Raw genomic sequence first — 106,514 nt, 5'->3', positions numbered from 1 at the left:
ATCGAAGAATTATGGGGCGAAATAGTGTGCTGGAGAAGGGGGTTGGGTGGAAATATAATGTTTACTATTTCAATTATGTAATTAATGTAATGGAACTGCAAAACTTAATGCACAGATAAGCAATTATAATAGCAAATTATTCTCTCTCTTCAAACATGGGAAATGAATAGGCCAAATGGGAATTTAAATGCATTCAATCACATTCAATAATAAGAATGCTGAGCCAGTCATATTTAATTGATTGCATTTCTTTGTGCAATAAACACATGTATTTATACGAAAAAGGAAGCCTGCAATTTCGCATTCAAACAAATTAAATAATTATTTTGCCAATGAACAAAAGGCCCAAGCTGATTCATATTTTCTTTTAGCCAATAAATTTACTAAGAGTTCAGTTGTATTAACTCCACTGAAGATAAGTTCGATTAGGCAGAAGGAGAATGAATTAAGCCATTCACGAGTAAGTGATTTTCTATTTAATTTGCTATAGATAAGTTTTAACATGTTTAATGATACATCAATTTTATGAATGATATACCTTCTCACCTAAATTTATAAGAAACCGCTACATTAAAGAGATTTTCGAAGAGTTGTGGCTGCCGCAACCGCACTGAAGTCGGCAAACTTATCCCACTTGATCTGAGATTGTTTTGCAGCCCAATCCGCTGGAAGCCTCATCTAGCAAAGTCGTAAGCTTTCTTGAGCTCTCCGCCAGCACGTTCAATAAAACGGTTAAACAAGAAAAAACAAAACTTTCACACGAGCAAACAATTTTTGAGCGGGGATTCTGGGGGAAAAGAAGACATTTTGCGGAGAAAACTTGACGGCTTTGCAGGCCGTCAAGAGAAGAAGCTGCATTCTGGACAAAGCTGTGTGTCCTCTGTGTATGTGTGTTCTCTGCGTGTGTATATGGTGTGTACTCTTGGCATTAACATAATTCATATTTTGTATGTATTTGCATAATAATAAAGCTGCTGATGTGCCAGAATCAGGAGCAGAATCCGCACAGAAGCGTCTTTTCTCCACTGGCCTTTTGGCTGCCACGTCCAGCGAATTCCCCAGACTCCTGCCCCTACTACATACCACCCAACACCCACTACCCATCTCCAGTCTCACAACCACCCTCCACTGCACCACCCACTCGCCACACTGCTGTTGACAAATGGAACACAATCGGCCACACCCACCTCGCAACGCTCCTTTCTCCTGGAAAATCCAGCCAGTGCTGGCAGTGTTCCAAAAAATTTTAAAACAAATACTAGAAATAAATGTTTTAACTATATACAAATCTAATATTAAACGTTACCAAAAACAAACAAATTTTGTATATGCTTGCTTTTACAACTTTTAATATAGAGTTTTAAGTGAGATTCAAAACGGGGAATCAATAAAAATATTTAAGAAGTAGAAGACTGCAAACTTCGCAGAAGAAGTCAGAAATAATGTTATTACACTTTCTATTCTTTTAAAAGGGCTGGTATTAACTATGCACTATGCTATTGACATAAATGCAGAGATGTTTTTATTATTATTTTAGATCAATTAACAGTTTTATAAAGTCAAAGCTTAATATCAATTGTAACTACAAATATTCCTACTAAATATACCAAAGTAAAAATTCAATGATTTTCTATCATCTAATCTAAAGAAAGATAATTATTTATTAAAAACAAAAACAAAGCATTTAAAAGTCAAATTGAAATAGTAAAAAACACAACATGCCATCCCTAACAGCAGCAGAGATTTATACAAGAAAAGAAACAGACACACATGAGCTTTTCACTAAGAAGTGGAATGTGGGTTGCGGGTGGGGTTTGGTTAGTGGTAGTCTAGGAGGATGGGTTGCAAGAAGGCTGGTGGGAGGGCCACACCGCCCGCATAAATGCATGAATACTTATGGATAGTTCCAAGCGCATCACAAACAACTGTTGTTGGACTTTCTGGTGGGCGGTCGCAGGCGGAATTGTCATGTTTCTCGCTTGTATTGCACTGACATCTGGGGGACATAATTCGTTGACACACACACACACATACACACACATACACACACACTCACTCACACACAATGCCAAGAACAACATTTATTTGTGCTCCATAGTGTCTTTATACATATATAAATTCTGAAATTCTGTGCGGACTTTGCTGGTTGGTTTTCCTTTTTTCGGTCTCGGTTATGTCGAAACTGCACTAAATGCATTTAATACGAAAAGCTCTAAAGAGAAACTGCTAAGAGCTCGAAATGCAAACATAAGTTCTAGCGTATTTATCGTTTTTTATTTGTTTTTAAACCCCAACATGTATGGAAAACAGGGCATGCTATATTGCAGACATCACAAGCAGGCTGAACTATGCAACTTCGACCCCATGAGAAAACATAATCTTAATCACCATCAACAAAGGAGTCAATCTGCCTGCCAAGGCAACGCCTTTGAGGTATGCAACATATTTTGTTACAAGTCGCAGCAGGGCAATAGATATCTTTGAGTCTTTGCACTTGACTATAACTTAATATTCCTTTTTCTCTTGAATGCAGTAAAATGATTTGGACTTGGATTAAGCTTTTTGGTTCGACATTTTGCCAAGTTTTTCAAATTAAATGCAAGCAAATGTCTTTAAAATCTATTCATTGGGGATCCTTTGCTTATCAGCTGTTAAAAGAATTTTATGTTATATAATGTTATTTATTTGTAAATTTTGTTTTGTTTTGCTGTTGCAGTTAAGATTACTTCAAACTGCCAGGCATTCAAGAAACAAATGAAATATTTAAAGATATATACTAAAATACCATATTGTAACCCAATTTACGCATCAATGACGGAACCAAACTAAAGGAACAACAGACAATCACGTGTTCACCTCCAACCCGACCCGATAATTTATTAATTTTCCCACAGGTATCCCCAGCCTCTTTCGCTTTCACTCGATACAGCAGCCTGCACGTATCCCGGGCGACTGGATGACTGGGTGAGCCGAAATCCCCTTGCTCGACGAAGCGTTAAAATGCCACCATTAAAAATCAATGTTTAAAGATTTATGAGCTTGACAAAGTGTTAATTACCAGGTAAGAGCAAGGTTAAGGCGAAGGACGAAGGCGAAGCTAAGCCCCGAAAGTAAAAGTCCCGGGCAACCTTATGTACACAGACATAATAACGAATAATCCTGTAAGCTTCCAACTTGACCTATACTCCCATAGACTTTCACCTCTTGTTTATTCGATTCTTTTTCTATCTGTTTGTCGAAATATGGAAAAGTAAATTGAAACAATTTTAGTAGCTGTAAATATATAGTTTTGTTTTGGTTGAAAAGCCATTAACATTCATCAATTATTCAGTAATTTATAGCTGCCACACCAAGAGAGAAATAAATGGGTCACTTCAAATAAAAACTGTTTGAGTTCAATTTGAACAAATAAAAAGTGGATGCATAATTAAATACTTTGATTGCTCAGAGAGTTGGGCAAAAAAGTGTGACATCATTAAGAAAGTCAATTATTGTTTAAGTTTTAATTTAATGGGTAGAAAACACATAAATCTTGCAATTAAATATGATTAGTGAAAAGATCTTAACATGTTATTGTCTACTATCAATTTAAATATTATATCAATTTAAATACTATTATGAAATTAAAAATAAGAAATATATTAATTTAATCATAATAAAAACTTATTAAAAATCTAGCTTAAATTCTTGGCCTACTTAGATACTAAAAATGTATTCCTTTATCTACTTTAAGCAAGCGCCTTAAGGTCAAAATAAAGCGTCAAATATACAGCCAAAAGTACTGGCTGTTATCCCACTCTCACAATCCAGAATTAAGATGGAATTCGCGGGGCAGTCCGGCGAAAAACCCGCGAAAAACTTTACTTTTAATCAGACCAAAACAAAACGAGCCAAAATAAAGGCAAACAAAATAGCAGGAATCAGGCGTCAGGATGCCATGACACCAAGGAACACCAAGAGAGAAATAACGATACACAACGAGGAGCCGAAAAGTAACGGAAAATAGGGAAGGACGAGTTCTCATAATTCCACGGCCAAAACGAAAATCCAACGGCTGCGACGACGGCGGCGGCGGCAAGGAGTGAAATAGGAAAATCAACAGCCGAAAAACGTAAAAAGATGCCAGCCAGCAGTTTTCCGTTACTTTTACTGTCGGCGTTTTTGTTTGTTTCTATTTTCATACATATATTTTTTTGTTTCTTTACTCTATTTTGTAGTTCACCCACATAAGCTGCGAGGGACACGTGAGGTTTCTCAGCGACGAAAATACGAAATATGTGTGCTGCGACAGTATATATAGTATATCTTTATATATATATAGAATAGTTTGCAGAGTGTGTGCGTGTGAAGGACGCACGAAACGCCTTAAATATGCTTCAACTACTAAAGAAGCCATAAAGCAACAGCCATCAGCCAACAGCCAACATTCAAACAGGCCACCGCAGAAATAAGCCTGCGACGTTCCACCGCCGCACTTCTCGCTTACATTTTTGATGTCCTCCGAATGGGAACACATTCATTGAACCCGGTTCGATATCGACCCGGTTGCAGGACCTTGTTCGAGTTGCAGGGGAAAATACTGGTGGGCTAGCAGGGATGTTAAAAAGTAGGTTGCAATGGATGGTTACTTACAGAGGTTACTTTCTGCTTAAACCATCCTTCCTCCTCGTTATTTTAAATATTTTAAACCCACGTTGGTTTGGATGACCAAATTCGATTTTATTTTTAACCCTATATTATTGAGACATCCCAATAATGAAAAACGACGGATCTAAATATATATCGATGAGAAAATATTGCAAGCTGGTCAGAAAAATAAATTCTACAACTTTAAAAAATAGTCAAGCCTTAATGTGTTCTACCTGACTGAGCCATTTCCACCCTTTAGTTTTCGTTCTATTAAAGTACAGCGATGTTTTTACAGATTTTGTAAAAACCAGTAATAGTTCCTGATACTTAAATGTTAAAGGGATTTAAGATATAGAAGTAAATTTTTTTTTAATTTAGTTTGTAGGCCTCTGTTTTGTGGTAGGTTTACGAATCTTTCAATTAAAAAAACTATGGTAGATATATATTTTCTTCCTTGAGTTAAAACTAATCCCACAGAAGCGTGATAAATAATCAGTTATGAAAGACATTTACAAGTTTAACAGCTATTTTTAAAAAGCAGGGGAATTTTAACAGTTTCTTAAAAACCTTGACATTTACAATACTTACATTTGAATGTCTACAAGAGTCTCTACACATTCTTTAATACATTTAATTGTATTTAAAAGATTGTTGGATTGGCTAAGGACATTGTTGCAGCAAAATATTCCTTGGAAGGAAATGTTTTGAATGTCTCATATCAGTGAGCAATTTGTTTGTGGCTTCCGCAAATTTCCCTTTTCACTTTATGGCAAGAAAGAATACATGGTTGGATTTACGGTCAAAAATGCTTTCGGGTTTTTATGGTATGGCATTAATGTGTGACACAATTTGTGTCCTTTATAAAAAAATCTGCAAACTACTGTATATATCCTTTTAGGGAAATTCGAACAAAAGTACGCGAATTAAGGAAACAAAAAAGGGAATTTAAGAAAATCAAACAAAGCGAATAGATTACTTAAAGAGGGTTTATACCACCAAAAAAGACATTTACAATCAATTTTTTTTATTTTAAAAAATACTTGTAATTTTTTATGTATGTTACAAGCGAATTCTAACGATTTTATGTCATTTAATTGGTGTTCATTTATTATCATCTTTGGTATAAAAATATTCTGCCTTGCCGCACCAGTTTTAAAATTAGCAAATACATTCAAACATTTTAAGCTTCCCAACCCCTTTTTAAGCCATAGCGGCTTATCGTGATTTAAAAACTCCTATTCTCGCAAAACTCTTGTTAATCCTTATAACCCCCATAAAAAGTGGCTTTCCAATTTGCAGGTTTCCCATAGAGAGGGTTAGCCAGGTGGTGATTTTCCTAAAAGCTAATTTACCTGATTGAGTTTGAGGATCTTTTATCAGCAGCTAGTCCAATCCTATACCTGACTTGACCCATTTAGCCAATTTCCATTTGCTACCTAGGCTTATTTAACACCCTAACATCGATATAAAAACCACTCGATCAAAAAACACAACATCAGTAACTATTTAGTCATGGCCCGTCGAACACAATCGCGTTATACTTTCGAAATCGTGGAAAACTGGCGGGTTTTTCGCCATCAGTTTTTCGTGAACGGTACGCGAAGAACTGATTGCAACACCTGTGAGAGTCGTGTGTCTGCCAGCGATCCATACTATCATCACTGGCGAAATGATATCCAAAACGGTAGAGGCTATTATATAAAGTTGGGTTCCGAGGAAGAACAGATCCTTAAAACAATCGAGAAACGGGGTGTCGAAGAGTTTATTCTATGTGACGGAAGCATCACACCCAGGACCAATGATTTCCTTTTGGACGCGGGAATGGATGCTGTTCCGCAACTACTGAGATTTCTAAGTTTCGGCACCGATAAGTTAGAGGCAACTGTCGGATTCTATGTGGATGTGAAAAAGGAGCGAATGTACTACGAAAGCAGCCCTTTAAATATCGAACACCATTTGGATATTGTCGAGGCGGTTGATATGATATTCTCCATGCTCCTGGAGAAAATAAGTAACTATGTCCTGCTGCAACAAAGGGTTCCACTGGAGGCGTGTGTTATCCGTAGGATGAAGGTGACTGTAAAGAGATTTTGCCACTCCCCGAAGGAAAAATCAAAATCCGCCACCATATTGCCTCTACAGTATCGGGTGAAAAAAGCAGCGGAATGCCTCGGCAGTGGAAGTAATAAAACTCCTTCTGATTTGGTCAAAATTGCTGAAACATATCTAAGCCAAGAGAACGAGGGACGACCAATCCCTGCTTCTTTAAAAGTCAACCTCTACACCTTTCGGGTATGCAATACCTCAAAGGAGTTATACGTGGTACCCTACTTACTCCACGGAGATGATGTGGACTCCACACCCACCTTTATCATCCAAACGGACGTGGTTGGTGGGTTTCAAGGTCTGCTAGAAGTCCGAAACATAAGGAAGTTCCTGCGGGCTGATAGCTACGATCGGGTCATCGAATGCCGCCAATGCCAGTCCCACTTTGTGGACCCGGTGCACTTGGCTCTCCATAAACAGATATCTTGTGGACGAAACTTTATGGTGTGGCACATGGACATGGATGCAATCGAGTTGCACGAAAACTGTTTGCCCCTGCCCAAGAAATACTTTAAATACGAATGGATTGGGTTGGCTAGCAAGCGGTTATAATTTAGTAGATAATTTTTTGTACTGCAATAAAAAAAACATTTTAAATGCACAAAAAGTAAAAATATTTCATTCGTATGATTTTTTATTTATTGGACTTCCGTCATAAGGCCAATGACTTACTTCTAAACTAACAAGGCTATATTTAAAAGAAAAAAATGGGGGGGAAATGTTCAATTTACCGTACATTCTCTTACTCATAGCAGATCCAATAAATAACTTTAGCTTTGATTTGTTTTTAACATAAATTGTTGAAATTTTTAATTATCATTCAAAGACAAAGTAATTTAATTTTAAAACCATTTTCAATGATAACCTCAAATATTAGTTTTGGCGGGCAATATTTAAATATTTCAGTATTTTTGGTTTCGATATTCTTTTTGGTATTTTCAAGACCGCCAGATAATGCCCACTAATGCTGAAAATGATTGTTTACCCTAAAACTACGAAACGATGAATCCGCTCGACAAAATTCACGCTCTTGACGAGATCGAAAAGGAAATAATCCTGTGCATGCAGAGTGCAGGTTAGCAAAGACAATATCTAACTAGAATACGTCTGAAATATAACTTATTTTTCAGGACAAGCCTTACAGGAGTTAGGCAAAGAGAAGTCCTCTCAGAAAAATGCCGAAACACAATCCCAGCAATTCCTCAAAAGCTTGTCCAGCGTAGAATCGAAACTATCTGAGCAGATCAACTACTTGACCCAGGTGTCCACTGGTCAGCCACACGAGGGCTCCGGCTATGCGTCCGCCAAAGTGCTTCAAATGGCCTGGCACCGTATCCAGCATGCCAGATCCAGAGTTCGTGAGTTAGAGGAGACCAAGGCCAAGCACTCACATGCCGCCCGTCAGCAGTTAAAGCGCCAGCAAGAACATGCCGCCGCCCAGCAGCAGCAACAACAACAACAACAGCAGATGCAACAGGCAGCACAGCAGCAACAACAGGCGGTCGGAGGAAACGCCGGTGGAGGCGATCATCCCATGGGCAGCGACTCTTCCATGTCGACAAACTAATCACGGGTATATGTTTAAGGGTGGGGATTTAATTTTTTTAAAAGTGAATCAATTACAGCATTTGTTCATTTTTTAAATAAAAAATATACAAATATAAATGAAATCTTTCTAAAGTATATTAGAAAAATAGGAGCATGTTTTCATGTTTAATTTGTACTTTATTTTTTAACTTAATAGCTAAACAAAATCACGTATTCGGTGTTACATCTGAGGGCTTATCACAAGTAAGATTCATCTCAGCTCTATCACTAGTTGAAACTAGCTTTGGTTCCCCTTTAGTTTGTCCTATGCCAAAGAAATTCCTCTCGCAAACATGACGTACGCATTGCAGCAGAACATTCCTCTCATGGCGAATGTCCGATTCCAAAAGCTTGGATAACATGGTGTTTGGCTGCGTTTGCTTACGAGCTTTCTTGAAATTCAAACCGTAAACACGCTTTGGAGCAGCTCGCTTGGGGGCAGTTTGTAGCTTAGATACCTTTGGTTGAGTTAAAGGGGAAGTTGTTTCTTTAATAGTTTCAGTTACTCTCTGGAAGGGCTCCTCGTCTGGTGCTTCGTCGGAAGAACCACTTTGTGCCTCACCAGAAGGAAGAGTTTGTAGGTTAGATGGATTTACTCGATTGATATGCTCCTCTTGGGGTGTTTCATCTGAAGAGGTATTTTCCAAAGCAGATGTGCGAACTTCATTGCCTTGCGCATCCTCAATAGGTTTCGCTTTACAAAGATTTCCTTGAGAAGATTTATAATCGCTACACTCCATGGCAGCATTGGATTTAAATTTCGAATCTAGATCAACGGGGCTGAGATCTTTTTCTGTACTCTGTACATTGTCTTTTGTTTCATCCTGATCCTCACTCTCAGTTTCAGTTTCTTCTTCGCTATCTGAACCATACATCCCGATCAAGCCAAACAAAGCATTATCCTTCGTTTGAACTTTTGGCTTAAAATGCTGATAATCCGTCATATTTCCAGTTCCACCAAATTTCGCGCACAGATTAGTTTCCTCGTCTTTTAAATTGGATTTGATTTTTTCAGTCTCTTTCTGGTTTATGGTTTCTTTGCCTTCATTCGTTTTATCATTATTTTCGCGTTTAATTCTTTCATTGTTTTTCCTTTCTGCGGGTTTGCCTTTGGCTCTTTTCTTTCTGTTTTTTGGCTCTAAACGCTCCTTAAAATTTTTATGATCACCTTGTGGTCGCGTTCTTTGGCGATCTTCGCGATTTCCGAAGCGAGATTTGGAAGCCTCCAGACGCTCTCCTCGCTTGATTCTCTGTTCCTTTGCTAATCTGGCCATCTCAACGTTGGCTGCAGTGGGAAACCTGAAAGATGTATGTTTAATTACGGGGTACTTAAGTGCTAAGGTAATAAATCCACTGACCTTTTCCGCCTTTCAGCTCTCCAAGCAGCCAATTCTTGATCAGTCCACACTTTCTTCACCTTTTTATAAGTCCCTGTGATGTGATAAGCTTCAATGTGGCGTTCCAAGATATTGTGGAGCGCGGAGAAGTCACAGTTATCAGCGGGACAGGATTCATGTTGCTCCATATGGCGTTTCATGTCCTGAGCATTGGCCAACTGCATGCCACACGTGTGACAGAATTCCGGTCGTGGAGGAGAGTGGTAAATAGGCGACACTTCTGGCACGCTGACTGGGCTGCTTTGCGGTGTTATCTATGGATTAGTTAAGGTAAGCAAACAATATTTGGGTAGTAAGTAGCCTCACCTGCTCCTTGGCAAGATATTTAGCTGGCACTGTTGATCCTCGTGCTCCATACATAGGCGGAGGCTGTTTAGCCCTAGGCAGCAGGGTCATTCCACTGGGGGTCAGATAGAGGTGATTGGCTTTGTTGGCTCCATTCGGCTTGTCGAATTTTGGAGACGGAAGTACGAATTTCGGCTGTACCTTTTCTTCCATCTCGTCGCGTTAAAAACTTTAAAAACGTTGTTTTCTTGGGGATAATCGTTCATCGATATCAATTCCCTATCGGGCTCTAAAGCACTTCGATATCACACTGCCCCGCAATATAGTCAGCTGTGAGAGTATGACCAGAGCTACTGCAAAAAAAAAATCTAATCCAATTTTATTTAAAATTAAATTTGGTGTTTCTTTTAACTTTTAAAATATAAAAACGAATTGAAAATATTCGTACATATATAAGTATACCGCGAGATTTAATAAGACCGTTGCTTTTCTGTAAATCATCGATAATCCCACCTATATCGATTGACTTAGTGTGACCACATCGCTCTGTTGTTGTCGCGACTAGCGAAACAAAAACAATTAGCTGAGAAGTGCAAGTCAATTGAGAGAGCCATCGTAATTGTATTTATTAAATTTAAGCGTTTAGATTAGTGTGAATACTCAGCGGGGCGACAGAATGCAAAGTGTTCTCAACACTGTCAAAGGCACGGCGCTCAATGTGGCCGAATATCTAACGCCCGTTTTAAAGGTAAGAAGTGCCAAATAGACGAAAAACTGACTATCAAAACGATCAAATATGTATAGAAATACGTTTAAAATAGGGGTGTATATATGCAGGCCAGCTTCATGAAAAAGACAGCCTCAAAAGATAAGAGTTTTCTAAGCCCAACTATTGATTCCCTCATTTCCCGTGCCCTCTTTCCACTCCCCCTAGAAGCTATTAAACTGGATTCACCGCCAGACTGTCTCCAAATCAATTACAGAGGGGTGTCTCAGAAATAACTGCCGACTTTAGTTTCAGTCGTAAAAACCGTCATCAAGTGAGCCTTTCTGTTAAAAAGAAAATTTTTGGCAAAGGTACGGACAGAAGAGTCCCTAAAACCGTAATATTAAATTTTATTAAGTTTTAAATTTGTTAATATTTTACCAATTCGTTGGTATATATCCCTTACTTGCAGGAATCAAAATTCCGTGAAACTGGTGTTCTTACTCCCGAGGAATTTGTGGCCGCCGGAGATCATCTGGTTCACCATTGTCCAACCTGGCAGTGGGCCGCCGGTGACGAAACCAAGACAAAACCCTATCTACCAAAGGGTAAGTGCTGCGATTTGCCATTAATCATTGGCCAATTTACTTATTAAAATCATTTTGCCCACCATTTAGATAAGCAATTCCTGATAACGCGCAATGTTCCGTGTTATCGTCGCTGCAAGCAAATGGAGTATGTCGGCGAGGAGACCCTGGTGGAGGAGGAGTCCGGCGACGGCGGATGGGTGGAGACCCATCAACTCAATGATGACGGTACCACCCAGCTGGAGGACAAGATCTGTGAACTAACAATGGAGGAAACAAAGGTTAATACTGGTTCCACTGCAGGGTCAAGCTTAGTAGTTTAGTTATTAGGGTGACAAACGTAGGGGAGGTAAAAGCAGATATATTATACAACATTTTAATTCAATACATTTAAAATTTAATATTAAGCAATGAATTATTAATTGGACGCTTTTGAAAACAGACAACTAACGCGCTAATCCCTAATACAAAGCCTTTCAACTCGAACTTACCAAAACAAAGTCGGAACCAAAAATTGCATCATTAATTTAATAATTTAATACTTTGTACGTGCCTCAACTAGGTGAGAAATGCATTAGTCAGGCAGCTTATAAGAATACTTTTTACGTTTTCCATATTGTTTTTTTATATCAGAAGCCTTTTGAGTGCTGTCGCCTCATATCAATACGATTTCATTTTCTCAATGTATCCGATTTCTAGGAAATGAAATGCGAATGAACTTGCTAACATGATTAACATGATCTAAGTTTATCTATAATTCATTACATAGATATAAAACGTAGAACTTTAATCAAGTTGTAATTATATGCGTGAATACCAACCTTTTTTTAAGATAGTTGAAATATGTAGTCCATAAGGGAATTGTGTATTAAACATCAAATACTATTTTACTGTTTTCCCGAAATCATAATCTAATCACAAAACTGCATCTTACAGGATGAAATGCACACTCCAGATAGTGACAAATCAGCCCCCGGAGTTGGAGCCGAGGCCGAAGACGAGGACGATGACGAGGCCATTGACATGGATGATTTCGAGGAGAGCGGCATGCTGGAGCTGGTCGATCCGGCGGTTGCGACTACAACGCGCAAGCCGGAGACGGAAACAAAGGCCAGCGGCCCAGTGGCTACAACTTCGGGTGAGGCGGAGGCCAGTGGGGACTCAGTACTCCACACACGCACCTACGACCTGCACATCAGCTATGACAAGTACTATCAGACGCCCCGCCTCTGGGTGGTGGGATATGATGAGCAACGAAAGCCACTGACGGTGGAACAGATGTACGAAGATGTCTCGCAAGATCATGCAAAGAAAACGGTCACCATGGAATCACATCCTCATCTTCCTGGTCCTAATATGGCCTCTGTGCACCCCTGCCGGCATGCGGATATTATGAAGAAGATTATCCAGACAGTGGAGGAAGGAGGCGGTCAGCTGGGAGTGCATTTATACTTGATCATTTTCCTTAAGTTTGTTCAAACCGTCATACCAACCATCGAGTATGATTTTACGCAAAACTTCAACATGTCTTAAGAGCCGCCATGCTTTTCGATATTGACGCAATAAAAAATATAACTCATAAAATAAGAGTTTGTGAACAAATAATCGAATAAATATTTGGGCAAACATTAGCAAAAACATAGACTCTGATTCGTTTTTATAATTACTTTTTATTTCACTTTGCTTTTGTTGTTGTTGGTTGTTGGTTGCATGTTTGAAACATCTCTGAGATGAAATTGTATGTTAACATAATCATAAAGCATATTAAATCAATTGATCGAATATGCATTGTAGTTTTAGGTAGTTTTGTTTCTAGTTAAATGATTTTTTTTTTGCATTTTTAACAGTTTTTCAAACTTAAAATGTGTGTGTGTTGCTTGCATTTATATTAATCATTAAATGTATAACTGTTAGATCCATTTTTTTTTGTTTTTCATGGGTTTATAGTATATATATAGATTTTCTTAATAGTTAAAATCACTTTTCATTTGCAATAACAGGTTCACATCGTAATCAATTTTACAATAAACATACCTAACGCCATTCATACCTGAATAAACATTTATATATTTGTATGTGTATATCGATCCCTCCATCTCTTTTCTTCTATTAACGTGTTTTCAACAACATGCCGCCAGCGTTACGTTAGACGTCAACAATTTTTGCCCTTTACTTAACATCTTTAAATATAACTGATCCACTATCTTGCCAACTCTCATTGCCAACTTTTACATTATTTACCCATATTTTTGTTTACGTTTTTTGTTTACATTTTATAATACATACAGAAGTTATACATACCAACTAAAGACCTAAATATATATATAATGTATACCTAGGCAAACCTATATATGTAGATGTCGTCGTGCTTTCGTTTTTGTATTTTTTGCCCCCTAATAATCTTGCATCTGCCAGAATTTTTTTTAATTTTCGTGAATTCTTCTGCTACCTCCGGTTTTTATACATCTTTTAACGACTTTTTTTTATTTATACACGCTGCCTTTAAATTTGAAATGTGTGTCTGTGTGGTAATTAGTTTCTGGTTTTTCTGAATCTGGAGTTCATATTTATTTAATTTTATAAGGTACTTTTTGTTTAAGCGCAATGCCAAGGCAAGAATTAGGGCAATGATCAGATCCAAACGAAATGAAGAAGAAATTTGGAAATTCTAAAAATATTTTACTTATTTAATAAGAATATTTATTAAAATTATTACAGCAAATTCCAGGTAACTTAATATTCGAATTGAAAGTGGTTCCATTAATTTTCATTAAATAAAGTTTATTTGGTTTGTTTATTTCGATTTTTGATCTTACAATATTCTTGATTTTCTTGAATGCGATTTCGGTTCCGCCTCATTGCCCAAATTCATGACTAAGCATCTTTTACTTTTAGATTTAAAGTTTTATATAGCTTGATTTATTTTTATAATTGGTTTTTATCCATTAACTGATTTATCATTTTCCTTGCACAAAATATATTTTATACTTTAAATATAAGCTTTACAGAATCTGGTTTGCTGACATTGAAACAATTACATCTCGGTTGAAATTTACAAATAGTTGAAACTTGCTGCTAAATTTAAATATATATGTAAGTATATATTTACTATATAGTTTTTAACACGATCTTTTTTATTAATTTATATAATTTCTTGCTCTTCATTATCTTGTTTGTAGGTAGTTGTTTGCATTGTTTTCTTACACTAAGATGAAATTACAATTATAATATACACATACATTCATACCATGAACACCTAAATTTGCTTTGTTTTCATTTTCTTTGTATGGATTTTCCGCTTTTGTTTTTGTTGCCGTTAGATTAGACGCAAATACTATGCAAGACACTTGGCGCGAAAAAATACAAGAATCGATCTACAAGTGGAAACGAATATAATTTGAAAACTATAGTAAAACCAATCGCTAATTAAAAAGTTGTAGGACGCTTAAAAAGTACGCCAATTTACATAAAAATATATATAGATTTTATCCATAAGTATCGTATCAATATAGGTATATAAAAATAAAATTTCTCATGCTTATTTTGTTTTCCGTTTTTTCTTTTCGTTTGCTTGTTGTAATGCCTAAAGAAAGTGGGGATTCTCCTTGCCGTATTAAAAGTTATATCCATACATCTATATATTCTCATTTAGGTTGAAGTGTTTTAAAAATTGCTTTATCAGGGACTACAAATAAAACACGAATTAATTTAAGACAAATTAATTAATTAGTTAAACATAAGCTAGACCTAACCGTAAACGTAATAATAATTAACATTGAATCAACAAATGTGTGCATGTGTGTGTGTATAGGTGTGATAGTTGTTGGTGGTGGTGGTGTTGGTGGTTGTAGTAGTGATGATGGATTCCCATATTCATAATACGGAATTCTGTATCCTCCGTTCGCCTTCCATATCCTCCTGGTTGGTTGCCATCCGACGGGGGACAGAAACCCCGCCTTGTTATTTACATTTCATAAATGATTAAGTAATCCGTGTCACGTTTTCCCGGCCTCTACACCTTGCGCTTGGCGTGCAGCATCTCCATGAGCAGCGTTTGGGTCGGCGCACTGCCGGCACAGTGCTTGGTGTACAGGTGCTCCTCACCGCGAGCGGCCATGGCATGGATATCCGGTAAGATGTTCACTAGCCTACTGAATTTATCCTGTAAAGAGGAGAAAGAAATACATTTTAGTTTTCGAATTTTAAAAGTTTAAGATCAAATAACACTCAATCCTTTACTCACATTAACTGACGGATAGCAGGTGAGGGTGTAGTCCAGCAAAGCGGCTTGCACATTATCATGTCCCTCGGAGACGGTCTTCCGGTTGACAATACCCCGTACACCTATATGAACGAAATTGCATGGTTTAAGAAGGTTTTAAATCTGCACTAAGCAACCTATACGGCCTTACTTGGATTCAACAGGATTAGGAATTTCATGCAGACATAGTCGCCCATATCGAATTTCAGATCTTGCAGCTTATTCTGCAGCTCGTTGAAGTAATCGCCCAGCTGTGGCACGCCCAACAGTCCCAGACTCATCAGATTGAAGACCTGGCCATTGTTCAGTTGCGTTTCGTCGGGCAGACCGTTGTGGATGCGATGATGCAGGTGATCCAGAACCAGCATGTCTGACCAGGAATGCTGCAGCAGCTTCATTTGGTCGTCGACCTAAATATCAGAAATCATAAAAAATAAATGATTCATAAATAAAGTAAACAATGTAAAAGTGAGTAAGTATCAGCACGGCTGCCACTTGTGAGTGTTCAAAATCAAAGAGGATTCTGCTATATAATCGGTGATATTGCAGATCCTTACTTTTATAGTTATTTTATTATCTAATGCCAACTTAGATTTTATTTTTAAGCAAAACAGAAAACAAAACTTGTAGAGGTTCAGTATAGGAGTTTTAAAGAATTATAATAAGGCTGGCTAATTAATTCCAAATCTTAAACGCATTTCGTTGTGAGTTACCATCAAAAATGGACTACGTATTAATATTTTAGATAGTTTCGTATTATTATATATAACTGGGATAATAAATCTGTACAAAAGTTGACTAATTCATCTCAGTTTTTACTCTTTTCAAGTGGCAACCGCAGGCGAAAAGTTCAATAGATACATTTTGTATGATGATATGGTATGGAGATATGCTAAGGCCTAGTTTTGGATGGTTTGGTATTACAACACGCTCTCTCTTTCGCTCGGGGATTCTCTTAGTCTTAGTCTCTAGGTTTCTCCGATTCTCCCTGCCTCACAGCTCAGTCTCTGAGTCTCCGTTTCGGTTTCTCCGCTCTGCGGTGGGCTGGTATGGGTGAGCACATCAGTTGCGTCATTGAGCGAGAGACGCTGCTGCTTGGCTGACTGACTGGTTCAGCTTTGCTGGCTAAGTAGGTCAGACGCCAAATGAAATCGAAATTCAATGCAGATTCTGCCGGCGTCGCTGTCGACGTCGGCGTAGCAGTCGCTGTTGCTTTTGCTATCGCTGTCAGTTGTGTCGGTGGTTTACATAACATGCCGCAGACTTGGCCCCTAGCTTGAAAACTGGTTTCTGGCTTTGAACCATGTTGCTGCTGTGCTGTCTGTGTTTTTTGATTTCTGTTTTCTGATTTCTGATTTACTCGATGTTGGAGGGCAAGGGGATGTCGGGGAATTTGGGGCAACCCCAATGCCTTCAAAATGGCCCATACCTTCAGATCCTTGAAGAAGACGGTGTTGCGTGCCCAGTCCACTTGCGAGAACAAATTCTGGTCGAGCACTTTGCACATCAGCTCGAAGAGATCCACTTCCACCTGGTTGTAGGTTTGCTTCTGCAGCAGGGCAAACAGTTGCGTCTGCCATTCCCGATCGTCGATCGATTGCACAAATTCACGAATCATGGGTGAGACTCTGCAAGCATAATTAATATGATTTATAGAGTTTAAGACATTAATCAGTGTCTCTGAAGAACCTACCTTAATGGCTCTATTAGCGCGTCGGCTGTGCTCGATGGATGTGTGCCAGAATCAAAGCTTTTTGTGGATAAAAGATACAAAGAATGTAAAAATTAGTTAAAGTTCAGGTGACTATTACTTGGAGAGCTCATCAAGTGACAACTAAGCAAAACATGGAAGAGCAGCATGAGCATAAATTGTCTCTCTTTTAATCAGTTTTTATACCCTATTCCGAAATATCACTAAGATCTTTCTAAAAAGATTAAAAAGACCTTAGCTTAATAATCAGTTTGACTTGAGGTTTTTTTTCGTAAATATGTTAAATGCGTAACAAAAATTATAAAATCAAATAGAAATCATAAGACTGCTCTCTTCCACATTTGCCACATGATCAGGTTGAATCCTTTTCCACAAATGGGGTAAAATATCGAAAGTTTTCTTTGAATTTGTTTTGATGTTCGTTTGTCATTTTGATTGTTATGAGTTTGGATATTCTTTGGGTTCTGTTCTGGCTTTTTGGCTAAATACCACAATTTCGAGTCGGCCGTATTCTGCAGAGATCCTATTCCAGCATCGTGGCAACTGCTGTTGCCATTGCCGCCGTTGCGATGCAGGCCGTCGCCGGAATTATTGCCACCGCCGCCTCCTCCTCCACCGCCCGCATTGTTGCCACCTCCTCTTTCGGACGCTCCGTTGCCCGTGCTGCTGTTGTTGTTGCCGCTGCTGCTGCCGTTGCTGCTATTGCCGTTGCCCACGGAACTGGGCCCGTTAAGACCTCCGCCAACGCTACCGCCGTTGCCGGCGTTCATGGGCGTGGCTATCACACCGCCCGTGCTTGCGTTCACCTGTCCCAACGCAATAGCTATGGGGCTGGGCGACGAGTCCGGAGATTGGGTGAGTGAGGATACCTGATGACGTTCAACAAGAAGTGGCTTATTAATATAAAGTTCTTATTATTCCACATTTTGGTCATATATCTCACCTGAGGTATTTGGATTTCCTGCTTAATGTTCATATTTGGATATGCTTGCTGGTATCCCGGCGAGATCGGCGTTGGCTTGATGTCCGGACCCATCGAGTTGCGCAGCGCTTGTAGCGCCAACTGCCGCTGCCGCATCACCTGCAGCTTCCGCGCCCGATCCCGTTTGTACATGGGTCCAAACTTGTTGCGTCCACCTCGCATCCGATCCGCTCGGACAGCTGTAAAAGAATATATTTTCAAATTAATTAAAACCTTTGGATAATGAAGGAAATATTTCTTAAAAAAACCTCCTAGTAAATAAACATTTAATTTCTTTTTTTTCTCATTTCTTATCTTTCAGAAACATTTCTTAACTCAACTTTAGACCGTAAAATGTACAAGTAATCCGATAATTCTAATTCTCTAATAAAATTTTAAATGCGTTACATAATATAAAGCAATTAATGGAGGATATGAGAAAATTACGCCTAGAAATTATCAGCTTCATACAAAAAAGCACGACATAATTTCTAGAAAACCAAATCACTCTTTCATATTACTTGGTATTTTCTGAATTTGTATTTTATGTTGTTTCCACAAACTTAAGTTTAAAAAGCTCCAAAGCACTCGTTTCTTATCTCTTAAAAATGTAAAAACAAAACTTGTGTAATAATAAGTCAGTTTAGAACCCGAAATTTAACAGAGGAACGATAAGACTATGAATTAAATCATATTTTACATTCAAATTCTTCAATAGAAAAGTAAAGGAATGTTTTTATTAAAGAAATATTTTAAAAAAAGTTTTAGTTTTTAAATTTGTTAATTCTAGTAGATATTTTACATATTATGATCAATTTTATCCACATATATTTTTCCTGGATTTAAGATTATTTATTTCAGGGACTAAAAAGAATGGTCTTATAAATTGACGATCTCTTTACTTGTAAATCTCTTTACTTAGAATTTGAAAGTGCTCAAAGCATTATTTATATATTTCAAAATTAATGACTAAATAATTATCTCGCCTTTGCCAACTTTTATCATCTCAGTTTCAATAGATCCATTGATGGCCCAAAAGAATTTAATTGTACTTAACATTTTCCATTTAACTGACCCACAATTCGTAGCTTGCAGAATGCAACGTGGGGAAAACATCCTATTCGTTTCGTTCATATTTCTCTTCTCATTAAAAGCCAACTCATAACGGCGCTTGACAAAAACAACGAGCAGGCAAACGCACACCCACAACTACAGATTGCACATGCATACGCACATACTTAAACAAGCACGCACATGGAAAATGTAGTTACATACACATATTGCGCATACGACGCATTGTACAGCGGCATCAAAACAAAAACTGTACAACGCGCATATGTGTACTTATGTGCGTTTGTGTGTGAGAACACGCTAAATGAAACGCAATAAAAATGCGCTTCTTATGGCGCAGCACGAAAAAAAGACCGTAAAGGGTACAGAGAAAAATTATCAAGGAAATATTTATAAAGTTAAGAACTATGCTTTTACTAACAGTTTAAAGATTTAAAACAAGGAATTCAAAATTATTATAAATGTAGTTATTAATAAGTAAACTTATTGAGTATTTGTTTATTATTTTTTCTTTCATTTCTTGAAAAACAATATCTTAAGCTCAAAACAACACCCAAAAATAATCAAGTTATACCTTAACAAGGACTGTAAACAAAAGTGTTTACAATTATAATGAAATTTGCGTACTAAATGCTTGAAATGTAAATGGATAAATACTATTTAATACGCAATTTATAGCATTATTTATGATATCTTCTATTTAAAATAGGACGCTCCTTTTCTCTCCGTGTAAGTGAGAATTGCGAGGGTGGCGGCTTAAGCCAAAAACAGATTGCGATTGCAGCTAGCGCCATGTTGATTACAAGATGCAATTGTCGGGGGTTGTTTTCGCACAACCCGTATCACAACAAAAAAAATCGCGAGTGGGTGGCAATGGGCGGCAGGTGGCCACCATGAAATATGCATTTCAAATCCAAAGGCAAGGGGAAAAAAAGTAAAACACACACTCATACACTGAAAGCATTTTGATATATGCAGTTTCAGTGCGGCGAACACAAGTAACTGTAATTTAGGTCAAGCGTATTGTTTACAAATAATCAACATACATATGCATTTGAATATGTTTGTGTGCGTGTTTGAGAGAGGCCATTTGCCGCTCTCTCTCTCTCTCTCTCCCTGCCTATCTCTTTTGATTATGTTTTTGGCTTGGCAACGCGAAAGAGCTTTCTATTACGACATTTCTCTCACCGCACTCACACAGTAACACACACGTTAGCTAGAAAGAGAGCGAGAAAGAGTCAAAGACTGAGAGGCTTTCCGCATTAGACAACTTTGTTGTTGCTGTCGAGTGGAGTAGGTCAAGGACAGTGTGTGTGAAAACTGGGACAACACGGCCATTGTTGTTGCCTGCCAACTCTCCCAAAAAGAAAAACTCACTCTCTCGCACACTCACACTGCCACATTCACTCGGGGGACTCTCTTGTGTGTTGTTGGGAAAGTTGTTTGTATTTGTGGGCGACTTACAGCCGCTTTTTTATGGCCTTTTCCTTTTTCCGGCTTTGTATCAAGTCTATTTATGTTGGGCAAGGTAAAATAAATACAAGAAATATCGTCAATCGATGGGCAATTTATGGAGTTCATAAAACCGTTCCCTTCGCATTTTTTCCCTGCTAATTTGTTGATCCATTTACTATCTTTTCTTTTTTAGCTGGCTCTTACATAATTTCCTAGCGACATTTTTTCACTTTCAATTTCGGCTTGTATTTAGATTTTCACCTTTTTGTTGGCTGTCTTTTCGTTTGGGTTAAGTGGTTCAATTTGTATACGACAAAAATGTTTGTTGAAAGTTCCCTATCTTTGAATTTTTTTTGGAAATTTTCTCACACAAACAGCTGGGAAATCAATATGTGGCCAGTAAATTCAGCTCGTTGGTAGGCGTTTCGGTTTAAAGCATTTTAAAACCAATCGTAGCATTTGTAAGAAACTAATTTGGGTCACTGGTGCGTATGAGTAACTTTTTGGTTTAGTTTTAAGCTGTTTGCTTAGCGGATGTTGTCATGGAGTATAATAACATTTTTAGGGTCTAAATATCATATACATATTCACAATATATTGTGATTTTAAAAATAGTTTATTGATTTTCAAGTCAAGTGGTACCAATATTAAGCAGTCGCAGTGTGGAATTACAAGAAAAATCCAACTAAATACAGTTCGACCTAACGATTTCCATTAATTAACTCTAGATGGAAAACATTGTTTATTCAAAAGAGAAAATATAAAGAAGGAATCGCACATAAAAGTGGTAAAGATTTCATTATTTCATCTAATTTCCGATAAATTTTAGGCAATGGAAGCTCCAAAATATAAAAATGAATCAAATTCAGAATAAGACTGACTTTTATTCAAACTATTAAAATATGTTATAAGTGATTTTAAAAAACAAAGACACGCTTACAACCTTTAAAATGAATGACTAAAAAGTTTTCAGAAAGGCAGGGACTAGGCGTATACGTAATATTGCGAATACGCCTAGATTTTCTTATAAAGTTATGATAATAAATGTTTAATATAAAAAATAACAAACAAGGTGATAGTCATAATTCTACCTAACTAATCTATATCCTTAATAGCTGATTAGTTTATCAAAATATTATTTTGTCTCTTAATGTTAATTGAGATTAATGACAAGACATATTTTTTGGCCCAAAGTGTTTCCAATTGGCAACCTAATGAAGCAAAACTCTCACTTAAACTCAACAAAGCTATTTAATCGAAATCCCTATTGTCCCTACCTCCGTAACAAAAACATATGGCATTCGAGCCATGTGAGTCATAACATCCAGCTAAGCCCAAAGACTCGCCGCCTTTTTATAGCCCCCTGAAATAATAAAAAACAAAAAAAAACTCAAGTCACAAAATCCAATAGCGGCTAAAAATTGCCGCAATTATAAAGACCATAGCCAAAGCCTGACTGGGAGATATAGTCGTTGGTATCTGGGGAATCGGTGGAGGAGGAGGAGGAAGGGGAATCGCCGCTGACGAAAGAGATTTCAACAGAGGCGAACGGAAGGACGGAACGAGACGAAACGGAACGAAAAAGAGGCAAACGAGAAACGACGACAACGAAGCGAAAATGTTCGTAATAATTCAGTGAGTATTAAAAATAAAATATACTCACACACACTAACACATGCTGGCGCACTACATGTTGCATTGATTACACACTCGCACACAGGCAGAGAAAAAAAACACCGAGAGAGACAAACATTTTGCCATATCACGTGCACGCACACTACCGCACAATGGAATCTAGGTCATGAGCGCAAGAGATGGCACTATGGGCCAAGTACACGAAGGCGGAACTGAGATGGCGATACGTTGATATACGTACGGGTGAGTATATTGCACACACGTTGTTTTTGCGGCCTCTGTCGCTGTCGACGTCACTGCCGACAGCGCTGTCCCCGCTGACTCAAGTGTCTGCCTGTGTGGGTGAACAGAGAGCACCTTCAGAGAACGCGACTGTGTATGTGTGAGAGCCCCACAAGACAACAAATGAAACTCAAATGAAAAACGAATTTTATTCGAGCACTCGTAAATTTGATGGACAATATTTGCTGGTCATGTGTTTCCACCAAAAACAAAAAAGGGAAGAAGCAAATAAGCGGAAGTAAGGCAATCCCATAGTAAATAATCGGATGCAATATGCAAAATTTGATTGGAATTTGTCGTCAGGGTGAGTTAAAAAATTCAAATTTAGAAAGTAAATCAACCTTTGGAAAAAGGATTGATTTAAGGAAAGCTAATTGTGATTAATTTCTGGTCTTAAAATAACCTATTTTTTTTAGATTAATAACCAGTTGATAAATAAAAATATTCAATAATATACAAATATTTCAGAGGCCAAATTAAGTAATATTAAATATCAAACTGTTATAAAATTCCAACCAAATGAAATTCAATTAAGTATTCCGACGTTTATAAAGAAATAACAATCTATCTTAGGCCCAAAAAACTCCACCCAAAAGCAATTTCAGCGTCCGGCAATCACAATTTTCACACTTTTCACACTTTGCATAATAATTTTCAGAGTTTGTTTGACGCTGCCCCACAAACAACACAACATGTGGCAAGTCAAGTGAGCGTTTCGAATGATAAGTAACAAACAAAAACGAAAATAGAGACGCAAAACAAAAATTGCTCGCGCTAGTTTGAATCCAGTCCACAAAAGCAGTCAGTCTGGAAAAGCGGTAAAAAAAAAACTATTACAAAATTCAAACAATTTTTGAAAAAGAGAGCAACGCAATCAAGTACAAGTGAAGAAGGGACTTGATAAAGAAGATCTATAAATTATTCATTATTTTTTATTTTATCTATAATTATATCCATTCTCGATTAATACACTTTTTTGTGATATTGATTAGAAAATAATCTAAAGTAAGGCATTTCCAAAGGAATTTTAACTTTTATTTTCCGTCTTAAATGGGCTTATAATATAAGAATATAAAAAAATTGATTTGTTTTTATGTATATGAATCAATTTTATGATAATTATTAAAGGATTTGTTTTTATTTATTTTTTTTTTTTATAAAAATGGTAGCCATCCCTTTTAGTACCCACTGTACTGATGTGAGAGACTTACTTCCCTCTCTTTTTCAGTTTGCCGCTTTTTGTGTTTTGGTTTTGAGCTTTGTTTTTGCTCTGGGCTCTGCCCGTCCCCCCTTTCCTCTCTCCTCCTCTCGCATCTCTCTCGCAGCAGCGGCGGCAGCAGAGCCTTGTTTTGTGGGTGAGGGCGTGGAATTCTTTTGGGACCGGTGCATGCTGCACCGACTCTGAATATATATCGACTTAGTTTCATATATACTCGTACGATGATATATATCCCAGTACATATGGCAGTACATGTCTGTGTACTATATTCACTCTGTACATGCTTTTTGTTTGTAGGGCGCCCTCTCAACTTGTGTGGCTGAAGTTGTTTTTCCTTTTTTTTTCTTATTTTTGCTTAAATCCCACTTTGACTTACGCAAAAAAGAAAATATAAAAAAGTATTTGGAAAGGGGTAGGGAAATGAGGAAAATATTTCAGCCAGCTGAAAAGTAATTATGCAAGTAACAAGGGGAAACCGAATATAAGGGAGAGAGCGCGATTAAATTTCAATGAAATAAGTATGAAAGGCCTTGCCGTGGGTGAGTTTTTTACAAAGTTGAAATTAATAAAGCCAGTGCCTGGACTTAAATCCAAAGGTCAGGCTAAAAATATAGATGTCCTGGATTAACAAAAACCTGTTTTGTAAGGGAAATATAATTAAAGAACTCTTGTTTGGTCTTCAAAATCAAATAGTTTAGTGTTTATCTTTAAAAAAAGTCTAAAGAGAGATTGGAAACTAAAGGCTTAAACGATAAATGTGACTCAGGTATCTTTAATCCCATGACAATCAAACTAATAAATATGCTAATGAGAGAAACTAAACAGATATTATGTGGTCTTTTATTGGTATAATATCTTTAAAATAGAAATAATATAAAAATAATCTGTAGATATTACAAATTTGTATCCATAATCGCAACTAATAGGTGGAAAAAATAAATTTAAACTAAAATATATATCGTAAGGAACGCCGATACCACATACATTACACATCATCCCACGTTCTCCGAGCCAAAGGTAAATGAGAACGAGGTAAAGGAGAGACAGTACTTTGTGTAATAAAAAATAAAAAATGAAAAAGGCAAAATGTTGACGCAGTGACAACAATGACAAAAGCTGGCGTCATTAAGACGTGACAGAGCCAAGAACAACAACGAAAAAACCGAGCGGCAGACTGACCGACCTACTCAACAATAATAACAAAATAACAATAATAACGAGACCGGCGGCGATATTAATAATTGGGATAGGTCTGGGATATGGCCGCCGAAATGTATTTATTAATACATTTTTAACACCGTGGCTTGGGAGTATATGTGTCGAAATGAGAGCACGGCCCCGGTTGAGGCTATCAATAATGCACTTTTGCATAATCTGAGAAGAATTACTCATTACTCTGCGGAATTCTGGTAGAATTTCCCTCGGGCTGAAAGATTTTAACTTCCAGAAAAAATTCCCCAAACTATCTCAACGTTAGTTGGCTCATTTGTAGGTTTTGTAGTTTTGTTTCTGCGCATTTATAAATAATAAGAAATATCGATTTAATTCCATTTCGACTGTAGGAACGGCACACAGCCGAAAGCCAAAAACTGCAAACAAGAGACGAACCCTGCTATGATATACATGCATTTCCACACAAGCGGACGAGTTGGTTATATGAAAAAGGGGTCATGGTTGAGGCTGCCAATAGTGGCAATTTCGCTTCTCCTCGTTGCAAATGTCGTTTTCTACCGGAAAAGGGAGTGGGGCACAATATGAGAACCAAAACCTTTGTCCAAAAAATTGGAAAATTGAGTATAAAGTAAACTATATTATTAAGTAAAAGTTGGTTGGAACAGCAGGGGAATTTATGATGATGTAACAGCTTACTTTTTAAACAATGTAAATGTACAAATAATTATATTCTTTATAGAAATATTGATATAAAACATTCATTTAAAACATACAAAAATCAAGATGTTTAAAGAAATAATTTGCCTACTCTATGCCTTTTCGATATCTGCTCTTATTAATAAATGAAAATTTTTTGGGATTTCTTAGTCTACTTACTAAGCACTGACTAAATCGATTGTAATTCCTACTAAATTTACTTCAAAATAACCTTATTGCAACTTTATTTACTTCAATAATTTAGCTATTTAGTTTAAACTTTAAAATTCTGGAATATCTTGTTTAAAAAACTTGACTTGGCTAATAAAAAAAAATATATATATCTAATAAAATACTTTATAAGTAACTAATGACTATTGGATTTCCAGAAATTGTCAATGCTAAATGCAAATTGAAACAACATTTTTATTGCTCCCTCAGGGACATCACTCATACGCAATGTTGTAAACAAATTGTTGTCGAGGGTCAGGGAAAAATACGTGACTCTGACTGGAGTTGACTCTTACCGAGTCTAAAACGGTCTAAAAGATATGGAATCATGATATATCATGTGAGTCATATGATAAGGGGATTGTTTTAAGTCCGTAAACTAATCCACAGAGCTTCAAAGTAAATTCTAAAGATATTTATATCTTGTTAATAGTGACTTTTTAACCTTATCTAAAATGTATCTATGGAATATTAAGATGTAAAATGGTTTTTAGGTAGAATAGAGGTGGAAAATTTATCGTCGTCAGTGTAAGCAAAAAAAAAGTAAAAGCAATATCTTAGGTTTTTTTTAATAATATCTTCTAATTGGCAATAATGTTTGGTTTCCAAAAGAGGAAAGAATCAGATAAATCAGTCTATATAACACCCAAAAAATGTGTTTTTATATATTATAAAATATAAGTAAGGAATTCTTGACTCACCTTCTAGCTTCATGCCGACCTCGAGGCACTTCTGGAATCGGCAGTAGGGACACCGTTTGCGCTGCGTCTTGTCGATGTGGCACGACCGCTCCGCCACGCAGGTGTAGACCTTCTTGTTCTGCACGGTGCGCTTGAAGAAGCCCTTGCAGGACTCGCAGGTGAGCAGGCCGTAGTGATAGCCGCTCACCTTGTCGCCGCACACCGGGCAGAGTTCCTCGAACAGGTGCTTGAAGTCGATCACTTCGCCACCGTGTCCCGGCGTTGCACTTGTACCGCCCATGGGATTTCCCGGACCGGAGTTGCCGCCAGAGCCGCCATTGTTGCCACCACCGTTGCCCACGGAACCAGAGGACATGTGGCCGGCATTCTGGTTGTTATTATTGCCACTGGAACTGGCTGCCTGGGGTAGAAGCATGTAGCCACCGCCGGCGGAACTGCCTCCGGAGCTGCCATTAAGCAGGTTGCCACCGCCGCCGCCACCGCCACCGCCGCTTTGCTGCGAGTGTGAGGAGGTGGTGTCCTGATAGCCTGTCGGAAATATATACTGTGAATCGAAATTGTATATATACGAGTAGGACGAGGAGTTGAATTGGTTGGCATTGTTGGCAATATTCTGTTGTTGTTGCTGGTAGTGTTCTTGCTGCTGCTGTTGGTGTTGCTGCTGCTGTTGTTGCTGTTGCTGCTGCTGCTGCTGGTGGTGGCTGTTACTGTGGTGTTGCTGGTTGCCACTGCCACTCCCACCGCCGCCAGCCAATTGCAGCGTATAGGCATTATATTCATGCTCGAATTTGGTCAGAGCATGTGCATCATTATCGTTATTATTATTGTTGTTGTTGTTGCTGGTATTGTTGCTGCCGCTGTTGCCGCCGCCGCCGCTGCTACCGCTAGCATTGTTGTTGTTGCTGTTGCCACCGGCCGCCAAAGCGGGACTGGAGGGCTGCTGCTGCTGCTCCAGCTGCATGCTGAACGGCGATATATTCAGCGACGAAATAAACTGTACGGTCGCCTGTTGCTGATCCATTTCTAATAACATTTCATGTAAGTTTTCTGTGAGTTGAATTCAAGGCGAGAGTTTTCCTTCTTCGTCCCTTTTCAAAGGCCGAAAACGATTTCTATTTTATGCTGTTTTTTATTTCCTGGACGGAAGTTTCAAGTGTTTTTTATTCGCTTTTTCTTTTACTATTTGAATTGCCAGCTGAGGAGTTGGCTTAGATTTGGTAGTAAAATAGGTTGCGGTTGACATACGGTGGTCTGGTTTTTGCACTCAATTTTTGCAGATTTTTTATTTGCAACATTGTTAAGGCCAATTGTTAAACAGAATGTTTTGAGTTGTGTTTTTTGTTTTTGATTTCAACAGTAATTTTTATTTAAAATGTATCATAATATCTTGACATATTTTACGTAATTTTAACACAGTTAATTTTATTTTGTTTGCTTTACAATTATTATGTTTTAATTTCTTTGAAAGAAACGTATTTTAGAAATGTTTTGGAATTATTTGGTTCTTTAGAAGAAGTGTGTGTTTTTATTTTGTTAATCGAACGATTTTCTTTACAAGAAAATGACTTAACAAACTGGCTGCTTATTTTCCATTTGATATACTGATGACCATTATTCTTTAGAAGAAGTTCTGCTTTTCGCTTCGTTATTTGTTTATATTTTTGCTTAAATTGTTACTTTCTTGCAGGTACTTTGACGAGGTGAGTGAGATAGATATATATGTATGTTTATGTATATATTTATATGTAGAGTAGACAGCAAAAAGGATGATTTGTTTATAAACTTTTGGTTGGTTTGCCTGGATAGAGGTAGGACTTTTTATATATATACTTCATATATATAGCTTGATTGTGTGCGTTGAATTGAAACGAGATATATAAACACTTTTTGGCTTTGCTTAGTATATTTTCACTTTTGTATTTTGATTGAAAGTGGGTCACGAATTTATTGCACTATATATATATATAGATATATTTGTGTGTGTGTGGGAATTGGATTTTGTTGTTTAAACAATTTGCATTGCACACATACACACACATGCACGAATGCACTAATGCACTGATGCACCGTTGCACTGAACACACACGCACACGGACACACACTCACGCAACGCAGCAAGAGAACATAATCCTTGGGCTGTTCTGCTGGTGTGGGTGAGGTGCAATTTGATTTGACTTCAATTTACTTGAATATTCGATTTGTATTTGTATTTGGTGCATGCAATTCGATTGCTTTTTTATCTATTTCGCAATGGCTTTTTGTTTATTTTGATCGATATTTGGGTCACTCACACGCGCACATTTGTTGTTAACAATATTTCGTTAGGTGTAACGCTTTGTCATCTATTTATGTGTGTGTGTTGTTGTTGTTGTTGTATATTTATATTATATATATATGTATATATATATATATATTTATGTATATATTTATTTGTGGATAGCTATGCGAAAAACACGACCAACATCAACCACGTATCTCGATTGACTAAACCCAAGTAAACGGCGAGGATACCGCAATACGCTGCTCCGCTGGCGTCGCTGCCTCTGACTATGTCTCTGCCGCTGTCAGCGGTCGCTGCCTCGGCCGGCGTCACTCTCGCTCTCAGTCGGCCATTTCGGTTATTACGTATACGTTCGGTGGCTCGTTCGGTTATTTGTTCACTCGTTTCACTTTCAACGAAGCTGCGCTCTCAGTGGCGCTTCTCTCTCTCAATTGCTCTCGCTCTAACTCTCTCTCTCTCTCTTGCCAAATAGAGAGCGAGCAGCGCTGCTTGGCTTGACTTAGTGCCCCCCTTTTTTTTTGGGGCTTTGTTTTTGCTGTTGAAACTCATACTCAAACCCAAAAGCAAATCCAAACTGAAAGCGAAAGTGAAACTTTTTGGCATAGCTTTGATCCACTGTTCGCCGCTGTACAGTGCAACAACAATACGTCATTCTTTTGAAGGGACAGTCATAGAAAAGATATTAGAAACGAACCACTTTTTTGTTTGTCTTTTTAATGTTTATTAACTACCTTCTAGAGGCTCTTCTTTTTATCATTTGTTTTTATTTTCTTTTTTTTAATTTTTAGGTCTTTAATCATTTTTCAGTGTTAGATGTTTTTTAAAATGTTTATAGGGTGCTTCTATTTTTTCTCCCTCCATTGTGCTTAATCCCAAACGAACGGCATTATGAAAGCCTTTAAGCCTTAACTTTTCAAGTGGCTATTTTGTAATTTCTTACTCACTTAAATAAACTGGGAATTTTTTGGGTCTCTTCTTCAGCAGTTTTTGGTTCGCTTTTTTTTTCTTTGGATTTTTTTTGGTTTCGTTGCCACTGCAGCTGCTTGGTTTAGTTTCTTCTTTTTTCTTTTCGTTTTGTGTCTGTGTTTTGGTCTCAATTAGTTTGTGGGTTTCTCATTGTTGTTTTTGCTGGTTTTGTTGCATTTGTTCATGACACGGTTTTCATGTGGCGCGTTTTCGTTTCCTATTTCTATGTTTTTGTTATTGTTTCCCCTATTCATGCTTTTATTTAATAACTATTGCTTTGGGCTTTTCGCTGGTTTAATATAAAGTTATTGTGTCTTTTGGGTTTCTTTAGGTTATTCGGATGTTAAAATACAGTTAAGTTGCTTGGGGAATTTTTGTCAAGCTTATTTGTCATTCTTTTTAGCTAATTTAAATATTTTGTAACTCACTATTTTATTTGGTTGATTCATTTTGGAATTAACTTAAAAGAATTTCTTACTAATTGATATTTGGATGGATATTGGTTTTAGAAAATGACAAGCATTTCGTTATTTATTATTTAAATTTCTTTCTTAACACGGATGTTTATCCTTTTTTATATTGTTCTTAGTTTTTATTGATTTGTAATAATAAATAATATTTACGGCTCATAAATAAAACATTTCTCATTTTTGCTATCTAGAAAACTGTTTTTGCCAAAATTGAAAATTTGCTGGCCATTTGAAGGGTTATTTAATTTTATTACACTGCAAAACTGATTTTTATGTTATCTCTTTCAACAAATCTTCTTCGCTTCACCTTCCCAAAAACAATTAGCGTTGCGTATACGTAATATTTTATGGCTAATTAACGTACCCCGAAAAACTTCGGCTAAATCAGTCATTAAGAAAGGCAAAACTTTAACAACTCCACAAACCCAAATAAGGACGCAAGCCCTGCGATGGAAAGACCATTAAAAACGCAGAAACCCCAGCGTAAGATTGCATAAGATTCCGCCGAAAGGAGCATGCAGCACATGCATACTCGTATAATATACCAACTAAACTACATATAATAAAACGTGGTCCGCAAAATAAACTTTCACTCCCAAGAGTCCAAGTCCGAGTCCGATTCCTTAACTAACCCAAAACGGAACTAAAGGCGAAGCAAAGAAAAAAGGGCCCATCACCCATTAAAATGCAAGATTCATGAATCACAAAAATATGCCGAAAATACAAAATCAAACAAAAAGGAACGAGGCGAACACACATGGGGAAAACCCTAAAAAAGAGATGAAAACTGCATAAAATGCAGTTAAGAGGGAACTTTCAACGATGCACGTGAAAACGTGTCTCAGCGGCTCTCCCAACTTTTCTGTTTGCGTAAAAAAAAAACCGAAAAACTTAAACACGTTTGCCACCTTCATGTAGGTTGGGGGGATTACAACATTTCAACGCTCAATTACCAAAGATGAAAGAAGACGCAACTTTGAGACAGAGACTCGCCTCTGTCTTCTCCTTCTTCTTCTTTGCTCCACAAAAACAACACCGAAATGCTATGGGTATGTATATATGCGAGTATAGTGATCTTACGAAATACCCAAACGCACTCAAAAGTTTACCCAAGAAAAAGTACAGAAACAGAAAACAAAGACTAAGGCAACTTTTCATTTCCTTCCCAAAAACCCAAAACAAAAAAAACTCACAAAAACGAAGAAAAAATGTTCGTGACCGTAGCCAACGAGACTTTGGATCTCTGATCATATGGGCAGCAGGTAATGACAAAATGCACACATACACGTAGCCTTAAGGCACAGACTTGAGCACAGTTGAGGTGCGAAAAATAAGTGGTGTTAAATCGATTTCTTTGATTTCTTAGTAAAGAGTAAAGTTTTCCTAAGCTCTCGTCACACCTTCTTAAGACCTAATATTATTTCTATCTATAAATCACAGTATTATGATAACTGAGGGTTGTCAGACCCTAGGTCCCTTCGAAAGATGATCTTAAAGATAAAAAGTTCCCCGTGAACTATAAATTTTTATATTAAAGAAATATTATTTATTTTATACATTATATTTTGTATACTTTTAATGATCACTTTTTCTAGACTTTTGTTTTATTTCAAAGTTTGATAGCTTTCAAAATATTATACCAAATGTTTTACTATTTACTGATCCTCCACTGTGGCCCTGTTTCACTCTCACTCTCGGTTATGTTTGATTCATGCCAGCGCCAAGCCAGGCCAAACAGGTTTGGGATTCGGTTTGGGTTTTCGGCTGATAGCGAGCGAGAGATACGATGCGAGAGGAGACCTACTTCTGCATCAGCAGCATCGGCGGCAGCACAGCACCTCAGCTTCCACTTCGCTACTCCATTTAAATGGCTCCGTGTAACCGTTGCCCAAATATGTCCGTCTATATGTATGTCTGTCTATATGTATGTATGTATGTGCGCAGTAAAAAAGATCTGTTAACTCTTTTGGGTCCGCTGGCTTGTGGCGGTGGTTCTCGTTTTGTTTCGTTTGCGTTAACGTTTGCCTTTTTGACTTGTGCGCATGCGCAATGACTTTTTCGACAGTTGTTTGTCAATCGCTGGCTGACGGAGTTTTCAGTCTTAGCCCCAGCGACAGTGACTGCACAAAATGCCTCACTATACAGTGGACACAGGTGGCTAAAATGTCAAATGGGCAGATTTAAATGAAGGGGTCATCTTAAAGAAAATTACGCTGACATATCGAATGACACTCATAAAAAGGCAGTTGAGCTAAACTTAAGTGTTAAGACTATAAATGGTATTAATTGCAATCAAAACTACTCCTTAAAAAACGAACTATTAAATTATCTTCTAATCTTTAAATATTACTTTTCTTTTTAAATACATTAACTTTGTTTTTAGTACTAGAATTTATATGAAACAAATTGCAAGGATAAACAGAAGTCAAATAAAGAAAATTTTATTTAAGAATAAAAAGTACTCCTAAATTGGAGTTAAAAAGAAAGAAATATAAAAAATAAAAAACATGAACTTCTAAAATATTATGTTTTCGTTGAGATAGTAAATTTATTTTTTCCAATAAATTATATATTAAAATTACACTCCGTTGTATTTAACTTGGCATTTGCAAATCGAAATCGACATTTTTGTAAGCTGTTTCTGCAGCACATTAAACTGGCCAAAAAGGTGCGCAAGCTCGCGCTTGACTGCCAAAACATAAGAAAACAAAACAGTAAGCCCTCCCCCCAAAATACCCCAATCCCCCCCCTCCCAACGGCGATTTGTCGCCTGCGCTGGTGGCACAAATGTTAATGTCGTGTGGTAAAAGAAAAAAAGCGCAGCAAATTTTTTAACTGTTTTAACTGTCGGTCTCAACTGTATTCTGTTTTTCGGATTTTGGGGTTTTCTTAGTTTTATTTTTGGCGATGACTGGACACCGACTGACGCGATTGACGATTGACTGACGGAATGACTGAAGGATTGACCGACCGACTGACTGCTGGCTGCCTTCGCTTAATTTCATAATAAAACATTAAACGTATAAAATTTACTTGGAACGTGCACCGCTTACGAAAAGTCACCAAAATTGTCGTCAATTGTTGTGTTTCAACTGCATTTTATTTATTTTTTCTTGTTTTTACTGTTTACTTTGGTTACTGAATCAGATTTGGAATCCGACTCGGATTGGGGTTTACTGGTCATTTTGTGAGCCGTCGAAGGTTTTGTTTATTTGTTTTTTCGGCCGTTGTACGGGTTTTGTTTTTACGCAATCTACAGTTAATTTTCATTGGCTTAATTCTGGACAATTTTGAGGGAAAATGGTGGGAGTAGAGGGGGGCGGTTGGACATTTTAATTTATGTGACGATTGCCAAATGTTTTAGGTTTTTCGTTGACTTTAAGGTAAGCGGATTTGCTGGATAATTTTTTATTTTTTTCATATCTTGCTGGTCAGTCTTTCTTGACTGTTGGGTCGTAATGTACTTTCATTTGCAGCATTTTGAAAGAAGTGTTTACTGTATCAGAAATCTTCTTGAAAGCCTTTTGTGGAATCAGTATAAAAGCGAACTCTGAACTTCGTTTCACAAGCTAAAGTTACGCCAGACTAAAGGCCATTGTCCACATTATTTTTTCTTCTTTGTAAATAAATTGAATGATATTGGTCAAAATGTATGTCAATGATTAATCTCTACAAAGTATTTTTTATTTGCTTAAATGTAGAAAATTTAAATACTTAAACATAACATGCCTTAAATATCTTTACTTTACTTTAAATAAATACAAATAACTGAGATAGACTCCACAAAAATAAGTTAAAACTAAATAAATAAATAAATTTTGAAAACAACTATTTTAAGAAACCTTTCTTTATCGTCTATGGATTATTTAAACTTTCTATTATGGATTAAATAAGATCATTTCAAAAGCTCTTAATCTCAACGATGTTCTTTAGTTTTAATTCTCAACCTAAAAAATAAAACCAATTGAACGCACATTCCCAGACCGCTGCCATCCGCGATCGTTGCAAAATACGCTCCCCCAACCCCACACTTAACCCCATCGCAGACGCAACCTCCAACCTTTTCAATTGCATCGCAAGACATATAAAAAAAGGAAAACGCTGCCAGCCGCCCGCAAACAAATTTCAAATGAGGCAGGTCACTTATTTTATTTCGACGACGCACTCGGGGTAAAAAAAAAAAAGAAAAACGAGTCGAAAAAGCAACGTCTCTCTTCTTTGTCCCACTTCCTCCCCCTTTTCCACCCACCTTTCTTATGCCATCCTCTTCTTTTTCTTTGCGTTGTCGTCATCGCAAGCAAAACAAAAACACCAATACACACACACAAGAGCTAAATTTAGAAAATACAAAATTTGTTCATACAAAAGTTGAAAAAAAAAAGATATACGAAACAAAACTGAAAAAAAGAAACAAAAAACTCGTCTTAACCTGAAACGAAACCTTGTAACATTTTTCCCCCACTGCTTAATTGACGAGCCGGCAATGAAGAGGGGACGCTGGGGGGTCAAAGTGGGGCTGAGAGAGGCTCTCTCTTTGACACGCTCTCAATCTCTTTCTCTCTCTCACACAGATCACTTTTGCTTTCAATATGAAATAATCGACAGAGGCAGAGGCAGCGCTGTTGACGCCGGCTGCGGCAGCATGAACAAGTTTCGCCCACAAGCGGGCGCTCGCTCTCTCGTTTGCTCTCTCAGCTTTTGGGACCTGAATAATGTAATAAGTGAAAGTGTGTTGCTGTATGTGTTTCAGTGTGTTTGTGTGCGGCGACGTCGCTGCCGCAGTTGACCTACTTTTTTGTTGTACAGATTCAGGTCTATGTTAGAGAGATTAATTTCGATTTCATTTTCGTTTCAGGCCTACATCTTGCCCTCCCCCCTTTGCCACCTCGCTCGGAAAGAGAGGGCTATATGTTTGCCTACGGGTGGAAGCTTACTTGCTCTCTCTTTCCATCTTATACTTTAACCCACTGCTGCTCGCTGTAATGGAAAACTGTTGCCATGTTGGTGTAGGTTGTTGTTGTTGAAACATAAAATAAAAACAAATGCCTTAGGATAGGTTCCAAACTCTATTTTTATTATACACACAAACGTATGTGTGTTTGTATCCATGTGCGAGTCTGTTTCTTGTGTGCTTCTGTTTCGCTTTCTGTTTCTGGTTTCCATGTTAATGGGTCAATGGGAAATTTTGTGGGGCGTGTGTTGGGATCTCAAAAGAGCGAAAATCGGGCCTATACGTAAGCATGTGTGTGAGTGTGGGCCGGGTACAGTAGGTCCTCGCAAATATACTGCAAATATATACCTTCATTTTGCAATATTATTATAATTATTGTGTTTTACATAAAGTAAACAAATTTCTTTGAAAAATTAATGTTTCGAATATAATGAATTAGTTTTAGCAAAATTAGAAGAAATATGATTAATGTTGATAAATAATTACGGAGTCAAAAAAAAAACATGGCAAGCATTTTAAACAATCTTGATTTGCTTTGGTGTTGTATACTATATGTGGTCTATAAACCTCAATCTTTTGATTGATTAAGATACCTGCATATATAGTTTTGAATAATAATCTTAAATACTTTCAAATACCTTTATATCTTTAACATAAATCATGAAGTCATGTTACTAAATTAACAAGTATTCGAGAAAATATTATAATATTAGCCCCCTTGGGGAATACCTTAATGCAAAAAAACCAAGCAACTACCATAAACACCTTTTTGTACAACTTTCTTAACAAAATCAAATTTATCTTCTTTGCTTAAATCTTACATAAATATTTAAATATAAAGCAACCGATGTAATAATTCTTAGTAAACAATATCGAAACCAAAACACGTAACTCAGCGTAAACTTTTACCTGATTAGAGCCAGTTGCTAGGTGGCAAAACTACGTACATATGTAGCCATAAATAAGCGACTTAGGCAAACATGTGTTTGCGGTTGTTTTTGGTTTCCTTAGCTTTGGCTTTCCCTTTCCCCTCAATCCGACCAACCAAAAAAAAAAGAACGCTAATTGGAGAAAAGGCAAAAGGGTTTGGCAATACCCCCAAACTCTTATGTGGGTTATGTCAACTCCAGCAACTTTCCGTCGGATTAAACCTACCCCACGGAATGTGAAAAGCCCACGGAAAATAAATCACACCACCCACATTCCGATTACACCATTACAATCGTATTCGTTTTGCTTCACTTATCGGACGGACGGACGCTCCCCGAATAAAGAAAGAAAAGAAAAACTGAGGAAAAGAGAGAATGAAGAAAACCGCTTGATTGACGAATAAACCCAATTAAAGGCGCGAATCTCAATTAAATTGAATATAAAGAAGTCACCATTAAAAAGTAAACAATAAATAATCGAACAAGTACATGCGAGAAATGCACAGAGGGGCGGAGTGGGCAGCCCACAAAGCACAATTAAGTAAAAATAAATCGCGAGAAGAAGAAACGATGACAGTGTGAAATGAGCAAACACAAAAGGGGGTTGGGTGGGCGGTCGGCGTTGGGTGGAAGGCACAATGAAAAGAGCAAACATGGCAACAACGGCGATTACAACAAAATGCCAGCAACAACAATCGAGAGCAGCGACAATAAGGGAAAAAAGAAGAAAAACAACAGCAACGTTTTCTCTGCTGACGTCGCGTTAACGCTGCACAAAATATTATTCAAAAAACCTTGACACACTTTTCATATGCCGCACACACACACACTCGCTCAGATACAAAGCACACACAAACACTCGCACACACACACACAGATACAGATAGATTCGCCCAGGGACGGTTTCGACCGCAATTCGCCGCTGCCTCCGCCTCGGTCGATGCCGCTGCCGCTGCCTCGGCCAACGTCGCCGCAGACGCTAGCCGCTTGAGGAGGAGGTCAGCTTAATGTAGATTTGTATAATTGTGTTTTTCTATATATAAATGTATCATTGCACTCTCCAAAAATTGTAATAAATGTCAGAAATGTAAAGATGCATTAACTTAAAGAAAACATTAAAAAAATCTAGACATTTTGGAAATTTTTAGGAAAATATGTGTTAAGCATTTTTTAAAAATAGATTATCTTCGACTAAGTTTAGATTTTGAAAAAGATTAGATAAAACATCGTAATGAGGTAAGAGCCCCATAATCAAGTGTCCTTATATTACATTCTGTCTTGAAAGTGTCTGAAAAGTTGAAAAAATAGCTGAGATTTCGAATTATAATCATTTTGTAGCAAGCTAAATAAATGAATAAAAATTAAAAACCGAACTTTGATATTTCATATATCTTCTATATTTATTTAGCTGATCATCATATCATATTATGATAAAGCAGCACTTTTATTACAAAATTATATTTAACTTTTCAAAGGATGTGACTAAAAAATATAAACCTGCTTAATATCTGAACCTATATCATTTTTATAGCCGTGTAGTTTACAAAACTCGTAATACACATTAAGTCAAAGTGCACTTTTTCAATGCGCAATAAATTACGCATACCACCCGTTCGCCCGCCTACTAGCCTCCTTTGCCTTTTGGCAAATTTAATGAATTAACGCATCTTAATTATACAATATTTAATATTTAATTTGCTTATTTTATTCGGCTTTGTTAATTTCATTAGCCACTATTATATATGTTATAGCACATTTGTAATGAGGTCAGCCGACTGTTGTTTCTTTTTTGTTATTTTTGTAGATCGCAGTCGACGACGGCGCAGGCATCGCTGCCCGCTGTCTGCTGCGCCGCTGCTACGTCTGTCTATCTTGTCTGTCATGTGGAATGAATATCATCACAAATCGAAAAGTGTGGTGGAACAGGTGTGGCTCAATATGGCTTTTGATTGCCATGCTCTGCTCGGTTATTTATTTATTTTAATCAATCATTTAGCTGGGTTAATATGGAAAGAATTTTTGTGGGGCCATAATGCTGGTGATTTTGGGTTAAAGTGGAAATTTTACTTGTATATTTGATTTGGGAGATAATATACAAAGTTTAATGAGTAATTCCATCATTCTGATAACATTTGATTTTGGTTTTAGATTCAGTCGAACAAATATTTAAGCTTAATATAGAAGAATTTACATAGAAGTTTCTATCTTGTCTGGCTGAAAAAATGTATGGATTATTTCATTGAATAATTAAACCTCTAAGGTATATTTAAGTTGATTTCTTGACGTATTTATAAGTTATATGTTCGTTATAGTGATCGCTATTTATATATAAAATGCTATCTGCATAGCAGACAATAATTTTAAGTCTTGATGTATTACTTAAATTGTTTATTTGCCGTAGTCGACTTGACTAGTAATTATTTAAAGAAAATGTTAAATGGGAAATTTTCTTAAATATTTGTTCTCATAAGTTGTAGAATAATAAATAAAACCCATACCTAGCAAGTTCATACCAAAGAAATATAGATGAACTGTGCGTATACGTAATATTTGGCTAATAAAATTAAACCCTCTAATAGGGAACCTGAATTGGCTGTACATTTTAGAGCTACTATAATATCATAACTACTATATAAAAAGTATATCTTTATGATCTTTACAAATCCTTCTCACTTTCTTTATCGGCGTTTACTTTCCCTTTTCAGGATGACTCCTCTCTCCTTCACCCTCACCCCTTATTAAAATTACATAAAAGTGCACTTATTTTGTTCATGCCTCAGTGGCCTGGTCAACGCGTGCTAACTGCTGACTAATCCCCGCCTGGAATTTCAATTGCCATAAGCTGGAAAAATCCGTTGTAAATCTTCTGTTTTTATTTTCGCGCCGTCTGTTGTTGATTTGCTCGATTTTCTGGTACCGATTTGGTTCTTCTTCTTCGTCGGCTTCGGCTTGTTTGTGCAAAAAGGAAAAAAATAATATACAATAACAGAAAAAAAAGAAAAACACACGCGGAGCACAGAGACTGCAATTCATTTAAAACGTCGCCCGCTGCCCCCTTTGGACGACGCCCCTGCCTCTCTGCTGTCGTTGCAGTTGACGAAGCTCGAAACTAGGTCACGAGGCCACAAAAACAATTGCAAGCAGCAAAAAGAGGGGGAGGTTTTCGGCGCGGAGGGGACTGCTTTGCGTCGGGTGTTTTTTTCCTCTCTGCTTAAAATGCAATGCGCGTTTTTTAAGGGGGGAGGGTGTTTGCGGCCCCAAAGCGAGGGTGTGTAGACGCTTTTTTTTTTGTGGGTGGCTTCTGGGTCCTTCAAGCCTCCGCCCGATGCGTAGAAACAAATGAGTTGCATTTGCCTGCAACGGAAAAGAGGTGTGGGTGTTGGTTCTGCCCCAAAGAGGGTGAAATTGCAAAAAGACGGGGGTGTGGCTGCTGGGGGGTCGCTGTGGGACAGGACTCGTTTCTAGTTTGCAATTTGGGTCACCCAAAAGAAACTCGACTAATTGAAAAAATACCATTTTAGCCAAGCATATTCGCGGCAGCAACTTCCTAGTCTTTCGCACTAATTAACTTGAGTAGTTTTAAGTTTAAGAAATAACTTGTTGTTTACTAAGTTTTAACATTTTTTAAAAGTTTAAAAAGCTAGCTAAGATCCGAAAAGAATAAAAACATTTTAAAGTCTTATTTTAGTTACATAATCTGATTTGATGTGAATCTTACTTTAAAAATTAATTTAAAAGGTTAAAATAAAATTAATAGTCAATAAAATTGTACAGGAAAAATTGATAATTTTAAACATTTTAAATAAACATTTTTCTTTGTTTTTAAATTTTTTCAAATTTATTTTAGGTTGGGCAAATAAAAAAACTGTAATTTTGGAAATAATTTGTTGTACTTTATTTCTTATAACCTTTTAATTTTCGTTATTATTTTTAAGATTAACTTAACGTGTATAAAACATATGAAACTACAATATTGCGTATACGCCCAGGTTGTCTTTCTAGTTCAGACTAAAACTCAAACTAATCGAACAATTTAGTCATATGCCGAAGCATTGATTATATAATTATTTATGGTCACTCTAGACAACCCTCCTTCTTTACCACAATAACCATAAATAAAAAATTTAAACAAATAAAAACTTGTTACAAAAAAACTAAACACGATGGCTTTGCCTTTTATCTCCGAATCAAATATTTGTGTTTTGTCTTTTTTTGTACATTATATTTGCATATATTTAAAGTTTTTTGTATTTATTAAAAATGTTTACTGATGGCATGAACATTACTTATGTATATGTATTTAATGTTAATTGTTTGACAGCGGCAAAAAGGAAAATCTGCCCAATTAGGCAGACATGAGTTGTGATTTTTTGTCTTATTATTGTTGTTGAATTCGGACTGCAGCCACCTTGAGCCTTAAGCAACAATAATTAAACAAGCCAACAATTTTACGTTTTTAATTCACATTTGAATAGCTCAGTGTGTGCGTGTGTGTGTGTGTGTGTCTCTGATTTGCTTTTTCTTTATTGCCGCGGTTTTCATAAACTTTGTGGCTGTTTCTCTGCGGTTTTTGGGTTTTTGGCACACCAAAATCGTTGAGATTCCAATGCTGAGCCAGCCGAAAACAGATTTATGAATCGCAAAAATGCTAATATGCATACTTTATAGTGAGCATTATTCACGATTCATTATGGTTTACGAGCGCTGCTTTACTTTTAAAATTACAAAAAAAAATACATATTCATTCCTGTAGTTTATTAAAAGCAAATAAAAACTGTGCCAAATTAAAGATGAAATTCTCTTTCGATAATTGATTTATGTTGCTGTCTTACATTTTAAGGCAGATGTTTCAGAAATGTATTTTCAGATTGCCTAAAAGTAACAACGAAAATAATTTATCTTATATTTAAAAATGTTTGTATTTTGAACATTGATTTAGTAAAAGGGAATTTTTGGTAGTGCTGAGTGTTATTTGGAGATTTTTCAAATCATAAAAGATTTTTTAAAAACGAATTTTAATTTAATTCTATACTGAATAAGTGTTCAAAATTAAATTGTATGTAATAAATGTAGTTCTAAATAGTCTAACACTAACTATGTTTCCTAGTACTAGTATATCCTTGTTTGTACTTTTTATGAATATTTTACATTCCACTAATATCAAAGGCGGTTTCTGCATAAAACTACAATTTCGTAAAACAATTTTCCATAACATTTTTCCAAATCAGAGCGTAAAAATCCGTTTCATCTCGCCAATGCAAATAGTAAACAAATCAATATTTACTTAAAATTCCCGAAAAAGCCAACCGCCAAACCGCGAAAACAGCGGTGATTAAAATGCCAAAACTATTTCTAATGGTGTTTGGAAAAAGAACAGAGACACAAGTTTTTGGCCAAGCAAAATAAAGCGAAAAAACAGAAAATCAAAAATAAGCCATATCAGAGAAGGAAAAAATGAAAAGAAAACCGTATGAAGAAGCTTGGAAATATATAAAATAAAATTTGCTTCGTCTGGCGGCTGTCAAAAAAAAAAAAGCGCCGACGTTGCCGTCTCGGCTGACGTCGCAGCAGCGCTGCCTCGTCGTTAGATATGGTGACCCACTAACCTACTTTTTCTGAAAACGTTGAAGCTTTTTACGTATAAACACACACAGGCACACATTGCACGTATATATTTTTTCTTTGGTGCTTCATTTTTTCTTTTTGATTAAAATTATATAAACAAAGTGGAAATATTCAACAACGCAATCGACACAGAAACAAAAAAAATAAAGAAGAAATAATGAAAATGAAAATGAGACAGAGAGAGGAGTGTGTATTACACGGTTGTGTGTGTGCGTGAGGAACGAGCACAGAGAGCTTTTTGTTAAACGCAAAAACAAAAACCCAAAAAACCACAAACAAGAGATTCCCACACAAAAAAAATAAACACACGCAATAACAATTCCCGCCCCACACGCACCGAAGCTTCCACGCACCACCCCCTCCCAACCACCAAGACTCTCAACCCGAAAAAAAAACAGAAACAAAAAACTATTCAATATTGAACCTAACCCAACAAAAAACGCTGAAAACGCCACAAAAACGAAACAAAAAAAGCTCACGCACATTGTTATTATGCTTCCAGTCCCCCACTCACTCTTTCTCATTCCCCCTCACTCCCTGTATACCCGTCTCTTTTTCTGGCTACTGCTGATATTTTCGGCAGCTTTTTTCAATGCGTAAGGGGCAAGCACAGGCAAACTATAGTAAAATGTACCTTAGTCGAATTTTGTAATACCCTTGAATTTATTTGAATTATAAAGAAAACATAAAATGACGATAAAATAAAAACAATGTATGTAGTTAAGCTAAGAAAAACCCTGGTAAAACTTAAATAAATAATTGAATGCAAAATATATATTTTATTATCTAGATTTCACCGAAAATATCTTTTATCTATTATTTTAATACATAAAAGAAGAAGATAATATCGCTTTTGTGTTAATCTAATAATATTTTTAAATAATCTTGAGATAGTAAGATATATTGTTTATAATAAAATCCAATTTATCTCTTAGTAAGTCAAATATATTCCCATGTCATAGTACCCTCAAAAAGAGTATACCCAAAAAAAAGTTAAAACAATCATCAGTGTGAAGCATTCACGATCGTTTGCGCAATTTTGCTCATTCATCGCACGCACTTTCGATTTTTTTTCGGTTTTTTTGGTTTGTTTTGTATTTTGAAATACATTTTGGTTATATTTCGTTGTTGTTGGCGGACTGACTACGATTTTCCAATCAATTTCATCAATTTACGTTAAGTTTTTACTTTTTCGGTTTCGTTTTTGTCAGGGAAAGTCCCATTGTTTCCAACGCCATATGGTTGGATTTGGCATGGACTGGACGATGTGAATACGGAATGGGTTGAGCTGGCTATGTGACGACCTAATTGGAGAGGTTTTTCAAGGGTTTCATATGCTATAGGATATGCCTTTTTGTACGTTGGGCTAGGTTTTGTTTCTTTTAGATTTTATGATACATCCATTCACAGGTGTATATTTCAGTTTTCATAATCTAATATTATGGAAAGTATTATTTTACATTAAACACTAATTATATGTTCTCTGTTTTCTGCTAGTAAATAATTTTTTAGAAACGTTTCTTAATATCATAGGTAATGGAATATCATAATAAGTGTAAATGGATTATAGCATTTCATAATGATAGTGTAAATTCCAACCCTTTAAAGTCCATCAATATTCACTCTATTTTAAGCTCCTACAATTGTATAGCCTTTGTTTCTATTGAGCACCTATCAATCGACCTAACGATTCACATTCTTTTATTCTGCAAACCGCAAACCATTTGATTGGCACATTATCCTTTTAAACCGTTCCGTGGTTATTCAATCGAAGTGTTATCCCTTTCCCAACGATTCATCTCGTTTATCCCAATACCAATCTCTAGTATTTTCTTTACGATTTCCCTTGCCCCCTTTACCTCCCCCACACACCATCGATAAGTAAGTCCAACCATTGCCAGGAGTTTATTCAGGGATATAGAAACATATGTACTTTTGTGTAAGCATGCACCACCCACTGAGAACCCATGCCGCCAGCCATCAGTACCACGCAGCTATAGCCATGTACTAGATTTGTACATACTTCCATAATATACTATATAAATGTATATATATATATATATATATAAGATAGAGAGAGAAAGAGTAAGAGAGAGGGGCAGAGCAGAGCAGAGAGCACTCGGCTTGAACCGATGACGGCGACGACTCTTGGCTGGTTTGGTAATCAAATCTAGGTGACCTAAATTGCATTGACCCAGTTTTCACAAGGGGGGTGGCGGCGGGTCGGAACTGCCACCCAAAGCCAAATAAGAAAAACAAATGCAACGAAATGTGTCCTTTGAGATCAAGTTGTTGATGCAACACCCCACCACCACAACAAACTTTGTGACTCACAACTTAAACTGAAAAATGTAAAGTTTGGCTTTTGAGTTTTTCTTTTATGATCTTTCATATAAAAAACCTTTACTTAAGCAAGTCATAAAACCAACAGTTGTTTCATTATTAATTTTTCGGTGTGTTTGTGCATTGCAATGTTAATTCAAGTGAAGGACAAATAAGTTGCAAGTTGACAATGGAGCGGAATGACGAATGACAATGCGATGGTGTCAACAGCTTTGGGTTAAAGTTAAACGGTGTCAAAACTAATTAATTTGTTTGCCACCTGAAGGATTTTGTAACTGATGGATTGCCTTGCAAATAAACCAAGAATTTTCATCGAATTCCGCAATTTGTGCATTCATGCTTAGAGTTTGTCTTTGTATCTTGTTGGGCCTTTCAAATTAGTTACAGTTGAGGCTTTAGGAAATATTAGTATTAGTAGTACTTTATTCACTATAAAAATTTTAAAATATAATAATTAACAAGTGGGAAAATATAAATTTTCCTTTCTCATAGATGAACTACAATTGGTAGCCATCAAATTAATCCATTTGCGCAATATTTAAATTGAGTGCCAAAAAATATACAACAAAACATATTTTTAAAAAATAGAAAAAACGAAAAATAAATTGATTTCGAAATCTCACGCACCAGAAGCCCAAAAAAAAAAACACTTGACGCAATTTTTGAGCTGTTAGTGTGTGCGTTGTCCGTACATTTAGACAATAAATACACGCGCCGAGATAGGCCGAAAAATTATGTAAGTTCACGTGAAAAGCAACAACACGAGATACAGAAAAGCAAAAAAATATGCTCGAATAATACACAAAAACCAAAAACAAAAAAAAAAGTTGAAAAGCGGTTTCAATGTCTGTTTTATGTTGTGTTTTTCACAGTTTTCTGTTTGCCTAGCTGCAATTATTATTACAATGTTATATGGCTGCCATGATCTAAATTTCCCAACTAATTATTGCGACAAAATGCCAAACGGTGATAGAGGGGGAGGTGTGCGGTATGCAAAATGCGTATGAGAAATATATTATTTCTTCTTTTTTTCTCACAGTAAAGTTGGAAATTATAGGTATTTATTAAGTGATTTTATATTCTTAAGTTCAAATAATATGATTATATTTAATTTATTCTTTTCTGATAGCAAAGTTCAAAATTTAAGATATTTACTAGGCTTTTTTCAATATTTGTTTATTGAAAAATCTATCTAAAAGTTTTAATTATTATAATTTCAAACTTAACAATAATTTTATGAATATACCAACATATCCTTGAGAAAGAACAGACAATATATATTTAGACTTAATAAACTTTATTTTATTACAAAGTTTATAACTTTGTTTGGACAGAAAAACCGCAAATTAGATTAACCCTTTCTATCTTTAAAGCTGCTTAAATATTTGTCAAAAAGTATACTCCTTATCCATTGTAGACATACAAAAAGTTTTTGTAAAATGTTTAAGTTTTTTAAAGAATATCATTACAGTTAAAATAATAATAAATCAAAAACTAAAACCATTTATAGCAATTATCTTTCTAGAAACTTTGTTAAATTTATATTTTCTTGATAATAAAATTTAAATAATACTATTAATTTGACCGCCACTATAGAAGCTCGTATCAACATAGTTTTTTGTTCATAAAATCTAAATACCTACTCCATCTCGCTCTAGCAAATGGTCTCATTTTCGGTGATGTGTGCGCAGGAGCGAGACAAAAACTTGGCCAAGTGCAGTAGGCCATGCAAATAGTCAAAGTGGGTCAAAAAGTGGCTATCAAAAGTTATAACAACATCAACTATGGCTGCCACTCGAGCCGAAAGCTCTTCGTTCCTTCTTCGGGTTTCTTTTCTTGCGTTTCGTATCAGCAGATAAGCCGAACACCCGAATTGTAAGCAAATTATAAAAATAAATAAAAGCGAATCGCACCACCTCCCCCTCTCCTGCCTCCTCTTCGACACCCAAAAATGTATATTTCTTGTTTATTTAAATATGAGAAGAGTGACAACACAATCAGAAACAGCAACAACAATGAGCATAAGAAACATGGTTACATCACAGCGACATATGGCCGAGGTGTAAATTATTTCATTATTTGCTGTAACAATTTTTATTTTTATATTGGTTTAAAGGTCTGCGGCTTGATTACGAAATCTTGGAGGCGCGATTAAATGTGTCTTGAATTTATGACCCTGATGGGCTATTTATATATTACGTTGTCACGTGTTTCTTTATTTTTAAATATATTTGAAGATTGTGGTTTGGAAAGAAATTTATTTATATTAACCAAAAATGTTTTTATTAATGCAAAAGAACTTATAAAACAAAATAAATTAAAATATACAATCTGAAAAACAAAAATGCATCATACTATTTGACACATCAATTGGATGAGAATATCGTGAAAATATTTTGAATTTTGTATATAGTTATATTTACTGCTATTGCTTACTCTTACATGACTTTCAGTTCTGTAGCAAACCTTCAAGTTACTATGAATATTGTAACAAGCGGTAATCCTCTTACCTGTATATAATTCCCAACATGTACTAACACAATTTAAACACTAATATCGAAGTATTGTTTTTGTCTGTCTGGAAGACTAGAGTGCACTTAAGCTTTTAGACCCTTTGGGATTAACTTACTTTCAAAATTATGATTACTTTAACAGACAGTACTATTATCACTTTAACAGCATTTGATTACTATAATTGCTATCTAAAAAGCAGTAAACAATTTCGTTCTTATTGTAGCTTTTTTCATTTTTATTGACTTTATGGTAATGGTAAATGGTAATCATTACCTAATGGATTATGCAACCAAAGCCAATAATTGTCGATTGGAGGGTTGCAACTGTGACATGGCTTTATTTCACCAACAAATTTGCTCTCTGTGTACTTCCATTCAATGTAACCAAATCCCATTAAGCTCAATTTCTTGTGTATTTACGAATCCGCTTAACTGCCCAAAATTAAAATAACATCTCAAGCGCAATTTAAGCTTGTGATTCGTAGGGAGTTTCCAGGCCCAGATGACGAACTCTTTGGCAATAAGCCTCCCAAAAGCAATTTCGGCATTTGAAAGCGTTTAAGTTTACAACAACAGAAAGATCATAAATAAACATAATTGCTGCATAAATAACTAGATACATTGTCTCATTCGTGAACACCGAATTACCGGAGGGGGTGAAAACCAAAAAAAAAATAAAACAATAAAATAAGCAAAAATGAGCCAAGACCTGCCGCAACAATTTCAAAAAGCAAAGTGCGCAAAAAGTACATAAATAAAAATGCAAATAAAAGTAAATGCAAGGGAGAAGGAAGAGAAGAAGAAGCAGAAAAAGGAAGGGGAGTGTCAACAGAAGGTGCAATGGGCAGTAAAATTGTGTTTCGAGTTAAATAATGAAACAGAAATGCAATTGAAATGTGACAAGTGCGGCGATAAGGTGGAAGTGATAAGAGCAAATTATGCCTCTCTGCCTTCATGTTTTAATGTCATTTCCAGCGAGCTTATCGGCAAAAAGTGCGTTTTGTGTCCCATTTACCTAAACTGCAAAGAGTTGTTCTCATTGCCGATTCTCTTTTCACTTGTTTTTCTTTTCTCAATTTCTGCCGTTTGTATTTTTCTTTTCTTCAATTTTTCCTCTTTTTTCGTTTGAGCTTTGTAGCGAAAAGCTCACATGAGTTTTTTATTTGTTTTAGTTTGCATTGCCCTGCATGCTGTTTTCGAAAAGCTTTGGCAGTTTTTTTTCGGCGCGTGGGTATTTTTTTTTACTTTGTTTATATTTTCTGTATCTGTTTCTGATTCGAAATCTGTATCTTTTCATCTTCGTCTGCTATCTCTTCTGTTTGAGGATCGTTTAAAGTTCCCGTTTTATTTGCTCAATTTTTTTTGCAGTTGGCGCCACTCAACTATGCACGCACACATACTTACGGCCAGAATGCACGCACACTTGTGCAAACTGCAAAAGCTCTCGTGGACCGGCGAAAGCTTCACAATATGCCCTAGTATGCGGGCTCTTTATCTACGCCCGCGAGTGAGTGTGTGTGTGTTTCTGAGGAGGTGTGATAGTGTGTTGGTGAGACAGCCGCCTGCAAAGCAAAATTTAAACATTTTTTTTTCAAGAATAAACTATTTGCGTGTGTAGTTGTGACTGGAAGATTAAAAAAAAAACAGTTCAACTTGGGCGATTTCTGAATGCGCTGCGTGTGTGGTCGGTGAAAGGAAACGAAGAAGGATGGAAAGGAAAAGAAAGGAAAGAAGAAAGAAGAGGAAATACAAAAATGTACTGAAAATAACGAATATAACTTTTGTTTATAATAACTGTCTAGAAAAAGTTTAAAAGATGTTCTATAAAAAAGTATACAGCTTACACAGCTTAAGTTATTCATTTTCATAGAAATTAATTTATGTTGAAGGCCAGAATTTACTTGATTATATTCTTATTTAATTCTTATAATGCGTGGTAGTGATTTTATTTTATTTTATTTAAAAAGTTTAAATCAAAACCAATGATTAAAATGAAATAAATATTTCTAATCTAACAGCGTATTTTGTCAATAAAAGTTTTCATGACTTGCCTAATTGACTTTTTTATTCCCCTCCTTTTTTGCAAATAAATTCACATCTTATCTGTTTTAAACTATATAGCCATATTTAGATAGATATATGTATATTATAATAACTCATCAAACGATTCACTGTAGTTCTATATAATTAGGATCTAGGAAATAATACATTTTTGTGGTATTCCAAACACTTATCTTTCGGCTTTGCTACTTAATCATTAATTAAAATACATATTAAACCAAATTCATTATTAACTCTTGAGCAACAGTCTTATCTGTATCTTTCTAATCTAATTTGCTTCCCTTATTGTATTAATACTCTAAGCACATATATCTCACTTTTATATATTTTCCAAATCTAAATCATATTTTTCTCAGATCACAATCTCCTTGCTTAATCAATTTAAAGCACCGATAGGTCGGCAAATAATTCTATTCAGAATCAATCAAGGCTAAGAACTGTAAATCGCTTCAATTCAGGTTAAGTGTACTCTTTACTTTTTCACCGCATAATTATTTATTGATAGCCAATCAGTGTAGCTGATACATGACGTATGCGTAACACAAAAAGAGCCGACATTACGTATACGCAGCGATAAGCATAGATAAGAGCCGCGCTGTACAAGTACCTCCGCTGTGCTTGTGGTAAATGTAACAGCGCAATTTCAAGAAGAGGGAACACGATAGGAAAGTTCGAATGGAATCGAACGAGTTACGCAGCAAGTAAATATGGCAATAAATAACCGTTTGATTACAATAAAACAAACCAAGTTACATAAGGGTAAAGACAAAATGGGATTGAGCAAGACAAAATGAAGAACATAGGCTAGAAAAATTATTGGTAGAGTTAGAACTAATAAAATTTAATGAAATAAAATGTAGAATAAGGATTAAATTTATTTGAGATGATGAATAACAAAGAATATTTTATATGCTATTGGAAATAATACCATTTTAAAGTTAAGACTTTTGTTTACATCTAAGAATTTTATATAAAATTATGCTATTTATTTTATAACTTTTATTTAATAACAATAACTAATGACATTTCAAACTTTTTGATATAATATAAATATAACAAAAAAAAAGTTTTCAAATTCACAAATTAAACGAAAAGCGGGCAAGCACGCAAAAAACAACAACAATTAAATAAATAAATACAAAGAATATAGAATGCAAGTAGGTCAGGGTGCAAGTGCGAAAGAGATGCCCGAACGGATGAGCAAGAGAGACGGCTAGAAAAAATGAAAATCAGCTTGTGCAGCGCAGTAAGGAAAAATCAATGCGCATTCTCTGTTTGTTTTCTCTCTCACCCTCTCTCTTTGTCTAGCCATCTCCCTTGCTCGAGCTGAGTGCATCATCTCTCGCTGCACAAATCCCACCCATTCCCCACCCCATTTGGCATTGCAAAATTAGTGCGCTGCCAGCGTCGGCAGAATCGCAAACATCGAATGTGGCACAGGGTCAACTGGCGACCCATTAGCACACTTTTCTTAAGGGTAGGGGGCGAGGGGAGTGGCAGTATGACTATATGGCTATATAGCTATAGGAGCCCCAGACGCCCCAGACATTGCGAGAGTGCGCGACTCAATCTCAATGGCATTTTGCCTTTTTTTCCAAGCTAAGGTTAACAACAATAAAATGGTCAACGCGACGCAGTAACAATAACAGCATTAAATAACAAAAAGCACAAAAAAACACACACATTTTCCACATTTGCATCATCAAACAAATGAAAAATGTTGCAGCAACAATGGAAGATAATTTTATGGGCGATTATTCAAGATTAGGGTAATATAATCGTATAAAAAGAATCTATGACAGCCGGGAAATTATGCAGTTATGGGCATATGGGCATTATATTGTTTTATTCTTTGTTAATTTCTGATTAAATTAACTCGAATTTTATAACTTATTAGCTTATTTTAATCATTAATTTTATATTCTATAAGATCTATTCTGTTACATTCCTGATGTCAAGATATAGGATAGAAATTAAGAAAATAATTAAACATATTTATGAAACTAAATATATTGAATATTTATAAAAAAAATAAAAAAAACCAAAGATGAAATGGTTTATGTTGCTCATAATTGGATTTAATAAAAATCATAACCTTAACGATAAATATCATAAATCATTGCATTTTTAACGATTTTAAAAGACAGTAAAATAAATATTTGGCATTATCTTTAACATAAGACTATTTAAAAAATCATTAAAAATCATAAGTAAATCCAATATATATTACAATTTATCGTAGTTTAATGATTCTAGTTATTTGTCTTGAAAAATTTCATTAGATTGCCTCTAACAATACAATTCCCATTTTCCAATGCAATCCCTCGCAAGTTCAATGATCCCATTGAACATATAAACAAAACCTTAATTACTAGCTAAACAATTTCACACAAACCAATAAGCACAGAGGTTTCATTCAAAGAAAAACATTCCTTGGAACTCCAACTAATAACCCAATTACTATGCACTTAGTTAAACAATTTGCAAACAAAACTAAGTGCCCCACCCCGTTGCAACGTCCCCTCTCGATTACCAGTTCTAATTGCTTGCATTATCATTATTATTATTGTTCACAATTATTGTTACAATTGAATGACTTAGTTGGTGTTTTAGTTTATTTCTGTTCTTAAGGGCAAACTAAGCTTGAGCTCAAACTAAACTTGATATTTTTCAATGTTCCATCCTTGATTGCATTTACAAGATTTCTGTTTTCTGATCGCTTGACTAAGTCCTATTGTTTGGGTGGGTTTAGTTTAGTTAGTTAGTTCCAATTACCGATTTGCGGTTTGGCTTGCCAATGGCGTGAGTCGTGAGAAAGAATTAGAATTCAACGCAAGTGTGAATGACCAATGTGGAGGATAGAATGCGAGGGATTTCTAAGCTTGCTTTACATATAATTGCTCGCTAATTGCACTTAATATTATTTCAAAGACCAGACAAATGTCCATTAAGCCCATGTACAAATTAAGGGAATTAACCAGTGAAGTTTAAAATTGGATAGTTAATTTGTATTCGAATTAGTCATTAAATTTGTACTAAAATAAAAATAGATTGGCTTAAATGAACGGCCTTCTTTAGAGAGTTACTAATGTTCATGAGGAATATAAATTTAATTTTTAAAATCATTAAAAAATTAGAATCTTTCTAGTTTATGTCTCTCTAAACCTATTTAATTTAATTTAAACCGATTTCCCCTACCTTAAATGCCTCTTAAGACATCGTAGAAGAATCCAGGTCAATCTATATTTCCACATTCCACCTTTTAAATCTTTAAACTCTTTCCAATGCCAAACATTGAGTAAAGCATTTTTCCACAAATCCTTTTTCAAAGTCAAGCCACCAAACGACCCGAAGGTCGAAGCTTAAATCAGACGTGGCAGACATAATTTGCATATAGAACAACCTTGAACAGCCAAGGATTCTCCGGGGGTGGTGGTGGCATCGTCCTTGGGACACAGCCCGCTAGAACGGCGACAGCCTTCTCTTCAATACAAGGACCTTGAAATGCATTCGACGCTAGAACATATGTACAAGTATATAATCTACATACGAGGTGTGTTCAAAAAGTAAGGTGACTCTTCAAATTTCGCGAATTTCAAATTTTTCGATTATCGAAACCTTTTAGAAGTTATACGAGGTGTGTTCAAAAAGTAAGGTGACTTTTCAAATTTCAAATTTTTCAAATTTTTCGATTATCTTCAGTTTTGGGAACAAGAAAAAGTCACATGGGGCCAAATCCGGTGAATATGGTGGCTGAGGCATTATTGTGGTGTTGTTTTTGGCCAAAAAATCCAAATTCTTTGATCCATATTTTTCGATAGCAAAAAATCGCCGAGCTCGCAAAACAACTTGTAACTTTACGCCTCTCACAACCAAACAAAAGAGGATGTTCCATTGAAACTTGGTACAGATGTTAGGGAAGAGTGTACCAATATAACAAAACAAAAAAATCGATAATCGAAAAATTTGAAATTCGCGAAATTTGAAGAGTCACCTTACTTTTTGAACACACCTCGTATATGCTATATACTGCATACTACATGGTATATGCAGTCAATGTCGTGCCCCAATTTGAGGCTGCTATTTCGTTGTCTTTTTGCGCACTTTTCAAAATGCAACAAGCTGCTAGCTGACTTTGACCCATTTAAATCCTTTGAGGTGAGCATAGACGCACGACAACGACGCCGGCAGAAGCACAAGCACCGACGCCGGTGCGGTGCGGCACGGTGCAATCTGTGTCAATGTCAGCCGGCGTTGCGGGCGGCGGCATCGCCATCGTCGTCGTAGTCGTCGCAGTCGGCAAATAAAACCAACTGAGGCAGAACCGCGCCAGCAACAAAAGCAGGCGCAACAACAACAACAGATGCACACAGAGAAATGTCTTGGTAAGATTTATTTTTGATTTCTAATGAGATAAAAAATTCAACTTAGTTTCAAATATTTTTATTCACTTACTTAACATACAAAGAAACATATAACATGTAAGAAATTTAAGAATGGGGTTAATCGGGTGTGTTGACCAAAAATCGAACTCTAGTTAGGAATAGATCTCTAATTTCAGTCTAAAGAAAAGTTTAAAAAATCTAGAGGTGCTGTTAGACAACGAATAAAAAGTCATCTAAGCGAAGAAAGTAATATTTATATATTATTTTCAAAGCAGTATAAAATCATATTTATTGATTGAAAATATTGGTCGGAGTCGACCAAGAAGGGAGACCCAGAATTTTTATATTAAAATTACAGCTAAAAAACGTGAAAAATATGTTTCAAAAAGGATAATGAAATCCCATTACTAAAGTTGAAATATATATATTAATAGTGCAACTTGAGTTGAGTTATTGAGTTAAGAAATGCATTAAGATTTGTATTAATCCATTTTTAAACGCAAAGTATTTTGACTGATTTATGGGAAATAATCAAAATTTCTAACATTAAAATATTTATTAAAAAAGAAAGATTTTACGAAAACATAAAATCAAAGAACTCTTTTTAAATGTAGATGCAAAGTTGACAGAAAATTGCATTTGAACATTTTTTCTCCCACTGTAGAGAGTGTGCAATAGAGAGCGAAATAGAGGGGGCGAGAACACGCGACTTGGCGCGCCGACAGCGACGCCAACTGCGCTGCGGCTGATGCATACAATGACCTTCAAATTTCTATGCAATTTCGCTTTTTGTTTTTGTCTCGCATCCTTGGGCCCAATCTCCAATATTAGAAAACGCAAGCGAGCGCAACAACGATTCGTTTGCGCTTGACCCAAATTCTAATACCCGCCGAATGACCTTGCTCCATTTTGCCTCTCTTTCTAAGGATGATACATGAAAACAGATGGCGAATTTAAGCTGCACTTTAGGGGTTTCCCCTACGAAGGTCATCAAGTGGGCAAAAATGCATATAAATGCCACCAGGGGGTGGAAGATGAGTTTGCGGTTCTGACATTGTCGAATGTCAATAAAGTTAATTTTTGTAAAAGCCAGTATCATGCCACCAAATGCTGTGCAAAGCAAACAAACAAACAAACAAATGGCTGGCCAAACAAACAGCCTTACATATGTCTGTAATGTTTGATCATTCATCATCGACTTTTGGCAGGGGTCTGTCGCAGTTTGCTCATTTAATTGCTATTCACGCATCGACAAATGTTTCGAGCGAATTTTTATTCATTTGCATTTTCAGATACTCTTTGAAGATCAATGGGAATTTTTGTTGTCAGGAACATTAAGTAGTTTCTAAATCAGTTTACATGGATTTGTATTTATAAATAAAGAATATTAATCATAAGAATATGCTCTATGAAGTAAGAAAACCTAAGGTTTTTAAAAAAATTATACATCTTTCCGAAAAGATTGCTTAATATATGGCTAAGTTTACCGAAGGATATACAAAAAAAGTAGCAACATTCAAAAGAGTAGTAAGCTTAGTAGCTTTTAATGATCAGATCCGTAAACCCATCCAAACTAAATCTTCCCCACGAAAGAGCATTTAAATATCGGTTTGGACAAAAAACAAAAACCCCCGAAAGTAGGTTAGTTGCATTTTTATAGACATTTCAAATGGATTTTTATGGCTGCATCCGACGACGCCAGGCCGAAACAACATGGAGCTAAGTGCGAGGCCAACTGAGCGGAAAAGGGGGGCCTTTGGGGATTTGGGGCGGAGGGGTGTATCCGTGGCATCGAGAGTGCTCCGTGCATATTTAAACTTAGCATTGCACTTGGCACACTAAGATTTAAGACCACCGTCTGGCCGACCGCAGGGGCGGGCTTGCCAGTAATGACACGTTAGTGAAAACTCCAAGGTCGAACTCAATTTAAATTGAAAATTTACAAAAGCAATAAATGCCAGTTGAAATGCGTGATAAAATGATTGCATTTTAATTGGGTTATTTGGGTAGCTGGTACTAAAGAATGCAATGTAGATACTATAAGATATTACCTATTACGCAACACATTAATATCTCTCACTAAATTGTTAAAAAGTCTGTCTGTCATTGTTTTTTATAGATTGCATTCGCTTTTAGTGCTTATGCCACCTTGAATTGTTATTTTGATTTGTTTTCATTTTCTTTATCATTACATTGAATATTTTATTATGATTATTCGACGTGGTTTGTAGTTGTTATTAAACACGTGTATTAGGTTAATGTTTGACCATTTTATAGTTAAAATTGTATACCATTTTCATAGTACATTCTCGTACACTTATAATACGCAATTTCTTGCTAATTTTTGTTCGATCTTGATCGCGTTTTTCAGTTAGTTTTGAGATTAGTTTTTAATTTAACACCATCTCTTTGATTTATATTTTATTCAATCAGTTTGGTTTTCACTTTTTTACAGCAACAACAGAATATTGCCAATCACTTTGCTTTTGAAATTAAAGATTTAAGAGAGAAATTTTATAAATTATAAACAATTTAAAGACTTACCTCCATTATCATCAATTTCCAGACCGAATTCATCCTCGGACATGGATTCATCGTCGCTGCTGAGATTAGAGCCGCTGTGATTGCCACTTTGCATGTGATGTTGGTGCTGATGTTGCTGCTGTTGCGGTGTGGTACTGGCACTGCTATTGTGGTTGCTACTATTAGGTGATGTTGTTTTTGGGACACAGGAACTGGCGGCCAACTCCTCAATACTGTGCAATGAGCTCCTCGTTGGATTGGCAGTGTTAATAATGGATGTTGTTGCTGTTGTTGGCGTTGCAGTGGCAATGGTTGCCGCACCCGATCCCGATCCGGACCCTGTTGTTGTAGTGCTAATGTGACTATCATCCTTACCCACCTGCACCTCAAAATCCAACAATTGAGCGGTGGTGGAGGAGAGGAAATTACTGGTGGAAACGGAAGTCGAGGAATTGACTTCAAGTGGCTTCAATTGATGATATTCCACGGACGGCACAATAATGCCACCACCACCCCCAGTGCCATTGGTGTTGTTTTGGGGATTCTTTTGCAACAGGGCGGGATCAATGCACTCATTGGTAGAGCGGTGGGTGGGAAATAGGATATTGGCAAACGATGGCATTGTCACAGATTCGATGATCACTGAACTGCCGTTTGATGGCCTCACTGCCTTAGCCTCCACATTGTTGTTGTTATTATTATTATTAGTGTTGTTATTGTTATTGTTATTATTATTATTGGTAGTGGTTGTTGTGGCTGCTGACGTAGTGCCCATTAAGGTCATATTGCTATTGCTATGAGGATTAGGACTAGCCGCAAAGAAGCGATCGCAAAGACCGCTTAAGGAAATCCCTCCATCTAGTTGACTGGCATCGATTGCTTGCAACGAACTAAAGTTATCGGAGTTGGCCGATGTTGCTACTGCTGCTGCTGCAACTGTTGCTGCTGCAGATCCTATTGTGGCAGTTGCATCCTTTTGTTGCAATTGCAAGTGCGAGTAAAATGGCAGCATCGGAGAACTGCCAGCGGCCAGCATTTGATCCTTGTGATGGTGTGGCATTAAGAGTTGCTGCTGCTGATGCTGCTGTTGCTGCTGCTGCTGCTGATGCTGCAGATGGTGATGGTTGCTGGTAGCTTCTGTTGCATAGTTGTTGTTGCTGCTTTCCGCCAGCAAAGGTACATTGAAGGTATCCATTTTATGAATATTTTAATTTAACTTTTTGTACGTTTCGTTGTGATGTGTGGGATTGATTTTTGTATTGATTCGTAATGGCAGGTAACGATAGTATAATTATTTTCCGAGTTGCTTTAAAGACCTGAAAAGGATAGAAATTATTGTCAGTTTTAACTATTTAAAAGTACTCTTTATAAAAAAAATGAATTCTTATGATGTAGGTATTTTAAAATAGAACAAGGATTAAAATGTAATGTAGGACAAGGATTTCAGAGGACTAGGTCAATCGAAGGTCAAGTTGAAGGTTGGGTCACAGTGAATGTGGGACAAGGGAAAGCCTAATGGTTTGCCAAAGCAGGCCAAGGTCAACTCTTTATAGGGTAAAAGCTCTGAAAGCTCTTTTTTCAGTATCACTCGATTATCCACAGTCAATTGATTGGTACTTAAATATAGATTATTTAAAGAAAAAAGATATAAAGCTTACAAATTTGTTTATTTATTTAAACCAAAAGTCTTTTCCTCTAAAATTGTTTTATCAACTGTTAGAAAGAAAAGTAGTTTAAAATGGTAATACCCAATTATTATGTATGCTGAATATATATAAATAATACCTAAACCTTCGTGTGATAAAAAAAGGGATTTGGACCCTGAAAAGCTCTACAAGAACTAAACATAGAACGTGGTAAAAAAGAGATTTGGACCCTAAAAAGCTCTACAAGAACTAAACCTAGAACGGGGGTTAACGATTGAAATATAATCTTCATTTATAATTATTAACTTTTTTTAGTAAGCTGGAAAGTTTTCCATCCCTCATAAAAGCAAGTAAAAGAGTTCTGTTGATAAAGCCCACTGAATCATCAAAGTTTTTTTTTTTTGCAAAAGGGGTCTCCCCCAAGTTGCACTTTCTAAGAATTTTCTTTATAAAGGGGAACAATTGTTTTTTAAAAGTCAATATATTAAAGCACTTCTTCTTCTTCTGATGAACATCGTTTAGACTTCTAAAAAATTTGGTGATGCTCATAGAAAAAACTTCTAAAGATATCGTCTATAAACTGCAGTATATTTTTCATTCTCTAAAATGTAAAGGGTTTACACTTCCCCTCTTAAAAATTAAACTTTATTAAGTTGGAAATTACAGAGGTCCCTATTGTAGCTTTTTCACGCAACTTAAATGTAAAGGGTTTTTTACTTCCCCATTTAAAATGATTTTCCAGTTCGTGAAACAGAAAACTAGAAACATTTCCCCGACTCCTTAAACCGTTTTATATCCCCCTTTGGCGAGACTTTAATTAACTTCACTCGACTCCAAGTTCTTCACTTTTCGTTGTCCAATCTCATCAACCCTTGTTTTGCACAGAAGAAAATTCTTTGTTATTTAATGTTTCAAGGGCCTTTATAATGTTAATATTTATATTAATGATACTTTTGAAATTACATGAAAGACTACCTAGAACCAAATAGAAAAAGCTCATTTATTGGACATATGTAAGTTGATTTCATTTGATTATTGATACGATCATCTAAAAAATCGAAAATGTACATATTTAGAATTGAAATTGATCTTATATCAAGATACCTTCGCAAAGTGACATTATTTTTCTCTCTGCACGATCTTTTTTCATTTCAAGATGGTAAATACAATAAAATAAAGCTCTCCCAACTAGACAAAAGGTAAAAAAGGGGGTTTTTGGGGAAAGAGGGGAAGGCGAAAGGAAGTCGAGATGTGGGGAGAATTGAGAATTTACCTTTCATGCAGCTGACGTTGTTGTTTTTCCTTTTGTAGTTTTTTGTTTTGCGCATGCGCCCGGTTTCCATGAATTCCAAGACGAAGATCACGGAAGAAGAAGAGCTGGAAGCTGCCCGTCTCTCTCTTACGACGTCTCCGCCCCACTCTCCTTCTCGCTCTCTTTTTATGTATACAAAAACCAGTTGGAACCGAAAGCAAAAGTTCTATTATTATGTCTTGGTCTTGTTGTTGCTCTTCCTCTCTCGCTGTCCCTGTCTCTCTCTCAGTGTGGGAATTCGCATGTGTGGAGAACGCGAATTTATAATTCGCAAAACAAAGCTTGCGTGTGATTCATTTCGCCGATCGCTGTTGTTCTTGTTGTTGCTGCTATTTCTCCCGATCGCTCTCTCGCTCTCCGAGAGCTTTTTCAGCATATTTCAGAACACTCACACACACGCGACGACGAACGCATTTGGCGATTTATTTATTTTATTTTCTTTTCTTTTTTTATTTATTTATTCCCATGTTATTCTCCTTCTATTCTCTGCTATTTCCTCTTCCCGATTTTTACACACACAAAAACTTCTTGCACAATCGTCGCACGCGCGCAACAAGCGAAAGCTCTGGGAAACAACAACTATAAATTGCAATTCCTACTAAACACATACACACACACACACGCACACACGGTCACACCGCGTACATACACACACATGTACTGGTGTTCCACTGGGCATTCTGTGTTGTTGTTTTTCCGTTTGCCTTTGCTAATTTTGCCTTGTTTTTGCCTTTGCTCCAATTCTATGACACAACGCTATCTTCCCACTTTGTGTTAATTTTTATACAAAATTGCACATTGAAAATTGGGTTTTGGGTAGAAAGACGACGGCGAGGGCGCGGATGAAAGAGGAAGCAAAAACACACTCCCGTTATGGACGCATCGGAAATATTAAATAGGGCATATGTATGCACACACAATTAACGCCAGAGTTCTTCTCTTCCGCTTTTGTTTACTTTCACTATCACTTTCTATCGCTGTCGCTTTCCTTTGGCTATTGTTTATCCGTTGGCTTCACTTTTTCGGGAAAAAGTATTCCGCACGCAAAAATTAGGTCTGTAGGCCAACTCGAACGGGAACACAGTAAAAAGTTGTTGGCGTAGGTAGAAGAAGACCGAAAGCCCTCGCACACAGGCACACCGCGCACCCACAGACGCACACAGGCTCAATAGGGATAGTGTTGGATCAACGGAGAGCGGGGCCAAGGACAGAGAGGCAGCATTCTTGGCCTTTAAAAAACGTTTGAAGAACAAGGACGGCAATCATATGAAAACCGGAAAGCTTTCAGCTGAAAGCACTCACATGCACGCACACCCGAGCTCAGCTGAACGCTTCAGAGGTGAGCTTTCACGCGCGGCATCTAGCGGAAGCTATCGCAAAATTATCGATATGTTGCGAATTTAAATTTTTAGCGGTTGCTAAGAAGAAGGCTTCCTTCGGTCAAATTTCAACTTTTAACGTTTACAAAATAAAAGTTTTACCCATTTTCATTCTGAAATTCAATTTTCAAATTAAAAACCACTGTTAAACTGCCAAAACTTCACTTTGCATTTATTTTGTTTCTCATTATTAGTTTCTTGTTAAATTTCATTTGCTTTTTTTTGTGTTTTCCTTTTATAGTTGCACAAAACTTACACACGTACATTACATAGAAAATTACAAACCTATCTGAAAATTGATTTACATTATATAGTTGGATCATATTGTGTATACATATATTATATATATATATATATATATTATGTTAATAATTTCATTTAAAAATACATAATACATAAATACGCCTTTGTTGCTGCTTTAATATTATTACAATAATTATTATTTAGTTTATACTTTAGCTAATTTGTTTGCTTTTTTAAAAACCATAGATTACACTTTATCCCTAGATATATCTGTTCATATCGATTTATTAGCTGCTTGGCTGGCATACATTATCTGTTCGTTTCCCTTTCTCTCATTTGTTCTACACTTTGCATATTGCATTTTGCATTATTGCAGCCAATCTCTAAAGATTCCAGATTTTTCAATATTCTCTCTCTAAAAATTTGCATTCATTTCCGTTTTTTCTTCGTTTTGAGTGTGTATAGCACCTTTGTATCACTTTGCATTAGCTCTAATTTAATTTCTTTTAAAAAAGACTTCATCTTCCAAAGACAAAGACGTGTGAGTAAAAACTACCTACTAGCTAAAATATACATATGTATAGTATATAAATCTATAATTATATTCGTACTAATAGTTCTTCTTCCATATTTGTTTGCACTTTACACACTAATTTTAGTTAGTACTAGGTTCATCTGTTCATCATTATCTAAATTATATCTGTTTCTGTTTCGGCTTTTGGATCATACCTCCTCCTATCGCTATCTATACCTCGGTTAAAATTTCATTAAAATGGTCTTCACGCCCAACAAGTTCCGCACACTGTCGTTGTATTTGATGAGCACAACCTTCGAGGAGCTGAACATGTTCAGCTTTTCACCGGCGCACAGCAGCTGCAGGCAGGTTGCCTTCTCCAGGAAATCGTCGATCTTGAACTCCCGGAGCAAGTGCTTCTGACTGCTTGCCAACGTATTGCTGTTGTTTGGGCAGAGCTGTGGGAGTAGGAAAAAATTATATTAATATTCGATAAAATGGGTAAAGAAAAAAGATAGTGGTTTAGTTATTATCCACTTTATATTATTTTAATCCATTGTAGGAATCACCTACCTTGTTGAGCAACGTATCCTTTGATTTAACTTTAAGTAAATTGCACAAATCGTTGAGTAGTACCCATTTATCACTGCCCTCGTCTTTGAGCAAGTACAGTGGTGGCAAGGGCACATCGGCCTCTTCAAATTCAAAAATATCACCATTCAATTCACTATCCATTGTCTCGATGTCCGTCTGATCGTCGTCTAGCCTACACCTACTCCTATTCCTACTCGCTTCCGTTTCCGCTATCGCTTCTGTTTCAGCATCCACTTCCTTCTTCACTTCATTCTTGACATTCACAACGCTTGTTACTAAATTATTTTCAACATTTGCATTTAGCTCCTCGTTGTTCTTATTGTTATTGCTATCCTCATCGGTTCCTGGTTCCAATTTAACCATCGTTGTTGCCGTCGTCGTCATCGTCATCGTCGCTGATCCAGTCTTTGTTGTTGCACTCGTTTCCCCGTTCTGCTTGATCGTTTTCACCCGCTCCTGGTCCAAATCTTCGTTCTCCTGCATCTCCTTCTTGGTCAGTAACAAGCCATCCCCGTTCGAGTTACTGGTGCCATTGCTCATCCTCCGCTGCTCGGCCTCCTTCCTTTCTCTACGTAGAGCTCTGCTCATATCACAAGCTGTATTCGGTACATTACTGAATATATCATAACCATACTCCTTTGCATCTGGAATAGATTAGTTTAAAGATCTTCGTTAATGGGTTTGACCAGATTGAATAGTCTAGTAAACACTCACCAAATATCTCCCAAGGCCCATTGAATCGCATTGGCTTGATATCAGCGGCGGCACTTTGTGCATCGCTGAGATGAGCTCGAAGAATTCCACTCATCAACTTGCTTGAAGCTAACATTAGCGGGGTTTGGCCTGGAAATCCAAACAAAACTATCTTAAATACTTTCTAAAAGACATTTTAAACCATTCAAGACCAACCTGAGTACGTTGCCAGCAACGGATCGGCACCATAGGAGAGCAATAACCGAACCACCTCCTCGTGATCATTTTCGATGGCTCCATGCAATGGCCTGATGCCAGCTTGAGCCGCCTCTGAATGATTAGCTCCAAATTGGAGAAGAATCCTGGCTATCTCCAGCCAGCCCTGGGTGCAGGCCTCGTGGAGGGGAGTGTAACCGGCATTGTCCTTCTGATCCGGATTCATATTAAGACGATCCAAGCAGTAGACCACCACATCGATTAATCCCTGACGAGCAGCCTTGTGCATGGTACTTTGTCCAACTCCCTTGTTGAGCACCCATTTCTGGATCTCCCGATTAACATCCATCTCCGTTTTGACCTTGGGGGGCAAATGGGAACTACCGGCAATGGTGCTGTCCGTATCATCCAAACGCTCATCCGCCGCACTCTGATTATTTTCCAATAGATGTTGTGTCAATTGACTGGTGGGTTGGCTCTGGTTATGATTTGGGGTGTGATTCTGATTCTGGGTCGGAGCTGGTCGCTTCTTCTTTCGTATATAATCAAATCCCGAGCTACCTTTCCTACAACGATACTTCCTTTTGTGTGGACACTGGGGAGCTATTGCAGACTTATCCTCCATTAGAGTTCTCCTGGACAACTTGTTGTCATTGGAACTGACAATGCTGTTCATCTGCTGCAAGAACTCCTCGTATTTCTGGTAACTAATAGCATCGCCTGCATCTGCCTCCTGGGCGCACTCTGGTGGAGCCGAAGCCGGGCGTTCGGGGCCGACGAAAATCTCACGGATGATCTCCCTGTGCTTCTGCAACTTCGTCTCCGTCCTGGTTTTACTCTGCAACACCTTGGTATCGAAGATGCTAAAGTGCCGCTTGCTGAGATCATCTAGGGATTGGTTTTCTGTAGCTTCCTGCTGAGGTTGTTCGTACAACGAAGTAGAGGCGGATGTTTGCGAGGTTTCACTATGAATCTGGAGATTGGTAGAAGCGGGAGCAGACACAGAGATCTTCCTTTGAGTACCAATCGTACTGCCATTGGTCACCCTCAAGTGGAGAACATCAATTATTGATTTCGGTGTGGAATCCTGCTTGCTAGCCGCCTTGGTCTTGGGTCTATTTTTCTTGAAGCATGCCAGTTCCTGGCTGAGATCACGGCGCTCCAGGTCCGGCAGTGAGGCAGCCACTTTGTTCAGCTTATTAATTGAGATCAGGCGATGGGGGATTTTCAGAGCCAACTTATAGCGATACTCCTCCAAGTACAATTGCTGCTGAGGCGAGGTCTTCGGTGGTTTTCCAGGACTATTGCCAACCTTATTGCCCTTTAGTTTGGAGTTCCTACCATTTAATGTTCCCAAATCCGAGTTTAAGCCACGTTTGTTCCTCAAACGCGTGACCATCATCTCCTTTTTGCTGTCCACCACTTTGCGGACGTACTTCCTCTTAATTTTGGTGGTGGAATTCCTAATGATCTTGTCATTGCGAAGAACCTTGCTATTGGCCAACTGGAGTTCGAGTTCCTTGCGATGCTTAGAGCGGGTCATGGTGTTCAGCTTGTGGGCAATGCGGTTCTTGAGCGTGGTTCCCGGACGCCTGCCCACTCGCTTCTCTTTCTTCTTCTCCTGCTCCTGCTCTTCTTCGTCATCCTCTTCTGGTTCTTCTTCCTCCTCCTCCTCTTGATCTTCCTCCTCCTCGTCCTCGTCTTCTTCGTGACTTTCCGATGAGCTGCTCTCTTGAGTTTCCTGCTTAAGGTTCTCCTCACCTTTGGTTTTGTTTTGGCTGGAAGCATCGAATGGTTTCCTGCTGGTTTTGTTTACAGAGGTGCTATTGTTGGCCTTATTATTGGGAGACTTGACCTCCTTTTTGGCTTCCTTTTTGTTGGAGGAGGCTTTCGCCTTACTTTCCTCACTGGAGGTTTGACTGCGGCTAAGTCTCTGATTAGCTTTCTCTTGCTCCTCATCGCTGCTCTGCTGGATGCTAGCTTCCGGAGATCTCTGCCTTGTTCTTCCCTTTCGCATGAGTGGCTTCTTCTGCCGTGCAGAATTTCGTTTTCGGAGCTCCGTGGTGTCGCTCTCGGATGAACTACTTTCTCCTTGTTTGGGTGCCAGGCGGGCGGCAATTCTCTGCTCCAGCTGCAAACGCTTCTTTTCCCTCTCCACTTTGCTGAGTTTCTTCTGCCCACTGCCATTGCCCAAAGACGAAGAGATTCCGTTGGTTGTTGTGGTTAGTTGGGTGGTGGCCGATTCGGCATCTCCTCCAACCGGAGTAACTGATGCCAAAGGTTGCCTCTTAAGAATCCGCGCCACTGGTAGATCATCTTCACTGAGCTCCAGCTTGATACCGGTAGTGGTGGCTGGTAACACAGGTGCCACCACTACCTTGGTAAGTAATTGCTCGACCAGATTATTACATGTACTACCCCAGTCCATCAAGTTACCCAAACTGACTTCTTCCTCCAGACCCAAATCAGCCGCCTTGGGTGGCGCTGGTTCCAGCTTAATCTGTATGTGATTGGTAATCTGGTTAGGCGGTGTCCTGGGTGGTGATATTGTACTAGAAGCATTCGTAGTGGATGTGACCAGCACAGGTGGCGTAAATGTGAAACCCTTGAGCTCCGCTTTGGTGCGAATCCGGGGCTCCATTTTCGGTACTGTATTGGCGGAAGTGGAGGACTCTGGCAGTCCCATCGGTTGCATTTCCCTTTCCCGCTTGGCGGCCAGCGCCTGCTCATTCACAGCTATCACTGGCACTGGAGCCACGACAACCACTGAAGTGGGAGCAGCAATTAAAGGTGCTGCTGGTATTAGAGATCCTGATGATTCCGCATCCAATCTGGCTTGCTTGGCAGCGGCTTGATTGTACTCCTGCAGGTGCCTTTTCCTACCCAAATAGTTGGGATTACTGCTGTTGTGCGGACTTGGCGAGGGTGTGGGCATCAGTTCCACTGGTGGCTTGGTTACCTGGACAATACTCGTCTCTGGCGGTAGCTGCTGCTGGCGCTTGGCAAACGGATTGGTTTCCAGTACACTGGGACGCATCTGTTGCAGGGTTTTGATAACCAAGGTCGGTGCTGCCGCTGCCGGAGGAACTGTTACCGTGGGTGGAAGAGGAGCTGACGGAATTGCCGGTGCCTGTCGTATCACAGCTGTTGGCGCCGGACTCGTGGGTGTTCCGCCCCTAGTGGCCGCCGTAAAGTTGGGTGTAATATCGAACCTAGGCAAGCCCAAGCCTCCAGCCAAGCCCGCCTGTGGTAGCTTGTAATCCGTGCTGGGTCTCTGGTACTTGTACTCCGTGGAGTCCGCCGTCTGCTTCACCGTTCGCATGGACAAATCCAATGGTGAATGAATCGCTGGCGGTGGCGGTTGGGGAGCAGATGGTACGGCCAGGGGAACAGGTGCTTGAACGGGTGCAGCAGCCTGTTGGATGACCCTACTAGGTGCAGGATGATTCCTCGCTGGCGGCTCCATGTTGAGAGTCTTCTTGATGATCTGCAAATTCAGTTCTTGCTCACTGGCCGTATTCCTCTTCAGCATATCGTTGATTAAAGCACGATAATTGGGTTTGGATACAGCTGGCTGTTTCTTGGCAGGATTGGGGTGACTCTGAGCTTGCTGATGCGCCTGGGATTGACTTCCTGGCTGGTAGCAGATATCGGGTCCGTGAGGATATACTTGGAGGGTGGAGTAGTTGGCATTGCTAGAGGATGAGGATGAGGCGGGTTGCTGACTGTTGACAGGCGGAGGAGCAGGTTGGCTGCTGTGCGGAGGAATTCCGGGGCCCAAAATCGTTCCCGGACCCAGAATTGTTCCTGGACCACCGGCAGGCGGTGCTGGTGCTGGTGTGGGCGAGGCCACCGCTCCCGCCGCTGGCGAAGGAGTTCCCTGATGATAGTAACTTGTATAGGGTGCGGAGCTACTACTTCCCACTCCCCCGGGATGTTGTTGCTGTAAAAGCTTTCCATATTTGGTTGGATAACCATGTGGCGCTGGCACAGTGGCCATAGCTGGCGAGGAATCCCTCTCCCTGTTCTCCACATTGTAGGGATTGTGGTAAAGCGAGGATCTCGTGGGTTGCGGCAACGTCCCGGTAAGAGCATGCTCTGGTTCCATTTTCACATAACTAGAGGTGGAAGTTTGTGGAACAGGTGGTGCTGGCTTGGAGCTCTTTACCGGCGGTTGACTGTAGTAACCAGTGCGACCATAGGAGGCTCCTCCACTTGCTGCTGCTGGTGGTGCACCTGGTCCACCTCTGGGGTACTCCAAACTGGGTCCCGGTGTCTCCCTCACGTATTTCTCAATCGCATTATGCACAGTTGTTTGGAACTTTTCCGTGCTAAATGTCGGCATTGGCATATACAGGCTCTGGTGGTGCGATGTAGAAGTGGGCGTAGCCGTTGAATTGGGCGTAGCCCCGGCACTCCTCTGTTCCGGCGGAGTTTCGTAGTGTGGCGGACATTTCCGGCCGTAATTCGGACTCGGTTGCTGGTGCTCGTTACTAGGATTACTAGGATTAACCACATGTTCGAGTTCATAGTGGCGGACGGATGATGAGTTGGAGGACGAACTGGAGGTGGGCGGCGGTGGCTGTGGCTGCGAGGAGCTGGCTGGTGGTGCGTAGGTGACCACTTTCGATGCTGCAGGTACCGTTGAGTACTTGATGTCTTCGGCGTAATATCGCTGACTGTTTGGCGGGGGTCCCTGAATGGGTCTCGATCCCGTGACCGGGCCTCCTGGCTTCCCATAAGAATACCTTGACGGCTGCTGGTGATGCAGCTGCTCATCGGGTGGTGGCCAATAGGGAGTGCTGCCCGTTGCATAGATACCAGGATTCCCATGCTGTCGTAATCCAGGCGCCGGAGCTGGAGCTGGAACGGCTTGGCTTTTGTAGCTCCAACTGGGATGCGGTTCTGGCATCTTCTTCACCGCCAAATTTTGGTTCGAGGTGTAGTATTGCATATGAGGATCGCTGCCACCGGGACCAGAGGCACCTGATCCTTGAGCCGGAGGATGGGAAGGTGGTGGCAAGCCAGGTTGACTGCTCCTGCTCATGTACATTGCTGCACGGGATCGCTGATCCTCGGCCAAAGATGGAGGGTGATGTTGCGGATGGTGATTGCCATAGCTGGCGGAGGAGGAACTGCCCACCGATGTAGAACTCGTGGGATGGTGGTGCAGCTGCTGATAGTGATGCGGATGCTGCTGCTGGTGGATTTGCTGGGGTGGCGGTGGTTGCTGTTGTTGCGGCTGTTGCTGCTGCTGCTGAGGAGGCGGTGGCGGCGGGTGATGTTGGTGGATAGGTTGCTGCGGGTGGTGTGGCTGTTGGTGATGCGGTGGTGGCTGGTGATGTGGATGCGTTGGAAGGTGCTGCATCGACGGATGCGGCTGATGATGTGTCTGATATTCGTGATGTCTGTTGGGTTCCATGGTGGTGGTCTGTAAAATAATTAAAATTCCTTGTTAATAATTGATTAAAATATTCATAAATTAATATACTTTAATCAATGAACATTGAATATTATTAACAAGTTAATAACCTTATAATAATAAGGATAATTACATGATTTGATCCATAAAGTAATTATTTAAAACAAAATAATAGTAAATGAGAAAACGTATTACGCGAAATAAAAATAAATTTGTATTGATTCGTAAAAATGTTTAATTAGTTTAAAATTCATGTTATGCTTTCATCACATCAGTAACTATAAGGTTGATAACCAAGTTTTAAAATAAAGTAAAGAAGAATTGAACCCTATTTTTGAATAATATAAAGAGATAATCACATAGGTTAAGCTTATTAACTATTTTAAAGAAATTGGTAAAAATCGAATAGAACAAAAAGATTAAGAATAAGCTTTAAAAGCAAAACAAAGCAATTAGCATTAAAAAATCATCATTTAATCGATTATAGTTATTCAGATAATATTACTCTTTAAGCTGCAGCTTTTTACGAGAAAGTATCTTAGGGATACACTTCTATTTAATAAACTTTATTATATTTTATTAAGTCGATGCTTAAAGTACAGTGCTCTTAGTACAAACAAAGAACAATTCTAGAAGATTTAAATAAATATATTATATATATTTCAAACAGGAAATACCCCGAAGTCAAAGTTTAATCTTCTTCGTTTTTTTTGTCATTTCTCACGGTATTTATTGTGGCCATAAAAGTTTAAGTCGAGAAGATACTCATTCTAATATGAACAAATTCCACAGCAAGATGATGAAATTGCTAAAAACAAATAAACTTAAAAATTCTCTGTGCCTTTTACAATATAATTCGTGGGAGAAAGACAAACAGAGACAGGGACTGAGACACAGAGAGAGAGAGAGAGAGGGAAATGCAAACAGTTCAACGACTTTCTAAAGAACGTGCACGAAAATAAACTGACTTTCCAATGAACCGAGCACAGCACAAAATGCCCCAAAATGATTCATTTATGGCGAAACTAAGAGAAATTGGACACAAATTTGGATTAACTCAAAAATGTTCGACCACAAAAATTGCTTTGTGTTTGCTGAGAGTGTGTAACTTAAGAAATATTTCGAGAACCTAAGCTTAAAGGTATTTATAGTAATGAAAATGAGTTGATTAAAGTATTCTTTTAACTATTATCTTTTCTCTATTGATGTTCGTGATTCCCCTATTTAAATTAAATCTTTTATCTGGCATCTTGGTATTTGTAAACTAAATAATGTATGACATTTTTACTTATATTCTTCCCATTTCTAGGTACACCTCAATTAATCGAGATTTAAAGTTGTCTGCTCATAATTAAAAGTTAAATATTGCTGCAAGCGTTAAAAAATATCACCGATAAGGCTTCTCAAGTTCTCTTGCAGTTCGTCGGCTCGTGTTCAGCGTGGAATTTCGAAGTTCAGCCATATGCTATAGAGATAAGACCAGCAGTGGATCGATCAACCCTCTGACTTCATAGGCGTTTTTTAATTTTCATTAAATTTTTTACAACTAAAAACTTTTAAAACACCTCTAAGTAGCACTATCAATTCTTGATGATTACTAACTAACTAACGGACTGACCGACCCCAAACTAACACTCTGCTCACGTGTTTTCCTGATTAACAAGTACATAAACAAATAGAGAGATAGTGGGCAGAATAATAAGCATTTATAACAACAAAATTATGACAGAGATAAAAACATTAGCGGGGAATAAGCGAAAGCATACAGCCAAGCTACATCTATTATAAACAAATACAAATACTAAAATAAAAATAAAAGAAAACAAATTGTTAGAAGAGCGACAAAACAAGAAATCTTTTTCGATTTGCGCACAAATATATGACGGACCCCGTCAAAAGTTATTCAACAAAATTCATTTCTGCTGTGTTGTGGGCGTGTTCGACATTGTTAATTGTCATTTTCTATACGTACTGAATACCTAAACATTTTTCCGTACGTACATCTGTATCTGTATCTATTCAACTTGGCCGGACCTGTTAATTTGTTTAGAGCAGCATAAACTACAGCTATAAATAACCAAATGGCATGTATTAAACGTTTTTAAAAAGGTGCAAATAGTCATGATTCTTTTGTTTTATTTTTTCATTTAACATTTTTTTATTGATTTTTTATACATTTTGTTATTAAATAGCTTTTTTAGCTTTTTCTTCTGGTAGATGCATAAACAATATAAAAGTAACATCGAAATATGTATAATTAATTATGAAGTAATTAATACATTTATTCATAATCACGAACTGCAACATTTTTTGTGTTTTAAAAAATTTTAAGTGATTAAATTAAAGAACCTTAGCACTTACTATAAGCTCAAGGTCAAGGATAAGATTAAATTTAATGCAAAGAAGGCCCAGAAACATACAAACTGAGCGTCATAAAGGAGTAGATTATTTTAAATGATAGAAGAAATGTAACCATTTCTAAGGTCATTTTATAATAAAGTTATAATATTCATTTATTTTGCACTATCACCACAAGTTTAACTTAAAATGGAAGTTATGTAAACTAAGATACAAATTGTATTAGTTATATTTTCCAAATTAAAAAAGTCATTTGGAAAGATATAACGATTCTGTATCATAATCTGAATCATATGATCATCTAATCATACATAGATACAGAACATAGATGCAAAGACAAAGTTTTTTATCATCAACTTAGACTTTAGATTATAAATGAAATGATTTGGAATACATATTTAAATAAATACCTCCCTCATGGATCACAATTTCACATTTTTCAGTCAAATGAGATAGTTAAGGGAATTCAATAAATAAATCAATCTTGTTGTATCTTTCGTAAATTTCAGTGCAATATTTGTACTTATCAATATTCTTCAATCAAGCTATATTGTTTTTAAATCACTCACTTTTAAATACAAATATAGGCTACATTGATTGTAATTTCATTTCAGATAAAAAACAATTTAATTTAAAAGTACCTTTCGATTTCCTCAAGTGAATGAACTTGGTGGCTCATTAAGAGCCACAATCTTTCCTAATCAACTATCAAGCTTTCCCCTTCGTGTTTAGGCAAACATTTCGTTCGCGTTTTCCCTTATCTTACTTCGCTCTCCGATGTTTATTTTCTTTTAGTCTTTGTTTTGAGTACATATTTGCAATTCAAAATTTAAAACAAAATTTGAAAAATTAAAAATAAATAAATGAAACGAAAATAAAGCGAAGAGGCAGTGAAAAATTCCCTCGGCTTGGCCTTGGCTTAAAACAAACAAAAACTGACAGCAACAACAATTCGTGTTTGGAGTGTTGGAAAGAGACAGTGTGTGCCAAAAACAAGCCAACACAACAATAGCAAACATTGCGGCTTGTTTTGTTTGCTTTTTTTAGCGCTGTTTTTTAGCATTTTAATTTGGCATTTTGTTGAGCCTGTTGCCGTTGGTATTTGGTATTTGGTATTGGTATTGGTATTGGTTTTTCTGCAGCTGTGGATGCTTTAATGCTTGTTTTTTTGTTATTGTTATTGTTGTTGCCTACGCCGCGCGCTTTGTTTTATAATTTCACATTTTGCAAAAGTTCGTTGTGCTCTTACGTCGCCTTCTCCTTTTCTCGCTCACATTTCGCGTTTTTCATTTCATTTGAGTGGGACACACATGTATGTTTCTACATGTGTATTTGTGCTTTTGTTCAACTGTGTGCACCGCTCGGTGTATTTATATCATTTGCGAATTGCAATAACAAAATAAAAATGCGTCACAAATTTATTTGCACTTTTTCCGTCGGTTATTCGTATCAGACCCTCACGAACATATACATATACATACATTTAAAGCAAGCATTATAGCCTTGACCTCTACAACCTACAAACTGTGGCCACGGGCTAACGTTCTCCCAGAATTTGTTCTTTTTTTCTTTTACTTTATTATATGCACGTTTGTATGTATGTACATCTGTGTGTACTTAATTTATTCGCTTTTGCCCGCCAACTTAATTGAAACTTTGTGCTGGGGCGTGAATTTGGGGTGGCAAACATACAAATCTGTTCAAACGGTCGGCGAAATTTAGTGAAAATTTTTGCTTAAACGGTTTTAAAGCATTTTATTTTTATTTATTTGCATTTTATTGCACTTAATCAATTTTAAACGTCATCGAAAAACAATAGTTTCCGACGAGTTTATGGGCAGTGCTAAAAATATGTTTGCTTAAGTTTTGATATTTTATTACTGTTTTTTGTTACTGTTTTACACTTGTTTATTAAACACTATATAGGTTGTGTAAACTAATATTAATTAAATATAAAACAAATTAGTAACTTTTTCAAGAACATTTAAGAAATGTAGTTCATTTTCAGTGTAAAAAGGGTTTTTAACATTATCTACATAAATATAGAAATGGTTGTTTTTAAGAATTTATTTTTATGTTTTCATTCAAGTATTTTATCAAAAACATATTTCAAGTACAGATTAAGTAGTAGTATACTTAGCTTGCGATAACGTTTTTGCAGAATTTTATTAACTTCACAAAGTCACTCAGAGAAAATTCGGATCAAAGCTTTTTTTTATTTAAATAATTATTCAGTGTTAAAATCATAATTTGTAATTATACAAAAAAAAGAAAATTGATAATATAGATTATATAGGCATTTATTAGGGTTTTCATTCGTTCCATACTTGGATTGCAGGAGATCAATATATGTAATATATTTGTATTTTTATTTCAATTCGTTGTAAAAAAAGACTTTAAGAATAAAGTCTCATGAATAATGAGTTTGTTGGCTTAGTTCGTTGAAATAAATAGTTTTGAACTTACTTTAAAGACTCAAAAGAAAAGGAAGTACTTGTTTTTAAAAATGATAAAAATTTACTTCTACCGAAAAAATGAACTTGCTAAACCAAAGATTTACTGCAGATCTTGGTAATAAAAAAGTATTGTTATGGAGAGTAAAATATGATTAGCATACAACAAAAAAGATATTTAACAAAGCCAATTAAGTTTCACTTGCTACTTTTTTATAACCTACTTGAAAATGTAATTAATTCCTGAACCGTACTCCCAATTAATTTGTGAAGATTTTAATACATTTTCTTTATAAGTTAGAACCTGGCAATTATAATATGGAAATTAGTAGAGCATTCAATATCTCAGGCTCCATTTTGCAAACATTTCTCAGTTCCTCGCATCTACATTCAATTCAAAAGAATTAATGGGAACCCCAAGTCATCCACAAATTAATTCAGTATTTCTTACATCTTAAGATTATAATTAATAAAATGAAATATATAGAATTAATAAAGGTATTAATTAGTAAATACATGTAATATATATTTGATGATGATAATCATTCTCAATTAAAAATATGAAACTCTTAAAAACTGGTTTTGCCCATAAAAGTAATTCTTTAACAAATTAATTATACAGAATGCATAAGACATATAAATATACAAATAAATCGAAATAAAGTATTGAAGAATTCACAAACTTTATATTCAATGCTTGTCAATTAAATAAAAATAAAAACCTGAACCAGGTCGTTAAGTTTGATTTATGAACAATACAGTGTAAGTTCGATAGAGATATCTTACTATATAGAAAGAGTTAACTATTGCTTTCAAGTTTCCAATATCGAGGAGTCACTGTGAATATCAAAAGAGGTTTTATGTACCTATTTGCATATTAAGATGAAAAGTTGGGGCGTTGAGATACTTTTGTGTAAGCCGAAAGGGAATGAATACAGTGTCAAAAATCGAACAGATGATCCGTCCAAATGATTATGATAATGATGACAGAACACTCATGATCATTTGAGATCTTTTCTCCTCGTTATTTTTGTTGATTTTTCGCTTTTGGGGGCCAGCAACAACAATACGCACACAAACATAAATTAGTGAGTGAATCGCTGTTGTATCTGTATCTGCTTGTGTACACTTTTTTGTCGTATCTGTATCTTTGAGTGCGCTTGTATCTGTATCTATAGAATTTATGTCGCCGCCGCAAAAATGTTGTAATACACATAAAACGATGCGTGCGACAAGGACGGCGTCATGCCGTTCACGTAGTTCTATCTTATTCGCACACTCGCTGTTTGCATTAAGATGATGACAAAATCAAATAAACAGAAGCTAAAGAAACAACAACAGAGCTAAAACAACGAAAGCAGCAACAAAACGACAAGTAAGCGGGACAATTTAAGATAACAACAATGTCAACGACTGCCGCCCTCTCTTTCCCAACGTTCGCGCTCCCCCTCTCCACTGCTTACTTTTTCTAATGTGCACACGTTCTTTTATTCCGATGCTCGCTCTCTCTTTCTCAATGAACAATAACAACAACAACAACAGCCCACAGCAGTTGTCGTGCTTCCCTTGTTGTTTTTGTTAATTTCATTTCAATTTATTAGCATTTCATTTGCATTTGTTGTTATTGTTGTTGCTGTTGGCTTTTCATTGCCGCGAGTTTCGTTTTATTTTGTTGTTGTATGTATGCTCTCTTTTTTTCATAGTCACTGTTATTGTTTTATTGTTGTTGCTGGCACTTTTTCATTGCTTTTTGAAGTCAATTTGTCATACAATGATTTAATTGCTCGAAATTATGAGTTCGTGAAGTACAAACACATGTACGTGGATACATACATATATATATATACGTACAAGAGGAAGAGGAAAAGCGAAAAAAGATAAGTGAAATGAAGATATAGAGTTGGGACGGGGAAAAGTTAAAAATAGTAAGGAAAGTTTGATGAGTTAAACGACAAAACATAAACAATTATTTATATAACAAAATTACATTTTATATGACTGAAAAGCAAAAAGAGTGTATAAACTAAGTAAATGTTTCCTCAAAACATAAACAATAGAAGTTTTACTGATGCTTAATGAGATTCAATATTGTTACTAAAAGAAAAAACATGTTCTGCTAAAATGATTTAAATTGGAATCTTCCTTAGTAATTAACATTTTTAACATTTATTTGCATTCTGACTTATGAAATTAGATACATTTTTTAACTAATATTTACATAACAGGAATAGCAGATTTCCAGTGAATATTGCTATTAAGTAAGCTTGAAAAGAAAAACTAAAGCAAAGGTAATATTGCTATTACAGTTTAGGAATTACAAAATGGTGCGACTCAAAGATCATATTTTGAAAACATAAAAACAAGTCATTCTCTCTTAACTTTCAGATGTATATCTAAGTGTGTATACTTATAAACATTTATGACTAATAAATCACTTATACAAATACAAAACGCAAATATTTTTGAGTCATCAATGCTAAAGTGGTTTTTATAATTAGCATTTTTCTTTTAAATTTAACAAAGCAAATTGCACATAGTGACTATTAATAAAGAAAACAAGGTAAAAACCAAATTCCTTATTGCCTTTAAATTAAAGTTTATACATAGAATCATAAAAATCTAAATGAAATTAAGTATCTTTTAATGTACCCATTATTAAATTTTAATTAAATTTACAGATCGCAAACCCCCATTTGACTTTAATGACCGCAAAAATACTCAACTTTTTCACCATGAAATTGCCCATATTTATTCAAATGAAACGTTGTAATTTAACCTAAATTTCACACCTAGCCATGTTCCAATTTTCCCCATTTCCATTCGATTCAATTTATAAGGTAACAAACGCCATTATATGAAATTAGATCACGCTAAACGAGTGACACAAATTCCATTTGCATTTGCTGCTCACTCGCATGTGTTCTGATTATTGTCATTAGTGTTACTTCAGTTCCGTTCTGCTTTCTACTTAACAAACTAATCAGGAAAATTATGAAATTGCTTGGGAAAAGCAGCCCCCGGCAAAGAAAAGCAATATGATAACGGAGGCAATGCAATGACTTTTGTTGAATGACAAAAGAATGGATTTGCTTTAATAAATAAATTGAGTAATTCGATGTTTAATGGGAAACCTTTTTAGAGTCTTCGTTACCTTGACTACTTTATTTGATAGTTTATATTAAATTGACATTACCTCAACTCATATTGAATGGAAACTTATTACTTCTATATATGTATTTTCGTTAGTTATCTTTTGTTCTATGATATTTCTTGCTTTTTATATCAGACAGCTGCAAAACATGATTTTAGTGAAGAACTCAAGGGTTCTTTTGGGAATTTCTTGAGTTCAGTGATCTGCAAAAGGGGTTAGGAAACCAGTTTTTAAATGGGCCCACAAAAAAGCTATAGAATAAAAACAATTTGTTTCAAGTTTATTACTTTAATAGAAAACAACTTTTGTGGTATATCAGAAAAACATCTAATTATACAGAAACAAGACCTTATTGATTTTAATAATTAATCTTTATGAGTTTTAAATAAGAAATACAAATAAATATAACAACTTAATAAAGCATTCTCATATCCCATCAGTACATAAACCCGATTTGATTTAATAATTAAATAAACACTTTTAACTTCAATTTAAATACGAGCACTTCATTGAAAGGTTCAGTTACCCTAAATTGTTGTTTGTTTTCATATTTCATTCATTCAACTTTGTAAGCCGAGTTTTGTAACTTCGAAATGGATTTCACACTTCAACAGGTGTCAAATTAAACAGAACACAATGTAATCCCAATGAAATGAGAACAACAAGTTTGACAAGCAATTTGAGACTCTAACAAAACGTGGCCAACAAAAAAAACTGAATAAAAAATACTTTCCCGTTGAGTCACACACAGTCGTACACATGATGTTTGGAAATGATATTGTTGCATACAATGCAATGTAAAATTTCCTGGCTAAAATCTGAATATGACAGCGAAATGCGGGGAAGTTTAAGTGAGTTTTGTATTTATTTTCCAATTTTGTCTAGTCAGCAAATGAGTTGGAAAAGAGTTAGATATGTATGTGTGTGTATGTATACACCCACTAAAAATAAACTGAGTAAACAAAAGCTGGCAAAAAGGGCAGACAAAGTAAATTTATAGTTGCTTTAACAACACCAAAAAAAAGTACACACAAAAAAGCGAAGGGAAACTGTGTGGAAAAACATTTTTGAGGGGGAGGTGGTGGGTAAGAGCGCAGCCATGTGATAGGTGAAATGAAGCAGCAAATAGAAGGGGTTTCAACTTGAATTTATGAGCACTTCTATATATGTGGCCCCCGCAAAGTTTTCCAGACCAAAGTTCAAATTGATGGGAGTTTAAAGGCGAAAAAGTTCTTATCTCAGTAAATTTCGTTAAGCCGTTGAAGCTGGCCCATAAAACATTCAGGGTCTCGGTGAAATTTTATTGACAAAGGCTGCGTGACTGCGGCTGATTTATATTCAAAACACGTTTTAAACTTGCTTCGCTTCTTTAATGCACACAAATTTCATTCACTTTGGTTCTATTTTTAGCAATAATATATTTGTGTTTCAAAATTTATTGACAAGTAATTGTAAAATAAGCCGGAAAGGCGAGCTGACAGAAATTTAAAACCTTCATAAGTTTTTAATTTCATGCAATAATGAAATTACTTGATAGGTTATCTGATAGATAAGGTCGAAAGTGCCGAGATAGTTTATTTTTGTTTTCTTTTGTCAAGTATTTAGGAAGTACATTTAAATGAGTAACAAACAGCTGTTTTTTAACCTTACATTGTTATTTTAAATTATTTTTCACAATATAAAATATTTAGATTGATTTTTCTTTTAAAATGGTAAGAAATACAAACAGTTTACTAATAATAAATACTTTTAACTAATAACAACTAGAACATCAATTTCTAACAACACTTTCTATATCTTTTTACCCAATACAAAAAAGTGTCAAAACTTGCAAATGTCATCCGCTCATAACTATTCCATTCCCATCCGATCCGCTGAACTTCCACGCCAGATACAAAAAATCCAACAGATATTTCTTCAAAGTTAACGTTATTCATCAGAGCCAACTTACACATACACCACACATACACACATTCACTATAATCTTGGCTTGTTCTGTTTTCGGTTTTCTCTGTTTGTTTCGAAACAAACCGGTTAAACGCTTTTTGCTTTTAGCAAAAAGCAGCAACGAGGGAAAAAAAGAACAGCACATAAAACAGAAACCGTTTAAGCGTACAATAGGCGTAGATAGGTAAAGTAGGGGGGTTTTCAGGAGGGGTCGGGAATAAGGGGGCGGGTCAGATTGACTACAACTAATTATCAACCTCAACGAATCGCGCACAGCTGTACAGAGCAAACAGTTTCAAATCGCTCACTTCTCGGTTTTCAATTTCGATTTGAAACCATTTATCAACAAATCGAATAATGCTCGGCCAAACATTTTTATTGTTTTTGGTTTGTTATCAGTTTCGGTAAACGCTTTCGACCTATTTCGTATCGCAGATTAGCCCTAAAAAATGAGGAAACACAAAAACATAACATTTTAACATGATAAAAACGGATGTCCCTCAAAATACCAACGAAATGCGAGATAAGGGTCTTTGCGCTAATATTAAAATATTTATTATTAGTAGTAAACAGATGTTTATTGAAATTTAAAGTTATCTTCGAAGGTACAATCTAAAGAGTGGAAAAAAAAAACAAATATAAATGAATATAATTTAACTTCATACATATATATAATAAAATGATTTAATACCACAAATCGACCTTTCAAATACTTTAAATGAGTAAATAAGTTAAAGTAAATGATATGTCTTTATATGTTATAAGCAAATTAGGAGCACAGAACTTAGGCAAAGCTAAAAATATTCAAAATGTGTTTAATTACAACAAAATTCATGAATTGTATGGTAGTTTAACTTAAAGTAATTCGACGGAGAACTTGTGTGTTCATGTTTTTTTAAGCTTCCCCAGCTTTCAACATTATGTTCTATTTGCTTTGGGTAATTAATGAATCGGTTGGACTATTTCCAAGTGAGAAGTAAATAAAACGCATTCACATATGCGCCCTAGTATCGGTTTACAAGCTGATAACAAACTTGAACAGAGAAACGTGACTTGAAGCGGTCAGCAAATCCAGAGAACTGGGGCTATTCCAACTATTTGATAGAGCTATGCAAGCAGAGGCATTGCGAATGCACGATGCATCTGAGTTGCTAAAAATATAATTCACTAGAATGTTAAGGTCATTAAACATCCCAATGATAAACCGTATATCGTGTTATCCATGACAAGCAGTTAGTCATGCAAATAATTCAAGAAGCCAATTACCTTTTATTTATGAAACTGTGAACGCATTTAATTATTTAGAAATATGAGGTCTAATATTAGTAAAAGAGATAACACTAAAAAATTTTAACATTTAACATTGATAAATTCGTTTATTTTTTAAATATTCTCTATCTCAACCTCAATAATTTAGTGTCCTAAGAGGATTAATCTATTTTATGTGCAAATCAACAATCATAAAATTCTTCTAATATCTAATGGTAAATTAATTCTCTCAATAAATTCTACAAAGACCTAAATATTTGTTTTTCCATTTCGTTAAAAGCCTATAACTTTTATGATTTAATGTTTGTATTTTAATAAACGTAAAACTCATTGGAAACAGTTAGTTGTTATAATTATAAAGTCGTTTATTTTTTCCACGTTATCCTTTAAAAAAGAAGTAGTTTGGTCATCATTCGTCTGTAGAATGAATTTCTAACAAATCCAAACGTCAAAATACATAAATAGTAATTGTTATAATCAGTTTATAATCTATTATTCATCTCTTAATGAATGAAAATTGAAGATATTTCAGAATTTCACACAATCGTTTTAAATAAGCTTTAGCTTTTACCGTTAATTAGACATAGACCGATTAGACATAAAAACGCCGAAATTCTTTCAAGAGCGTGAGAAGCTTTAAAGAAGAGCTTTGTGGAAGACGAATGAAGAACAAAAAAAGACAAGACACAGCAGCTGTTATCAAGAAAGTAACTGTAAATAAGCCACCTGTAGACATTTCGCATGCTCCCCAAAAATGTGAAACAGCATGATGCTCTCTCCCTATCGTCTGCTCTCATTTAACGCTTTTATTACTTTTTTGGTTATGCCACAACTTACAAACAACAAGACATAGCAACAGCATAATTAAAGCACGCACCTTTTTTAAAAACTTATTAAAATATGTGTTGTTTTTTGCTCACCTTGAGATGTTTTTTTTCAATAATTCGTTTATGCTTCTCCTATTTTGTTGTGGCCCTTAATCCCGTTTACTGTAGATACTTATTGTAAACTAGCTGTTGTTGTAATTCCTTGCAGCATTGCTTTTCACTTTACTTCACAAGCACACACACACACGCACATGCAGAGATAGAAATGGGGAGACGATACACGTACAAAATTTCTCGTGCAGCAACTTTTTCTCTCTTTGCTTTCTTTCTTTCGCTTTATCTTTTTTTGTAGATTGTGTAAACCAGTATTTTGTGCCTTCTTTCACTTGTATGCTTTTGTTGTTGTTTTATTCAAGAAATTGTTGAATAACGGTTTTTGTTAGCCGCTACGCTTTTGTGTTTGTTGTTATTGTTGTTGTCTTGAATTTCACTTTGCTTTCGCGTTTCACGCATTGCTGCTGCTTCTTCTTCGTCGCCGTCGTCGTCGCGTTGCTCCTTATTTTTACATATTTTTTGTTTTAGCCGTGGGAAACCTGTCCAGCAGCCTTAAAGCCGCTGTTTTTGTTGCTTTTCGTTTTTCGGCTAAACATTTTCATTGCTAAAAAACCACTTGAGACTTTTATTTTAAAATTCATTTACTTTCGGTAGGTATTTATAAAGATAAAAGCAAGCAAACAGCGCAGCAAAAATTCCAAATAAATAAAATTATTGTGTTGTTGCCCAACGTTCATTGCCACACACACATACACTTGCACACACAGAGGCGTACAAACAAACACAAGCAGACAACGAGTCAGACACTCACTCATACATATATACTTTTTTTTGGGGCAGCGTTTTTTTTTTGTTGTTTCAAGGCAACTTCATTTCTTGACTCTTTTTTCCTCCCCCGCAGGGAAACAAAGAAAATTTCACTTGTCTCGCACTCACACACACTACGAGACACACACAGACATTCGCCTTTTCCCAAAGGAAATATAATTTAAAACATTTATTGACACAATTACAAGGTTTTTGCTTCTTTCGCTCGCTTTTTTGTTGTTGTTGCCGCTTGCTTGCTTTTTTCTTGCTCTTGTTGTTGGCCTACATTGTGTGTTGTTGCTGTATTTTTCTCTCTTCTTTTTTTGTTGCTCCAACTTCTCTCCTTTGCTTGAAAAAATTTCACACGCGCCGTTTCTTTTTTTTTGTCTCTTTTCTTTTTTACGTAAATTAGATTGCCATTTAAAGTTATCTTTCGGGGGATTGCACTTGGTATTTAGCTATATTATACATATATGTGTTGCACTACATTATATTTATAAACATTATGTGTATATGTTTGAAATTTTAATTGTATTTTTATAAAAAGAAAATCAGACGAGACGAACGTATGAACAATGAATGACAAAAAATAACCTGGGTTTAATGGGGCTAACATTTTGCGCTTAACAGCTCGCAAAGTGCTGTAACGCGAGCAGCTGATTTTGCAGTTTTTGGTATTTTCAACACTTTTCGGTATATATTAATGAAGGTTTCAAAATGGCTGCATATTTTCAGTATTTACTTTAAATTAATTTAAAATCTTTTTATCTGTATTCTGACGCAACAAGAAAACAAACAAACAAAACAAAACTGAGAATAAATAATTTGACTACATGATAGATCGATATGAACTGATATCACTATTTATTATTTTTTGGATTAATTTACAGGCAATTAAATGATAAAATTTAAAGAAATTAAGGAAACATATTTAAATTGTTTATTTTATAAGATTTTCCAAATTAAATTTATATAATTACATATATATATTTATATATTTTATGCTTTTATAATGCAGAATTGCCTTTTGTTTGTTAAGATCATCGTTCGCGTTCATTGTCCATATGAACATAGGTATTCCTTAAATTAAACAAATGTATACATTTTAAATTAAAATAAAATTAAAAATTGTAATTGAAAATTAAAACTATTCTTGGAGGTTTTTACAATTTCGTTTTTAAATTGTAACAGCTTGTATATTTGGTATATTTTAACTATCTATTGACGGTCACACTCATTGTTATGTTTTCGGCGGGACAATTGCATTTTCTGGCGTTCATCGAATATATTGAACCAAAACAGAAAGGTATTTAGTATATTTATTGTCAATGAGTAATAAATATATGCGTGTTACTTGCAGATGGTGCCTGACGTCCAGCAACCGCAAAAGGAGCGGCGATTCTGCGCCCTGGGGAATCACAGGCTAAGGCCGCCTATTCGGGAACTGAAGAATGAGTATTTGGTGCGTTTCGCCAATATAATAAATAGCGAAATCCGGATAGGACAACTCATCTGCGGCAAGTGCTTAACCAGTCTGTTGCGACTCTACAAGGAGAAGAACGAAAATGCCAAAAAACACAAACTCTTAAAAGAGGGCAACAGCGTTTCGGATGCGAGCTGTAGTCAGCCAGCTGATTCCTCATCGGATCCTAACGCCCTAATGCCAAGGCCGGCAAGGGTCTTGCCTCCCCTGAGTGAAAGTTCCGAGTGGTCTGTCACAACCACAGTAAGTGATAAAACTGGCCAGGGAAGTCAAGAAGTTAGTGGGATTCTTCACACCTCGAGTAGCTCAACAACTGTCAGACCAACTGCAAATAATGAAGATGTTCAGGAAGATGAGGAGCCTGGTGGAAGCCAAACTAGCTCGAGAAACTGTTCGAGTGTCAGACCAACTGTTAATATTGTGTCAATACAGCAAATTCGGCAACCTAGTGGAATCCAACACAACTTTAGTCAATCTTCGGATGACAGACCAACTACCAGTGCTGCGGCAGCTAAGAAGAGACAACGTTCGGAGAGAGACGATGAGGCGGGACCGCGTCCTCAAAGACCACGACCTGCCTTGATTAATCCTGATACTGACGACTACGATCCCAACTCCAATCTTAGTCTGAACGCCGTGAATGGCACACGGTTGCCACACATCCAACCCATCCCGAAGAGGCGCCCGGTTACGCATCTTAACAAGGAGGCAATGGACATTTACTTGGCAGGAACCACTGGTGGTTAATCAACTTATATCACTAATTGTTAAACGTTAATTGTAGGCTATGTATTTTTTGTACTCCTTGTGGATCTTAATAGGGGTCCATGGATATTGTGCTCTTGCCGCGGACCCTCATTCTAGTTTGTAATAAGCCTTGACTAGTAGTAAGACGTGAAATGATGGATTGTATCTTATATGTTCTTTATGTCATTACTAATATAATAATTTGTGTATGATTAATAAACATGGAAATTAAAGATACTTTCAGCTCGTTAAAAAAATGTAAATTTGCCAACAATAGAATATTTTTTGTTCAGCGGATTTGTAGAATAAAATCTTAAAATATAAATCATTTTTAATTTATATATTATATTTAGTTAACTATTCTATTTCAAAATAACGGATTCAACGATATTAATTGACAAAGCCTTAATATCGATATGTTTGGCGCACTCGACAACCCTGAACAACAACAAGTACGTGGTGCGGTAGCTATAAAAACAAATGGAACTGCGCTGCAGTCGATTTAGTTGACAGAATTCTCGACGTAGTCACAGCAAACCCAAAGGCGGCTAAAAATCAACGTTTGTTCAGTTCGAACATATCAAAATTCTGGTTATATCCCATTGAGCAAATATCCTAAATTTCAAGCAAAATGGCTTCACGCGATGCGGCATCAAATCAGTTGATTGACTACAAAAACTCCCAAACGGTGAGTGTGTTGGTGTACGGTCGCGAGAGAGTGAGAGGTGGTGCGTGCGTGTGTGTGTCTGTGTGTACCGGCAGGGAAGAAAATAAAAGAGAAGGGAGACGAAACATTGTTCAAAATAAAATAAACAAAAAACAAGACAATTACAGCAACGAATGCTATGAGTCTGTACTTTTCATTAACAATTAAAAATGCAAAAAGCAACAAAGGCTGTAGCCGTAAGATGCCAATAATTTTGAAAGCGGTTTCACCACAGTTCAAAGTTCAACAGCGGTCGCTATATCCCTCTCGCTTTAAGGCTCTCTTCTATTTATTTGTACGAATCTTATCAGAACTAAACTGATAAACCTTATCACTGTGGCGATTTCTTATTGGATTTGTATTTTCTGAACCGAATCCAAAGTTTTAGTTTTCCCTTAAGCAAAATCCAAAGTTTAATCGAATATCCCTATTTTCATAGCCCACCTAACCTTTGCCTTTCTGTTTATTTTCATTTTCCGCCTTTGTTTTCACTTTGCACTTCCATTTTCATTTGGCACTTGAATTGTGCATTAGATTTTAGGTATTCGAATTGGTTCGTTTGCACTTTTGTGTTAATTATTCGCTTTCGCTTTTGGCTGAACACACAAAGATCAATTCAATTGAAAAATCGTGCTCTTTGAAAATGTTTAACAAATATTATTTTTTTGTATATGAGTAGAAAAGTGTACTTTGTACTCAAAATAGTTTAAAAAGTTTTGAACAACCTATAAAAATGTACGTTTACAATATTACAGGAATTTTAAAGAATTGATATTTATATCTTTTTGGTACATACAATAACTTTGAATTTCAGAACTTTTAAATTGTATTTAAAATATTAAAACTTCAATTAAAGGGAAATCATGAAAAAAATCAATAGCCAACATTAACTTTGACACACCTCTCAACCTTTCAAATTATTTCTATTTACAGAATTTATTACTCGGCAATTTCTCAATGTTTTTCCCTTTTCCATTTGCCCCCATAAATCGATAATATGAAATATTCTGCATAGTTATTTATCAGTTGATAAGCATCCGAAATAGCTGAGTAATTGGCCCAAATAGATTAGATCAGACGTGTTGGCATAGTAGCAAAAGTGAAATTAATTTATCAAACTGTGATGGATTAATTATTTTAATATTAATACATATATTTTAAAGCTTTTTACCTTAAATAACCATTAATGTCAACCTGTATAATTATGTATTTTTATGCTTTCTAAATATAAAACCATCTTAAAAAAGCAGAATATTAGTTTTCCAATTAATATGAATTGTAATGAATTAGTATTTGTTCTTATATCTTGAATTTTTTTATTTTCCAAAAATAGCACACTCTATTAACATACAAATTTTGAAAATGTAAATAATCGAAAATATGATATTCTGAGCAATAGAAATATACAGTATATTACCTAAAGTAAGAATACTATATATAAATACCCCGCACACCTCTGATATTATTAATTTTGCACTTGTGCATTGAGTCACGAAACCAATTACTGCAATATCGAATAAAACAAACAATTATTATTAAATATGTATATGAACTTTCTGAGGACCGCGAATAGTTGTTTGCTACGCTTTGAGGTTGGAAAATTGGCTGGGAGTCAATGGACTTTGCGTCGACCGGCTCAATGTTGCACAAACTGGTTGCAATGGGCTTCGACGATCGTGTAATAACGAACCGGGCTTCAAACCCGTTTTGGGCTGAGTGCGGAAAGGCTAGACTGAAGTGGGAAAATGCATTTCCCAGTCAGCCTTATAAGTCAAACTAAATTTTCTTTCTCCAATTTGGTTATGCAATTAAGCTGGAACGCCCGGTCACTACCGTCGACTGTATGTGAGAATATGTTTCGAACTGACCCAGAAAAGCAGAGAGAGCTCCACAGTTGGTTGGTTCGTGTTGTTTTACTCGCTTTTGACCTTCTATGACGAAACTGTGAAAACTGCATTCTGTCAGGCAATTAAATGTTTGCCTTTGTTTCGGTTCATAATCATGGCAACTAGGTTCTTTGTTCTTTCAGAATCTTGCAATCAAGTTCATTTTTAATATCCAAGAAATTCAAAAATGCATGGAAAACATTTTGAATGTTGAAACTTAATGCATTGCGGAAGGTTATAGGTTGGGCAATGAAGAGGAAGTTTTACAAGAAGTAGTGTTTAAACTATAAACAAAACTATTTCAGATTTAAACCTTGAGTGTATATAAAACCATAAAATGGATTACTAAAGTCTCAAAAATATTCTATCTTAAGAATGAAATCATCATTTCGTAACTAGAATTATAAATCTTTAGCTGCAGCTTTTAGCTCCCGCATTTCCTATTTGCTATACCCTTCAAATGACTCAACTCCCTGTGATAAATGATATCTATAAGACCATGTCATCTTTACAACTATTTATCAGATGCACTGATCTCTATAATGCCACCTCATTAAGGTGCTGTTTAACTGATCTGTGTCAAAGGCATCTCCGACAAGATTGCAATTAAAAACTTTCCTGTGGACTTCTGTGTATTTTGCATTCTTGTTTAAGATCGGGCGGGGTTCCCTTATCAGTTTGCTCTTCGCTGGGAGATATCTACTACAACCACAAACGCAGGGAGGCTCTGATAGGAACCAGATTGACTTGTTGGGGCGTGGATCGCGGTTCCACTCTCATTGCCATTCCCGGTTTGCTTTACTTTTCGTATCTCTGCCCCCTGAAGTGGCCCCATATTGTTGTCTCAAAGTGCAAACCATTCTGATTGAATCGGTACAAAAAAGAGCAAACAAGTGCAGAAAGCTTTAGGTATATATATATATATATAAGTATAAATATTTAGAAGTGTCCAGAAATTAAGAATATATAAGGAGAGCCCACAAACAGGTGAGCTAATTATGCAGCTCTAGAAGGTGACTGGAATACAAACTCGTAAATTATAATTAAGAAATATGAATATCTTTATATAGGTTTTAGCTTGTTCATTATTTTCGTTCAGTTTATAATATAATCTAGCAATATCTAGTAAATTTCATTATTATAGCATTTTTACGTCTTTTAAGATATGATAATGAAGACAGCCCACCAATTTCTAAAACAATTAAAAACATTATAATGAGTTGACCACCCTTATGTAACCCATACCAAAGTAATATCTAAACTTTGTTGTGAAATGTAAACAGCAGCTTAATTTAAATGTTTGACACATCAGCAGAGGCTTCACTTTGATAAACAGCCTTCCATATAAAATTCTATATGCACTGTTCTAGAAATGCTTTCAAATTAGAATTTCGCATGCCGCTGTCAGGTTTCAAATACATTAGCTAAACAGTGCGCATTAACCGGAGACAGTTTTGCAAATTGTTGGTTGGCTGAGTTAATTTTATAATGAGTTGTTGGCCTGCATGCGGAATAAACGATAAGGTGATTAAGGAGCGGTGTCTGGTTACTCCAGGGAAATATATTGAGTACAAGGAGGATGAAGATGGCTTAAACAGATTAGATCTGGTGATTGATGACGGGCAGTTAGTGGGCTAATTGATATTTCAGCTAAAACAGGACAGTTTTATTAGCTTAATGGAAAATGTTAATTTATTTTTTTCGTTTGTTAGATATCATTTAACATATTTAAAAGTTATTTAAGTGGTTTAAATATACTAAGTATGCTTCGTCATAACTTAAATGCACTAAGCACTCAGAAACACCTGTGTTCTCTTATCGGATTATAATAAATTCTAAGCAAATTTATAAGGATTTGCAAAAATGGCTCCAAAAGTGACCCCCTGGAGAGATAAAGCTGTGCAATCTTTATGTTTATGTTTTTCTCGGCGGCCCAGCGATTATAAATAAAAATTTAAAGTCCGCACCCCAAAAAGTATTATCGCTAAAGCAACGATTAGATTAGACGGCACTTTAAACTGGTATTATATAAGAAAAAGTTGGGGAAGTGCACTTTGCAACCAGAGTTACCACATTTTAAAGGCAACTTAATGAATATTTTCCCTTTTACTTACAGATTTCGCCGGGAGCCATTACCACTGGTCATGGAGCCCCCATTGGCATCAAGGATGCCACCCAGACGGTTGGTCCCCGAGGTCCCGTCCTGCTGCAGGATGTCAACTTCCTGGATGAGATGTCCCACTTTGACAGGGAGCGCATCCCAGAGCGTGTGGTGCACGCCAAGGGAGCCGGTGCTTTTGGATACTTCGAGGTGACCCACGACATCTCTCAATATTGTGGAGCCAAGCTGTTCGATAAGGTTAAGAAGCGCACTCCACTTGCCGTGCGATTCTCCACCGTGGGTGGTGAGAGCGGATCTGCTGATACGGCCCGTGATCCTCGAGGATTCGCCATTAAGTTCTACACTGAGGATGGTGTCTGGGATTTGGTTGGCAACAACACACCAATCTTCTTTATTCGTGACCCGATCCTGTTCCCCAGCTTCATTCACACACAGAAGCGCAACCCGCAGACCCATCTCAAGGATCCCGACATGTTCTGGGACTTCCTTACCCTGCGTCCAGAGTCCGCTCACCAGGTGTGCTTCCTGTTCGGCGATCGTGGTACCCCTGATGGCTACTGCCACATGAACGGCTACGGCTCTCACACCTTCAAACTGATCAATGCCAAGGGTGAACCGATCTACGCCAAGTTCCACTTCAAGACGGACCAAGGCATCAAGAATTTGGATGTGAAGACCGCCGATCAGTTGGCCAGCAGCGATCCGGATTACAGCATCCGCGATCTGTACAACAGGATCAAGACCTGCAAGTTCCCCAGCTGGACGATGTATATCCAGGTCATGACCTTCGAAGAAGCCAAGAAGTTCAAGTACAATCCCTTCGATGTTACCAAGGTCTGGTCGCAGAAGGAGTATCCTTTGATTCCGGTGGGCAAAATGGTGCTGGATCGCAATCCCAAGAACTACTTTGCTGAGGTTAGTTTGGTTGATTCAATTAATTATTTTACTTAACAATGACGTTATAAAAAGTTCTAATTATTTAGTGTAATTTTCTTGTTGTCAGTTTGCAAATATTTGCTAATAATTTACATTGTTGAAAAATTTGTATTGTTTAGCAACAATATGTTCGTGTTAACGAGAAATTTCCATTAAGCTTTTAAAAAATGCAAACAAAAGTAAACTAAATAGATTATTATTACGTATAGTTTTTTATAATTTTAGTATTTTGCTAACTTAAGCAAGATAGTATTAGTTTTTTTTTTTTTAAATGCCTAACTAACTTTTGGATATTTCTTTCAACTTCAGGTGGAGCAGATCGCCTTCAGCCCCGCTCACATGGTTCCCGGCATTGAGCCCTCTCCCGATAAGATGCTCCAGGGACGTCTGTTCTCCTACTCGGACACCCACCGCCACCGTCTGGGACCAAACTACTTACAGATCCCGGTGAACTGTCCCTACAAGGTGAAGGTGGAGAACTTCCAGCGGGATGGACCCATGAATGTTACGGACAACCAGGATGGTGCCCCCAACTATTTCCCTAACTCCTTCAACGGTCCCCAGGAATGCCCCAGGGCCAGGGCTTTGTCCTCCTGCTGCCCAGTGACTGGAGATGTCTACCGGTACAGCAGCGGAGACACTGAGGATAACTTTGGCCAGGTCACCGATTTCTGGGTGCACGTCCTGGACAACTGCGGCAAGAAGCGCCTGGTACAGAACATTGCTGGTCACTTGAGCAACGCCAGCCAGTTCCTGCAGGAGCGTGCCGTCAAGAACTTCACCCTGGTGCACGCCGATTTCGGTCGCATGTTGACCGAAGCCCTTAACCTGGCCAAGTCCTCGAAGTTCTAAGCGGAGAGCATTTCCTCGAATCCGACTTGGTTATTGGCCTTAATTACGATTAATCCACTGGAACTCAACCAACACTACCCACTCCGAAATTGACTAACAAAAGCAAACGCTTTTCGGATCATTGGTTGCGGGCTAAAATTGATTTAACCACATAATGTGTCTTGTCTTGTTTTGATATTCAAAATTGTCTTAGCTATACACAAAATACAATTATATGCAATAAATTCTAAATATTTTGATAAAATTTCTCTTCTATGATTTTAATCGTTTTTTGTTTTTATAAATTTATCGCTTTTGGGGATCTTCTTTTTTTTTTATTTAAGTCAATTTAAATAATATAATGTAAAATCTATACAAATTTTCGATTCAATTTACATTTTATACACCATTCATTTTGAACGCGTTCTCAAATTCAATGAAATAATATTATTCGAACTTTATATGATTTACCAAAGTCGATTTAAATGAAAAATTTTAAATTTTAAACTCTTTAATTTTAGCAAGAGGGTTTCCGTTGCTTGTAGACTTTACCAGTGGAAATAAAACTGTATATGTATGTAATTTCACTATATTCCGTCTCTAGCACGGAACCTATCGATTTTATCAGGCTATCGATTGTTAGGAAGTATATAGGCGGGTTCTTTGAATTTCAAAACTTTAAATTGTATATATAAAAAAAACTGTTTAACTGGAATTGTGGACAATTCGTAGTTGCTTGCTTATTTCGTTTCGAAAATGATTTGTGTAATGATAAATTTTCTATACTATTCAAGCGTATAAGTTGTGAGGGCCAACTTTTTTTTACATACACAGCTTGAAGAAGAAACCCACGCAAAAAGCTACCAGATAACACTAGTAAAAAATGCATACAAATGGAGTAGCTTGTTGTTAGTTCAGCAACAGGTTTTCATATATTCCTATGTTTTAGCAAAGGCTGTAAAACTGTCGAAGTCGCCTATTTAAAAATTCTATGCAGGTATCGATATTCAAAAAGCACATCGGCAATCGCTTTTTAAATTTCAGTGAACTAAACTATTGTTGAATAATTAACTTGAAAAATTATTATTGTTTGAGCTTTTTATTTATTTGATATTTATTACAAACTATATAAAACATAAATCATTTGCAAATTTACACAGTATCATTTAAGCTTATACTAAGGCTATTTGTGTGCTCATTTCGGTTTGCAATCAAGTATTGAGTAAGTTGTTCATATTATTTTTTTTACACATTGCAAAGCATGAATATGTACGTTATCTCAGTCTAGTTAATAAAAATATTGGCAAGCCAGTGCTGCCCTAGAACAAAATTTCCCAAATTTTTGAAATCTTTTTGCTAAATGCAACAGTTAAGTAACATTAATTTGAATTTAATTATTTAGCTGAGTTCGTTAACCAGGAGCTCAAGTCCTGATTAACAATTTAGTATGACATATCTTTTCAACACGTTTTGCTAAACAATAGTTAATGTTTTCGTATCAAAACATTTCGAAATTCAGAAATGCAAGTATAGTTAAATATTGTTTCACAATTTTCGCTGTCAACGAAGGCACTTTCTTTTACAATTCCCTAAAATTTCTTGATTCTCCCATCGCTGCGACGGTCTGTGTTTTACATTACACTATGTACTAACTATTTAATGCGACTTGTGTTCCAAGGCATCAGCGGCGTAGACTTGTGCCCACTCGGGGAAAGAATTGAGGTTTGGATAGACGACCAGTCCCCAGGTTTGGCAGAAAACGAACAGGGTAACGACGGTAATTATGGTCGGGCCAATTCCAGCGATGGCCATGTCCTTTGTCCTAATATTGGCGTAACCTGCTACTAAAGCATTGGGCGGAGTACTGACCGGCAGATGGAAGGCCAAACTGCAGGCCAGACCAGCAGGCAGAATCAGGTACAGTGGATGAATCTCAATGGCCAGGGACTAAAAGGGAAAGCATTTAGTTTATATTTTAATTCTTAATTGATTTACTATTTGAAAACTAACCATCTCGGCCAGCACTGGAATAATAATGTTGGCTATAGCCACATTGGAGCTGAATGCCGTCAGAATCACGGCCACCAGGATAACCACCAACAGGAGCACAGCGTTGGGCAGGACCTTTAGTCCAATCAAGGCGTTGCCAATCATTTTGGCCATTCCACTCTTAATACTGCCTGCGGCCAATGCAAAACCACCGCCCAACAGAAACACCAGACCCCATGGAACCTTGGTCTGGATGAACTTCCAGGTGACTAGAGAGGGAGTAGGGCCTGTGGGCACTGGGCCACCGCTTCTTGTGCAGTAACGCAGGAAGGCGTAGTTGGCAGGCAGGACGAAGCACATGATCACGACGAATATGGTAGGCATAGAGTTACGAATATCCCTGGAAAAGATGCATGTAAAAAGTTTTTATAAGAAAAATGTAAAGAAAAGGTGACATAAATATCTACTCACTGTGAGGGCAGCAGATCAGCCCAGCCGGTAAAGATGCCTGGCTTGCGAGTGAAGTACATGAAAACCATGAAGATGAACAGAATCATCACTTGAATTTCGTGGATGGTCATAGGGCCCAAATCCTTATAGCGCTGATCGATAACCTTTTTGGCAACATCGGCGCCCTCATTGCCCCTCTGGACTTCCTGGGCCTCCTTGCTCTTGGGACGCCATAGGCCCATGAAGTGCCACTGCAGGAACACGAATGTCAGCAGGGTGTACACCAGCATAGAAGGCACCGAGTAGAACATGAAAGTGGGAAAGTCCAACTTTTCGGTGGAGTTCGCGAAACGTGTATCGTAGAGACCCTTGAAGGTGAGATTGGTGGCAGTTCCGATGAGGGTTCCGCAGCCGCCCAACGAGGAGGCATAGGCAATGCCCAGATAGTAGCAAAGCGTGATTTTGGTGGGGTATGGTGGCCTAAAAAGAAAAATGAAACAATATTTAGTAATATAAAACAACAAATGTAAAACAATAATGAAAACGAAACGATAAATGAGAACGCAATTAATTTTAAACAACAATGTTGCTGAATAATCTTCTTATGGGAATGAACTTTCAAATATTCCTCTTAAAAAAAGTTACTTACTCATCCTCGTTGTTCTTCTTGTTGCCTCCAACGATCTGGTATTGAGGTTCGTGGTTGATCTTGCAGACTCCCTGAGCCTGAAGCTCCTCCAGCACAGCCTGTATAATGGGACACATCATCGCAGTGCAGGCGGCATTCGAGATCCACATACTCAAGAACATGGTAACCATAATGAGGCCGAAGTGTAATCTAAAAGGGAGCAGAAAACCGGATATGTATCTTAAAAATCCCCTTATATGTGCAGTATCTATACCTTCGGGGACTGCAGCCCACGATTTGGATTACCCTCAAGGCTAGACGCTTGTGCAGATTGGAGTATTCCACAGCAAGGGCCACCATGATGCCGCCCATGAACATCACAAGCGTATCTTTGAAATACAATTTACAAGTCTCTTCGGAGCTCTAAAAAGGTATAAAAGATGGAATCAGTTAAGAATATATAAAATGTTTCTGTCTGATAAAGACTTACCATTATACCCATTATTGGGAAAGCCACAATGGGAATCATAGAGGTGACATAGAGAGGCAAGACTTCTGTCACCCAAAACACGGCCATTACCATAAGCAGGTACATGCAACGGAATTCCTGGAAAGTAATCAAAAAATTGTTTAAGTTTAAGTATGAATTTGTGTACAGTTTAAACTTACGGAGCCTTCGTTCAGGAGCATTACAGGCAGACATAGCAGAGGGACCAGGAAGACCACCAATCCCTTCCAATGGTTCGAGAAGAAGTTTGAGCACTTCACAGGTGGTTGGGGTTGTTCACCGATTTCACTGTTGATATAAGAAATATGGCAAAATTAATAAAAATTACTTTATTTAACTAACTAGGATCAATCTGTATTGCTTGTGATTTTGATTGACTTGGTAATTCAATTAAAAATTACAAATTTAATTAAATTGTATAAAATTAAGATCAAAGAAAAAGATCAATTAAAAAACCTTTCATCATTGAATAATTTCATTTAAGACATTAAACCATTTCGAATTCAATTTTTATTTTTAATTCCAAATAAAATCATAATGCCTGCTATCAATCATCTATCACATTTCATAATACTTACATTTCCATTTTGACGTCCAGTGGCGGAGGCGTGTAGATCTATAAACAAATAGAGCAGAAAAGATGAAATCAATTAAAGGTTCTCGAGAAATGAAGAACGAGCCCCCTTCTATGAAGTCGAACCACTTGTTGCCATGTCGTCCGTCGTACCCAAAGTAAAGTGAACCCCGAACCGAACCCAACAAGCGATTGTCATCGTTTCACGCTTCATTAAAATGCCATCCATCAATATATATATGCCAGTCCGAACGTAACCAATTGAAAATCATTTGAAACGAGCACACACCATCGTACCCAAAACCAAAATAAATAAATAAAGAAGCGTATGGAAATCAGGCGCGTGATATAATTTCTTTTTTTGCAAAAAAGAAATGAAATAGAATGGAACGGAACGAATATGCCTAAGTCGTGCCACAAAAATTTGTCAACGTCTGGTGCTGCTGGTGTTATTTACTATACTATATACTCGGTGGACACTCTCTGTAGGCGCATATTCATGACGCCTGTATTGGCCTGTATTCCAATTCGCGTCATTAGCAAACTAGCTACCAGCTCTCCTGCTTTGGTTAGGTAATCTATGCAAAAGTTACCCGAACCAAAAATAAAACACATGTGAGTAGGCTAGCCCTCACGTTCTGGGTTTAGGAGGCACGTCCTAATCATTGATTCCTGTGAAGCCTCTTATCGGCCTACAACGAACAATCAATCAAGCCATTAAGCTCCAGACAAATATAATAACAGACTGGCCCCGCCTTACCCTATTTTACCCTTTGACGAGTCGACGGTCGACTCTATGTTTTTGTAGTTTATTTTGTAGATATATCTCTAAGAAGGCACCCACTAATTATAGACACAGATATATAGAAGAGACCCACAACAGCAATGTCAATGTCAATGATATGAGCATAAAATGTTGTAAACTTTCCTGGGGCAAGCCATCAGGGACAGATAGAGATGGTGTGTGTGGTTAAAAAATGGATCTGTGGCGTGCCGCATGCAACCTCTAAAGAGGCCATTGACTGACAACTCACAAAGTGAAATGTCGTCAGGAATTATATTTTATTGCCAGTAAGATATGGTGGCTCACGTGTCATAGATATATCACATAAATAATGACCAGTCGGACCTTTCTTTAGGTTTAAATGTTTTTAACATAATTCCCTATCAGACTTTGAAGTGAAGAAGTATTGATATATAGAAGTGATCAAACATTTTTACACATTCATTAATAAAATTAACCTTGTCAAAAAGTCTAAAAAAATTGTCAGAAACATTTGTTGGATTTGTTAGAAGAAGAATCAATTTTTTATATTTTTGTTTACATTTCTAGTTTTCTAATTTACTAAACTTTTTCTATATCATAACTATAACTAACTTGTTGACTATAAAAACTATAAAAAAAAATCTATTTAATCAGCTCACAAAAATTTTTTAATATTTATCATAGAAATTAACGACTCAGATATGTGAAATAAATAAACTGAATTAGCTTATTTAACAAGTTGCCGCCTTTTGTGAAGCATTTTTCTGCGCTTATCGCGGCTTGTTATTTATTTTTCGTCGATGTTGTTATTTTGTTTGTTGTTATTTTGTTTTTGTTTTTATGTATTATTGTCTAATCTGCTTTTGCTGTTGACGGACTGTTCATGTGCCTCAGTCAGAGGTAATTGGAGATCTGCTTTTGTTTATAGGCGACGAACGATGGCATTTAATTTCACACTGCGCGGCACGAGATCTAGTAGTGAGGTATCGAAATAGACAGCCCGCCCCCGGCATCAATATCATCTCAGCCATCATTAAAATCTATTAGTAGTTTTCAATTGTTATTGTTCGAGAATAGTTTTTGAAAGGTATTCAAAATGCTATTTCTATTTCCCTTCAAATAAACTAAGCTAATAATAAGTAAATTTTTAGTGAGCTTACACTCTGAGAGCAAGTCAGAATTCAGCTGTTAATTAAAAAATATTTCCACACGGCAATTAACAGTATTTTTTAATTTAAATTCTATCACGAGCATAGTTGGTTTCTCAGAAAACTGAATAGAGTAACAACCTCTCTCTCTCTGTGCCACGCCCTCTTTTATGACATATACTATATACGAATTCTATCACCTATAGAACTTGTTGCTCTGCCCCCGATAGCGAGACTGAGATGAAAGATCGTCAACACGGTGATAGATGGAGGCAGAAATTGATAAAGTGGAACATCTATATGTACATATATACCCCTCTGTATATAGATGCTCCTACAATGGGCAAACAATCTGATTGAGAATTGCCCATCTACGTCAGCGGACGCCCTGAATATCAATCAAAAATTGACTATATGTATATATACACGCGCCTTCTTAGGTATACAAATACTATATAGTATTACATCTTTGTACTATAATCACAATATAGGAGTGGAATTTTTCAGCCCGCTCTGAAAAGTCTGGAGTGACAATATAAAGATACTTTAAGGAAAGAACAGGCTTGGGATTTATTATATAATAAATAATAGATATAGTGTTGTTAAGTATACTTTCCTAGGAGTTCTAAAAATACCTTACGCTTGATTGAATCCGTATTGGGTATCGTCTGTCGATCTAATAGGAAACCAATAAACCACAATTATATATAATAGTAGAGTGTAAGCACACCTTCTGACAGCTTACTAAAATAATAAGGGGAATCAACTAATAATGGTAGTAAGTAATATCACTTCCCACGCGGAAATTGTTTTCGTTTCAATTTTGGGGGAAGGAACTCTCTTAAGATAATTGAAAAGGCTGATAGGCCAGGCAATCAGAACCGAAATCGAATTGACTTTTCTTAGGGCCAACATCAACGGACCAAAGCAATATTTGCCGGCGATTGTCATTGTTGTTTCGCAGTAAATAAATTAATGAGCCGTTTACAAACAATTTTCAAAATGCCTTTTGTTTGGCGCTTTGGCGCTTGGGGCACCCTCGCCGCCTTCGACTGATTCAATGATAGAGAACTATAGTGCACTATAATAGAGAATAGATATAGTAGATGTGGTTGTTGCCATTGTCTCTGGGCGTTTTCGATAAGTGGAGTAAAGTGTTTACAAGTTAATTGAAATAATGGGTCATGGCGAGAGGCGCATTCCAAGTGGATAAGTGTACCCAGCTGGGGGCACAAATATTATTTATTAACCCTCAAATGCTCACGTATTTGCGTAAATTAGCGTATCAATAAGCAGGCTATATATAAAGTCTTATATATCAAAAACGTATATGCACAGTTTTTTGCTTGAGTGCACTTTAAAAAGGCTTTAATGCGGAAGTTGAATGGCAAATTTATGTTACGAAATTACCATATTCGGATGAGTAACAAGTTGACTTTCCAGAAAAGTGATTAAGACATCAATGAAATCATTTAGCGGTAAACAAATCAATAAAGCAATTGTCCGCCTTTAAGGTTGAACAATAATATTTATGAAAAGGTAATCAAACTCTCTAGAAATTAAGTATAAGCTGTAATAAAAACCCAATTAAAGAAAAATAAATACACAAAATCCACTTCTGTTTAAAACTGATAAGGAAGAAGTTTGTTTAAGCAAATGAAAGCCAAAACAACAAGCTTGTACAACAACAGAAACTCAGTTTTGTTTATCTAAAATGTGACTAATTTATCCAGTTCATTTTGCGAATTATTCATGCATTGGCTAGCCAGCAGATATTCAAATAATTTCCGTCTGCTGCTCCTTCGTTAGTCAAAACATTCGCATTAATTTTTCATTTTTACAGTTTTGCCATACATTTCAGTCTGTAGATAAGAAAAACCAGTCCATTAAAAAAAGAAATCAAGTTAGCAATTCAGTCGCCATAAAGATACAACCAAAGCCAAATTGCACTACAAAAAATCGGAACTTTTGTACTGTAATTCATAAATTTAATATTACTGATAAGAAAAAGAAAAACATTTTCTATATGCACAATAGTTTTTTTATTATATTTTTCTATTACGCAATATTCTAGCATTAATAATAGAACAAAATAGAAGGCATGTCAAACCATTGATAAGAGATTTCAGTTTCTAGTTCAAGTGCTTGTTATAGTATATAGGAAAATATAGTCATAGATGAGAACTTTAGACCCTAATCGGAGGCGCAAAGCCAAGCAGGCCGATTAAGTTGATCCAAAGTGCAAATAAAAACGTTAAAATTAAACCATTTTTAGTTGGAATCACTTGACTAACTAGGTTACTAAAGGTAGTTAGTTTGTGTTGATGTAGGACTGTACCTAGGCTCGTCGATTGCTCATTAAAATTATTCGAGCGAAATACAGACAAATCACCTTACGACATTCGCATATATTATGGAAATTGAAGACTTTTATTCCACTTTTCTTTTTAGTTCATTCACATATTCCACGGCACTTGGCAACAAGTAATTGTGTTCTCGAATTTCGGATGAGGTTAAGCTGCGGGTTATCGCTAGAGAATTGTCCGAGAAACCTATGTTTTTTCAATACATATTTCATGTTATTTCTATCAAGTCTTCAGAATCAATTTGTGGTTTATCCAACGCAAGCGGAAGCCGTCAAATAATTTTATAATTATAACCAGACGGATCTTGACTCACTAACACTGTTCCCGAGTTTAATGCACTGTAACCACAGCATGATTGAAATTCAGTTAATGAAATCTCTGGAAATTCATTCAACTTTTTCACCTTCGTGCGTTACTTTAACTTCCCCAAACAATGTTTGGCATATCAATTATAAATAACCCTGGTTATCGGAACAACTATATATTCTGATTTTCTATTCTATTAACTAACATGGATTCATTGTGGGTAGACCATAAATGGAATCACAACTCGTTCGGGCTGTAAATGAAAATAATTATTCTAACAATTAGTATGTCAGCGGTACGGCTATAGAACTTTGAACTTGACATTGACATTGTCAACAAAAGTGAAACCAAAACAAAAAAGATTGCCAAATTAGCATATTTAACTGTCTATTAGTTCTTGGAACACAGACATGGGGAATAATAGTTAAATGGGGAATAAAATTCATTCAGTTCTGAATAAAAAAAACTCGATAGGGGTATATGATATCTCACACTCCAAGCAACAGCTGTGAAAAGTAAATAACTAACAGAAATGGAGGGAAACACAAACATGTTTGACAAATATAACTTTTTTTTTAATTTTTCACAGCCAAAAGAAGGTGTCAAAAAGTGTAGATCAATATATATCTTTATACCATAGATATGACCAAAACAAACTAATCGCGAAATATATATGTTGCCCTACGTTCATTGACCACATCTCTCTCTATTGATACCTTTTTATCTTTATACAAAAACCCCTTCCTACGTCAACTTCTACGATACATTGATATATTAGTTGGGTATTTGATTAGGTTGGTTATTAGGTGTGAATTAATAAACAGAAACAAAAATCACGTTATCTCTGTTACCCGACAAAAATAAAGGTGCGAGTTTCGCCTTAGTTGACTTTAATGCCTCATTTATAAATTTATAGATAATACACTAACAGTTTGAATTAGTTAAACATTTAGATTAATTAAAATATATATTATTTACCGAGCTTAGCAAAAAGTTGCTTGTTCCTTAACAACAGTTTTCCTCATACAAAAATTAAACAAAATCTGAACAAATAAATTTAAAATAAATGTTGGGGAAGTGCAATTGTTGCAGGTAAAGAGGTGCAATGTTTTTTCAAGTTTACCTGTTGACTGAATTCTAAAAACGTGCCTAACAGGTTTCTAACTCTCCGACTAATTTTATATACATATTTTTACTAAGTTGCTTTTACATCCAATTTGCTGCTCGATTTCACTTCCTTATCAAGTGCTTTGGGCCTTGAAATCGCAATTGAAGATAACAAAGCCTTGATTTTGAAGAGTTTCCAATAATAAAGAAACTTGAGATATACAGAAATTAATTATTATGTAATGACAGCTGCTATGATTAAGTATACAATAAATAAGAAACCCAATTCCAAGAAAACAGCTGCTACTTACTGAGTACTGCTACTCATTAAGTTCAATGGTTTAGCGGGTAATTAAAGAAAGAACATATTTACAAAGTAAATAAATAAGATTGCGCAATGGGAATGATTTGTTCATTTTGTATTTTCAGTGTCACCTCATATATTTAAATTCGAAAGCCAGCCAGACAGTCCGAAATTCCATTGATTAGTGTGCTCTAATGATAAGAAATGATCTGATCGCAAATCATGATAGAATAACATGATCACTTCAGAAATATTTAAAATACAACAGAAAGGAAAATTCCCAAAAGTAATTGTTTCTAATGAACTGCAATTAGAAAGTGTTTCTAAATATGACTTATCTAGTAATTTATATAATTGGCACATGTCGAAAACTGTCTTATTTTTATGGCAGAACCAGTAAAATCTTCATAAATATTTTTAGTTTAATGTGTCTGTTATAAAATAATTCCTATTAAATTGAACCACAATGCATTCCTTTCAGTCTGCCAAGGCTCTTGAAAACAATTCTTGTCGATTAAGAGAAAATGGAAAATTACTCTCTCGGGAAAGGGAAGAGTAAGAACAGCAAGTTCACCCACGCAACAGTATAATTTTTGCACGTTCTAAGGCAAACAAACATATCGAATTGTAAACAATATTTTGGAAAACTTGAAGTAAAGGCAGCCAAGTCTGATCAATAAATCTAGAACAGGAAGCGCACTAAATGCATCTAGATCTTGTGCCCTATTTTTTCCAAATGAGTAGAGAACTTCTAAAAGTGGAAACATCTGTCATTTCGGTAATGAAAAATATTACGGAAATGGAAAACTCGACTACATTTTATTTGATTTCAAATTATTTACTTTCACAAGATCTTAATGTTTCGTAATGTTAAGATTTTTTTTTTAAAATTCCAATACATTCAAAGAATCCTAATGGAATTTCGTTTTATGCAAGTTTAACTGTACAAATCGACATTCTGCTTCTTCCTCAGGTGGATTTGGACAGGGGAAGAATAGCACAGCCAATGGAAATCAAAAAGGCAGGAAAAGGTCCCTTGTTGGAACAAAGAACCCAACGTTAACGAAGAGCGACGAAGTAAATATTGGGAAGAAATGCATTTCGAAGAGAGGAGACCAAGAGGAGACGTTGTTGGTATTACAAGAAGCCTCCCACTCCCAAGAGATTCTTGTTCGCGGTTCTTTGTGCCTAGACCTTCACACTGGCACTCGGTCAACGGTTTCTCGGGGGGTTTTTCTTTTTCTTTTCATTTCGTTTATGTTCTTTTTCTGGTCGAGAAAATGCGAACGTCACGAGTTCGAGTTCACTTCCTAACCAAAATTTTTAAATAAACACAAAAAGCAACGCGGTATTTTTATCGCTTAGAGAACGAAAGAGAGGACAACGACGCACATGGCGATATGGTTGTTCAGTGGTGTCCGTTTCGATGGGTTTGAAAGGAATTTACGAATTTGTCCCGGTTCCATTATATTAATAAATACTCTATTTACTTTTTAAAACTGTGACGGCAGGAACCGTTCGGTTGTATTTGGCTTTTAATCCTTATCGGGACTCGGATCTCGAGAGCAGAGCAGCAGGAGAGCAAACACGGCCCGGTTCGTCCGATTCGGAGTGAAATGCGCGAATGAATTTACTTGGCGATAGCTCTGCCGCTTCAACCGACAGTTGTCGACGTGTTTGTGTGCAGCGATGTAGGTGTAGGGTCTTTCGCGCCAGTGTGCGTGGGAGCGCACGAGAGCGGGAGAAGAGAAGAAGAGTCTCGAACGTTGTTAAGGGGCTAGTGATGACAGCGTGAGTCAAACGGTCACTATAAGCAAGGCTTTAATGCTCTTATGAGAAAGAGGAAATATTTTCATGTGACGAATTGTAATTTAACATGTTTAGAGTATTGCATCTACTGAGACTTTTAAATCGAGTTTTTTAGAAAAGAAGCCTGGCTTAAAACTTTTTCGCTTAATAACAAATAATGAATAATTCAATAAAATTTTGAGTTTTTCTGACATTATTTAAACTTTTTGAAATACGAAAAATAGTAGTTTTTGAAATCCTTAAATGACTAAAAACTGTTGTTTCTTAATCGTTATCATATTTATAATTCCTGACACAAACCCGACCAGGTATTTATCACGAGTCCACTTTTGACAAAAGAATGCAGACAGACGAAGGAGATCTCAAAACAAAAACTGCAACAGACGAGAAGCAACAGGAAAAAACACAATACGAATAGAAATGAATAGAATCGAGAGGACGTGATGGCAGACACAAAAACAGAGAGAAGAGAGTGTTGATATAAACGAAGGGGAGGAGAAACCCGTTGCCATGTGCAAGCCGAGAAAACAAATGCGAGCAAGTAACCAGAAACAGAGACAAAAACAAAAATAGAAACATGGAGCATTAGACCGTTCAAACGGGAACTGCTGTAAAATGCAGAGCATACTTGACAACTTGCCTTGCAGCACCGCTAATTGGCCAGCCGACACCTGAAAACTCTAATAGCGCTAGCACACCTGTTGCAGACCAGGAAGTATCCAATGTTTTCAAATCCCTTGGCAAATGTAACCAAAACTATGATTTGGAGTTTTGTAATTAGTTAAGTGTAATTAATTGACATACATACATACATACATATGTCATACATCTGTATGCAAGTCTACTCTATATTAAATATGTAGTTCAAAGACCTGCAATAAAATACATTAAAAGAATACAATCCGTTTTTTGGAAAACATAAAGCACTTCCATAAAATGTCCAACCAAATCATACCTAACCCTAATATTTTCATTTCTTATATGTACTGTTCCCAAGCCTTAGCTTAAAGGTTACAATAATGATAAATCATATAAATTTAAATCATCTCAGATGATTCCTTACGATGTTTAAGCATCAATTTTATACGGCCCATGTAATCTGGTTAATTGAAGTGCAACTTTCTCATTTGGGGAGGGACATCGACTCACTGGGTGAAAGTCGGCAACAGGTCCAGAATCCACTGGAAATACTCAACAAGTCAACGCAATCCCGAGGTGAAACCTGCTTGCCTGCTCACATTTCAGTTAGCTTACATCAAGTACAAAAGATATGAATGTGACAAGTGGCTGCCACTGTCATAGATTGCCGAAATGGACTTGGAGCTCTTCCTGTTCATGCCGCGTGTAAGTGTTCTATCATCTGTATCTGTCATGCTCCACCCTGGGGGTTTTCCTATAAGCTGATAAAAATAAATAAGTGTGACCGGTTAAGATAGCGCGGCACACTCCACTTAGATACTTTAATATTCTTGAAACATCGAAGGTGGTGAAATTACTTCTATTCTTAGGTTCCTAACATTAAATTTGAATAGGTGTTGTCAAGACCTCTGGAACACTGGAAAAATCTAGTTAACATTCTTTGATTAGAAGTATAAAATTATATTAAGTCTACCAACCAAAAAACGTTGATTTAAAATATCTAAGAATGCACATAAAAGTATGCTGAAAAACTTACAAAATTGGAAAAGGAATCTTAACCAGAAACCGAACAATTTTAAAGAGCTTTTAAATCGGTATAGATTTTTGTGCTACATTATCTAGTTTATATCAACATTAAATAAAGAAGTAAAAGCTTTAAATACTATAAAGCTAAGAGAAATTTCCAGGTATGACATGATAATGTAAAAAAAACGAACATTAAAACATTTTGAATATATTTTTCACTGTCTACAGACCCACACAAAACCAACCCACACTTTGTTAAAATCAATACGCGAACAAATTTCAAAGTCGGATAGAAAATGACCATAAATTTTTGATTAGATCGATCCAATTGAGAACAAGGACGATTCGACTAGAACACATTGGGAACTCAGAAAATCAATAGGAAGACTTAGACCTTTAAAGAACCGGCCAGAAAGTCTCTTAAATAATTTCACCAGGAAGGAGATAATTGCATCAAAGGCAGGCGCCAAGCTAACACCAGAGCATTTTCATTGATCTTATTGTAGAAATAAGAAAATGTCCATATACATATATGTATGAATCATAAAAAATATATATATGCGGACCGCTTTTCATAGCAAATGCCTCGAGTGAGATCATTTAATTGCATTGAGTGAGATGAAATGTAATTTAATTCAACGCAAACGGAAGGCGATAATGAAATGCAATGAATTAATTAATCATAGTAAAGTTGAATGCTTAAGGCAAATGCTCAAATACTAAAATATATATAACAATATAGGGAATTCTCTAAAAAGTTTGTTTAGTTTTCCTTTTACGACTTACGTTACACAAAAGTTCTTTAAACAGTTGTTAATTAGTCTTATTTGCTGGCAATTAACTTACAAAGGGCTAAATTGAGTACCTGCTTCGCTATTGGAATTCCCGTAATATATTCAGGAATTAAAGCTGTTTCCAATCCAGTTTGTTTTCTTATTTTAGCCTGGCAGCACTCCACCATATTAGGCCATTAATTGCTTGACCATTTATACACGAAACGTGCAAGTTGAAGTTTGAACAGATCTTTAGACGGGCTCTCACTAAGGAAACCCCCCTGAGTTTAAAGCGAAACCAGTTCCACTCCGGTCAATAAATTTTGACTCAAGATTTTTGCAACTTGTTTTGTTTTATCTCTTTTTTTTGGCCAAAGCAAAACAAACCGAAAATCAAGGTTCAGATTGCGTTGACCCACATTTAATCACTTTGTAGCATAATCAAATAAATAAAGATGATATAAAATGCAAATCGATTAAGAACCGAGATGAGAATAATATTCATTTTTATTTGTCATGTTAGGTAACGCCGATAATTAATTCCATTGCAAAGTTCAGCCACATTTTTGAGCGTATTGAACGCGTATATTATTTTCGAATATATCGAAATAAACTTTTTAGATCTACGTCTGCAATTGTTGTTCCTTTTGCGTCATTCCATGTCACGTGAGGGGGCGGGGACAACAAGCAAAACAAAACGAATTTTCTTCAAGGTAACATGGAGATTATAGCCAAAATGTGAGTAAACAAATGCCAGAGAGGCAAAGTGCTTGAGGTTTCTAAAAATATCTGCAAAGTACTCTGAAATAAAATGCAGATATTACCCTTGTTTTGGATTTTGAACTCCGAGTGTATAGTAAACATTGGATCTTTGGACCCGTTTGGCAGAAAAATGGGTTTGACATTTGGTGGACAATTGTTTCTGAAACGTTTCATAAATTTATCATCTTTATCTAGTTATGTTTATTCATTACCGAAAAGGAGTTCATTAACTTGATTTACGGCTGGTCAATAAAGCATTGTTTACATATGATATCAGTTAGGGGTACGGCAAACGAGATAAAGTAAATGGAAGCACAATCTAGGGAAGGTCACTCTTACATATTATAATTTATAGTTCTATAGTCTGTATTTTATGTAAAAATCTATCAAGATAACTACATTAACAGATTACAATCTAAAGGTCTAGCTGAATCAAAACCCCTGCCTTAACATTTCAACTCGCTTCTGTCCAAATACTTAACTGAAATTTCCAGGTCCCATAAAGTCTGTTTACAATCCTCGCGCTTCTGGAAATCCCAGGCTTAGCTTATCGCACGTGTGTAAATTTGCTCTTCAATAAAAAAGGTTTTTGGGCGGGTTCGCAAAAAAAAACAGTTAAGCCTTTTAAGCCTTTCCATTAATTGCCTTGAGAAACTTCAGCTGCTCGGTAATTATTTTGCTGAATCTGAATAATTTCGTACATATTGTTATTTTTCGGTGTCGTCATTTAACTTTTCAGTCAGGTGGTTAAGCAGACACGAGAGAGTTGGAAAGAGAGGGCAGAAGACAGCGTCATTTCCGAAGATTTGGCACAAAAATGCGCTTCTTTGGTTAGATAACAGATAAGGGAAATGAAGAGAGATATCATACCAGAACAACAATAAAAACTGGTCATGGGTTGTTAAGTGGGTGTGTAAACAGTGTGACGACACTTGATAGATTAAGCACTCAATCGAGCTGCTGTATGAGAGAGCAAAGCGATTGGAAGTGTCTATATACTCGTATATAGTACGAAGTATCTTTGGAATTGAAAATATTTTTTAATCTCAAGACACGCCATCGATGAGTAAGGTTGATCCGAAAAACAATCAGACGAGTGATCTCATAATTAATTTAACATCTACAGTGTCTATCACTGATACAGTGATAATTGGTTTAGCATGTTGTTTGCATAACACTCGCTTACCTAACTCGAATGCCACGCGCTACTTGTGGTCAAACCATGTTTCTAGCGGGTGATCCGATTCGAATCTTAAATGTTCGTTACGAAAAGCCGTTAAAAGCCTGAGAGGTTTGCCCGGCATTTAAGCAGGTTCAAGGTCAAAGAAAAGCAATTAACCGAAAGTGTGGAAATGTTGCCACGTTCCCAAAATCCCCAAAATTCCCTCGGCAGGAAATACTAATCACAAGTAATTACTTTAGCTCTAAATCAAACTTACCATTTTCGTTGTTTCGGTAGCCATGATGGATCTATACTATATAGTCTAGATATATCTAAAGAATCGGTTTCTTTGGTAGCACACACGCAGAGCGATTATTTCATACTTCGTACCAGCGCGACGAAAAACATCTATTTATTCGATTGCTAGACAACTTTTTATGAATATGTTGCTTAACGTTCGACGACTAATTTGCGAATGCTACCAAAACCCAAACGATTTTCTTTCGCGTTCTCCTCTCTCTCTCTATTAAGCCCTGGACAAAAGAAAATATCTGATAAGTCGAATAAGTTGTCTGTGGGCCGAGCGAGAGAGATAGAGCGCCGGCGAGCGGTTAAATATTAGCGGTTACTCATCGAGAGAGAACGAAGTTTATACAGTAGAACCCCGTTTTATCAATCGATTAATAATTTTAAAAAATGTCCTTAATTTTTAAAAAAAAAATATTAATATCGTTAAATGAAAGTCGATTACCTATTGGATGAATTTTGTGTATAGAATAGCTTAACATAGGCAATGAGAGATTATCTCGCATTAATTCGTATCGTTATATCACTGTTTTAAATACCATTTCAAGATTAGGT

General features: G+C 36.6%; 9 protein-coding genes across 12 annotated transcripts; 5 read left to right on the top strand and 4 right to left on the bottom strand.

Moving 5' to 3' along the window:
- The first annotated feature begins 6,077 nt into the window (after positions 1-6,077).
- LOC108108472 (protein terminus) lies at positions 6,078-7,287 on the top strand. Its single transcript, XM_017216531.1, has one exon. The coding sequence runs from the start codon at positions 6,142-6,144 to the stop codon at positions 7,285-7,287; it is 1,146 nt and encodes a 381-aa protein (XP_017072020.1). The 5' UTR covers positions 6,078-6,141.
- Positions 7,288-7,717: 430 nt separating this feature from the next.
- LOC108108494 (mediator of RNA polymerase II transcription subunit 11) lies at positions 7,718-8,394 on the top strand. The gene is made up of 2 exons (XM_017216548.1): positions 7,718-7,810; positions 7,866-8,394. The coding sequence occupies exons 1-2, from the start codon at positions 7,738-7,740 to the stop codon at positions 8,300-8,302; spliced, it is 510 nt and encodes a 169-aa protein (XP_017072037.1). The 5' UTR covers positions 7,718-7,737; the 3' UTR covers positions 8,303-8,394.
- Positions 8,395-8,439: 45 nt separating this feature from the next.
- On the bottom strand, positions 8,440-10,332 carry LOC108108492 (nuclear fragile X mental retardation-interacting protein 1). Its single transcript, XM_017216546.1, has 3 exons — positions 10,026-10,332; positions 9,681-9,973; positions 8,440-9,621 (listed from the first exon to the last, which is right to left on the bottom strand). The coding sequence occupies exons 1-3, from the start codon at positions 10,215-10,217 to the stop codon at positions 8,490-8,492; spliced, it is 1,617 nt and encodes a 538-aa protein (XP_017072035.1). The 5' UTR covers positions 10,218-10,332; the 3' UTR covers positions 8,440-8,489.
- Positions 10,333-10,545: 213 nt separating this feature from the next.
- On the top strand, positions 10,546-12,939 carry LOC108108493 (ubiquitin-like-conjugating enzyme ATG3). Its single transcript, XM_017216547.1, has 4 exons — positions 10,546-10,752; positions 11,183-11,318; positions 11,388-11,578; positions 12,234-12,939. Exons 1-4 carry the CDS (start codon positions 10,681-10,683, stop codon positions 12,828-12,830), a joined length of 996 nt encoding a protein of 331 aa, XP_017072036.1. The 5' UTR covers positions 10,546-10,680; the 3' UTR covers positions 12,831-12,939.
- An 8-nt stretch (positions 12,940-12,947) lies between these two features.
- On the bottom strand, positions 12,948-59,788 carry LOC108108491 (nuclear hormone receptor FTZ-F1). Its single transcript, XM_017216545.2, has 10 exons — positions 58,660-59,788; positions 55,762-57,056; positions 26,694-27,221; positions 18,213-18,430; positions 17,759-18,138; positions 17,252-17,308; positions 16,988-17,186; positions 15,710-15,968; positions 15,541-15,641; positions 12,948-15,459 (listed from the first exon to the last, which is right to left on the bottom strand). Exons 2-10 carry the CDS (start codon positions 56,933-56,935, stop codon positions 15,310-15,312), a joined length of 3,066 nt encoding a protein of 1,021 aa, XP_017072034.1. The 5' UTR covers positions 56,936-57,056; positions 58,660-59,788; the 3' UTR covers positions 12,948-15,309.
- Positions 59,789-60,222: 434 nt separating this feature from the next.
- On the bottom strand, positions 60,223-80,178 carry LOC108108546 (nascent polypeptide-associated complex subunit alpha, muscle-specific form). The gene is made up of 5 exons (XM_017216621.2): positions 79,858-80,178; positions 62,338-67,768; positions 62,143-62,271; positions 61,408-62,072; positions 60,223-61,292 (listed from the first exon to the last, which is right to left on the bottom strand). Exons 2-5 carry the CDS (start codon positions 67,757-67,759, stop codon positions 61,077-61,079), a joined length of 6,432 nt encoding a protein of 2,143 aa, XP_017072110.1. The 5' UTR covers positions 67,760-67,768; positions 79,858-80,178; the 3' UTR covers positions 60,223-61,076.
- A 1,662-nt stretch (positions 80,179-81,840) lies between these two features.
- LOC108108435 lies at positions 81,841-83,092 on the top strand. The gene is made up of 2 exons (XM_017216489.2): positions 81,841-81,931; positions 81,986-83,092. Exon 2 carries the CDS (start codon positions 81,986-81,988, stop codon positions 82,853-82,855), a length of 870 nt encoding a protein of 289 aa, XP_017071978.1. The 5' UTR covers positions 81,841-81,931; the 3' UTR covers positions 82,856-83,092.
- A 232-nt stretch (positions 83,093-83,324) lies between these two features.
- On the top strand, positions 83,325-89,601 carry LOC108108549 (catalase). The gene is made up of 3 exons (XM_017216627.2): positions 83,325-83,543; positions 87,564-88,484; positions 88,815-89,601. The coding sequence occupies exons 1-3, from the start codon at positions 83,487-83,489 to the stop codon at positions 89,355-89,357; spliced, it is 1,521 nt and encodes a 506-aa protein (XP_017072116.1). The 5' UTR covers positions 83,325-83,486; the 3' UTR covers positions 89,358-89,601.
- An 818-nt stretch (positions 89,602-90,419) lies between these two features.
- LOC108108548 (protein I'm not dead yet) lies at positions 90,420-106,109 on the bottom strand. 4 transcript variants are annotated; one of them, XM_017216622.2, is made up of 9 exons: positions 105,931-106,109; positions 93,490-93,527; positions 93,073-93,199; positions 92,894-93,010; positions 92,678-92,826; positions 92,425-92,613; positions 91,797-92,255; positions 91,347-91,725; positions 90,420-91,283 (listed from the first exon to the last, which is right to left on the bottom strand). In XM_017216622.2, the coding sequence occupies exons 1-9, from the start codon at positions 105,952-105,954 to the stop codon at positions 90,993-90,995; spliced, it is 1,773 nt and encodes a 590-aa protein (XP_017072111.1). In that variant the 5' UTR covers positions 105,955-106,109; the 3' UTR covers positions 90,420-90,992. The 4 variants fall into 4 exon arrangements, with proteins under 4 accessions (XP_017072111.1, XP_017072112.1, XP_017072113.1 ...); XM_017216623.2 differs by lacking the exon at positions 105,931-106,109 and adding an exon at positions 100,973-101,118; XM_017216624.2 differs by lacking the exon at positions 105,931-106,109 and adding an exon at positions 93,639-93,677.
- Positions 106,110-106,514: the final 405 nt, after the last annotated feature.

Source organism: Drosophila eugracilis, unplaced genomic scaffold, assembly GCF_018153835.1.
Source record: "Drosophila eugracilis isolate 14026-0451.02 unplaced genomic scaffold, ASM1815383v1 contig_2154, whole genome shotgun sequence".
Classification (NCBI taxonomy): Eukaryota; Metazoa; Arthropoda; class Insecta; order Diptera; family Drosophilidae; genus Drosophila; species Drosophila eugracilis.
Note: the sequence above shows the minus strand (reverse complement) of the source record. Positions and strands in the feature narration are given on the sequence as shown.

What these genes read in the sequence shown, in the direction of transcription:
- LOC108108548 (XM_017216622.2), bottom strand. Translation starts at nt 105,954, where the DNA reads ATGGCTACCGAAACAACGAAAATG. An exon ending in TCCCAATAATGGGTATAATG is followed by an intron (nt 92,827 to 92,893) that starts GTAAGTCTTTAT and finishes ATACCTTTTTAG; the next exon opens with AGCTCCGAAGAGACTTGTAA. An exon ending in AAGAAGAACAACGAGGATGA is followed by an intron (nt 92,256 to 92,424) that starts GTAAGTAACTTT and finishes TTTTCTTTTTAG; the next exon opens with GCCACCATACCCCACCAAAA.
- LOC108108435 (XM_017216489.2), top strand. Translation starts at nt 81,986, where the DNA reads ATGGTGCCTGACGTCCAGCAACCGCAAAAGGAGCGGCGATTCTGCGCC.
- LOC108108472 (XM_017216531.1), top strand. Translation starts at nt 6,142, where the DNA reads ATGGCCCGTCGAACACAATCGCGTTATACTTTCGAAATCGTGGAAAAC.
- LOC108108494 (XM_017216548.1), top strand. Translation starts at nt 7,738, where the DNA reads ATGAATCCGCTCGACAAAATTCACGCTCTTGACGAGATCGAAAAGGAA. An exon ending in CCTGTGCATGCAGAGTGCAG is followed by an intron (nt 7,811 to 7,865) that starts GTTAGCAAAGAC and finishes CTTATTTTTCAG; the next exon opens with GACAAGCCTTACAGGAGTTA.
- LOC108108491 (XM_017216545.2), bottom strand. Translation starts at nt 56,935, where the DNA reads ATGGATACCTTCAATGTACCTTTGCTGGCGGAAAGCAGCAACAACAAC. An exon ending in TCTTCTTCAAGGATCTGAAG is followed by an intron (nt 15,969 to 16,987) that starts GTATGGGCCATT and finishes TCTGATATTTAG; the next exon opens with GTCGACGACCAAATGAAGCT. An exon ending in CCTAATCCTGTTGAATCCAA is followed by an intron (nt 15,642 to 15,709) that starts GTAAGGCCGTAT and finishes TCGTTCATATAG; the next exon opens with GTGTACGGGGTATTGTCAAC.
- LOC108108493 (XM_017216547.1), top strand. Translation starts at nt 10,681, where the DNA reads ATGCAAAGTGTTCTCAACACTGTCAAAGGCACGGCGCTCAATGTGGCC. An exon ending in ATCTAACGCCCGTTTTAAAG is followed by an intron (nt 10,753 to 11,182) that starts GTAAGAAGTGCC and finishes CCTTACTTGCAG; the next exon opens with GAATCAAAATTCCGTGAAAC. An exon ending in TAACAATGGAGGAAACAAAG is followed by an intron (nt 11,579 to 12,233) that starts GTTAATACTGGT and finishes TGCATCTTACAG; the next exon opens with GATGAAATGCACACTCCAGA.
- LOC108108546 (XM_017216621.2), bottom strand. Translation starts at nt 67,759, where the DNA reads ATGGAACCCAACAGACATCACGAATATCAGACACATCATCAGCCGCAT. An exon ending in GTTGCTGGCAACGTACTCAG is followed by an intron (nt 62,272 to 62,337) that starts GTTGGTCTTGAA and finishes TTGGATTTCCAG; the next exon opens with GCCAAACCCCGCTAATGTTA. An exon ending in TGGGCCTTGGGAGATATTTG is followed by an intron (nt 62,073 to 62,142) that starts GTGAGTGTTTAC and finishes AATCTATTCCAG; the next exon opens with ATGCAAAGGAGTATGGTTAT.
- LOC108108492 (XM_017216546.1), bottom strand. Translation starts at nt 10,217, where the DNA reads ATGGAAGAAAAGGTACAGCCGAAATTCGTACTTCCGTCTCCAAAATTC. An exon ending in AATATCTTGCCAAGGAGCAG is followed by an intron (nt 9,974 to 10,025) that starts GTGAGGCTACTT and finishes ACTAATCCATAG; the next exon opens with ATAACACCGCAAAGCAGCCC. An exon ending in AGAGCTGAAAGGCGGAAAAG is followed by an intron (nt 9,622 to 9,680) that starts GTCAGTGGATTT and finishes TACATCTTTCAG; the next exon opens with GTTTCCCACTGCAGCCAACG.
- LOC108108549 (XM_017216627.2), top strand. Translation starts at nt 83,487, where the DNA reads ATGGCTTCACGCGATGCGGCATCAAATCAGTTGATTGACTACAAAAAC. An exon ending in ACTACAAAAACTCCCAAACG is followed by an intron (nt 83,544 to 87,563) that starts GTGAGTGTGTTG and finishes TTTTACTTACAG; the next exon opens with ATTTCGCCGGGAGCCATTAC. An exon ending in CCAAGAACTACTTTGCTGAG is followed by an intron (nt 88,485 to 88,814) that starts GTTAGTTTGGTT and finishes TTTCAACTTCAG; the next exon opens with GTGGAGCAGATCGCCTTCAG.